The following is a 121,865-nucleotide window of genomic DNA, read 5'->3' on the forward strand; positions in this document are numbered from 1 at the left end:
ATGAGTATTCATGCCTTTTTTTCCCCCTCTTTCTGGTTATGACCCATTGAGAAATAAGAGAAAGAGTAAGGCACATATTATGGATGAGATTATAGATGAATTATAATTGCAGATTCTATAATGATAGAATCTTAGCCCTAATTATAGATGGATGTAGATGAAAAGTAGTCTGACGGACAGGGCTGTTTTGGAGAGAGACACTGAGCCATCACTGCAGAGCAGAAACCGGGCCAGCCTCTCCTACACCTTTCCGCTGTAGGGACAGATTCTGCTCCTGGAGGTGAGAGTAGAACTTGCGCTGTGTGGGTAGCAGGGTTGGGCCTAGGGGAGGGAGGGTAAGGTGAGTGAGGCACTGGCCTCAAGTTGGGAGTGTGAGGGGTGCCAAGAAACCTTCAGTGGTAAAGATAAATAATATTTAACATATTATTATAAACTGAATTGAACAAATATAATGAACAAAATATACATAATGTATTATATAAAATGTATTATATGTAATGTATTTTGTGTGTGTGTATCTCTCTCTATATAAAACAACAGACAAGATAGGGTTGGTCTTCCTGACTTTTCCCTTTGCCTCAGGCTCCAGTATGGCTCGAAGGGGCACTGTTACTGATCATCTTAAATTTAGTGCCAGAGGTGAATGCCACTTACCCCAGTCCTTGCCCAGCTAGTTCTTCCCAGATTTACAGAATCCGTTAATCACTTTATTTCTCCTGGGTGGAATGAGTAAAAAGGACAGAACAGGGCAGGAACATTACACTAACTGAACTCCATCCGCAAGTGGATTTAGAAGCAACATTTTCCATGACTGTAAAACTTTCCAATTTTCTATAGATGGGAATATTCACTCTCAGAGAGGAAAGGACAAAGCCTACAATAGGGTTCAGAGGTAAGGGAAGTCTATCTCTAGTTAGGATAACAAGTTTTACAGTTGGTTGTGGAGGTTGCTGGCTCAGACAGTCCATGAATTGTATTGATCAGCTTGACTAGACGGGCATTCTTTTCTCAAAGCTCTCTGCTACATCTTTGTGGCTCCAAGGGTGGTCCATGGACTGAGAGCTTCAGCATCACCAAGGAGATGGAGAGACATGCAGAATCTCAAGCCCTAACCCAGGCCTACTGAATGGATCTGCATTTCTTCACAAAAGGTCCAATTGTATGTAACGTCCAACTCCGTTGTGACACTTCCATAGCCTTCGTTTTGAAATCCATTAAACCAACGCTAGCTATCCCCCTGTTTAACATGGCTTCTCTGGCAATCCTTATGCTCTTAGGAAACTGACTACTTGGTATGCTTGTTCTTGGTTCTGAGGGGTAAGATGTGCTTTACTAAACTCTGCGGGAGGAGGCTGAATTGTCAAAAGGTAGGTTGCAGGAGCTAATTTAAGAATTCAAACGTAAACTGGAAAATGGTACTATGATAGGGCTTAGGGGTAAAACTTTTAACACCTTGAACAGTTGGAACAGAAGGGAGAGTTTTATGAATATGTCAATAACACATGATTTTTTGTTCGTCTTTATTTTTCACTTCAGAATAAAGTAAAATTGATAGCTCAGATACTGTACATATGTCTTCTGTTTTAAAATAAGTTCAAGACCAGGTATACTCTGGGTATTGAAGCCTAGAGAGTTTTAGTGCTATGATTTGTGATTTCATAGAAACTTTAGGAACTGGTGTGATTCCATGATTTGAAAGCTAAGAACTGATACGGTTCTATGATTTGAAAGCCATAAATTGTAGCTGTGTTTGTATTCAGATCTTACGACTGGTTTGCCATATGTAGACACAAAGAAGGAGTAAAATTAAAGTGTGTTTTTTTTTATGGCTATAAAGTACTGAAACTAGTTTTCACATGTGACTTCTGGAAACCTTTATTTCATAACTACCATATGAGGTAGAAAGTTTATCTGTACTAAGTTCAAATTACTGGGTTAGACATTATAGGTAACAGGAAGATGTAAAAGATACCTACTGATGCCCCTACTGAGTTTATAGTTCAGTTGGTGAATAAGGCACACAACTGTTATATAACCTACTAGTAATGTTCTAGCAACCAGTTTGGCCAAGTCATGTAGTTTGTTTTCTCACTTGTAAAATGATGATGTTTGAATTAGAACTTTAAAATATTTTCTAGTATTAATATAATGACAGTGAATTCGATTCTATCATAAGGACTTAATTTATATAATGATTTATCTTTTTAGATATGTCTGTTCAGTGTAATAACTGATGGAATTTCTACCTTTGGAGAACAAATAATCATTCTTCTTAAGATTTAGAAAGTAATCTTTTTTCCAAAAGTGTTGAAATAGCTCAAATCTTACACTAGCAGTTCTTTCCAATGGCCTTTTTTTTTTTTTTTTGGTACAGATTAATTTTTAACCTTGTGAATCATTATAAAAATGTATATTTTGGTAACCTTTCTATTCAAGAGGAGCTAGTCTATCATATTCTCAAATCTTAGTAAGTAGGGAATTTGTTCTCTCTCCTCCAAATGTTCCCTGAAGAAGATCTCTTTATCTTCCCAAATGGCATTCTTAAAAAGGAAACTTGATCATTCTACTTTGTTCTGGCAGATAATGCTGCTGAAAGATAACTTGAGAAATTAACTCTTTAGGTGAGAATGACTTCTTCCAACTTTTTTGCCTTTTTTCCTTTTTTAAACTTTTGATTTTGCTTTAATAAAAAACATTACCCAAATAGTAACTTTGAAGGTGTCACAAATGATATTGCAATTACAGAAATACAAAGACATTACTTCATGGATAGGGTGAGATTATCAAAGAATATGAGTCCAGCATGTAGTAGAAACTTAGGTACTATTCTTTAAGTGGGAGAGGGATGAAATTGGCCATCAGACAAAATGGCTGACTTTCAACTTTTTTGACAAAGTTCCTGAGGGGATCCTGATAACCCTTTCCTGACCATGGCTTTATCTTCATAGTGATGACTTGAAGCTGTTGTTTTCTTTGGTGAATGTTGATCTTCCAATTATTTCTGGAACTGATAAGCTTAAGAATTTTTTAGTATCTAAATCTTTGTACCACAATTCTTTACTCCTAGCTACTAAGGTAGAAAACACTTCTGTAAATTCATTCCCTATCAAAACTCTCCTGAAGTACTACTTCTCATTGCATTTTTTTTGGTGGTTTTTTTTTTTTTTTTTTTTTTAATAGCTTTACTCACCTGGTTTGGTTGTTTTTTGTGAATTAAAAAAAAAAATCATAAACCAAGTATACTAAGCAGTCATGTGAAAGTTGGAGTGGTCAATGGGTTCTTTACATTTTCATTACTCTTCGTAAACTACTGACTTGTAAATCTAAAACACTTAAACTTCAATGGAATTTCACAACTATTAGAAATGTTTTTATACTATAATCTGGAAAAATGCTGAATAAAATACATGAACTTTAAAAGTAAAAAACTCAGGTCATATATTTATTATGTGCATATATTAATGTGTATATATAAGGAATCCTCCCCTTCCCCTTTCACCCAACAGTTTGGCAAACTAGATCAAGAGCCTTAAAAAAATCATTTCTTTGGCTTGGTTATGCTTATATTTCTAGGAAGTTTTTCCAAAGGAAATAATCACAGGTAGTCAAAGATTGCAAAAATGTTGAGTGTTATTTATGAAGGAGAAAAACGTAAAAAAAAAAATGTAGAATGTCCGTATCCTATTAAACATTTGTATTCTGTTCACTTATTTTACTTATTTTTTTTTAAAGATTTTATTTATTTATTTGACAGAGACACAGCGAGAGAGGGAACATAAGCAGGGGGAGTGGGAGAGGGAGAGGCAGGCTCCTGGCCGAGCAGGGAGCCCGATGTGGGTCTTGATCCCAGAACCCCGGGATCATGACCAGAGCTAAAGGCAGACACTCAACTACTGAGCCACCCAGGCACCCCCTATTTGTTTATTTTAAAAATAACTTGAAATGCCTTGACATATGAACCATTTATTTTATTCCGTTTTTATCAGAGGTTTTTTTCGTTTGTTTTTAATTTTTTTATGTACTTTGGAAGAAGGAGCTCAGGTAGTAAAACTCCTTAACTGAATCTAATGACTGTTTACGTAGACAAATGACTTCTCTGATTTCCATTAAAAGCTTCTGTTTACAGTGCTCATATCTTTTTATACCAGAATCTCTTAAATGAGTATTGACTTTCATGGAAACAGACAAGTGTAACATATTTACTGCTTTTTGAAATTATATTTCACACATGTAAGTCTAAAAAATGAATAAATATACTTCCCGGTTTCAGTATTTAGCTTAAGCATATTTTATACCCCAGGAATAAAAAAAATTGTGTCTCAGAAAAACTTTTATTAAGGTGGTAGCCACACAACTATTACTTCAGTGATTTGTTTATTCACTTAAGAACTATGGTGGAAGGGGCGCCTGGGTGGCTCAGTTGGTTAAGCATCTGCCTTTGGCTCAGGATCGAGCCCCAGTCAGGCTCTCTCTCCCTCTCTCTCAAATAAAATCTTAAAAAAACAAAACAAAACAAAAAAACCTATGGTGGAAAAACAATAAGTAATTGATATTTTCCATCAGTATATAAATCATACAGCCTTGTTTTAGGATTCAGTCTCCTTTTGAGTGTGTGTGATATGCACACATTCATGCTATTGAGCTGAACATTGCAGCCTTTTTCTCCCCCCCAGTAAAGGTTGGTTTCAGGATGCATGGCCAGAAACACACAGAACACTGTTAGTGAAGATACAGATCCTTTCAGTTCTTCCATGGTTCCTATTCTTCTTGTTGTATTTAGGTTACTGAAGTTTGATTACAGAGAGAGGATTATAAAATGGAAAAATGAGATCTCTTAATTCACAAATTTACGGGTTACAGAATGCCATTTTCCCCCCTCATGCATGTTTTATTTCTTTAGGACAGAACAGTGACCTCTGATTGACATTAATACCAGGATTAGAAATTCAGTTCCAGTGAACGTATGTCTATGACTTATTTGCAGTCCTCTCGAGCATCAGGACCTTTTTAAGCACTTCAGTTTGCCCAAAAGCATAATCAAGTCTTAGTTATTTGCAAAAATCATTGGATTTGAAAGCTTTAATGGGTTGTTTTCAGTGATGTTTTTTAAGTGTACAATTCAGTAGTATATTTATAGTATTGTGCGAGCATCACCATAATCTTCAGAACATTTTCATGACTCTCAAAAGAAACACCATCCTAATTAGCCATCACTGTTCATTCCCTTCCCTCATACCCTTTCTCAGCTCTAGAGAATCACTAATCCACTTTGTCTCCATAGACTTGCCTATTCTGGACATTTCATGTAAATATAATACATAATAGGTAGTCTTCTATGACTGGCTTTTTTCACTTAGTATAATATTTTTAAGTTGTAACACTGTATCCAGGTTGTAGATTTCTCAATACTCCATCTTTTTTCTTTTGCCGATTGTTAATTCTGTTGTATGGGTATTGGTAAATAAGTAACATCTTGTTACTTATTTACCAGTTAATTGACATTGACTTCTATTTGGCTATTATGACTAATGCTTCTATTAATCATGTACCTTTGTACAAGTGTGTGGGCATATGTTCATTTCTCTTTAGTAGGTACTTGAGAGTAGAAACCCTGTGTCATGTAGTTTAACATTTTTAGGGACTTCCAATAGAGTACCACTTTAACCATTAAGAATCAAGTTTTTTTTTTTTTCAACTTTGAAATATGTTCAAGAAAGAGAATGAAAACAAGGCATTGGCATTTCTCTTTTCATTGATCTTCAGCTCATTTGTTGTGTTTGACAGGTCTGTAGTAATCACTCTCCACGGAAACAGTAAGGGACCCTTCTGAATATGAAAAGGCATTATTACTAATTATGTTGGAACAACAGGCATAAATTGGGACTGTCCTCAGCAAATTAGCACCAATGGTTAACCAACAAGAAGGAAAGGCTGTTGTTAGACGGAACTTCCTTCCCTCGTCTGACAAATAAGAATCAATGGGAATATGGAGGCGGTATCTCAGATGTGAAGTCAGTCACAGGGGCAATTTTAGCAGTGTCTCTGTCTTCTGCCCTATTCCCTCAAATAAAAAAGCGTCTTTGAAAGGAGGTGACACTTGAGCTAAGGATATCTTTACTCCTATCCACAGGTATATGTTCCAAATACAAAAATAAAGTGATTGAAATTAATCAAGCAGTGACTTATTAATTTTAATACTTACTTGAATTGATCATTTTATTTCTTCCAGGGAACAACAAATCATTACAACTTCAAAGCATCTTAGAAACTTTCAACTGTGCTAAAACTTGGGACGGTTTTTCCTTTCCTCTCATTTGAAAGGATTTCAAGAAGAAATAAGATGGCAGAGTTTTAAAGTTAAGATTCAGGATGAATGATGATAATTCAGATGACAAGACAGAAGATGAACTGCAATCCTTATTTATCAGTGATAAAAATGGAAACACATATGCATACAACCAAAAATCACCACACACACAAAACTCTTCAACCAATAATGTGAATTGGAATTCTGCCAAGCCAGATGAAATGGTGGTTGATTATGAAACCAACTCTGCTGTGGATATTGATGAAAATCTTGCTTTAACCCCTCAGTGTGTGGAAGTACTTGATCAGCAGAAGTCTTCAAGTGAGTTGATTGGTAAGGAGGTGTTCGATATCCATAAAGATTCCACACTTCAGTCTTGTGCACATGTTCTAAATACAGAGGAGCCCAAGTACCTGCCTAAGAATTGTCATTCCCTGGAATCATTTCAGGACCAGAGTGCTGAGACATCTCTGCCTTTTGTGTGGAAACCCAACAATGATGATTTGCACTATACAGACTATCCTACCGCCTTGGAGCTAAACCAAACATTTGACATGACAGTGGATCATGTTAACTGCACCTTTATAACACATCATGCTATTGAAAAGAGTCAGTCTTTGCATACCTCTGGAAATCGGCAGCCAACCGGCACGAGGAGTGGAAATCCATCTTTATCCTGTTCCATTCATACATCTTTGCATTCTGATAACATACACGTGAGAGATACAAATTATGATCGAGACAGCTTTGAAAACCCACAAGCCACAGAAGCAGAGGCTCAAGACACAACTTACACAGCATTTTCTGATGTGATGCAAACTGATACTGTTGTTCCAGATACTGGCACTCAGTGTCCATATTCTTCAGGACAGGTCACCAGTGACTACACAGATGGGTCACAGCAAAAACTGGTTGGAGAAAAAGAGATACAAGCTCAAACGCCAGTTTCTGAGGGCATGGATGTTCCCAATGGGTCTGTATTACAAGAGTTCTTTTGTTTATCTAAAGTTGAACCAAATAGTGAGACACATTCACAGAGCTCATATGGGCAAGAGAAAATGGGCCAAAATCTAAGAGAAACAGTGTCCAATTGTCTTATAGATGATGAATGCCCTTTACTGGGGCCAGCTTTTGATAAAAATGAAGCCCAAGTGCTGAACCCAGAACACGAAGTCACTGTGGCTGAAGACACACAAAATGCCTCTAATGAAAAGGATTTGGAAACCCAAAATTGTACCACTGAATTGATACTGAGTAGCCCACCAGGACAAAAGATGGCTTCATCAGTTGAACTGAGTTGGGATGCAAATGATATAGTCATTAGCACAAATAACCCAGTTTGCATGTCAACGCCAGTCCTAGATTCCCCAAATGCAACCTTTTCTATTTCACCAATTGAAGGGACCAAGAAATGTAGTAAAGTGGAGAAGAGTCATCGAGAGCTTCGAAATTTACCAAACTTGAAGGGGGCACCTGTGAACATGTCTAAACCTAATCTAGGAAAACTGACAACTAAAATGAATACCCCTGTAGGCAGCAAAGTTAGAAAAACCGAAATTATAAGCTACCCAAGACCAAACTTCAAGAATGTCAAGGCAAAAGTTATGTCTAGACCAGTATTGCAGTCCAAAGACCCTGCTTTATCAAAGGTCACACCCAGACCTCAGTTAAGCAGTGCCTCATCACCCTCATCAGGGTCTTCCTCAAGACAGTTGACAGCTTTGAGCAAAACACCAAGGTCTGACTTGAATGCGGATACAAAAGCAGAAATCCTAATTAACAAGATGCATAAGCAGCAATTTAATAAACTCATTACCAGCCAGGCTGTGCATGTTACAACTCATTCTAAAAATGCTTCACACAAGGTTCCAAGAACAACATCTGCCATGAAATCGAATCAGGAAGATGTTGACAAAGCAAGTTCTAATTCAGCATGTGAGACTGGGTCTGTGGCTACCTTTTTTCAGAAGATCAAAGACATACTCCCCGTTAAAATGGAAAGCACAGGATGTTTGGAAATAACCTATGCTTCCAGCATCGATAGGATTAGCCCTGAAAAGGGTGAAAAAGAAAATGGGACACCTATGGAAAAGCAAGAGCTAAAGAAGGAAATTATGAATGAGACCTTTGAATATGGTTCTCTGTTTTTGGTAAGTGAGATTTTTGCTTGTTCTGGGGAAGGGTGGAGGAAGCTGAGAGATGTATTAGCCATTGATTAACACAAATAGTCAATAATATTGCAGACCTAGCTGTGCAAATTTGCTTTCAGGTGTTAATATATTATTCACTTATTCTTTGTCTTGTAAGTTGCACACTTTAGAGTGTTAATTGGTTACAATATAGGATAACATGGGGAAAAATACAGTATGTTGTATTGCATACCAATGTTCCTTTTAATAAGATGAAAGAACAAGTTACTTTAATATTGTGGTATAATTAGTTATTTGAAGTTAAACATGCGGTTATATTTTGCACTTAGGAAAAAGAGAAAGGTTTGTTTATGAACTTTAAAATGTGTTGGGCCACATTTAAGAAATGGTAGGGCTGGAGAGAGCTAGTAAACAGTATCAGCATAAAAATAACTCCTGGTCTCTTCTGGAGGAAGCTGCTCTGGGAAGCGGAGCCCTCGCCTGTGAAAAGGGGGGTTGGAGATTCTGCCTCTGATCAGCCAAGGTGCATTTGGTCAAATAGTCTTTGACACCCAGAGGTGAAAGGCTTGGACCAGTAGAAGTCTGAGGTCTCTTGTAGCCCTAACCTATTGATTCCGGATATGTTAAAATAAACAAACCCCTTTTATTCAGTCTGTTGTCTATAGCACCTGTCACATATTTGGGGTGTGTGTGTGTAGGGGGGAGGAGGAGACTAGATAGTTCCATCTAAGCAAAAAATTCACATGCAGTTTAAAGATCGTTTTTCTATAAACATACCTATATTTTTGTCAACAGTATGTAGAAACTAGTTTTCTGAGTTTTAAAAATGTTGGTCAGACCATTCTGGGGCTTTGTGTACTTGTCCTTAGCACTGATTTTCACGGTAGGGTCTTAACATGGACTTCTGGCCCTACCTAGGCTTTCCTTGGGCTTCTGTCCTCGGGGCCAGGAATGGAGCTGGGCTCCAGGTAGGAAGGCAGATGTGAGACGTCTGCGTTCTCTGTGGAGGGCTCCTGTCTGAGAGGAAAGAAGCACGTAAGGTGGAGTAAAGGGTTGAAGGGCTGTTTTAGAAGTGTTTTGAGGGTATGTGAGGCAATTGTTAGGTCCTTTTTAGGAGATAAGTTAGGAAACCCTGGATATTCCTGAGCTGTATGGGTTTAGAGATGTTTTGGCTTTTCTAACTTCTTTGGGGGAACAATGGTACCCCCACAGTGATGCCTAAATGAATGCCAATGCCTATTTCAAAACTCCGATTTTTAAGTTCTTTTCAAGTCAAACATAGGGAACTTGTTTTATGTCATTTATAATTTGATATTTTGCCAAGTGAAATTATAACCTCTGGTAATTCTAATCAACATTCTTAGTTTGGTGTTTATAGATATACATAAAAACAATACATGTATTCCTCCTTGATTTACGGGAGGCTTTCGTCATGTGTCGACGTCTAACTGCCAGAAAAAACGAGCATAAAGTTTCTCTAAAAAACATTTGCCATACATATAAATTGGTTGTATAACTTTGAAATTAAAAGTTTTTGTGTGCATTGAGTAAATCTTAGGCTTTCGATCTATACACATGAGGCATAAAGCTGTTTTTCAGGCTCCTATTGGAGCCAGGTGATAGAATCATCGGGTTGAAATGGATCCCAGGATATCTTGGGGAAGAAGCACTTTTCATTTCTGGAATCTTGCTTAGGATTCCCATATTTTCAGCACAGACACTAATCAAATGGTTTAAAACAAAACAAAAACCCTCATTCTTTACCCATGTCTTAAATGCAGTTCCCTCCAATAGCGCTGGTTCACCTTTTACACATTTTTTTTTTTTTAAAGGTTTTATGGATTTGTCAGAATGCAGGAGCTAGCACACAAGTAGGGGGAGTGGCAGACAGAGGGAGAGGGAGAAGCAGGCTCCCCGCTAAGCAGGGAGCCCCATGCCAGACTTGATCCCGGGATCATGATATGAGCCAAAGGCAGATGCTTAACCGACTGAGCCACTCAGGCATCCCATCACCTCTTACATATTTTCACGTTATCTTGGGGGAAGGGACAGGGCAAACCATCGCAGGCCACGGGCTCTGCAGAGAGCTGAATGAGTGAACATTGCTTCGTGCTGACTCAAACTCCCATTTCTTGGTCACTTAAGCAGTACCCAAAGGTTCTAAATCTGCCCTTGATCTTTGATGAGACAGTGCTGAAAGGATGTTAATTTTCGTTGTGCCCTGTTGGTCTGGGGCTAAATTAGGCCTTGAGTTTTTTAAGATTTTATTTATTTGACAAAGTCAGAGAGGGAACACAAGCAGGGGGAGCGGGAGAGGAAGAAGCAGGCTTCCCGCTGAGCAGGGAGCCCAGTGCGGGGCTCGATCCCAGGACCCTGGGATCAGGACCTGAGCTGAAGGCAGATGCCTAATGACTGAGCCACCCAGGTGCCCCCCCCCCCTTTTTTTAAAGATTTATTTATTTTAGAGCGAGAGCATGTGCACATGTGAGTGGGGGGAGGGTTATAGGGAGAGGAAGAGAGAGAGAATCTCAAGGAGACTCCCCGCGGAGCATGCAGCCCAACGCAGGGCTCGATCTCCATTCATGACCTGAGCCAATATCGAGAATCAGACACTTAGCCGACTGAGCTACCCAGGTGCCCCTGAGTTTACTGAATTATTAAGTTGCCCACAGTCTCACTGTTGTTTGGTCAGGGTTTATCCAAAACTTCAGAAAGTTTCTTATTTGGAGGAAGGATTTTGATTTTAATTTGATAGAAGGTGAATGTAGCTACCTATTACAGAGGTTCTGTAAGTGGGATAGTGTGTTAGCTAAAGGAGCAGTGAATCACCTGAAGGGGAAGGAATTGATCCTTTCTTGATGCCTGCTCTGGATCACTTTGCTCAGGTTTTGTATATATATGTCATTACGTTTTCCCTGTAATATTCTGGTGGCGTATGCATTGTCATTCACTATTTCCAACAACAATGGGCCAGTTGTTAGCCACATTTAAAGGCTTCAGAAAGGCTACTTAAAACACACACAGCTGCTAAGTAGGAAAACAGACTCAAACCAAGGGCTCCTGACTGGAATCCTGGCCCTTTCTGCTTCATACACCACAGGCTTTCAGAAGAACTTGAAGTCTGGAACTATGATACCTCCAGTTTTGTTTTTCTGTTTCAGGATTGCTTTGGGTATTCAGGGTCTTTTGTGGTTCCACACAAATTTTAGAATTGTTCTAGTTCTGTAAAAAAAAAGTGTGTGTGTGTGTGTGTGTGTGTGTTTTTAATTTATTTATTAGAAACCACGAGCAGGGGGTGGGGCAAAGGGAGAGGGAGAATCTCAAGCAGACTCTATGCTGAGTGAGGAGCCCAGTGTGGGGCTTAATCCCATGACCTTGAGATTATGACCTGAGCCAAAACCAAGAGTCCAACACTTAACTGACTGTGCCACCCAGGTGCCCTGCTATTGGTATTTTTTCACTGTTTTGGGTAGTATACACATTTTTTTTCTTTAAATTTTTTTATTGTTAATCACCATATATTACATCATTAGTTTTTGTTGTAGTGTTCCATGATTCATTGTTTGTGCATAACACCCAGTGCTCCACGCAGAACGTGCCCTCTTTTTTTTTTTTTTTTAAAGATTTTTTTTATTTATTAGAGAGCACAAGTAGGCAGAGAGGCAGGCAGAGGGAGAGGGAGAAGCAGGTTCCCCGCTGAGCAGGGAGCATGATCCCAGGACCCTGGGATCATGACCTGAGCCGAAGGCAGCCGCTTAACCCACTGAGCCACCCAGGCGCCCAGAACGTGCCCTCTTTAATACCCATCACCAGGCTAACCCATCCCCCCACCCCCCTCCCCTCTAGAACCCTCAGTTTGTTTCTCAGAGTCCATCGCCTGTCATAGTTTATCTCCTCCTCTGATTTCCCCCCCTTCATTCTTCCCCTCCTGCTATCTTCTTCTTCTTTTTTTTTCTTAACATATATTGCATTATTTGTTTCGGAGGTACAGATCTGTGATTCGACAATCTTGCACAATTCACAGCGCTCACCATAGCACATACCCTCCCCAATGTCTATCACCCAGCCACCCCATCCCTTCCACCCCCCACCACTCCAGCAACACTCACTTTGTTTCCTGAGATTAAGAATTCCTCATATCAGTGAGGTCATATGATACATGTCTTTCTCTGATTGACTTAGTTCGCTCAGCATAACACCCTCCAGTTCTAGCCACATCGTTGCAAATGGCAAGATCTCATTCCTTTTGATGGCTGCATAATATTCCATTGTGTATGTATACCACATCTTCTTTATCCATTCATCTGTCGATGGACATCTTGGCTCTTTCCACAGTTTGGCTGTTGTGGACATTGCTGCTGTAAACATCGGGGTGCACGTACCCCTTCGGATCCCTACATTTGTATCTTTGGGGTAAATACTCAGTAGTGCAATTGCTGGATCGTATGGTAGCTCTATTTTCAACTTTTTGAGGAACCTCCATACTGTTTTCCAGAGTGGTTGCACCCGCTTGCATTCCCACCAAGGTAGTATACACATTTAAACATTTTTTTCTTCCAATCCATGAGCATGGAATGTCTTTCCCTTTCTTTGCGTCATCTTCAGTTTCTTTCATCAGTGTTTTATAGTTTCCAGAGTGCAGGTCTTTCCCCTTTTTGGTTAGGTTTATTCCTAGATATTTTATTATTTTTGGTGCAATTGTAAATGTGATTGTTTTCTTAATTTCTGTTTCTGCTGCTTCATTATTAGTGTATAGAAATGAAACAGATTTCTGTACGTTGATTTTTGTATCCTGCAACTTTATTAAATTCATTTATCAGTTCTAGTAGTTTTTTTGGTGGAGTCTTTAGAGTTTTCTATATATAGTATCATGTCATCTGAAAATAGTGAAAGTTTTACTTGTTTCTTACAAATTGGATGCCTTTTATTTCTTTCTTTTCTGATTGTTGTGGCTAGGATTTCCAATACTATGTCAAATAGAAGTGGTGAGAGTAGACATTCTTGCCTTGTTCCTGACCTTAGGGGGAAAAGCTCTGTTTTTTTCCCATTTAGTATGATGTTAGCTGTAGGTTTTTCATATATCGCCTTTATTATGTTGAAGTATATTCCTTCTAAACCTACTTTGTTGAGGGTGTTTTATCACAAACGGATGTTGTACTTTGTCAAAAGCTTTTCCTGCGTCTATAGAAACAATACAGTTTTTGTCCTTCCTCTTGTTTCCTTTTGTCTTCTTGATGTATCATGTTGATTGATTTGTGAATATTGAACCACCCTTGCATCCCAGCAATAAATCCCACTTGATTGTGGTGAATGATTTTTTAATGTATTACTGGATTTGGTTTGCTAGTGTTTTGTTGAGGCTTTTTGCATCTATATTCATCAGAGATATTGGCCTGTAGTTCTCTCTTTCTCTCTCTCTCTCTCTCTCTCTCTCTCTCTCTCTCTCTCTCTCTCTCTCTGTGTGTGTGTGTGTGTGTGTGTGTGTGTGTGTGTGGTGTCTTTATCTGGTTTTGATATCAGGGTAATGCTAGCCTCATAGATTGAATTTTGAAGTTTTCCTTCCTCTTCTATTTTTTGGAATAGTTTGAGAAGAATAGGTATTAACTCTTCTTTAAATGTTTGGTAGAATTCATCTGTGAAGCCATCTGGTCCTGGACTGTGTTGGGAGTTTTTTGATTAGTGATTCAATTTCTTTGCTGGTCATTGGTCTGTTCAAATTTTCTAATTCCTGCTTCAGTTTTGATAGGTTTCTAGAAATGTATCCATTTCTTGTAGGTTGTCCAATTTATTGGCATATAATTTTTCACAATTTATCGGCATATAGTCTCTTACAGTTTGTGTTTCTGTGGTGTTGGTTGTTATTTCTCCTCTTTCATTAGTGATTTTGTTTATTTGACGCTACTCTTTTTTGGGGACGCTGTCTAGAGTTTCATCAATTTGGTTGATCTTTTTAAAGAAAGAGCTCTTGGTTTTATTGATCTGTTCTATTGGAGATTTTAGTTTCTATATCATTTATTTATGCCCTATTCTTTATTTCCTTCCTTCTGCTGGTTTGGGGTTTTGTTTGTTCTTTTTCCAGCTCCTTCTGGTTTAAGGTTAGGTTGTTAGGGTTGTTTGAGATTTTTCTTGCTTCTTGAGCTAGGCCTGTATTGCTGTAAACTTCCCTATTAGAACAGCTTTTGCTGCATCTCAAAGATTTTGGACCATTGTGTTTTTATTTTCACTTGTTTCCATGTAGTTTATTTCTTCTTTGATTTCTTGGTTGACCCATTCATTGTTTAGTAGAATGTTATTTAACCTCCATGTATTTCTGCTCTTTCCAGGTTTTTTTCTTATGGCTGATTTCTAGTTTCATAGTGTCGTGGTCACACAAGATGCATGCTATGACTTTGATTTTTTTTTGAATTTGTTGAGACTTGTTTTGTGGCCTAATATGTGCTGTATTCTGGAGAATGTTCCATGTGCACTTGAAAAGAATGTATTCTGTTTTAGAGTGGAATGTTCTGAATATATCTGTTTAATCCATCTGTTCCATTGTGTCATTCAAAGCCATTGTTTCTTATGGATGTTCTGTTTGGATGATCTGTCCATCGATGTAAGTGGGGTGTTAAAGTCCCCTGCTATTATTGTATTGGTATCAATTAGTTTCTTTGTTATTAAGTGTTTTATGTATTTGGGTGCTCCCTTGTTGGGTGCATAAATATTTACAATTGTTATTTCTTCTTGTTGGTTTGTCCTCTTTATTTATATATACTGTCCTTCTTTGTCTCTTTTACAGTCTTTGTTTTAAAGTCTCTTTTTTTTTCCAACGAAAGGATTGCTACTCTGGCTTTTTCTTTTGACTTCCATTTGCATAATGTTTCTCCATCCCCTCACCTTCAATCTGCATGTGTCTTTAGATCTGAAATGAATCTATTATAGGTAGCATATAGATAGGTCTTGTTTTTTTAATCCACTCTGTCATTCTATAGCTTTTGATTGGAGAGTTTGGTCCAGTTACATTCAAAGTGATTATTGACAGATTATTGCCATTTCGTTACTTGTTTTGTGGTGGTGGTTATAGTTTTTTTCTGACCTTTCACTTCCTCTCTTTCATGGTTTGCTGGCTTTCTTTAGTGATGTTCTTGGATTCTTTGTATATCTGTTAGTGGTTTGTTTTGATTTGTGGTTAACATTAGCTTTGTGTAACATCTGCATATAGCAGTCTATATGAAGTTGATGATCGCTTGAGTTTGAACCCACTCTTTACTTCTCCCACTGTGTGTTAGGTATATGATGTCATATTTTACATCCTTTTATTTTGTGAATCCCTTGACTGTTTTTTGAAGAAATACTTATATTATTACTTATTTTATATTTCCTACTTTTCATACTCTCACTTTTCTTTCTTTTCCACTCAAAGAGTCTGCTTCAGTAGTTCTTGTAGGACTGGTTTAGTGGTCATGAACTCCTTTACTTTTTATTTCTCTAAGAAGCTCTTTATCTCTCCTTCTATTCTGAATGATAGCCTTGCTAGATAGACTATTCTTAGCTGCAGATTTTTCACTTTAAGCACTTTGCAGGCCGGAAGGGAATGGCATGATATATTCAAATCAAAGTTTTTGCTAAAAAATCTGCTGATAGCCTTATGGGGTTTCCCTGGTATGTAACTGTCTTTTTCTCTTGTTGCTTTTAACATTCTTTATCACTGGGGTACCTGGGTGGCTCAGTTGGTTAAGCATCTACCTTTGGCTGGGGTCATGATCTCAGGGCCAGGGATTGAGCCCCACATTGAGCTTCCTGCTCAGCAGGGAGTCTCCTTGTCCCTTTCCCTCTACTCCTCCCCTTGCTTGGTGCTTGATCTCTCTCTCTCTCTCTCTCTCACTCTCTCTCTCTCACTCTCTCACTCTCAAACAAAAAAAATCATTCTTTATCACTACTTTTTGCCACTTTAATTACTGTGTGTCTTTGGTTTGGACCTCCTTGGGTTGATGTTTTTTGTGGGGATCTCTGTGCCTTCTAGAACTGGATATCTGTTTCCTCCCCCAGATTAGGGAAGTTTTCACCTATTATTTCTTCAAATACATTTTCTCCCTTTTCTTCTGGGATCCCTATATTGTGAACGTTATTACACTTGATGAAGTCCCTGAGTTCCCGAAGTCTCTTCTCACTTTACATAATTGTTTTTTCTCTCACTCAGCTTGATTATTTTCCATGAACTCTGTCTTCCAGGTCATTAATTCATTCATCTGCTTCCTCTAGCCTGCTATTTATTCCACAAGTGTATTTTTAATTGCAATTATTGTATTCTTCATCTCTGATACATTTTTTTCTGTGTGTTAAGGGTCTTACTAATGTCCTCCACTCTTGTCTCAAGTCCAGGGAATATCTTCGTGATCATTACTTTAAAATTCTCTATCAGGCTTATTACTTATCTCAGTTTCGTTTAGGTCTCTTGCTATGATTTTGCCCTGCTCTTTCATTTGGGACATATCCCTCTGTTTCTTCATTTTGCCTAGCTCTCTGGGTCTGTTTCTGTGTGTTGGGGAAAGTCAGCTACGTCTGTTGCTCTTGAAAGCAGTGGGTACGGTCCACACTTTAAATAACAAGGTCATGTTGGTCCCCTTCACAGGGAACTCTCAGCTGCCTCCAAGACCAGGCCTGCCTGGGTTGATTCATAAAGTGCATGCAGGTCGGGGCAGGGTGCTGCAAGCTGTTCCCCTGGGTGCCCTTCTGGGATCGTGTAGCCTTTGTGGAGACTGGGAGGCCAGCCAGGGTAGCTCTGGGAAGTATGGAAAAGTGAGGTCTTGGTGCCACAGCTGTAGGCACCATTCCTTCTCCACAGGGGATACTCAGCCACTGTGGAGAGTGGGGCTGGCCACAGCAGCTCCGTGAAGTGCTTCAGCATAGGGGTGCAGTTTTAACAAGGTGCATGCTGTCTTCTGAGGGAGGTAGGAGATGCGGTCTCAGCAAGGTTGGGTGGGCTTCTGAAGGAAGGACACCACAGCACCAGGACTGAGGTAGGCCCAGCTGGAGGGGGCAGGGCATGGTATAAGCAAGTTTGGTAGTGAGTGCTGGCTATTTCCTGAAGTTGGCTTTGTGATGATGCTGGGGGTGGGGGAGGGAAATGGTGCCTGCCAACTCCTTTGTTTCTGGAGAAGTCTCTCCAGGAACTCTGAGATTAGTAACTAACTTTCCCTCTTGTATACCCCTGGCGTTTTTCAAAATGCTGCTTCTAAACTGTATCTCCTCAGATTGTTCTGCAGACTCTTTAAGGGTGAGGACTCAGCTTCCTATAGCCTGCCCTCCAGTCTCTCCTTGACTGCCTGCTGATTTTATCATTCTAGGCTTTAAGTTCTGCTGGTTATAAGAACTCACAAAATCAGCCCTTCTGATTTTCAAAGCCAAATCCTATGGAGATGAGTATGAAGGCCCCTTGGTGTGATAGTCTGTTTTTTGCTGTTCTCCTGTGCTTATAGCTCCCTCCTTCCTGTGTCCAGGACTTCTGTGTTTAGCTCTCCACCATGTCTCTGACCTTCCTGCTCTCTTCAATGTGACCTCTTTCTCACGTTTAGTTGTGGAGTTTGTTGTGCTAGTCTTGAGGTACTTTTCTGGGTTATTTGCACTGATGTGAGGGTTATCTAGTATATGTAGGATGACGTGCATTTAGGGTCCTAGTCTACCATCTTCCCTGGAAGTTTTGCCCTATTAAATTTTTAATTCACCTGGTAGATGAATGCAACTGTCAGCATGGGGCTTTACATATCTGTGTTGGAAATTATCTACTTATGACTTACTAAAGAAGGGTACCAGTGGGGAATATGCAGCATAGATGTTAGGAGTATGGATTTAGAGTTACATATGCTTTCAGATGAGCTCCATCATTCACCGGGAGAGTGACATTGGGCAAATAATCTAGTCTCTGTGAGACTCAGTTTTTCTTTATGTAAAGGGAGAATACAAATACTAGCTTACAGTGTTGGAATTTTTCCTTGAATAAAGCTCAGGGTCTCGTTTTCTGTATGTAGAATGGGAATATTTATTGTCTGCCTACTGTGTACTGTATATGATGGTGATTGTTGGGATACAGAAAGGAAAGATACCACCTCTAGTCAAATCTCATACCTGGTGTGGTGGGTAATATTAGAAGATAAACCAAAAGGGGATGTTAAATATTAAGTTGGGAGTATGTGTAAACTCTCGTGCAGCAGAAGGCAGGATGGCGTGGTGGCAACGGGGAGAGTTGTCAAGGACAGCTTCTAGGAGAGCTATCATGTTAGCCACTAGCTAGAACTCCAAGGACAAGCATGAATGGGAAGGGTATTCTGGGAAGAGGAAATAACCTCTACAGAAATGAAGAAACATGAGAAGATATTCTCACTTAGGGGACTCCAGGGTAGTGAGTATGATGGGAGCCAGGGGTGCAGACCTGTGAACATTAAGGAATAAGTTGAAGGAGATAGCAGGGGTTGCTAGATCCAAAAGGGCTGGGTGTGCCTTGTTAGGAGTTGACTTTATCTGGAAGACAGAGGGAAGCTGCCTAACCCAGTTTGGCCGTTTAAGGAGATTACCTAAGCAATGGAATGGAACGTGAATTGGAGTGGAAGCTAGTGAGCCCAGAAATCCTGAGGATGTGATTTCAGTAATCCAGGGAAGGAAATGATGCAGGCTTGTGCTGAGGTCGATGCAAAAGGGAAAGAAGACTGTCAGGAGTTTAGGAAGTAAAAAAAGAAGCACCTAGAACTAGCTTTCATTGTTTATGTTGGGTGCCTGGGTATGTTGTGGTAAATATGGGAAGAGGTAAGTTTTGAGATGGGTGGGTAAAACTAGTTTAAAGTTAGATACTGCTTCATATTCTGTAAAATGGGGTATGATAAAAGTAATAACTTCTAGGGTTATGAAGATTAAATGAGTGGAAACATGTATTTTGAACTTAAAGTATTATTCCGTAGGGGCCATATGTTGATCCGTAAAAACAATAATATGATTAATCTTGGCATTGCTAGGCAGAGGTGCCTGAAGAATGCTAAGTGGACAGGTAAAGAAAGAAGCTAAATACATGGGAAACGCAGGAGAGTGCTGGCTCAGACACGTTGACTGCAGATACAACAGGGTGTAGGTGGCGGTTGAAACAGTGGACAAGATCACCCGGGGAGAGCATATCACAAGGAAAGACTAGGGTCAAGTTTAGGACCCTTGGCACAACTAGAATTGAGACAGGATCCAGAGGAGGAATAACCAGACAGATAGAAGGAAAACCAGGAATGTGCTCTGTTGGAGAAATCAAAGAAAGTTGGCGTCATCAGCATCAGATGCCGTAGGACACGGGCTACAGAGAACAGATTGAAAGCTGTAGCTTGACTTCAGCTTGCGGCACCGGTCATCTTGGGAATAGTTCCACTGGGGGGCACAAAAGACGGATCATGATGGATTGAAGACTGAACTGTGAAGAGGTTTAATTCCTTCATACTAAAAATGAAAATTAAATACCCATCTGGCATATCTGCTTAGACAGAAATTGTTGTATTGACATAGCGCCACAAGGAAGTGGTATGAGGAAGGTATGATCTGGACTAAAATCTTAACTATTTTTTTCACAGGGTTCTGCTTCAAAAACTGCAGACACATCAGGCAGGAATATATCCAAGCCTGACTCCTCCAATTTGAGGAAAACACCTGGTTCAAAAGCCAAAGCGGGGCCTTCTGTTTCCTGTTTGAGGCGGAATAGTGACAGTAGAAATCTCAATTCTGATCGGGCCTTATCTCCGCAGAGGATCAGGCGTGTGTCCAGTTCTGGTAAGAATAAAAGAAATCAGTTGTGCCTTATAGCAGTTTGTGAATTATTTGAATGTAAATTAGGTAGGTTAGAAAACAGAAAGACAGGTTTTGATTATAAAACTAACACATTTTGTCACTACAACATTTAGGTTCTTGTGGATCAGCACGTTACGTGGGGAAGGGAGAAAAAGAAGTCATAGACACAGCTCTGATCTTTGAGCAACGTAAAGGCTAGTTAGAGAAATGGGTGCATAAAACAACTAAGTTATTAAGAAAAATCAAATGGGTGCCTGTTATATACAAATTTCACAATTAGAAAATTTTTTATAAATGTTTAAGTGCTTAATAATAGTTAAATGTTATATACTGGACTCATGGTGGGCCCTCACTGTGTGAAAGAGATTAGTTTTTCCTTGAGTTTTACTGAAGGTGTATGATAAGTTCTCAGGGATATAAGAGTGACTAAGAAGTTAAACTTTGCTAAGATGAACTTTTATTTACGTTGGTGTATATTTTAGAAGTAGTAGTTTCGAAGTCCTGTTAGGTTTATGAAATTTGAGCGCTTTAAGAGTAGCTATGAAGTGTCTTACTAAAAATTTGGCAGATGGACAGACTTCTCTGGGTTACAGATCAGAACAGGAAATGGAAAAGTCAGCCTGTTTCGTAGAGACTAAGACAAAAACACTGCTAGCCATTCCAGATGACTGAGAACACTGCAGGGAACACCGCTTTACTTTAACAGGTACAGCCTTGTGCAAATTAAAGGCATGCCTGATAGATTTAGAAGTAAGTTCTCCTATAAAAATAGTGACTACTGTTGAATGGTCTGGGGAAAAAGAAATACCTCTGGAGTGATGTGTCAACACATGTGAGAACATTTAGCAGAAACTAATAAAATCAAGCAGATCCCAGAGGATCTCATTACTTCTCTACACCTTGATAGTTTCGGGTTTTATTTTTTAATTCTATTTTGAGGCCTCCTGTGTGAGAAGCCTATAATGAGCAGAAGTGTTCAAAAGGTGATTTGTTTAGATTCAGGCCTAGCATTAAGATTCTGAGGCTCGGAGGAGCAAAACCAGGACCCGGTATGGGGGGGAGGAGGAGGGATGTAGCACATTCCACTCCCCTCCCTGGAGGAGCTGAGTGGGAGGAAAGAATTCACTTGAAGTCGTCTTCACTGGGGAGAAAACCGGAAGAGGAACAAAGATCCTGATTTTAGATAGTGCCACAGTTAGTGAGTTGAGGCATAAGTGAGATCAAAGCTTTGGTTCTTAGTGTTGACGGCAGGGTAAGGGGAATGGTAGTTACCAGATGATGGGGAGCTCCCTTCCTGTTCGGATGTTAGGAGCACCTGTGGCTTGGTGGCGCTATGGAGCTGTGGCCACTGGCACGGTGGCCTCTAGGTTAGGAGCTCTGTATTCTAGTAACGCTCTGGCACCAAGGAGCTACGCAAGCGAGGTGTTTCCCCACCCTGGGCTTCAGCCTTGCGTTGTGAAATATGAGGGTTTGAGAATGTCAGGACCTGTCAACTTTTACACTCCTTATCTTTCTACGGTCAGTCTGGGGGCTCACCTAACTTCCTGAGCAGTGGCTACTACTAGTAAGATTCTCTGGACCACAGGATGCTCAAAACGCAGAAAACCGGAAGTGTACATACTCTCAGGAGATTAGGCGGGTACCCAGGACATTTAGTAGTTCCTGACTCTCTGGGGGTTCTGCTTTCAACGATTTCAGTTAGCCGTAGTCAGTCATGGTGCAGAGGCGGGTGATCCTTCTTCTGATGTTTTGTTACAAAATCAGTAGTAGCTTAACACTAAATCATAAGGCCTAGATCATTCACCTCAATCCATCTCCTCATGCAGGCATTTTATCACCTCACATTATCACAGGAAGAAGGGTGAAGATATTTTGAGACAGATCATGTTCACATAACTTTTATTATAGTATATTGCTGTAATTGTTTTATTGTTGATCTCTTTCTGTGCCTCATTTATAAATTAAACTTGTTCAAAGGTAATGTATGTGTAGGAAAAAAGCAGTACACACATAGGGTTTGGTCCTATCTGTGGTTTCAGGCATCCACTGGAGGTCTTGAAACGTGTCCCCTGTGGTTGGGAGGATGGGGGGCGGGGGCGCAACTTTATTTTCAAAACTGGAAATTTTTTTATGTAGTTGATCAGTTCCACCAAAGAGTTAAGCATTTTTAAAGTCCCCTTTCCGTATACTACAGAATATCCTGCCTTAAGAGAAAAGTAGGCCTGTTTACTCTTAATGAAAGGCCGAGCACATTTATTTAGCTTTTATTAACCTGTATAAAGAAACTTGATAAGTAAGTTATGTATTCAGAGTTTTCAATCTGAGTTATAAAAACTAAGTTTTCTTTTACCTGGTGGTTTTCTGTATAGAAATGGGAAAAAAAATTAATGTAACCAGAAACTTCATGGATTCACATTTGAGTTTTTATCTGAACTGTTGGAAGACTAACTTGATTATGCTGTATTTAAAAAAAAAAAAAAAACAGCAACTATCTTGTTTGGATGCTCATAATAAATTGAGAGGTGTTTGTTGGGGGGGGCAGGAAATTTAATCAGCACAGAGTTAAAAGTAGAGCATAAGATCAAGGAGCAAAAACAATGTGCCTTTAGATCACTGAGAGTGTGTTGCCATAGTACAGTACAATGAGGTGTTTGTGCATTAGAAAATTGAAACCAAATGGACATCCTCTGTACTCTGTATACAGAGTTACTCTCCTGAAAGGTAAGCGGCAGGAATGTTCCAGCCGACTGGGGTATTTCAATAAATCCTTTCAGAGAATGGCGTGAAAAACCAGATCTGGACTTGAAATAGCCATTTTCTTGACTTTAACCTGAGTATGAGAAAGAATTGTGATTAAACCCATTTTACTTGTCAAAATCTGGAAATGATAATGTACGGCATGATGACCATAGCCAATGCTACTGTATGATCTATATGAAAGTTAAGAGAGTAAATCCTCACAATCCTCATCACAAGGGAAAAAAATTTTTTTGCTCTTTATTGTGTCTTTATGAGATGGATGCTAATTACACTTACTGAGGTCACCACTGCACAGTATTTGCCGGCCAAGCCATTATGCTGTACCCCTTAAATTTACACAGTGGTGTGTGCCAACTGGATCTCAATAAAACTGGAAAAAGAATTTAAAAAAAAAGGAAATTTGTATGAAATCAGATTAGGACTGATGACAACAGGGCAGATTCAGAGTATCTTTGTTTGGAGTATATGTGTGTTTTAACCACTCCAATAAATGAGATTTTGAGAAGTGGGATAATAATAATTATAATGCCAACGATAGCAGCTAAACTTACAGAAGACTTAACCAAGTTTTAGGCTCCGTCTTAATCATTTCATTGAGTGCATTTAATCCTCACAGTAGTTTTGTGAGGCTTATCCTTGTTTTACAGAGGAAAACATCACATAGAAATTAAATAATTTGTCAAGGTTACACAGCTAACGAGTGGCAGAGGAAGGATTCAAACCAGGTGATAGGGCCCCGGAGTCCATTCTCTTAGCCTTCGCATTATCAGTCTAAAGAACTACTCTTGGGGCGCCTGGGTGGCTCAGTCGGTTAAGTGTCTGCCTTCGGCTCAGGTCATGATTTCGGGGTCTTGGGATTGAGCCCCGCATCAGGCTCCCTGCTCAGCGGGGAGCCTGCTTCTCCCTCTCTCTCTGCTCCTCTCTTCTGCCTGTGCAGGCGCTCGCGCACTCTCTCTCTCTCAAATAAATAAAAATCTTTAAAAAAAAAAAAAAAAACAAACCCAAACTCCTTAGTATGACTATGAGTTTTGAAAAATTAAAATTCTCACACTCAACTGAATGGTTTAGAAATTGGCATTTCTCTTCTCAGGCCCTTGGCTTACAGCTCTCTGTCATACGTTACCATAATTTAAAAGAGGCTGCATGGTTATTGCAAATTAATGCTGCTGAGTAAATCACTGAATAGTTAAATACTTCATGATTCATTCGGGCATCTTCAGATCTATCAGCCACCCTCTTCTGAAGGCAATACCAGTTCTTATCAGGATTTAGATTATAAATGTGTGTTTTCCTTCATACAGAGCTGTAATTGCCCTTCCAGTGACCAGCCTGAGCAAGGTAGGATTATGGAGGTAGGACAGGTTACACTCCCTGCCCTGTGGATCATGTAACCTACCCGGGGAGGGCAAGAGCTCATTTATGACGCAACCACAGAGGAGCACAAGAAGGGTGTATAAAGGGTGTGGAAAGGCCCCTAAGTGCTTTAGGACTCGGGGGGGGGAAAAAAAGAATGTTCAGGGGGTTGGTCTGATTATACCAGAGCCTGAAGAAAGGCCTCATGAAAGAAATAGTCTTTGGTTGTTTTGTTTTGTTTTTTTTTAGATTTTATTTATTTGACAGAGCACAAGCAGAGGGGGAGAGAGGGAGAAGCAGGCTCCCCGCTGAGCAGGGAGCCCGATGTGGGACTCAATCCCAGGACCCCAGGATCATGACCCAGGCTGAAGGCAGCCGCTTAACCGACTAAGCCACCAAGGCGCCCCAGTCTTTAGTTTTTCTAGAGAAAGAAAAATAACATTTCAAGAGGATAAACCTTTGCTTTAATTCAGTTTATTGTGGGTTAATAAAATAAATGCCTCTCAAACCAGGAGTACGTCCCAAACTTGTAATGACTTGCCTAGCATTATAGGTTTCTGAGCTTTCTTGCTAAGTTGTTTTTTTCCATAGTTGTTTTTTGTAAGCTAATTTTCTCTATTTCATGTTAAAGGGAATTTAAAATCATTTCAATTCACTCTTATATTACTTTAGTCTTTTCTAGGTGAGAGTTTGAGAGAAATAGCTAGCAAAATTATGAGAGGGATACTTGTTATACATTCTTAAAAACCAGAAATCATCCCCTAGTAACTTATTCTAAAAGCTAACTTTAACGTGTTGGTTTTGATGCTTCTATATATGCACGTAATTAAAACACTTTTTAAAGAAGGTATCTCAAGTTTTCTTGGCATAAAAATAATAGTCGTAGTAATGTTTTTGAGCACCAGTGATGTGCCATGCTCTGTTCTAAGTTTTCTAAATGCCTAATTTCATTTACTTTCACAACTCATGAGGTATAGACAGGTATACTCCTCCCACTTCTGCAGATGAGGAATTTGAAGTTTTGAAACCTTAAGTAACTCGCACAAAGTGACACAGTTCATAATTTGTGGAGACAGGAAACAGAACAAGCAGTCTCTATGCTCTTAGCCTCCATAAATATACCCAGGAGTCCGACACACTGGCTTCCTCACTTAATTAGTGTCTAGTGAGTCCCTGCCTGTGCTGGGAATGAAGACAGGCACAAAACAGATACATTCTTGCCCTTGCGGAGCTTAGATTCTAGTCTGGCGCCTCAGAAAATTAAGTAAATAAAATGTTGAGAATGTAAGATGATAAATGCTGAGAAAGGCAGTGAAGGGAGTTCGAGCTTAATATCAGGTGGTTGAGAAAGGCCTCACTGAGCAGGTGACAAATGAGCCGGTGCCTGAAGGCTCAGAAGGAGGGAGACATTAAGACATCAGATGACAGGCCTTCCCGGGCAGAGCGAACGTCAAGTGCAAAGATGGAGGTGAGGCAGCACGGAGTGGGGGTCTGGGGGTGTGCTTGAGGGACAGAGAGCTGACCAGTGTGTGCGGTGGGAGGCCAGCGAGTAGGAATGAGGCCAACCAAGTGGGGTCTTACAGGCACCTAGGAGACAAGGGTCTTCTTTTTTATTCCTTCCTGACATGATCACTGCATTCTCGATCATTTTACAGGCACCACTCAGTTCTTCTCACTTGGCAAGTAATTCTGGAGAAGATTATTTTCTAGAATGACCCATGCGTGAGGAATCATGGGTCACTATGCACTTTTCTCTTACTTTATGAATTCAAGAAAAGTTTTTAAACCCTGCTATGTGCCGGGCAGTCTACTAGATTCGGAGAATACAAACATGATGAAATAATAGGCCCTTGTCATGATCTCACTCGCTGGAGGCTGAGCTGGAAAGGGGCGTTGAAGCACATCATTTGAATGCAAACTCTTCATTCTTAAAGCTGCAGCTGACCTGTCCTGGCCTCTGTGATATTTTGCATTTATTATGCTGTATACTCTGATCATTTTTGTACATGTCTGTCTCCTGAATTGTGAGGTCCATAAGGAGAGTCCAGGTCTTGGTTATTTTTATATTTTTCGGTGCTCTGCACAGTGTACCTATTACACAACAGGTGTTTAAAAATGTTGTCTGGCCTGATTTGAATGGAGACTTCTGTGAAGTACTGTGTGTCTACAGCGAAGGGAACACCCCTGACTGGGCCTAAGGGCAGACTGGAGAATAGCTATGACATTTGAACTGGCCGTGGAATGTGCCGGTAGATGTTTGCCAGACATGGAAAGTTGCTGGCATTCCCAAGGGTGCAAGTGGAGAGTTATGAAAAGGTATGGTGCGTGTGGAAACACTGAGGGCAGGTCAGCGTGCCTCGAACAGACCGAGTGTTGCGGTAAGTGATGGATGAGCCCCAAGTACGGTTGAGGTCGATCAGTTCTCTCGCACTCAGTCAAGACACAAACTTAGAAGAGTTGTACCAGCGTGTGGGAAGAGGAAGCAGAGTGAAAATATTAAAAATGTTTTGGAGGAAGAGGGTCTGGTCAGCTTCTGTGGGTGGCGAACAGTCCCATGTCTCCTCAGTTTGCTTGTTGGGCGGCCGTGAAACGAGACAGAGAAATAGAGTAGTGAGCAGAGGTTCTCAGGAGGAGATGGGTGGGTGTTGTTGGGGGCATGTTGAATTTGAAGAGACCGAGAAGCCCCTCAGAGGGTGTGTAGATGTTTGAGGTTTAAGACCGTCAACATGTGTAGAGAGCTAGGAAGCCTGTAGGAGAAGAGCTGATAAAGATCAAAGCTGCAGGGATGGCTGCCAGTCAGCTCCTGGACGCATCGGAATGCATCCAGGGCACAGGCGAGGAAGTCTGAGAAATAGAGGGGATGCTGCAGTGTGTCCGTATGGACCCACTCGGACATGAGAGAGGGGATTTTGAGAGTCAGGTGTCAGAGTAGCGGCTGTGCATAATGGGCAGGGTAGCTTCTTCCTTTGTATTTGCCAGCTCACTTTGCTGAGGTTCGGTGATGTCTTTGAAGGGAGTTGGTGCAAAATCTGTTTACTTGCATATTTTTGTAACCTTAGAGAAGGAAATAAACCTAAGATGATCAGTTTTGAGTCTCAGTGACCTCATTGTTCAAAGCAGCTCTGCTGATGAACCTTGGCTTCTAAAGAGCCAGGATGCTCAGCATGTGCCTTTTCCCCACTGCGGGTAGGAGCCCTGTGAGTGCGAGGTGAGCTCCTTCACCACCAGATAAATAAATCCATTGACAGCCTATGAAGACCCTTGTTCATCTTTGTTTGGCAGCTGGGGAAAGGATGCAACCCTTCTAGGTTTTGAGTTTATTATACCTTTAGTTGTGGGACACATGTTCCCAGGCCCATGACTGTGGAAGTTGATTTTGTTTCACACATGAGGCAGGAGACATTTTGTGAACACACTTGGAGAGGCAGGTAAGGACAGTAGCACCATGAACACTGGGCTTCTACGCAGTTCAAGTCCTTGTGAGAACCTTGCTTTGTGGGATGTTCTTGTTTCTCTGTCGAATTACCACCCTCTTAATATTTGCTGTGTTTTTGTTGTGACTCACCTGTACAACCAGGACCAGGACTTGATTTTCGCATTTACTCTTCAGTTTAAGCAAATGGCGCTGGTTATGAGGAGTTGTTTCTTGTGTCCTATGAATACGACCTCGCTGTGGCTAACTCAAGAACGTGGACGCTCAAAGTCACGTTTGGCAGTACGTAAATGTAGAGGGTTACTGAAATTCTGTGTTCTGGAAGAGAACTGATTCATTTGACATTTTAGGAGTGTATACTGTGCGAGTCATACTCAGACCCAGAGGAATTATGGGATGAGTAAGACATGGTGCTTGCCCTCAGCTATTACCAGTCAACTAGGAGAGGTGATGAGTTCATCCCTCATCACCTGTGTCCTTAGGCTATTTTAAGGGGAAAAAAAAGCTGTAGGATTTCAGAAGAAGGTAAGATTACCAACACCGAAGTTTACGGAAACTCTTCTTTGCTAGAATAGAGGTAATTCTGTAATATGATTGAGGAACACCTTTACAAATTTAGGTACCAGTTTTGGTTTAGTGTCGATGCTTTCTGCTATTTAATTTTTGCCATCAGGATCCTAGAACTACAACTAAGAAGAATACATCCGGATCGAGGTAATTTTTAGGACTTAGCTGATATACTAGGAAGTAGAAATGAAGGGACAGTTGGGGTTCAGAGTATGGAATGTAGAGATTGAAGACTGAGTCAGTAAAGGTAATTGGAAATACAGAGGAGGGTGGTTGGGCAATTAGGACACAATCCGTGGGTGTTCTGGTAGTCAACAGGCAGAAGAAGTCCAGACAGAGCCCGGGTGTCTCAGTATCAGGAAAGGAAAGGGAGAAACGTGGTCTTAGGCAAGGTAAACTTTACTTTACCTTGGGGCACCTGGGTAGCTCGGTCGTTAAGCGTCTGCCTTCAGCTCAGGTCATGATCCCAGGGTCCTGGGATCGAGCCCCACATCGGACTCCCTGCTTGGCGGGAAGCCTGCTTCTCCCTCTCCCACTATTTGTGTTCCCTCTCTCGCTGTCTCTCTCTCTGTCAAATAAATAAAATCTTGAAAACAAAACAAAACAAAACAAACTTATTTTACCCCTCTTGGATCTTGAAGTTTACCAGTTAATTTGGATAGCTCATCAGGTTTCTGCTGCCCCCTTCCCAGTAGGCTATTTTTAAAAAAGATTTATTTTTGAGAGAGTGTGCACACATGAGTGTGGGGAAGCGTGGGGGAGAGGCAAGGGGGGGCGCGAAGAGAATCTCAAGCAGACTCCCTACTGAGTGTGGAACCCCACATGGAGCTTGATTCCACGACCCTGAGATCCTGACCTGAGCCGAAACCAGTAGTAGGACAATCAACTGACTGAGCCACCCAGGTGCATCCCTCCCCCAGTAGGCTATTTTGAAAGTATAAGCCTTTCAGTGAAAAGTGGAAAAGAAAAAAAAAAATCCCCTTAATCTCATCAATGCCAAATGACTTCACAATTAATAACTGTTCAATGCCTTTTCTTTTTGCATTTTCTCATGTATATGTGCTTAAATATATTTAATGGAGACAGTTTCTACTGTTTCAGAAACCCCACACCTAACAGACAGGCGTTTAATGAGTTGATTGAATTTTCTTTTTCATTTAAAAGGTGTGGTTGCTACTTTCCTAGATTTTTACCTTCTTATTCTTTAATAACATGATTTTAAACGACCTTATAATATTTCATCATCGAAATGTGCTGCCATATATTTCTTCAGACTTCTTTGAACATTAGGTTTTGTTTTTTTTTTTTTAAAGATTGATTTATTTTAGAGAGCGAGAGAGCAAGCACGAGTGGGAAGGGCAGAGGGAGAGGGAGAGAGCATCTCAAGCTGACTCCATGCTGAGCGCAGAGCCTGATGCAGGGCTCAATCTCACCACCCTGAGATCAGGACCTGAGCTGAAACCAAGAGTCAGACTTAACTGACTGCACCACCCAGGTGCCCCTTTGTTTTGTTTTTATAGTGTGTGAAACAGTTCTACACTGAAGAACTTTGTACAGGAGTATAAGAGCTGGTCAGATAAATTCTTTGGATACATTCCTTTAGATGGAATCAGAGGGTGTGAACATTTTTAAGACTTCTGATACATGTTGCCAAATTGCCCTTCAGAAACAGCATACAAGTCAGTGCTACTAGTCTGAGTAAGAGTGTTTTCCAACACCCTTGCCAGTATTTTGACATTGCTAACACTCTTTCCAAATGTTTACTGTTGCAGAAAGGGCAAAAACGGCATCTTATTTTAATTGGCATATGCTTGGCACTCAGATCTTGATTGAATAAGTGTAGACTCAGGGATCAAAGTGCTGAGGTACAGAAGTGAATACAAGATTAAAACATGCCCTCCTTGAAGTTACATTCTGGTGGGAGAGACAGGTAATATATAGGATGCTTGATAATCTAAAGTACTAAAGAAGGGGGACATACTAATGCAGAGAAGGGGAATATGAAATGTTGGGGGTTGTTTTTATGAGAGAGAGAGAGAGAGAGAAATTTTGGTTAGTGTGACCAGGGAAAGGTGGCTTTTGAGTAAAGGCTGGAGGGCATCAGTCATGGGAGTATCTGGAGGAAAACCGTGCCAGTCAGAGTGGAGAGCAAGTGGAAAGACCCTGTGGTGGAGCTTTACTGATGTGCTCTAGGAAAGCAAGGAATGAGGTGAGGAAAAGTTGAAACAGACGGTGAGGTTTGACAGGTAGCAGAGAACCAGATCATGTGCAGTCTTGAAAATCCTAAGGATTTTGGCTTTTAACTAAAGTAACTTAAATTTTGACAGAGTTGTTCTGATACCTGCGTAGAGAATACATTGAATGGGGGTGAGGACTGGTTCAGGGAGACCAGTGAGGAAGCACTGCTACAGGCACTGACGGCGGGAGATCGTGGCTTCTGGGGCCAGGGTTGTGGCAGTGTGAACGGTGGTAGTCAGATTCTAGATGGACTTGTTGAAAGTGAAGCTGACAGGATTTGCTTAGATGAAGTGAGAGCAAAAGAGCGGAGTCGGAGATGACTCTACACACTTTGGGTGTGAACAGTGGAAGGATAATGTTGCCATCCACTGAGATGGGGATGGATGGTGGTGGCACAGATGTTAGGATATGGATATCAGGAATTAAGCTGTAGAGATATTAAGTTGAGGTGGATACTTTGTAAGTGAAGATGTTGAGTAGAAAGTAGGATACACAAGTCTAGAGTGCACAGAAGTCTGGTCTATGAATATAAATTTGGGATTCATCAATATTTAGGTGGTATTTAAAGCCACTGGACTGAATAAAACCACCAAGAGAGCGTGCAGAAGAGAACAGGTCAAGGGCACCACTAGGGAACTGCCTAGAGTATTCCAAAAAACCTCTGGGGTACTCCTAAATTTTAAAGGGCTGGGGAGATGAGGAGGAATCACAGAGACCAAGAAGAAACAGCCAGGAGGGTAGGAGGGAAGTCAGTCAAGAGCGTTGTCCTGGAAGCCAAGTAAAGAAGACCTTTCAAGGAGGAATCAACTGCATCAGATGCTGAGAGAGGAGAACATGGTAGTTAAGAATGCCATTTGGTTTAAACCAGAGGTTGTGTGTTTACCAGGAAGTCTAGAGGTGGTTGGTCTAGGTTTGCTGATTCAGTAAGGTCATCTTTCTGTTTTTCCACTCTTCTTGACTCAGCATGTTGTTTTGTCAGTGACATTTCAGTTAAAATGTGGTCACTAAGAGATCCAAGTGCCAGTTCCTCCTGCTACTGGGTAAAGGCTGAAGGTGAAGGACAGCATGCTAGAGTCGAGGCTTTCGCCTGGCATACATGTCTATCTTTATCAGGGAGGAAACCTCCTGTTCAGGGCCTTACCCCCTAGCACTCGGGTCTTTAAGTCTTACTGGCACAGACCAAGTTGTATGGTCGCTACAACTTGAAGAAAGACTGGGAATGCAAGCATTAGGCTTTTTCAATCTTTCTATAGTGTGCTGGCAATGGAAATGGGGATTAGGGATGACAGTTGGGGAGTCAGGAAAGATGCTAGACACAATAAGGTTAAACATTTTAAAAAATTTTTACTGATTATTTTTATTTACTGTTTTGTTAGGCGCTTTTGCTCCCTTACGTTTTGAGCCATACAGTTCTGTTGATTTGATATTGTTCATTGTCCTTTGTCTTGGGTTTCGTCATTTGCCTTTTTGTATATGGTGATTTTTAAAAAATGTTTCCAGTTTTTATATGGTCAAATACATCTTTTCCTTTAATTTTCCTGTGTTTTTATGCTGGACAAGACCTTCTCTACTGAAAGAGACTGATCTATAATTAGTTATTATGGTTAATTTGTCTGGTTTTGTTCTAAACCCTTTATAATCCAATTTTGTGTGTGTGGTAAGACTAGTGGCGAATCTTTAGGTAACTTAAGATGTGCCAGATACTATTCTAAGCATGTTAAAAATGAAAACTTACTTAACCTTTAAAAGAAGGTATAAAGTAAGTATCCCTATAATCGCACCCATTGTTTCATATGAGAAAAACAGGCACCAAGAGGCTAAGTAACCTGCTCAACAGCCAGTGTGTGCTGGAGCTGGGTTTATTTATTTATTTTTAAAGATTTTATTTGACAGAGACAGCAAGAGGGGGAACACAAGCAGGGGGAGCAGGAGAGGGAGAAGCAGACTTCCCGTGGAGCAGGGAGCCCAATGCGGGGCTCAATCCCAGGACCCTGGGATCATGACCTGAGCCAAAGGCAGACGCCTAACGACTGAGCCACCCAGACGCCCCTGGAGCTGGGTTTAAAACCTAGGCAGTCTGGCTCTGGATTGTCCACTTTTAATCACTACATCATACATACTGCTTCTCAAATTTTATTTTTTTTAATTCAGTTATTTTAATACCACAAATAAATGTCTTATCTGAAAGAAATTTCCCTTATCCTATTCTAAATTTTTATATTTCTGGGATTTATACACCAGTTCATTAATCTGTCCATAATGTTTTATACCAACAATAGACTTTTTATTTTATAATATCCTATAGTAACTAATAGCACAACTTCCTTCTTATTGAACTTTATTATGATAAATATGTTATATAAAATTTACCATTTTAACCATTTTTTAAGTGTGTGGTTCAGTGGTATAAAATAGATTCCTTTTGTTGTACAAGAGTCGCCATCATCCCATCTCCAGAACTTTTTATCTTCCCAACTGAAACTCTTGATCCATTAAACACTAACTCTCCACTTTCCATCCCCCCAGCCCCTGGCAACTACCATTCTACTGTCTATCTCTGAATTTGACTACTCTGGGTACCTCACGTAAGAAGAATCATGGCAATATTTGTCCTTTTGTGAGTGGCTTAGGGAATGTCTTCAAGTTTCATCCATGGTGCAGCATGTGTCAGAATTTCCTTCTTAGAATGGAATAATGTTTCATAGTATGTTTGTGCCACATATTATATATCCATTCATCTGTCAATGGACAACTTTTGGGTTTCTTCTACCTTTTGGTTATTATGAATAGCATTATGGACATAGGTGTACAAATACCATATGGACATGGGTGTACAAAGATCCTCCTTTCATTTATTTTGGGTATATACCCAGGAGTGGAATTAGGGGATTGTATGCTAGTCTATTTTTATCTTTGGAGGGGGGGGGCACGGCCATACCATTTTCCAGAGTAGCTGTACCATTTTACTTTCTACCAGCAATGCACAGGGTTCCAAGTTGTTCACATCCTAGCCAACAATCGTTATTTTCTGTTTTGTTTCTATAATAGCCATTCTAATGGGGGTGATGTGGTATCTTACTATAGTGTTGATCTGCATTTCCCTAATGACTAATGATGTTGAACATCTTTTCATGTGTTGTTGGCCATTACATATTTTCTTTGGAGAAAGGTCTATTCAAGTACTTTGCCCTTTTTTTTTTTTTTTTTAATTAGAGTTTTCTGTTCTTCAGCTGTAGTCATCTCATGTTTATGTTCCAGAATTTTTGGCTATTCTTAGTTACTCTAAACTAATTTAAATTGTTCTTTAAAAGTTCTCCCAAATCCCACTTTAAAATAATCACATGTGGATTTAGATGGGAATACCATTCAATTAATATATTAATTCAGGGAGGAATTAACATGTATATTTACTTATGCAAATCCTTTATGTTCCTCATTTGAAAATTTTTCATAATATGAGCACTTTCTGATTTATAGAAATAGTGTGTGCATGTCCATGTCTCCATGTGCAACTACTTTTTATTGCTTAAAGTAAAGGATCTTTTTTCTATTTTTCCTGCTACATCGAAAAGCTGTGGATTGTTTTACAGTATTGATTTGTAAGCAGCTTATCAGGTTTATTTACATAGTTTTTAGATAATAATGCTATATACTGAAGCTAAATTTTCTAACATCTACATTAGTATTAATGAGAAAAGTCGGTCCTTTTGGGTTAAGTAAAAATGAACCTGCAGCCACAGTTTGGAGTATAATTTATTTCTCCCATAACTTACCATTAATTTTTTTTATCCCTTTGGGTAGACTTATGTTAGCTTTATAATAATTCCCAGCTACTGTAGATAATTAAAGGTCACCTTCTCTATAGAGTTGTGTTACAAGAACCCAAGTTATAATTATAGCTGTAACATACGCTCATGTTTTGTATTTTAACTATGTCGGATTGGCATTTTCTGTTCCTGACTAGTTAAGGGCCCTGCCTTATTGATGCTGATATTTTATAAAATACAGTAATTTATATTTTGAGCTATATAAATGAATGTGCAATGTCTGCATTCCAGACTGGCCTCAGTAGTTGTTTTCTTGTCCAATGGAAATCCTCACGGCCTCGAGCACTGGCAGGTGCACTAGCTTCCTAAGCTCTTCTCCGATTTCAAACTTGATTTCGAACTCTACCCTGCTGGTCGCTTGCTGGTCACTATGCACACTGCCACCCCTTGATCAAATCTGGGGGGGGGCAATGCCAAGAAAGCTGCAGTCCCCCGCCTTCTCCATCTTCCCACCACACCCCCTGCCCCCGCAACAGTTAAGGGCTGAAGTTCTTAGCCTGGCATTTCATGCCATCCTGAACGGTGAACTATCTACCTCTCCAGCCTCATCTTTTTCTTCCCCGTGATGCCTGCACACCTAGTAAGCCACACAAACCACAATCCTATTAAAAAAATTTTAATGAGATACTACGTATTCTCTAGTATTCATAATTATTACTGAAAACATTTGGCAGTGGTTTCTGTAGTAGAATGTCAGGTGTTTCTAGCACCCTATTCATTTGTGCTTTGTGATTACCTTACTTTGCAGTTACCTTACTATGGAGGCAAGTAAATACTTGTGTAGCATAACCGCTCCTGGGAATCCGTTGTCTAGGTTTTTATTAAGATGATCTGTGTCTTCTAATATAGGTAAAATAGTAGTTAAGTTTTTATGGCGGTGGGGGGAGCTTTTTCGGCCTTTTGGCTAAGATCAAGTGTTGTTGTTTTTGTGGGGTTTTTTTGTCAACTCCTTGAAACTTCTTCAGAACACTTTAATTTCATCAAATTTAAAGAATAGCAGCTCGTTTTGCTCAGTGTGGAATAATCTCATGAAAAACATGTTATAGCTGAATTTATCCTGGTCTGGTTGAGAGTTCAGAGAGAAGAACTTGATTTGAAGAGTTGATGTTTCTGTGACCTGGGAAACTGCTCTCATTACCTTGAAGGCGTTTCGCGAGCTTGTGGGACTTACCTTCTTTCCCAGCCTTTCCTTGAGGAACAGAGGAGGACAGGCTGTTACTGAGAGAGATCACTGCATACCTGTGAGTGCCCTGGGAGCTTTCTCCTGGCCAGTGAATCCTTTAACATAACTGTCAGAACAAAGGAGTATCATTCAGGAGTTCATTCTTCAGCTTTAATTTCCAGTCCTAGGAACACACCACTATGGTCTCATGAAGAACTTTCCAGTGGCAAAGGGACTATTTCATCATAACCATATAAAAGCATCAGTTAAGCCATTGATTTCTGTGTTGTTTTTCCTAGTAAAATTAAAAGGAATGAAGAATACCTAATGTTTGCAGAGGCACAGGAATAAAAATGATTAGAATCTGTTTACTTTAATTGTTGATCCAATTTATCCTTTCTTAGTTTCTTTATCTGATTTGAACATCTTTCATAGTTTCTTTATCTGTTTTGAACATCTTTATCTGATTAAATATTTGACTCCAGTGACTTTAATAGTCTCATTGTTTTGATGTTTTATGTTAGCTTTTATGATAAAATATGCTTATTATAAAAAAATTCACATGGAGTAATAAGCGTATAAAGGGGAAAAAGCATATAAAGGGTGAAAGGAAAATTGCCCATTTCTGCCTTTTTCCCTCATTGTTCCTTTATGTCCCACTGTGCTTATATTTCGTAACAACCTCATAAAATTCTGGTATATCTTCTAGAATTTTTCAGTATATAGGTAAGTATGAGCTTAAAAAAAGAGGGTAATATTAATATATTTTTCCACATAACATCATTTTATTAGATTTTTAGTTTTACAAGGCATTCCTTAATGATGTTCTCTTGTTAAGTACATTTAATTAGATTTTCCAAGGGGGGTATCCGAGTACATTGCTTGTTGATGAAGCCATACTTCAAACTCAGTAGACTCTCTGTGTGTTACTATCTAAGGCTAAGTGCAAATGCTATCCCTTCCATGTTTTCCCTAGACAAAAGATGGTAATAATTACAGGGTCAAAACAAATCTGTTGTCTCTGTGTTAAGATTCTGCTAACAGCATAAGCTTAAAATAAACCACTGAGGCCAGTAATGCATCTGCAAGTAGATCTTAAATCTTGATGGTTTACATCTGGGATAGGTTACGTGCTGTGAAGCAAATGGGTAAATACTACCCCTCAGAACCTTGTAAGAGTGGTCCTATAAGGATTTCCTTATTTAAGAATTTGGTTCTCAGGTTACTCAGTTTTTCAGCCCAATATTGCCATGTCTAACTTTTTATATTGGTTATGATGTATATGTTTTACTGCTTCTTTATTTGAAGTCCAATTATGGGTACTTGAGGTCAGCTTTGCTCTTCAGTTAAACATGAGGACTGTGGTGGAACAGTGGAATGCCTTGGTTGTATCTCCACTGTGTTTATCATTGCACTAGGCGAGCCCCCTTCTAAAAGGAGGAGCTCAGGTGGCCTCCAGCCTGATGCTGCTTTCCTTCACCTGATGCTTCTGTTCTGCAGCCCAGTAGAGGGAACTCTGGGCTGGTGGTAGGTTGCCTGACTTCCCGGCATCACTGTTACTACTGCTTAGGTGTGTGACCTGAGGAAGCCATTTAACCACCCAAGTTGCTCTCTCATCTGTGAGCTGGGAATAGTGATGGCAGGGCTGAGTTTCAAAGGAGGTAATTCTCTGGTGAAGGAGGCTTTGTTCAGTACCCTCAATGCCCAGGAGTCAGACTAATGGTCAAATGGGGAGGACTCTTGCTAGGTCTACAAGCTGCCATTTCATGGAGGGGGGGTGGGGCTGGGTGGGGAGGGACAGTGAGCCTTGTGAATGGGGTAGGGCAGGTCATGGCAATCACAGATAAGCTGGCGGGGTGACCTTGTTCCTGGTGCCCAGCTGTATGTTGGAATCAGAGAGGGTGCAGGTCTGTAGTAATTCTGAGGCACACTGAGAAATGTCTGTAAACCCACAGTGCTGTCAGAAACAATGCTATGAAACATCCCTTTCTGAAAAACAAGTTGAGTTTCCAGACTTGTTTAGCCTTGACTGTACTGTGGCTGTAGCCCAGAAATATTCATCTGTTACTTGCTCAACCTTGCTCATTGTTTCCGAGGATGATGAGGACTCGTTATGTTTTTTTCTGTCAAGGGGCCATAATTTAGTAACTGTATATTCTAAAAGATCAGTTTTTCTGTACCTCCAAAAGCAAGTAAAACTGGTGGCTAAATGTAAGTTTAAAAGGAGACATTTTTCTTTATAGTCCTTATAATAATTAGCAAGTAATAGATATTCAAATATTCATCTCCTTTTATCTAGTTAATAGACTGTTTGAGTCCCTTAATATTAACAAAGGACAAATAAGCTTGTAAAAATTAAGTGCTTAATGCTTCAGTGAAGATGAGAGAAGGCATTATCAAAATTTATTGAAAAAAATTCAATAGCTATTACTATCATCTGTCTAATTCTACATCTGTTTTTTTCCAACTTGATTGAGATCTAATTGACATTTAAAGTATAAAGACATTTCAAGTGTACATTGTGGTGATTTGATGTAAATTATAGAATGATTTTAGTTATGGAGTTAATTAACATATCCCTCACCTCACATACTTCTTTTTTTTTGTTGAGGACATTTAAGTTCAACTCTTAGCAAATTCCAGTGATCTAATAGTCTTATCAACTATAGTCACCATTTTACATTAGTTCCCCAGACCTTATTCTTCTCACAGCTGAAAGTTTGTCCCCTTCCACCAACCTCTCCCCATTTCCCACACTTTCCTCTTGGCCTTACAATAAAAAGTCATTCCGCAAATATTTATTAAATTTCACTCCATGCTAGACACTTGGCTAGGGCCTGAGGGACAGAATGGAATCAGGTCCTCTTCCTGTTCTCAGGGACCTTAGAGAGTAGTCCGAGAGCCCTGCTGAAACAGAGGCTGTCCTGGAAGCAGGTGTGGGTATGGTAAAGGGGGGCGTGGCCCATGGCACACATGGGAGGGTGCCCTGGCAGGAGCAAAGAAGTTCTGATTCTCAACAGTGCTTCTCATGCTTAACGTGTATTCGAATCACCAGGAGATTTTGTTAAAATGGAGGTTGTGATTCAGTAGATCTGGGGTAGGGACTACAAATGAGTGGCAAGGATTTGAAAGAACGGTCAGCTTTGTATTCACCAGGCAAGCTGGGGCACTAGATGGAAAAGAGGCTTAGTTCATTCACAAAGATGGACATAAGCAGAAGAATAGAGTAAAAAGGCCTGGAAAACTAAAAATAAGGGGGGGGTGTGTGTGTGTAGGATGAGAGCATGGCAAAGCATCATGGGGGAGAGGTTGATCGGAATCAATCCTAGGACTGCCATTTACACCTTTAAAATTAAATATTAAGGGGATTAAGAATAAGGTCATCCTATAGATAATGGGGAATCACAAATTTTAGACAGGGTCATGACCTTTTTTTTTTTTTTCATGTTCAGGGGATCAACACAATGGACTTGGAAAGGGTGGAAGGACAGCACTTTAGGAGTCTAATACAGTTGTTGAGGCAAATTATAAGGGGGTGAAGAGGATTTGTTGGATTTGGATTGAGCGAAAGAAGATGTCTTTGAAAAGAAGCGATGTGCCTCATGAATTAGAATAGTACTTCTGGGTGTCAGAGAGGAAACTACGTTGAGGGGAGCAGAGCACACACCAGTGTAAAAGAACAGCGTGTGAAAATAAGCAATGGGAAACCTCACTAAAATGAAATTGGAAGGTTGGGCAGGGGGAGCTCTCCTGCCCCACAACCACTCTGTCCAGAGCAGGACCAACAAAAAGACTAACTTGCAAGCAGATACTACTTGATTATCCCCTCAGGCAGAAGAAAGGCTTCCTCCTACCCGCCCCCCCCCAACAACCCAGCCAATCAGACACCGTCACAACTCAGCCGGTGAAAAGCCACTATACTTCCAGCACCTCCCCCCCCCCCCCCCCCGTTTACTCCAGTGGACTTTTTATTTGTAACAGCCTTCCCAGTTTCCCCGCTGCCCTCGCCTATCCCCGAATAAACTCGTCTTTTGCTAATAAACATAACCGGAAGTTTGAGTTTTACAGTTAACAAGTACAAAGATAAAGCTGGAAATAGGTAGAACTTTAATGTGGGTGATTTTAAATGCCAGATCTAAGGATCTAAGGAGTTTAACCTCGTTTTTCTTTATTAAGATGAAAATTTTATGAACAAAATCACTGAACTCCTGCAAAGCAATGAGCCTCACTTCCCAGAAATATTACTTCACTCACTTACGGGCCCATTAGGAATATAGGACACCATCGTTTTTGTGTGAGTTCTTTTTTTAGCTCTTCATATTTTTCAGTGGTGCAATACCCTTAGTATTGAGAGTCTTCATGTTAGATTATATGGGGATGTAGGGACAATTCCAATGTTTTGAGGCTGGGAAAAAGGAAAAATGGATTTATAATTAGCATAAGGGAGAAGGGTTTCGAAGTGTCGAAATTGAAACATTCAGCGAAGAATTTAAAATGTGAGTGGCATTGGTATTCAGAAAGGATAAGTCTGCAAGTGAGAATTTGGGATTCATCCACATGGGTAAGGGTTAGAGTTAAATAAATGAAGAAGATTCTGCAAGAGAGATGTGTATGAAGAAAACTGTAAGGATTGAACTTGGGAAATGCCCATAATCAGGTAGCAGGTGTGAGCATCAGGACCGTGTGATTTCACATGTGCCAGATATGAAGCATACATATTTCATTGCTAAATGGGAACACTTGCAGCAAGAGAAGTTTGAAGGCCATTTTAGTTTGGCAAAGAAGGAGTCAAGAAGAGATGAAAAAAATAATCCAGTGCCACCTCGTGGCAAGCATTAGGCATTTTTTAAATGAATTTTTTTCCCTCCTCAAATGGAATTTTTCTTTCTGTTTGGTTTTTAAGTTTTCATCTATTTTTTTTATGTGATAGCCTAGTGTGTGAATGGACTAGTTTGTTTACTTTTTTTTTATATACTTTTTTGTTTTTGTTTTTTTTTAAAGATTTTATTTATTTGACAGAGACACAGCGAGAGAGGGAACACAAGCAGGGGGAGTGGGAGAGGGAGAAGCAGGCTTCCCACGGAGCAGGGAGCCCGATGCGGGGCTCGATCCCAGGACCCTGGGACCATGACCTGAGCCGAAGGCAGACGCTTAACGACTGAGCCACCCAGGTGCCCCTGTTTACTTTTTAATCAACAGTATGAGCAGAAGTCAGAGCTTTGATTCTTAACTTTGCCCGAAGCCCCTGTGTCACATGGCTCTTTTGATCTGTCTCTCTGTTACACAAGACCTGAGTTAATTCAGCTTACAGGGTGACAGCTGCCCTTCACATATCCTGATGGTCTCATCATTGCCTCTGCTCTTCTGCCTCTAAATCATCAAAAATACAAAAAACACGTCTATGTAAAGATTGCATGATTCCAAATATTCAGTTTGTATTTTGACTCAGTAGTTAGTGCAGGAGATGAAGTTTTTAAGCTTAAAGCTTTCAAAATGAAGTAGAAACTTTTTTTTTTCTTTAATCCCAAGGAAAACCTACATCCTCGAAAAATGCACAGCCATCTCGGGTGAATTTGCCTAGACCACTTCCTAAATGCAAAGCATCTTTGAAAAGTTCTGCGCTGAGGAGGACGGGAAGCACCTCCTCTATTACCAGCATCCACAGCGATCTGAGCACTTACAGCAATAATTGTAAGTTGGTCTTCTGTCTACCTTCTGGGATCGTTGTGATCGTAGGTATAAGAAAAGACTAATGTGCTACAAATAATTACTAGATTTTTGATTCTGTGATTTAGGGGAAAATAGGAGTGCTGCTTCTCCTGTGGACTTTCTCAAAAAGTTTGGCAGGAAAAGCAGATTCTTCAAATGACATTCTTTTTTGGTGAGTGTGTATTCAGTGCTATGAAACACTGAAATATTTATGTGTTGAAGGTAGCTGGTTTTGTTTTGTTTTTTTTTGGCATGGAGAATTCTAAATTGTATCATTTGAAGCAGTGGTGTTTTTTGGTTTGTTTACGGAAGGAAAGCAATCTAGGGGCTAAGGGAACCCAACTGGAAATCAGAATAGAGAGAACTTCAGTGTGATTTGCTTTATAAAAGACTATATTTTGTCGATGTATGTTTTATAATCTTATATTTTGGATGCTAGAGTCAGTATAATATGACTAGTATAACTTCAAGCCTAATTTTAAGTAATTTAAACTCAATATTTCTAAAGTTTTGAGTTAAGGTAAATTCTGTTTTCTGAGTATAAAATGGGTGAATTCATTGAGCTGCCTTTTTCATTCGAAAGACGTATTTGGTCTATTTATTTGCTCATTTCCTTTCTAAATTTCCTCACACCATCATTGACAGATTTATTAATTTGAACAGCTGTGGAGTGTCTGCTGGGTACGGGCACCACGATGGATGCTGTGAGGGATATGGGATATAAAAGAAATGGTCCTTATCTAAAAGGTGGTTGAAGAGGATATTTACCTGGATAACTAGCATACCAGATAAAATAAGATTATTAAGCGTGAGGTGGAAAGGAGGGAAGTTCTCTCTGCTTTAAGGAGGGATCAATTTGTTTCTTGTGCTGGAACGAGGACAAAGTGGAGTTCTAGTTATTGAACCTTCTTCTGGGTGTGGAGCGCTATTACAAGGTTGCCATAAATTCTTCCTTTTTTTTTTTTTTCTTCTTTCTCAAATACCTTCTGCCACCGCCCTGATTGTATGAGGTGAGCGTATGAGGTGAGCGAGTGAGGCTCAGAGAGGTTGTCACTGGCCCAAGGGCACTCAGCCAGCATGGGACAGAATTGAGAGTGTGATTGTGTGGAGGAGAAGGTTTTGAATTAATGGCCGAATTAATGAGCACATTTCTGAGAGGTCACTTAGCAGCAGTAGCTTGTTTCACGTGATAGTAAGTAGCTATGTCCTGGAAACTTTGGGAATATTAAAATGTGTTACTTAAAATTAAAAAGGCTTATTATCCGCTTTAATGTTTCACTTTTAAAGTTGTGGCATAAAATAGGAAAGGTTTGCATGTAGCCAGGAATGTTCTATGGATTTGAAAAGGGAATTCACACGTGTATTATTTTAAGGTTATTTCCCTTGCAGTTCTCTCTGTTTGCGCTGTGAATTTTAAAAACAAACTGCCAAAGCAGAATCACCAGTGAGCTCTTCCGAGAGCCGTGTAGCAACGGAATTTGTGACCCTTGGAAGCAGACGCGTTCGGTGGTGGCGCTCTCCAGCCTTTTCCATTGACAGCCATGTTGACTTGGCCACCGTTTCAGTACTGTGTCTGACTCTCCGAAGGAGGCTGTGAAGTGCTTTTGTCCGTTCCTTTTTGTCTTGTAACAAAGGGGTTTACCGTATACCCACAGAGCCTGCCTAGCGGTGGATGCGTTCCTGTTGCAGATTAAGCATTCAAATCAATGAGTCTTTTCTTGCTTTGATTTGCTAGCTGGTTTAATTTGTTTTGGGTAGTGCCTTGGAGCTTCCAGATTTTTTTTTTTCCCTCCATTCTAATTCATTAAGAGCAAGCATGAGGGATAGGAGAGTGAACATGGCTGCAGTTTTTCCTGCTTAAGATTGCTTTGATCTTTTTAAATGACTGTACCAGGAGGATTTCGCAGTTGTACAGAGACGGATATTTCTTCAAAAATATTTATCAATTCTACACTCACCCCACCGGCTGGTTCAGAGAGGCACTATGATGCTACCTTATTAACACTGCTGGTCCTGGGATCCTACAGCCTTTGTATAGTTCCTTTGTTAGCCACGCTTACTGGGAAAAGAAGTAGGTCGACGATTTCTGGTTTGATTCTTTTCTTTGTAAGCATGCTTAAATTTTATTCAATAAATTGATTTAGCATCTCTTGATTGTTATTTTTATAACTTGTAATTTGTCGATTGTAATATTGGCATATTTACATTTAAGTTGTGAATGGTTCTAAATAGAACCAATTTTATTCTATATTTTCTGTGTTTTCAGACTTAATATAATTCAGTGGCATTGTCGACATGCCGAGTACATGAAATGACCTTATTATTAAAGACTGTTTGGTCTCATTTCTGATAAAATAAGTAGTTTTCTTTATGTAGCTTATAGTTGTATGAGTATAGAAAAATATTTTCGTAGAATTAGAACATCATTTCTTTGATTATTTTACTCATTATATTCAAAGATATTAAAGATGCATACCTTTTAAAGATTACTTTAAGACATGAAAAATCATTTTGAACTGAATTTTTTCCTATTTCTGATAATGATGGGTCATGTGAGGAAATAATCTTTTGCTCACCATTTGGATTCATACTGAGTTAAGCATTTAAACCCCTTTCAAGAGTGTGTTCTTGCTTTGCTGCTCATTTCTTTGTATTTGCACAGTAGCTTCTCTGTCAAATGTGCTCATGCATAGATTTTAAACATTCATAAGCTCTCCCAGACTCCGCTGACGTCCAGTTTTTAAGATCATTGGATAAAAATATATATTGTAGGTCTTGAAGAGAGTAGATGGTTTGAGGGCCATTGTCTATGTGTGGAAGGAAGCCTTTAGTGAGTGTGTAATTTTGCCCCCTTACGGATGTGAAATCCAAAGGCTTCCTTCTTCCCGTTTGGGCACACACACACACACACAAATATGTTTATTTTTGAGACAGATGGTGAGGGGGGGGAAATGCAAGAGATGCACACCAAAGCTGTTTGTACTCTTTTGGAATTTGGAAGAACAGGAGGGTGGCTAAAGAAGTGGAGTATTCTTGACCTTGGCCTTCATGGCCAGCCCTGGCTTAGCTGGTGTGATACATAGAAAAGGGCGTTCACCTCAGATTCCTCCTAGTGTTCCTGCCAACTCATGGGAAGGTGGATGATCTTCCACTCTCTTAGCCTCAGGATCCTCACCTGAGGAACAGGAGGGCAGTACGACATCATCTTAAAAATCCTTGCAGCAAAAATGTTTCTGACCACTTCAATTTCCTTCACTACAATAAGATGGTGTCTAATAGTTTGGAAGGTGGGTGTTTGAGTTGTTGAAGTGATCAAGCTGATAGAAGGATTCCTCTTATTTACCCGCAGGGTGATGGCGAGTGAGTACTGTCTCGCCTGCCCACACTGGTCAGTTGGTCAGAAGTACCTGAAGTAGATTGTTGAAAGGTTTTCACGCTGCTTCCAGGGTCGGAGCAAAAGTTTGTGTTTGACTAGTGATGTCTGCCGTAGGTAAAGAAGGGGATGCGAGGCAGTGGATGTACTCTGGCTCTGTATCACACACTTAATACTTATGCACATCCAAATAGACTATTAAATAAGAAAATGCTATTATCTAGACTGGCATTAATTTTGTCTTCATTTTTGCAGTGTTTTTCTGGGGGTATATAGGAGACATTCTTGTTACTACACAGTTGAGTAACTTTGCTTTTGGAATTTGGAAGTGTAGACTTCAGTAGTGACTTGATTTCAAGCCAGGTGGGCAGATGATCTGGCACAGTAGGTAGCCTTATACAGATCAACAAAAAGAATTCCAGAAATAAGCAGAATGTTGGCTCTGCATATATACATAGCTCAATAAACAAAACTAATGCTAGCCAGAATGTAGTATGAAATGTTAGTTTGCAAATAAGTCTGGAACAATGAGAAGCCCTTCTGTAATAAGAAAATAATTTCTTTTGCCTAGGCTTCTCTGAGAATCTCTTTGTACTCTCTTCAGACTCCATTATCTCTCTTACTCTCTTTCATTTGAATCACACTTGGACTATGGGGAAATGAAACTAAGGATTCCAGAGAATCTATTTTTCTGGCATAATTGAAGCCAATAGAACCAAGGATCACAACAGAACAGGGCAATTTTAAATTGTTATTACAGCTGCTGGGACCTGGGCGACCGCATGTGGGATATCACATATTGACTCTTCAGACAAACTGTCGCTCAGGGATCGCGGCCCCTCTTGCACTGTGCTGAGGAGAATTTTGAGGATGCTTGTGGCTTCAGTGGGACTATAATAGAAAAACCTACAGTTCTTCCCTCCTATATCGGGAAAAGCCAGTCCTTCCTTCTGTGTGTCTCCTTGACTTTCACACTGGTACCCCACTCACAGCACTTCACTCTGGTCACTAGATGTGTGGCAGTTTCTGCCACAGCAAGCTGTTCCTTGGGTGGTCTTCAATCCTGACACCATCTACTGGAGATGGCAGCAGATCCCACAGGTTAAGGGCTCACTCCTGCAAGACTGGCCCCCGCCCCCTTCAGATGCCAGTCACAAGTCCAGGTTGTCAGCTGTACTTCTCACCAACCAACTGTAAATGGGAGATTCCAACGGCTCCTATCTTGGGTATGATAAATATGCTAGAGCCGCACACAAAACTGAAGTAAACACTTACTAATAAATGCCAAGTTATTATAAGAGGGTGTAGCAGAGGATATAGGTGAACATCTAGATGGAATTGATGCACAGAGCAAGGTATGCAGGAAGGGTGAAGTGTGCCTCCCTTCTGCAGGTGTGCACCGATTCAGAAGCTCTCCCATCTCCATAGTTGGAGATTTTTATGGAGGCTTCCATAAAAGGGCATGATTGATCCTTAAGTTCATTTTTAACCCTTTGCCCTTCTCAAGAAAGTGGAGGGCGGGGCTCAAAATTCCAAGAGTCTAAGCATGGCTTGGTCTTTCCAGTGACCAGCCCCCATCTGGGAACCCACACAGAATCACTTCATTAGAACAAAAGATACTCCTGTCACCAAAGAAATTACAAGGATTTCAGGAGGTCTGTGCTAGGAAATGGGGGCAGAGACCCAATATATATTCTCTATTATCTCACAGGTACTGAGTACCGTATTTGTTTAGTGAGGGCCCTGTGAGAGCATATGTACCATTTCCAAACTTAATTTCAAACCCACTCATTTATATATAGAGAGATGTAGGGACTCATAGCTAGGCAGTGGCCAAGTCAGGACCAGAACTCCGAGATCATGGATTCCATTCCATTACTTGAAATTATGGGCACTTTCTCCACCAAACAGGTTATTGTTTGGATATGATAGCTCTGGACAAGGGAAAATTTAGATACCATCAGGATACCCACCCAATCAACTGCCATGGTAGGAACTGAAATAGAGGGCAGGAGAAATATTTTCAGGATATCATGTCTTACAGAGAAGTACATCCTTCAAGTGAAGTTTACTAGAAAGTAACGCACCAACAGAGTATTTAGGGGATTGAAAGATGGGTAATTGTTGGTCATAACAGTGTGTGCAGCTCAGCATAGTTTGTTCCCACCACTAGTGAACTGGGAAAGAGTGAAAGTGGGAAGTGTGTACAGTAGATGATCAGAGAGAGAGGGAGTATGTGTGTGTGTGTGAGAGAGAGATTGTACCTGGTCAACTCAGAAATTTTATCCTTGTATATGGATTTTGACCCTCCCATGTTAGGAAGTTGATGATAGATCTGGTGCTGGATCCAGTGTTTACCCTGAGCCTGATGAGTGGCAGTTTGTTTCTGGGACAACACCTCCTGTCTGTGTGTGACAGCCAAGGGACAGGAGTATTGTGCCTCATGAGAATTTTGTCTTGTGCTTTAGTGAAAAATCCTTTTAGTCTGTTCTTTGGAAGCTGAAGGTCCTTTGTTTTTAAAGCTGAGAAATGAGGGCGCCTGGGTGGCTCAGTTGGTTAAGCGACTGCCTTCGGCTCAGGCCATGATCCTGGAGTCCCGGGATCGAGTCCCACATCGGGCTTCCTGCTCAGCAGGGAGTCTGCTTCTCCCTCTGACCCTCTTCCCTCTCGTGCTTTCTATCTCTCGTTCTCTCTCTCTCTCAAATAAATAAATAAAATCTTTAAAAAAAAAAAAAAAGCTGAGAAATGAAAAGTATGAATGAATTTGGGATCATATGATTTTTATATTAGGTCTATAAATTAAACTCAGTTCAGTTTTTCAAAATCTGAATAGGTGATTTATTTGCTCCTGATGAATTTAAAAGATGTTTCAAGAAAAGTAAGACTGAAATCCAGATTGTCAGAATACATGATTAAGACTTTAATAATATCATTTACTTTCTTTTGAAATTTTGATTTAGCAAAAGCAAAAATGCAAATTGAAACCCAATATCCATTTTGTATGAAAACCTAAAAGATACGCTCTCTAAAATTTTGCTTCTGTTAAGACTGTGAAGTCCTTTCCCACCCATCCTTAAAAAAGTTATGTTGAATTTTATAGTAGTAGTCTCTTCAGTACTATGATTTATGTTAGCTCCCTGTAATTTTCAGCTTGAGAAAGGCCAAGTCTTTGGGTTCTGGGGAAAGAGAATTGGAAAGAAGGTAGGAAACTGACAGATCTCTCAGTAGGAGGGAAGACTCTGTGTTGATCTCACCTAATATGGGAAATGTTATATGGGCACAGGAAGAATGAACAGATGGCTCATTGTAGAGTGATTTGACGTAGATCAGGGAGAATAACAGCATGTCTTTACAGGTTTAACTGACATCTATAAACACTGTTCTAGGAGTTAGGATGTATAACCTAGTGAAAAATTTCTGTTCTTATATTTATAAATAAGGTAGAATCTCACCCTTTTCCAGTGTGAAGTGAAGAAAGGAATCAAGGTTGGTAATAAAGAAATTTATGATTATGTGTTGAGTATTAGAATAGAACTGGATGCTTAGAACTAGGAGTTGAACATCTTTGAGAAACAATAAAAAAAAAAAAAATCCAGTCTGGTTTGGTGTCAGGGAATTCTTGGGAACCAGGCAGTGAGTGAATGCACCTGTAGATTTCCCCTCTGGCCCAGTGAGTCTGTGGTGATATAAAAATGCCAGTGGTTTGTACAGTTAGCAAGGGGACATGGATAAAAAGATTAACTTTTATGGGGAAAAGGGACCAGAAAACTTTCCAAGTATTTTCTTTTTCTTTTTTTTAGATTTTATTTATTTATTTGACAGAGAGTGAGCACAAGCAGGGGGAGCGCCGAGAGGGAGAGGGAGAAGCAGGCTCCCTACTGAGTAGGGAGCCCAACATGGGGCTTGATCCCTGGATCCTGGGATCATAACCTGAGCTGAAGGCAGACGCTTAACCAGCTGAGGCACGCAGGCACCCCTCCAAGTATTTTTGTTTGGATTTTTTCTTTCCTTGGATATGATGGGAAAAGGACCAACTGCTGGGTTTATACTCTTGAGTGTTGTGTAACGTGGTAATCGCTTAGGAAAAGCCAAACAGTAATATTAAAAATCCTTATAGGAGCTAAGCTTCTGGGCAGTGTATTTTTTCAAAGATGATTCAGTTATAGGGAATGGTGAATTTAGAATGGTGTTTTAAGGAAATGCTGATTTTTTTTTCCCCCTTAGGTCATTGCTGCTAATTTTTTTTAATACTACTTAAGGAGGTTTGCAGTCGTTTGTTTTGTTTTGTTTCAATCTTTACACGCTGGTACTATTTTTCAAACCTTCACTCTGACTGTTTTGACGCTTCGAGATTTTAAAATGTAGACTCCCCCTGCCCAAAATACTAAAATAAATGATGGTAATGGTGTTACATTCCTAAAGTAGCCACAAAGCCCACTTAACCATACCATAGCAGAGGAACACTATTTCCTAGGACCTTGTTATGGATAAAATATACCTTCAGTGAAAACATAATATGAAAATGCATTCTCATTTGGAGTTCAGAGTGTAGGAAACAAGCCCTGTTCCTTTCTTTGTCCTCTGCCCTTTTCCCTGCACCCAAAGACAAATACAAATCTTAAGGATTCTATAGAAGGTTTGGTTTCCCTTTATAATCCAATGAGAAGCCAGCCATAAACGTGAAGAGGAAATGCACAATTTTGGAAGAACCTATATGAATATGGGCTACACAGTTGCCTCAGGCAACTGAAAGACACTTAGTTTTTGTTTGTTTTGATAATTAGTTTTTTGATGCTTAAGGGCTTTGGTCATTACTGGGCAAAAGCAGAAATAAGAGTAAGCAAACATCTACTTCAGGCTTTGCTACTACTGTTTCTCCATGGTGTCAGATTGTGGTTCTGATAGAGATCAACCAGTTGTGAATGATCACCATTATTTTTTAAAGCTGTGTCCTTTATTCTGAAGTCTCACTGTCCATTGACATGCTAAGTTTGTCTCTTGAGTCCTAATGAAGAACCGGAGGCAAAATCAGAGACTGTAGCAAAATGGCAGGTGCCCTTTCCAGGGTTCATGGGCCTGTTACACTTAAAGTGTGGTATTTGCTCACTTAACTTTTCCCTCTAACTTTTACCCTGACATGTTTCCTGGGAAATATTGTAGGTCTGCTTCTGCGGCAGCGCCCTTGGCCTAGGTAACTGTAGTGGACTCGGAATTTTAGAGCTCAGCCTGAGCAAAGTTGGCGAGCTCCACAGTTTGTCCAAAAATTGTTGAGTCATTCTTTTTGTGCCTGGAAACAACTTACGTTTTCTTTCTGGGAGGATTCCCATGTGAGTAGAGAGGAAAGATTGACATGCCACGTCAGAGGTGGTTTTCATTATTTAGGTGGGATTTGCTTTTATGTGTTCACTTTGGGACTTAGGTACCTCTGTTCCAGGGCAGATGGGAGAGTTCTTACCTCCTGGCTGGAGCAAGGGAGGTGCAGAACCAGATCTCAGCTTTGTAGCTACCAAGGAATTTGTATGTTATTGTTCTCACGTTAGTGGTGCAGCTGGCTGCCTGTGTTTATTATTATTATTAGCTTATTGACACATCTGCCTTGTCCTCATGGAGATGGATGCTCTTCATTGCTGCACCTTGGGCATGCTTATTACATGCTTACTACACGGCACGGATGGCCATAGAATTCATCTTCCAACTTTTATTTGGGATGAAAGTTCAACTGGACAAGATACATCAACTTGGATTATGCCAGGATGTATGCTCACTTTGTGTTTTTGTTTTTTGGGCTGTTTCTTTTTTTTTTCTTTTTTTTTTTTCCCCCCCATACGGTCACTCTGGATGTAGCATTTACCTTGCATCTCTGTGGACAGGAGCTACATGTCTGGCACATTGTAGGTGCTTAGTGAGCACTTATTGATTCATGAAGGAAGGAATAAGTTGTGGAAAATTGATGCTGTATTTATCTATAAAATGAAATGTACTCTTCTCTCTTATTGCAGCTGGTAATGCCACTGTCATCAAGTATGAGGAAAAACCTCCCAAACCAGCATTTCAGAATGGTTCCTCGGGATCCTTGTATTTGAAGCCTTTGGTATCCAGAGCTCATGCACACTTACTAAAAACTCCTCCAAAAGGTACGTTCCTCATTGCAGAGAGTTAAATTTTAGCAGTGAGGTTCATAGGACATTGAACGGTTATTTACAAAGAGTCTGTCTGAAAAAAGACACATACTACATTTTTACCGTAAAGGGATCTTCTGAGAGTCCGTAGGTTCTGTAGTTAAAATTTGATGCCTATAAATCAAGAGATAAAACACGGGTATAAGGTAAAAATAAATGAGACTTCCAGAGTTAAATTATTCTAAGATAGTGATCTAGAACATTGAGATAGAAATGAATAATTTACTTCCCACCTTTGGTCCAAACCATGCTCTTTTTTTTTTTTTTTCTGTTCTTTCTCCTCTCCTTCTCTGTATTACTCACTAATTGCTTTGGCTATGAAGAACTTTCAGGTTTACAGAATGTGTGGTATATACTTAATATACAATGTTTTCATGCAGCTTTATCACCAAATCTGAAGTGAATTTTCAAGCACATTAGAAGTTGGATTCGTGCTTAGTGAATTGAAAGACTGCTTAACTGAAAGAATTATGAATGAGAAACTTGAAGTAGAATATGTGACCCATATTAGAGGTGGTGTGTGTTAGTTTTTTAAGAAAAGTATTTTATTTACACTATTAGTAATCTCAGCTACTATAGTTACTCTGGGATATATCCATCTTACCAGTAACAGGAAAAGTATTTTCCAGTATTCCAGTTTTAACAGAAGGAAATTGCTTAGTTACAGAGTAAGAAACAATCAATGATATTGGCAGGCAGGGGGGAAATAAAAAATATGTATATCCCTTACCCTGGTATCTAGGTTAAGATATATCTAATGAATTTTTTGATTTCTATTAGTCATAAAAACAAAGGAAAAATAGATTGCAAGTATATTCTTAATAGACAATTTCAATTAGAAAATAGGAGTTTAATGAAAGCAACACAATGGTTTGTGTGAGTGAACTGATGAGGAGGCAAGAGAAGTATGCAAAACTGGTCAGATAACATTGTCAAATATGACTGAAGAATATCTGCCTTGATGATACCATTTACAAGCAGTCATTCGACTTTCACACAACTCAGTTTTACCTTACATTCAAGGGAAATTACAGGTCAGTAGGTTATACTCCTGAGTTGTAGTCAAGAACCCCTTTTCTTGGCCTGTAAGAATTAGCCTTTTTATTTTATTTTTTTGAAGATTTTATTTATCCATTTGACAGATATCGAGAGAGAGAGAGAGCACAGGCAGGGGGAGCAGCAGGCTGAGGGAGAGGGAGAAGCAGACTCCCCACTGAGCAGGGAGCCCAACGTGGGGCTCAGGCCCAGGACCCCGGGATCATGACCTCAGCCACCCAGGCGCCCCTTAAATAAGTTTCTAATGCATTAGATTGCCCATTGCTGGAATGACATTCTTGCTGGAATGACATCAGTATCTGAATCTGCAGTTTTTATTGATGATGATAAAGCCCCAGCATCTACCTATATACCAGTAACTGAAAAGGGATGTTAAACTTTGATGCTAAGTAACTTCCAGAGAATTGGAACTCTGTGATTCCACAGATAACTTTATGGAATAGGGAACTCCAGTTTTCTAATACGTCTTGCTGTTGAATTTGCAAGCTTTTGTATCACAAACATTTTACTTGAGTGGGGATGAATGATTTTCATTTATAATGGCCACAGATTTTTTTAAAAGATTTTATTTATTTATTTATTTATTTATTTATTGAGAGAGAGAGATTGAGAATGACAGACAGAGGGAGGGAGCGCAGTAGGAGGGGGAGAGGGAGAGGGAATCTCAAGCGGACTCCTAAGCGTAAAGTCTGACATGGGGCTCGATCTCATGACCCTGAGATCATGACCTGAGCTGAAACTAAAGAGTCCGACGCTTAACCAGCTGAGCCACCCAGGTGCCCCTAATGGCCACATATTTTAAGAGATTATGGTCTCTGTGAAATTCTACAGATAGGTAGAATGTGGCAGCTATTCTAACTAGTAATCTGCAGATGATGATGCTCTATAAATGACCATCTCTGGTCAAGTAGAAGCACTCCTTGTTTTCTTCTAGTGACTTATCTTTGTAGCTCTGTATGTATTACCACTACTTGTATTTTTGGTCAGATTTATTAATGTATAATTGACAAATAAGATTGTAGTATGCTTGGTGATTTGATACACATACACATTGCAAAAGGATCCGCTGGTTGTGTTTCATATTGTGTCAGTTTGGAGAAGCAGCTTCAGTATTCTTTCCATCCTAGCTGAATAGCAAGTGAATTGGATTTAATGCCTGGCAATTTAGAAATCACACACTAGGGACTGTCTTTCATAAATACCCTGCCTATTTTGCTCTGTCAGCAGTGGAATGGCATCAACTGTGTAATATGGGTGTAAATTCAGTACTGTTAACATTTGCACTCTGACTGTTCTTGACTGAAAAAATACTCTAGTTTTCCTATCATATTTAATTTGTGACAATGAATTCATATCACCCTTAAACACTCATCCTGATGTTATCTGGAGTATCATTTTATACCTAGAATATACTTGATAAAGTTAATTGTATTTCAGTGGTATTTGTCATCTGGAACCTAAAATTTAGATAATGGATTGTTTTTGAAAATATTTTTTAAATGGCTAATTTTTGTGTGCTATTTCACTCAAAACGTGTAATTTACAAATATTTCTTTTATTTTTTAGGTCCCTCGAGAAAAATATTTACAGCTTTTAATGTGGGTAAGTGACAACTTTAAATATGGAGGGAGAAAAAAAGAATCTTTTTGTAAAGTCATGTTATCATTGCAAGTATTTAAATATATTTACAGTGTTTTTTTTCACTATTTTGCTTAAAACAGAATTTCAGGTGTGGCACAAACTTAGCTGCTTGTGACTTGGATCAGCATAGGTTAAAACTTGGTCAGCATGATTAACAAGCAATCAGACAGAAAAGGACATTTTATTAATAACAGATAATTTTAGTTTTTTAAAATGATTTTTTAAATGTGATCTAAAATGGAGAATATACTTTTTTCTACAATAAATGCTTTTTAAAAATTGTATAGTCTTCCATTGCTAAATCTCAGCATCAGGTTTTAACACCTTTTAACGGTTCAGATGAACATTTTTCTGTTCTTTTTTACACTTCTACTGAACAAACTTGCATCGGTCTTTAAAACAGTTTCACCCATTTGAAGCACAACTGGGAGTTTAAAGGTTTTGTCTCTTGAGAAGCCATAAAGACTCATGAAATGTATTCACCACAGTTCCTATATTTGATCTATAGCTAACCAGGCCCCCATATACTACTGCATTCTCTCATTTAATATTCATTTATAAGACAGTTATGTGGCTTCTAAATGCATTGAAGATTAGAACAGCAATTCAAAAGGGAGAAAGGACTTATAGCACATTGACTACAGTTTATCATCCTTGTGACCATGTTTGGTGCTCAGGGTACATTAGTGAGCCAGAGATGAACAAGGGCCTTCTCTTCAGGAAGCTAGGCAGGTACAAGTTTGTGAGGCCCTGAATTTAGGAAGTAATTAAAGAAAGTAGGGTTGATATATTAATAAAGGGAATAACTAATATCCTTGATGTTTCCAAGCTGTGTCCAGTTTCTCAGCTTAATCAAACAGGGATATGTAAGGGAATTATATCATAATTGTTAACCTTTTGTAAGTTCTTAAAACTAAGGAAGACTCAACCATCCAGAGTGATTTAAATTCTAAAGGTTCCCAATAGCCTGAGTTTGAATATATTTTTACTATAGCTTTCTTAATTTTAAAAAAACACAAAAACTCTTCTATACACATTGAGATTTTTATTTTCTTTTGTTTTAAATTTCTAGTACATCCTGGTATTTGGGAGAAAAAGAGAGCTAGCTAATATACTGTAGAGTGATTTTATATTAGAAAATCAGATGACCTTTAATAGGAAACTAGATGGTATAACTCTATTTAACTGAGAAACTTCCAGAATGTTTTCCGAAGTGACTGCACCATTTTACATTTCCACCACAGTGTATGAGGGGTCTAGTTCCTTCACATTCTTGCCAACACTTGATTTTATCTTTCTTTCTTATAGTCATTTTAATAGGTATGAGGTGGTTTTGATTTGCATTTCCCTGATGGCTAATAATGTTGAGCATCTTTTCATGTGTTTATTGGCCATTTGTAGGTCTCCTTTGGGGAAACATTTATTCAAATCTTTTGCCCATTTAAAAATTATTTGTATTATTGAATTGTAGGAGTTCTTTATATATAACCTAAGTAACCAGATCCTTCTCAGAAAGATGATTTGCAAATATTTTCTTCCACTCTTTTCACTTTCTTAATAGCGCTATTTGAAGCACTAATATTTCCAATTTTGGTGAGGTCCAGTTAATTGATTTCTTCTTCTGTCACTTAAGCCTTTGTTGTTGTTGTTTTAATTGAAGTATAGTTGACATACAATATTTCAGGTATAGGATACAGTGAGCATTTATATACATAGCAAAATGATCACAATAAGTCTGTTACCACACAAAATTATTAAAATATCATTGACTATATTCCCAATGCTGTACTTAACATGCCTGTGAAGTTTTTATTTTATAACTGGAAGTTCATACCTTTTAATCTATTTGCCCATTCCCGCACCTGTTTGCCCATTCCCCCACCACCTTTTCCTCTGGCAACCACCACTTGGTTCTTATACAGTTGACCCCTGAAAAACATGGGTTTGAACTGCATGGGTCCGCTTATACATGGACTTTTTTCAATAAATATAGTACAGTACTCTAAATGTGTTTTCTTTCCTTATGATTTTCTTATTAATGTTTTTTCTCTAGCTTACTTCATTGTAAGAATATAGTATATAATACATATAGCCTACAAAATGTGTGTTACTACACTCTTTGTTATCAGTAAGCCTTCCAGTCAATAGTAATAGTTAAGTTTTAGGGGAGTCAAAGTTGTATACAGATTTTCAACTGGGGGGGAGTGTCAGCACCCCTAACTCCTGGATTTCTCAAGGCTCAACTGAATTTGAGTCTTATTTGTTCATTTCTTTTGTTTTTTAGATTCCACATGTAAGTGAGATCATATGGTATTTGTCTTTACCTGTCTGACTTGTTTCACTTAGGATAATACCCTCTAGGCCCATCTATGTTATTGCAAATTGCAAAATCTCATTCTTTTTTATGGCTAACTAATATTCTATTGTGTATCTATACCACATACTCTTTATCCATTCATTTATCGATGGACATGTAGGTTACTTCCACTTGGATATTGCAAATAATGCTGCACTGAACATAGGGGTGCATATATATATTCGAATTAGTGTTTTCATGTTCTTCAGATAAATATCCAAAAGTGGAATCGCTAGATTATATGGTATCTCTATTTTTTATTTGTTGAGGAACCACCATAATGTTTTCCATAGTGGCCTCACCAGTGAACATTCCCACCAGTGGTGTATGAAGGTTTTCTTTTCCTCACATCCTCACCCACACTTGCTATTTCTTGCCTTTTCAATAAGAGCCATTCTGATGGGTGTAGGGTAATATCTCATAGAGGTTATGACTTGTATTTCCCTGATGATTAGTTATGTTGAACATCTTTCCATGTATCTGTGGTCCGTCTATTATATGTCTTTGGAAAAATGTCTATTCAGTTCCTCTGCCCATTTTTTAATAGGACTCTTGATTTTGTTTCATTTTTGGTGTTGAGTTGTGTAAGTTCATCATGTATTTTGGATATTAACTCATTATTGGATATATCATTTGCAAATACCTTCTCCAATTCAGTGGGTTGCCTTTTCATTTTTTAATGGTTTCCTTTACTGTGCAAAGCTTTTTAGTTTGATACAGGTCTCATTATTTATTTTTTCTTTTATTTCCCTTTGCTGAGGAGACAGATTCAAAAAATATTGATAAGACTATGTTTTCTTTTAGTTTTATTGTTTCAGGTCTTACATTTAGGTCTTTAAACCATTTTGGGTCGACTCCTGGTAATGTTTTGAATAAAGGTGATGACCGTGGGCAACCTTGTCTTAGTCCTGCTCTTAGAGGAAAAACTTACAGTTTTTTACTGTTGAGTATAATGTGAGCTGTGAGTTTGTCATACATGGCCTTTCTTATGCTGAGGTATATTCCCTGTATAACCATTTTCTTGAGAGTTTTTATCATAAATCAATGTTAAATTTTGTCAGGTGCTTTTTCTGCATCTATTGAGACAATCCTTAGATATTTATCCTTCATTTTGTTAAGGTGGTGTATCATGTTGATTGATTTGTGGATGTTGATCCACCATTGCACATCTGGAATAAATCTCACTTGATCATGGTGTATGATCCTTTTGATGTATTGTTGAATTTGGTTTTCTAACATACTGTTGAGGATTTTTGCATCAGTGTTCACCAGGGATGTTGGCCTGTACTTTTAAGGCTACTGTTTCCTTACTGATTTTTGTCTGAATGATACCTACTTACGTAAGTGGAGTGTTAAAAGTCCCCTGATATTATACTATTGTCAGTTTCTCCCTTTATGTCTGTTAATATTGGCTTTGTCTATTTAGGTGCTCCTATGTTGGGTGCATTGATGTTTATAATTTTTTAAATTGTTTTTGTTGGATTGATCCCTTTATTGTTTTGTAATTCCCTTCTTTGTTAGTCTTTGTTGTAAAGTCTACTTTGTCTGATATGAGTATTGCTATCCCAGTTTCCTTTTTGTTTCTATTTGCGTGGTATATTTTTTTTTCTATCCTTCACTTTTAGTATGTGTGTCCTTAGGTCTGAAGGGGGTCTTTTGTAGGCAACATATAGATGGGTCTTTTTTTTCATCCATTCAACTAGCCTATGTCTTTGATTGGAGCATTTAGTCCATTTACATTCAAAGTAATCATTGGGATGTATGTATTATTGCCATTTTGTTTTCTGATTGTTTTTGTAGTTCTTTTCTGTTGCCTTCTACTTCTCTTGCTCTCTTCCCTAGTGTTTTGATGATATTTAGTCTTCTGATTTTTTTCTCTGTGTTTTTTGCTTATCTCTTACAGGTCTTTGGTTTGTGGTTATCGTGAGATTTATATATAACACCCTATATATATATATATATATATATATATATATATATATATATATATGCAATTTATATTAAGTTGGTGGTTACCTAAGTTTGAACATTTTAAGCACTACATTTCTACTCCCTCTCTTTCAGTGTTTGATGTACTTGATGTCATATTTTACATCTTTATTTTGGTATACCTAAAATAATTATTGTGGATACAGTTGATTTTACTGCCTTTGTCTTTTAATCTTTATACTATTTTTATAAGTGATTGACCCACTATCTTTACCATATGTGTGCTTTTACCAGTGAGAGTTTTTTTCTTTCCTTATTTTCTTCTGGTTATGACCTTTTCTTTTTTTTTTCCTTAAGATTCATTTATTTTAGAGAGAGAGCAAGCATGTGTGAGCAGGGGGAGGGGCAGAGGGAGAAGAAGAGAGAGAATCTCAGAGTGCAGAGCCTGACGCAGGGCCAATCCCACAACCCAAGGTCATGACTTGAGCCAAAATCAAGAGTCGGACACTTTAACTGACTGAGCCACTCAGGTACCCCATGACCTTTTCTGCTTAAAGAGGTCTCTAACATTTCTTGTAAGACCAACTTCATGGTGATGAACTCCTTTGACTTTTGTTTGGGAAACTTTTTATCTCTTCTTCAATTCCGAATGATTATCTGGCTGGGGAGAGTCTTCTGGTTGTAGAATTTTTTTCTTTTTGGACTTTGAATATAGCATGCCACTTTCTTCTGACCTGCAGTTTCTGCTGCCAAGTCAGCTGATAGTCTAATGGTGGTTCCCTTGTATGTAACTAATTGCTTTTCTCTTGCTGCTTTTAAGATTCTCTCCTTATCTTTCATTTTTTAAAAGATTTTATTTTTAAGTAATCTCTACAGCCAACATGGGACTTGAACTCTCACCTCCAAGATCGAGAGTTGCATGCTTTACCCACTAAGCCAGCCAGGTGCCCCTCCTTATCTTTCATTTTTTACATTTAATTATTAATGTGTTTTCTTGTCAACCTCTTGGGGTTCCTCTTGTTTGGGGCTCTCTGTGCTTGCTGGACCTGGATGTCTGCTTCCTTCCCCAGGTTAGAAAAGTTTTGAGCCATTATATCTTCAAATAGGTTTTCTGTCCCTTTCTCTGTCATTTCTCCTTCCGAGACCCCAGAACACAAATGTTAGTATGCTTGATATTATCATATAGGCTTCTTAAACCATCGTCATTAAAAAAAAATTTTTTTTTTTGGCTATTGAACTTTGATCATTTCCACTCCTCTGTCTTCCAGATCACTAATCCATTTTTCTGCATTCTCTAATCTGCTGTTGATTCTCTCTAGTGTATTTTTCATTTCAGTTATTGTATTCTGAACTACAGTTTTTTTTAATGTTAGCTATCTCCTTGTTGAAGTTCTCCCTCAGTTCCTCCATACTTCTGTTAGATGCATTTATGAACATTATTTTGATCTATCAGATAGATGCCTTATCTTTCATTTAGTTCTTTTTCTGAGGTTCTGTCTTGTTTTTTTGTTTGAAACATATTCCTATCTCCTTGTTTTGCCTATGTTCGTTTCTATGTATTAGGTAGATCAGTTATGTCTCCTGGTCTTGAAGGATTGGCTTTATGTAGAAAGTATCCTATTGGGCCCGGAAGCACAATCCCCCCTGGTCATCAGAGTCAGGCATTCCATGGTGTTTCCTTTTTTGGACTCTGTGTTCATTCCTCTTTCATTTGATCACTACTCTTGTGGACATACCAGTGGGTAGGGCTGGTCCCCCTCCAATTCCTTGCAGGAGCTGCTTTAGCAGGGCATCATTCTGTCTGAGGCTGCCTGCTGGTGTTGCATGTAAAAGCTTCTTGGGTCGTGCAGTGAGACTGGTCCCATCAGGGTTCTCCTGCTGGGTGAGGTAGGGCTGGAGCCACTTTGTCTTCTGTTATGGGTGTGTTGAAGATGGCACATCCACAGAGGAGTATGGGGCAGGGCAAGTAGTGCTGGTAGTATAGATGGAGAGTGTTAGAACTGGTACCCACCAGTGTTAGGCCAGCTTAGACAGGAGGGCAAAAAATGGCACCAGCTAGCACTTCTGTCATGGAGAAGTTCCTGCAGATCCCTGCCCCTTCAGCACATACCCTAAAATTAGTCAGCAAATCTCATTCTTGTGTGGCCCAGGTGCTTTTCAAACTGCTGCTTTGCTATGTCTCAGAGCAAGTAAGTTTGTGCACAGGCCTTTTGAGAATGGAGTCTTGGTTTTTCTGTAGCCCTCCAGTTCTCCCAGAGTTAAACCTCATTGATTTTCAATGAGGGACTCGTTTCCGGGTGCCGGGCCCTCAGGGTGGAGGTGCCCAATGTGGGGCTTGAACCCCTTGCTCCTCAGGGAGGGTCTCTGGGGCTGTGATAGCCCTCCTTCTTGTGTATTGTTGTGCTGGAGGTATGGGTCCCGTAGAAACTGTGTCTCTACCCCTCCTGTCCTTTTTGATGTTGCTTTTCCTTTATAGCTTTGTCTGTGGAAGAGCTGTTCTAGTCTTGAGGGCATTCTCAGAGAGTTGCTGTATATGTAGGTGAAGGCTTGGTGTGTCTGAGGGAGGAGGTAAGCTCAGGATTCTCCTACTTGGCCACCTGGATCCCCTCTCTGATTCTGATCTCCTGTGGAAGAAGCCATTGATTGATGCAAGGTCATGAAGATTTATGCCTATATTTTCTTAGAAGATTTTTATACTTTAAGCTCTTAGACTTAGGCCTGTGATCCATTTTAAGTTAATTTTTGTAAATGAAATAGAGGGTCCGGCTTCATTCTTTTACATGTAGATATCCAGTTGTGCCAGCACCGTTTGTTGAAAACACTAATCTTTCCATCATTGAAATGTCTTGGCACCTTTGTTAAAAATAGTTGCCTGTAAATGTGAGAATTTATTTCTGGACTCTCAAATCTATTCCATGGATCTATGTGTCTCTCTTTGCTAATACCATGCTGTTGCTTACTGTGGTATACAATAAGCTTTGACATCAGGAAGTGTGAATTTTCTAACTTGTTCTTTTTCAAGATTCTTATGGCTATTCTGGGTTCCTTGAATTTCTATATGAACTTTTGGGTCAGTGTTCCTTTCTGCAAAGAAGTCAGCTGGGATTTTGGTAGAGATTGCATTGAATCTGTGGATGAATTTGTGGAGTATTGCCATTTTTACAATATCAGGTATTTTGAGCCATGAATATGGAAGGGCTTCCCTTTTAGTTAGAGCTTCAGTTTCCTTCAATAATTTTCAAAGTACAAGTTTTACAGGTCTTTTGGTGAGTATTTGTATGCAACTTTTCTGTACTTTGGAAGGTGCTGTTGATATTGGTCACAATAAAAGTGCTGGTTAAATAAATCTAATATGCCTGTCTTAATCTCAATTAAATGTGAAACATGGAAAGGCATTCTTCATTCATGTCTCAAGTCTATAATCATGTAAACTGTTATAAAGCATATTTTTTTCTGATAGGCATAGTAAATAATCCCAGTATATTATCCCTTCTCTACAATAAACTATTAGCATTAGACGTTTTTCCTTTTCATAATGTTGGGCTGACATCATGCCTTATTTCCAAAGCATATCATTGACCTTTGACATATCAGTAACCCTTGACAAGTATGGTTATCAGATTGGCAAATTAACTCCTGATTAAATGAGAAAAGAAGTGGAAATTATGAATCATGTTGTGGTTTTCTTTGGTAAAGACTTTATCTATGGAGTAGAAATGAGGTATATGACAGAGAATTCCTGCCTCCAATTAACCCTTAATAATCAATGTTGTAATAATTACAGTGGAAAAGATGTGTTTTAAAGGGTCTTCATGGCAGTTTCATCTTGATTATGTGGCATGAATATGCATTTTTTCAAAAATCATAAACATGACTTTTCCATTTATTTTCCTAGTTGATGGTTACTAGGATGGTTACTAGTTGATGGATACTAACCTAGTATTATGATGAGCCCACGGAGAAAAAGTCAGTGTGTTGGCTTTTAGAGAAATAGCTTTGATGTTAACTTGTGTCGAAATAGCCAGTGACTTGGGGTGGATCATGTTAACCTCTCTGATAATAGTTTCCTGTGTAATTGAAATGATTGACCACTAAGGTTTCTCCCTGCTATAATATTCTATGATTGCAAAGCACCTTGACTTTCTTCATATTCTGCTTGCAAACAGTCTTTTAGATGGTACACAAGACATTATTCCACATACAAATATGTTCCTCTAAGCATTGAATTTTAAATAATTGTGCTATGGCTGTGAGATAGTTTTTTCTTTTTAAGCACAAATAGTGGTGAAGAGTAATCTGACCATCTCTTCATATTCTTTTGCTCTAGTAAAATGGTCACTTAATTGTAGCAGTTTGCTAAATTCTAAGAAGTTTAGCATGTTTTTTTTTTTTATTTTAAATAAAACCAGATAACTTTTCTGTCCTGTTTTGTTGCTTAACAGGAGTAATCACTTCTATTGACATTTAGCATATGCAGAAACTTTTAACTATTCCTCTTAAATATTTGAGGTACCTCTCTCACATATACATAAATGATTCTAGGATTAGGCAATTCTCACTTTCAAAGTTTGGGGAAATTTCTTGGGATAGATTCTTGAAAGTAGTTTAAGTAAATCAAAACCTATATATTTGTAGTCATTTCACTCAAATAAGTGAATTGTTTTCCAAAAACCCCATATCCCTTTATACCATGATTGCAACAGTGTTGGCTTCACCATACTCTGGTCGACAGTTGGGTATTATTTTTAAATTGCGGCTAATGTAATAGTTGAAAAGTATATGTCACTGTTCTAGCTTAACTTTTCATCAGTTGCTTCAAAGACACTTCCATTATTTCATAAGACAATAAAGAGGAGTAGAAAGAGAATAAACTTTTGAGGTGTTGAATATTGGTTTGAATCTTAGTCTTGCTACATTCTGCTTGTGTCCTGACCTTAGGCTGGTCCTGACCTTAGGCTGGTTGCTAAGCTTCTCCAAGTCTCAAATTTCTCATCTGGGAATGTGGGAATGTTCTAGGAATAATTCCCAGGATAGGAGTAAATTTGACTTCATAGAATTATTGTATAAAAAGCTTTCAAATGGAAAGCTGCTAGGGATGGTGATGATGAGAATCCCTTCCATTGTTCTTGGGATTCTAGTGGCTTATTCTGAGTTCTTTTGCAGGAGGTTGAATTATTTTAAATCCTTAAAGCAAGCAGGAAAAGCCACTTAGAGTCAAGAACCATCCTCATGGGCTCTAGCTGCTGTAATTTATTTAAAGAATCTGGTGCTAAAAGATTTTAGTCAACAGTGATTCTAAATAAAACTTGGTTTACTGTTTATAAGGAAGATGTCACACATACCACATACTATAATTACCTTGGTTCTACCGCACATTAAATCTGTTTGGGATACCAAAGCATGAGAGATGTATTTATCCAGCCCCCTGATTGTTTTACACGAGATCATCAGGCTCAGGAGCCATGGTGTCTGCCTTGGAGACTAGAAAATGCACTGCTCCTTGCATACCCATTTACTAAATACAGCACAAGAGGATAGGGTTGCTTTTAGTACCCCCCCATTTCCTAGTGTTGGGAAACAGTTGAGAGTTGCAGACCTGCTCTGATGACATCATACTGGTGTAGCCAGCATTTCCCCTGGTGAATAAAGGGATGAGCCTGTCTTTCCGCATTGGTTTATGATTATAACTTTTATCCTACTGAAAAAGCAGATTTTGTTTTGATACGTGATAAATTTAGTGTTTCACATCAGGGGAAAGTGTAGATTATTTAGCAAATCTTGTTGGGACAAAGGCTATCTTTTCAGCAGGAGCTAGGTTCCTACTTCACACACTACATGCAAAAGTATTCCATATTGATGGAACCTTTAAACAAAAAGTAGAGTGATAAGAGCACTAAGAATATAGACTTAGATAGAAAAGGCCTTTTTCTAGGAACATTAGTACAAAAAAAAAGATTAATAATTATGACAACGAAAGTTTTAGACTTCCCTTTTGTCAAAAACTTTGTAAATGTGGTGATGGATGTTAACCATAAGTAGATTTATTGTGGTGATAATTTTTCAATCTATACAAGTACTGAATCATGTTGTACACCTGAAACTAATATGTTCTGTCAGTTATGTCTCAAAAATTATAAACAGTATTAATAGCAAACAACAAACTGGGACAAGATATGTAACACATTTATTCCAGATAGGACTTTTTCAAACCAGCAAGTAAAGATGACCCTGCAAGAGAAATGTAAATGGACAGACACAAAAGAAAAAGTATGAAGGGCTAGGAGACATGAAAAGGTTTACAAGTGGCTAATTAAAATAATGTGCTCTCAGTGCTTATATATTTTTAAGAGTAATACCTGGTATTGGTGAATGAGTGAGGAACAGGTACCACATATATACTACAGAGGGTAGATAAATTATAACAGCCTTTCTGGAGGCACTATGGGGACATAGAACAGAAGTCTTCTACCCAGGAATTCGATTTATCAGAATTGTTTAAAGGGAAGATACTGATTATTTTTTTTTTATTTTTTGACTTTCAGAATTATTTAGAAAGAGGGAAAATTGGAAACAACCTGAATGATTTAAACAACACCTGTTTAAGTTAAACCACTTGTTTAAGTTATGTTCACTGACATTTCATTGACAATTTTGAAGCCATTAAAAAGCAATATAGAGGGTTAGCTAATGCCTTGGGAAGATAAGTGAGAAGTTTTTAAGTTTACTAAGTTTATTAATCTTGTATTAAGTTTAAAAATTGGTTACAGAGCATTATGATATATAGGTGATTTAACTTTTTTAAGAAATATTTTGCAGTGAAGATGGGTTTTTGTTTTTAAAAACATTTTACATGGGTAAAACAAAACATCTTTCACTTTTTGGAGACCAAAGAAATAAAAGGCAATGTCACTGATCTTGGAGAACTTATAATCTTTATGGGTAGGTGGAGGCTAAAATTTTTTATAATTGTTTTATGTGAATTTTAAAATAGTCACAATATAGGCATTCTTCTTCTTACTAAGGAAGAGGACATTATGGAAAAATTGGACCCTGAGTTGAACTTCCTACAATTCAAACAGATTTGAACATAAGACAGTAAAGATTATGAGGCATAAAAATGAAGAAAATGTGGCAGTCATGTTGTGTTAGGGACAGTAGGAGATAAACACTAAGATGGATATATCTGGTATAGGAGTTCTAGGGAAGATTGGACAGAGACGCCTGAATCCCTGGTTTAAATATTAATCTTCTGCAGATTCTTCATGATCATCAATAGTAAACATATCAGTCCTAGTGTGGTTGCATTTCCTAGCATCTAAGCAGCCCTGCACAGCATATGCTTGAATCACAACATCACTGTGTTGTAAATTGAGTCCGATTAAGCAACCGCGCGCGCACCCACACACCCACACCCCCCCCCCCCACACACACACACAGTTCCACACAGGCCTCAGTGGAATCTGTGGTTCTCTGGAATGTACTAGGGTACTATAACATATTGACCTGCCGAACACTTACACCATCCATATCATATCTTTTTTTGTTTGTATATTAAGCCTTACTAAAGACTTTCCACAATTTTTATTGTTTTTTTATGTGTGTCATTAATAGAAACTCCACTTAATTCTGTACCCTTTTTATAAAGCTATTCTGTCACTTCAACTTACTTAAAAGTTGAATTTTTTGGACTCTTTAAAAGGGGGAAGAATAGAGAAACCTATGGCAAAGAAATTGAAAATCCTGCCTACTCCAATTCTCAGCATTGCTGACTTTTTTTTTTATACTTTCTTCAGTATTTTTTCTTGTTCTTTAAAATTGGGATCCTACTATATGTACAATTTTATTTTTTAAAAAATTAGAGCATGCGCACACACAGGAGCGGGGAAGGAGCAGAGGGAAAAGCTGACTCCCCATCGCTGATGGAGGACCCTGGGATCATGACCTGAGCCGAAGGCAGATGCTTAACTGACTGAGCCACCCAGGCGCCCCTATCCATACAATTCTAAATCATGGTTTTGTTTTTCCACTTGACATCGTAACACAAGCTTTGCTGCCCCTCGTAAAAACTCTTATTCCTAATTTTTATACCTGTAATAACATTGTTTTTAGGTAACAAAAGTTCCTTAAATTTTTCTTTACTGTCCTTGGTGATCTTTAGATGTTCTCTTCAATTAGGACTTTGTATAATAACAAAGTTGGGCACTTCAGGTACTTCTCCTCTACTTGGTGTAACTTTCAGAGACTACAGCTAGTACACAAGTGATTACTGACCAAATAAGTAATCAAAGGAATCTCTTTGAGCCAATTTTTAAATCCGTGCTTCCCTGTCCACTCCTCCCCAAAGTATATATGCTATAAAAATAGTTGTAACTCCCTACTAACCACTCATTCAGTTATTTAGAAGAGCGACTATATATGAAGTGTTTAGGGGAGTACCAGGCACCCAAGATTCTAAAAGTTGGCTGTTAACTCTTCATGAAAACGCTCACTTGTGCTAGCTTGCCACCAGGGGGCAGACCGTGTTGGGAAAGAAGTGAAAACCTGGCGGGAGCTGTTAAATCTTTTATCTAGTACACCTTTCGTTTGTGTGCATGGGCGCGCACACGTCAAGTACGCGTACCTGACTGCACAAGCAAGGACTATGACTTCTGACTTGCTGACTAGCACTGCTACTTTTTATTCTTACAGTTCCCTGTTCTGTTTAAAAAGACCATTAGGGACGTTTACTTCTGATATATGTGGTATAGCTTAGTACAGTTTAAAAATTTGAATGAATGTGATGAATGGGTGGCACATTGCTAATTTCTTCTTTTGGGTAGTCTAGGCTAAAAGATTTCCCTTTGAACCAGGATAGCCTAGAGCTTGCTGTTCCTTCACAAGCCAAAAAAAAAAAAAAAAAAAAAAAAACCAAAAACCAAAAAATCCAAACAGAAAACTGCATGACATCTGAAATGGGGTGGTATCAGGTCTGTTTTTAACACCAATATTTAATTTGATTCTATTTATGATTGTAATGCTGATTGATATTTTAGTTACAAGTTTTTTTGAGGGGGAGAGTGGCAAGAGGAGAGGTGGTTATGACATACTCATATGCAGAATCTGGAAAAAGGGTGATTGTTTAATAGACTGCGATAAAGTGAAAAGGCAACATCTCGATGTAGCTTTTCTTTAATTCCTTGGTTTTTTTGTGGTTCTGTTGCCATGGGTGTGGTGTGTTTTCAAGATCCATCCTGTGTATATCAACAAGTTGTATCTTTCCCACAGCTAAGCCTTGATAGATAACTTGGGTTTGTGTCTCTTATTGACAGCTTCTAAGATGGTAGGCTCTGGGGTTGAGGGAGAGGGAGAAGGAATTATTCAGAATGTCCTTTCCTGCCCGTCTTCTTTCCTCTTCACACTCTAAATGTTGTGTAGACTTTCTAAAACAGTAGCTGCTCCCTGCACCTTTTAATAGCATTTAATAGTTAAGGTTATTTACAGCTAACATTTTCTACATTTATTTCTAAGTCTTGTTTTCTTAGGAAATCTTGGAAACAAGCATAGATCCTTTTTTGGATGTTTTCTTTTTTTTAATAAAAAAAGGTTATTGGGTTATTCCTGATTATTAAAATTACCTTTGCTTAAGTGAGCATGTTGCAGGGTACTTTTCTTCCACACCTTCATCTTACTTTAGTTTTTGCCATCATATTTTAATATACTCTTACAAATTACCAGATAAACATTTAACAGATCCCAATAAAACAGATCCTAGCTTGTTCCTAGTCTCAAAACTTTACTATGAGAGGCCACCTGATTTTCCATAAATGCAACTGATAAAAACAGTATCATCTTGAGAATGTGGCCTGATTAATTTTATTCCTCTGGAACTGTTATATTACATCTGGTAGAGAAATTGCGTTACCTTTGTTGATTAGTGAGGTCCTCAGAACATGACTATTAAAGCTGAACTTGAACCTTTTATCAATTTGTCACTAATAGAAGTTTTATTAAAAACCATACCTGGAAACATCTCTTACTTGAAGCCATTTTATTTTTTTTATTTTTATTTTTTTAAAGATTTTATTTGTTTATTTGACAGAGGGAGACACAGCGAGAGAGGGAACACAAGCAGGGGGAGTGGGAGAGGGAGAAGCAGGCTTCCCGCCTAGCAGGGAGCCCAATGTGGGGCTCGATCCCAGGACCCCTGGATCATGACCTGAGCTGAAGGCAGACGCTTAATGACTGAGCCACCCAGGTGCCCCTTGAAGCCATTAAAAAAAAAAAAAAAGTGTATCCGAAGTATTGGGTTTATATATAGATTTACATACAAAATATTTGAAAAAAATGCCCAGTGTTATCAGTGTGAATATAATTAAAAATTTTTAAATCAGAATATAGATGACTGAAAAGAAATCTTAATTTTCTCCTAATTCCTAAATAAGCATTCAGTGCTCAAAGTAGTTAATTTCCCTTAGCAATCTTTCAAGTAGTGAGAGAATCTGTGACATTATTGGTTGTTATATAAAGCTCCTAAGACCACCCACTTTCTCCTCCCCTTTACCATCTCTGATGAAAACCATAACAACCCCTAAGCGTGTACAGTGTGATGTAATTCAGAGGCTGCTTACTGCTGGATCTGCTTACAGGAGATTTTAGTCAGAGGAAGGGTATTGTTTTGGCAACATCTGGAAGTGAAAACGGAAGCCAGGAACACTTGGATAGCTCTGGGCTTTTTTTTTTTTTTTTCCTTTTGTGTATGTGCAGTGGAATGACATTTGCTATGTAGGCATGTTTTCTCCCACTGTTATTTCTTGGCTTTGAAGAGTATTGAGTTTACAAAGACAGTATGTGATAGTCCCTGGAAGCTGTTTCTTCTGTGAAATCTTTTCACCTGCTCCGAAGACATGTTGTTGTCTCCCAAATTCTCCTTATCCACCATTCACGTACGACTGACTGCCAAAGGATTGCTTCGAAACCTCCGACTTCCTTCAGGGTTTAGGAAAAGCACTGTCATTTTCCATACAGGTTTGTTTTGCATACGTCTCTGTTGAGTGGTGCATGGGGGACATCTTGATTAACTTGCAGCTGCTTATCGAAATTTTTCTAAGGAGATACATACTTGAGGAAAGAAGGTCTGAGAGCACGAGGCTTTCTTTGGAGAAATAGCCATTTTGCTCTTAACATTTCAATACACGAGCGTCTGACAACTTTGATTTTGTTTAAGCAGAGTGTGTTTGTTTTGTTTATAGAGAGCAGAATTGTTGCCTTGGTGCTCCCTAGCTCTTTTCTGACACGAACAAGATCTGTGAAGATCAACACCTGTTAAATTACATTTTACTTCAGATGATTTTGGAAATAGGACGTGTGTAAATTAATATTGCTCTTCTCTTTCAAGGAGGAGATGAAATGAGAGGGGTTCTATAGTTTTTCATTATGTACCTTCTCAGTGAGATTATGATAGGTTAGCTTAACATGATGAACGATTTCTAAGTTCTAAATATTTCCAAAATTAAACATCCTGGCAGTTGTGGAGAGGTAAAAAGTGAGCCACAAAACCAAACAGAACTTAAGTTTTCCCAGCTTCCTAGTGAAAACGTTTGCATTCACAAAAGACTGCCTTTGATATTGATGCTTGATCTGCTTTGTATTTTCTGTGCCTAAAACGGAAGTAAATGCGGTGTATGTTTTAGGCATCTGTAGACCTGCATGCTCACTTTTAGGGGATTCAATTAATTGCCTCACATTGTTCCCTTTTGTTCCAGATAATAATTGCAGCTATGGTAAATTATGTTGGTTTTATGCTGTAAAAACCGGTGTGTTATTATATTTGATTCTCGCTGGTTAGTGTTGACTGTAGTAGGACTGTTTGAGTATGTAAACAGATTTTTTTTCTTGTTTCTTATTCATGTCAGCCCTGATGTGTCTTGTTTTCCATCTCTGTCCCTAGTGATTTTTTTTTTTCAGCTGTTTTTAGTTTTCCCAAAGGCATCTCCCTTCCCTTGTGGGATATCTCTCATTTTTTCCAGCACCTTCTCCTCATGTTTCATAACTCCCCTTGACCTGTCACTGAAGTCTGCCAAATTTTCCCTCAGCCTGAGCTGGCAGCTGAAGGTAAATGAAGTGTTATGAGGCAGAACAGTGGCTCTCTCTCTCTCCAGGCCTAAATGCCTCTGTCATTTTTTCTACCTTAAAAAAAAGGTGAAGAAATAAAATGGTGTCTTGTATTTGCAATAATCTGTATGATCTAAAATAGCTCCAGGTAGCTTTTAACTTTTAAAAAAAAAAAAAAAATCTGTGCTCCAAGTAAAAGAGAAAGTCAAACTGTACAGAGGTTCTACAATTCCAAGTGAGCCTGTGTCTTGCCCAGGCCCCCCTGCCCTGAGGCCACCACTCTCCCGGGTGCTTGCAAAAGCCTTCCAGTAACTTGCTCATCATATGTAAGCCTGTGTAGATTTTTATAGACTCGCTGGTTATAAAGGGATGGTATATTATATATACTCTTCTATAGCTTGCTTTTTAAAGTTAATATATCTTAGATTTTCATGTTAACACATGTTTATCTACCTCTGCTTTTTAATAGTCATGGGAGCCATGATCTATTTAACCAGTCTTCTTCTAGCAAACATTTTAGGTCGTTTATTGTATTTTCGTGAAGCAGATAAATTTCCAAGGCTGCTTAAGCAAAAGACAAAAGGCTTTTATGATCAGACTTTGACTAATAGTTGCTATTTTAGGTACCTTTTGTTTTTGGAATTTCTGTAAAAAACACTTTGCAACATTTGTTTGGCTGCAGTGAAATTTTTGGAGCCTGAGTGCACTTAGAAGTGATCTAGTTTATCTTCTTTGACACCAGGAAGTCAGAGGCCCAGAGAAGTGAATTAACGTGCTCAAGGGCACAAAGGGGCAGAAATGGGATTAAAACCTGGCCCCTCTGTTTAGAACTCTTGGGTTCTAGACTTTCCTGGCTGTGACTTCTGCTGTAATTCTGTTAGATCTGGTGAAGAGTAATGATGAAAAAAGAGGTTTTTTTTTTTTTCCCCCTGTGTAGGAAGCATTTAAAAATTATGTAAAGAATATAATTCTACTTATCCCCAGTAATAATCTTTTGTGAGCTTATCCCGTATTATGTAATTTAAAGGTCTGAGACATTTCTCAGTGAAATGGATACTGAAGTCCCTGCATGTAATCTTATGGGCTATAAGCTGTAACTCGTGTTTGTAGTCTTAATAAAGTGAGTGCTGTTGGCCTTGGTTGCCAAAGTGGCAGTGTGCTGACCTGGATTCTAGAGCTAGAGTAGTGGTGGAGTGTAAAAACAAATAAGAGATTAAAAGGGTGGAGTCTTAGATTCTTAAAACCAATTAGTCGTGGATAAAGGAGGAAGAACAATGATTCAACTGTGACTAATGTTACGGGACAGGATAAAGGAAAAACATGGTGTCATGGGTATTAACTGAATTTGGGTGATAAGGGGAGAATGAATTTAGATAAGATGAATTTTCAGGTGTAATACATCCAGGGTTTTTAAATCTATAGCCAGAGAAATTCATAGCATTTGAGGTTAAAGGGACCTCAGAAATCATCTCACCTGGGAGCCTGGGTGGCTCAGTTGGTTAAGCGACTGCCTTCGGCTCAGGTCATGATCCTGGAGTCCCGGGATCGAGTCCCACATCGGGCTCCCTGCTCGGCAGGGAGTCTGCTTCTCCCTCTGACCCTCCCCCCTCTCATGTGCTCTCTCTCTCTCATTCTCTCTCTCTCAAATAAATAAATAAAATCTTAAAAAAAAAAAAAAAAGAAATCATCTCACCTGATTCCTTTATTTTGTAGCTCTGCGTGTGTAAGTGATCAAGGTCATTCACTTGGTTACTAGCAGAACTAAGGCTACAACCCCAGGCTCTTGGAATCCGTATCTAGTGCATGTGACTTTTGATCTCAGGGTTGTGGGTTCGATTCCTATGTCGGGTGTAGAGATAACTTAAAAACTTAAAAAAAAATTTGTTTAAAGTAAGCTCTACGACCAGCATGGCGTTTGAACTCAAGACCCTGAGATCAGAAGTTGCATTATCTACTGACTGAGCCAGCCGGGCGCCCACTTTCACCTTTTTCTTTTTTCTTTCTTTCTTTCTTTTTTTTTTTTTTAAAGATTTTATTTATTTATATGAGAGAGAGAGCACAAGAGGGAAGAGGGTCAGAGGGAGAAGCACACTCCCCGCCGAGCAGGGAGCCCGATGCAGGACTCGATCCCCGGACTCCAGGATCATGACCTGAGCCAAAGGCAGTCGCTTAACCAACTGAGCCACCCAGGCGCCCCCACTTTCACCTTTTTCCAAACAGTCTTTTACATTGCAGGATTCATTCATTCATTTCATAAGTGAATACCTATTACACATGGACTGTGTGCCAGGTTCAATGCTAGATGCTGAAAATATAACCAGGACTAAGTCACACATGGCTCCTGCCTGCACACAGCCCATAATTAAACGGAACATCAAGTGATTACAGTAGGGCACGGACTAGACACCCAGGCAGCTCCTAGCAGGTAAAGCTAACTTTCCCGAGGCCTTCCAGAAGAAGTGCCGGTTAAGCTGGAATCTCAGGATGTGTGGAGTTAGCCAAGACACAGAAGGTGTTCAAGGCAGAGCAAACAGCATGGGAAAGCCTGGAGCTAGGATAGAGGATGACTCCTTCAAGGAAACTAAAGAATTTTAATATGTCTGAGCATAGAATGTAGACAGGTGCTAGCAAGAAGGAGGGTGATCACAGGGATCAGGAGGACCAGGGCCCCTTTATTGAACCCCTATATAAGGGGGCACTGTGTGCTCCGGTACATTGTTCTTGGGTGGCACCCCTTCACAGAATGTGTTGTCGAATCCAGGAGGTCATGGCCTCTGTAAATAGGGGAAGACAAGGAAAAGTGAATTTGTCAGCATTCTGAGTGGTGTTGCAGGATGTCAAGCACAGATGAAGATCTCCATGTCAGGGAAGTACTAATCTTCTAAGAAGTCCAGAAGTGATTTCAGTGGCTTGCCAAAATGCTGGCAATAGTCTCTCTTGCCAAAATAGGCAGCTCTGTTTCAGAATTTTGCCTCTGCATATGGGTTCTCATTTTATAATGAGTCATGGAAGGAAAAGAATCTTCTTAGTTGAAATATTCCTTACCACCAGTTTTATTAGAATTCAGTTTCTCTTTCAAGCTGGAGATACCTGTATTTATTATGAAAAGTGCCATTTTGAACCTCAAAGAGTTAATATATTTTTTGATTGAAGTGAAGGCAGTTCACTGCACTTAGATTTCTTTTTGCTGAGCTAGTGAGATTAAAAGCAGTTATTATAGGGGCGCCTGGGTGGCTCAGTAGGTTAAGTTTCCAACTCTTGATTTCTGCTAAGGTTTCAGGGTGGTGAGATCCACCTCTGAGTCATCTTTCATGCTGGATGTGGAACCTGCTTAAGATTCTGTCTCTCCCGCCTCTCCCTCTGTAAAGAAAGAAAGAAAAGCAATTATAGCAAAGGGGAGGGGTGTAGTACACATAAACTGAGGAGGGGCAGAAGTATTGTTATTAGTTTTAGAGAGACAGTGGTGGGGGCAGAGGATGAGGGAGAGAAAATGTGAAGCAGACTCCCCACTGAGCGCAGAGCAGAGTCGGGCTCAGTCTCAAGACCCTGAGATCTTGAGATCATGACCTGAGTGCTCACCAACGGAGCCACCTTAGGCGCTCCAGGGGGGCGGAAGTATTATTAATGGAACCAGGCATTTCATTTACTTAAAGCCACACTAAAGAGAGTCATTTAGACTGTTCAGTAAGAACGGGGCAGAATATGAATAAATTTGTTTAATTAGAAACTCCTCAAATTATGTTTGGTATTCATTTTTGAGGCTGTAAAGAATTGCTTTTAGATGCAGTTTGAGACACCTTAACTAAGAAGTAACTCATTTGTTTCACCTAACTTGTTAGTTTCACCTAGAGTGTTGTTCAGTGGCTCAGCAACGTCAGGATCAACATCTCTATTTTCTTGGCTTCCTCCTCCTGTTGCCTCATGATCTCAGGATTGCTGCTCCAGGCAGGAAAGAAAAGAAAGGGGTGGGTGGGTGGTGCCAAATCACAAAGCTTACATCTCATTGGCTAACTTACAGTCACATGGCTGGCTACCTGCACGGGAGGCTACGGAAGTGAGTGACTTCTCCATTCTCCAGAGCATGCAGGTGCAAGAGAGGTTAGAGCCTTTTGATAGTATCTGACCCAGAGAGGGTCAAACCCTTAATTCTCAAAAGCTGATATTAGCTGCTTATAAGTAAGGGGAGTATATCATTTAACAAGCCTGACCTTGCAACAGACTTTTTTTTTCCCCTCTTTCATGACGTGGAGGGGTTTTGGTAATGATGACCTATCTTGTAATTATTTCAATTAAACACTTTGAAGTCACTTTGGACATATAGATCAATATTTGATTTTGATGTTAAATGAAGTAATTTTCAGTGATAATACATTGAGAAAGAATGTCTCGACTTGATATATGGCTTTTATATATTTAAAATGTGTTACCAAAGGTTAAGATTTTTATTCGTACATTTGTGGTAAGTATTGCCTAGGTGACGCTAAATAAAGTTGAATTTCTCTTTTGTTTCTCACACTACGAAATTCAGAAGTCAATGAAGCCATTTGAGAAGAATTCCATAAAAAAAACATGTATTAGAACTTGTGTGTAAAAAGTTAAAAGATTCAATCATTTGTAGATTACAAAAGACATCACAGGGACCAAATTCAAGAATAACAGTTGAGAGACATAGCCTTCCACCACTCCCTTGTTCCTGTACTGTGAATCCACATTCTTCTTTTGGCTTCCTTGAAAGCAGGCTTGAAGATCTTGCTGGCCTTTTTTGCCACACTGATAAGCACTTACTGAGAACTGATGTTGTGAATGGCGTTAGGCTAAAAACATTTGTCATAGATCGATACTAAGCTCCGGTCGCTGTGGCGGTCTTCGAGCTACAGCTTTGCGATGACACTAAAGAGTGCCATTTTGTAGTTAGAGCGGTCTACTTAAGAAGGCAGCGATGTGTTAAATCAATTTTCATTCATGATAGGTAATGTTTTGATAAGTTTTTGGTTGGTTTTTTTTTTTTTTTAAGGATTTTATTTATTTGTCAGAGAGAGGGCGCACAAGCAGGGGGAGTGGCAGGGAGAGGGAGAAGCGGGCTTCCCGCTGAGCCAGGAGCCCGATGCGGGACTCGATCCCAGGACCCTGGGATTATGACCCGAGCCGAAGGCAGATGCTTCACCCAGGTGTCCCATGTTTTGTTAAGTTTTTTAAAAGTTAGGTGTAACTCACAAGTTCCACATAGCTGAAGCTTTACTACCCTAAGTTGTGTTTTAATGTAGGACTCTATTTTCTCCCAAACATGGAAAAGTACATCATACATTACAGTTTGGAGTTGGATTCAGGATAGGAAAATTGCAGTGTCTTTCACCAGGAGCAACTAGAGGAATATGGCAAGAAAATTTAGTAAATACGTAGTTATAACAATTGAAATATTCTGAGAGAGTTCTGGTTAATAGAGAATCACCCTATAAATAAAACAATACAGATTATAATACTTTGTCTTAGCTCTGAAACATGTTTTAGAGCTAAAAATGTTTCATTAATAGTATATGCACATTATTTATTAGGTAAAAAGATGTCAGATGTGGCTTTAAATGTTTCCAACATTGAGCATCATTTTTCTGTGTTTGTCTTAGGTGATATGTTGAGTTATTTTAGCATGTGAGAGTCCTTTTTATAAATAGCAATTATCTAGCTCTTGGGAAAATTAAGACCAATAGAGCTTTCTTTTGGATTAGAGACTTGCCTTTTTCCCTTTGTTCTTTGGTGACCCGAGTTTGAGGCACCTGTCTCTTCAATTTCTTTTCTTTAACTGGTTAGTATTTTGAGAATTACCTTCTCTTTTTTATTGTTTGTGTCATAAAAATTTCTAATGTTGGTTGTTTTAATTGGCTCTTTTTCATTTCGACTGTAAGATAGTCTGTGGTCTGTAATAACACATTTTTGACCCACTTTGGCACATTTGGGCACATTTTTCCCCCCACATTTAGGTCTTATGCCTGCATGTGCCTGGGTTCAGTCATGCCATTTTCCTGGGTCTCCTGTTTTTTCAACATGGGATTGCAGCAACCCAGATGTAGGGGTTAGGGACACTATCTGTGGCCGTGAGTGAGCACTGACCCACAGGGGATGGCCTCATGGCACAATGGTGACCTCGCGTGAGCTGGCTAGCTCGAGATGTAAAAGAGAGGAGATAGTGTTCAAAAATTTCAAGCTAGCAAATGCGCTTGAGGTAGGAACTGCAAAGGGAAGGGCCTCGTAGACTTTTTGGTCTTGTTTTGGAATCCGTTCCTAGTGGTGACAAATGTTCTCGGTGCTGCATTCTTCTGTGTGTTAAATTAAAAAAGGACACCTTGTGGGTGTATGTCAAAATTACTGAAATCAAAAGAACTGCTTGGTGTAAGTGGGCCCTGGGACGTCAAGCAGGTTTTTAGCTGCGTATTCATTTGGGTAAGTCAAAATGATCATTAAGACAAAAACAAAAAACAGAAGTCCCCATGAAGGCTAGAATTTAATATTTTCGGTAATTTGTTTAATAATAAAGGGGGAAAAGCCAGTACCAATGACTGCTGTCTTGAGAAACAGCATCTCATTCACGTTGGTGGGAACTTGGTGGATGATATGTATTTTATTCCTTTCCTTGTGCTCTGTGAAAAGTCCTATCCAATTTGCTCATCTATAGTGAGTATAACAAGAGATACTTGTTTCCTATTTAGGTTGAAATAAAAGTTCAGATTTTTCCTCTATTTTTTGATGAAATTTTGATGAAATTCCACTGTTTCTGATGAAAGTTTGATGTTAGATGATTACAGTTAAAATATTTACATTCAATATCTTCAGAACTGTTGATGTTACAGGGCTAAAATCGTAGTACTTGCAGATTTTTTTGCTCTGTTCCATTTTTATGCTCTTTTAGTGCTGAAATTCATAAGCTTAACATTAAGGTGAACTTCTAGATTATTTAGAGAACCAATAAATCAAGGGAGGTAATATCTTGTTAAAAGTATTCCTGGATGTAATGAATTTGTTTTCTTTGTAGCTAGTAGTCCATTTTAAGAACATGAAAGATCTGCATATTTCCTGCCAGCTACATGGAAAATGGTTATAGGTCAAGTTTGGAATTTTTTTTTTTTTCCTGAGGAAGAATTGCATAAGCATTATTATGCTGAGATGGGAGTTTTTAATATGAATATACCTTCTGTTCTGTAATCTGCTTTTAAAATTTTAAAAAGAAGGACCCTTTTACGTGTAATACAAACCATGGCAACAAATTCTGACTATATATAGTAATGACAAAATACAGTATTGTAAAATTTCAAATGCTTAGGTGTCTTAAAGTCTTACCCTCCACCCCAAAGAGAATTAACTTGGGTAATTTTAAAAGTCTTAATATTACTTTCCTGAGCTTGAATTGTTTCGTGTAAATAAACGCCATACCTACCTAGAATAGAAAAAATTGTATGTGGCTTCTAAATTGTGATTATTAATTCTTTCAGAGTAAACAGGTAATGAAAGGAACACTACAAAGGTTTAAATAAATTTAAGGTAATAAATTGATGACGTGAATGACAAAAAAACATCTTGGTGAGATGATACAGATTACCAGGCGTTTACTAGTCCATTGATAGCAGTAGGAAGTATGTGTTCATACACTTGCTTTAGGGGCAATATTCAGGACAGTAGCAGATAAAGAGCTGTTTGCTCCTCAGGAAAATGACACGGTGGATGATTAAATTTGGAGAGTATTACGGAGCAGGTGAGTCTAGAATGGGTCCTTTGTGGAGTATAAAGAGCAGAGTGTCTGTCGTAACACCTTCCTCACTGTGTCCCACGCCAGACTCTCCCTCTCTCTGCCCTCACTCTCATTCCCACGTGCTCATCTCCTCCTCTTGTGTTATTTCCTAGCTGGAAACTCATGACTCCTCCCAGGCTCCCCTTGATCGAACTGGTCAGGACCCCTGTTCTGCCTCATAAACACTGTTTCCTGCCTGTTCTCACGGCCGTGGACACATGGCTTCTCTTCCTGGGCCTCCCTCCTGACCTCCCGGTGCACCTCTCCTCTATTTCACGGTGCCCCCAGACCCCCGCTCAGTGTCGCCCTCTGCCACCTCCATGATAAAACCTTGTGTCCCCCTGACTGTGCTTCAGCCACCTCATTGTGCTTTAACTTCGGGAGTACCCAGGGCGTCCATACCCCGGCGCCTCTGCTGGCCTTTAGTCCTTATCTGTCTGCCAGATGTGCAAATGCCCGTGCAAACTCGGCCTCCTGACCCTTTGCTGACTGCCCCAGATCTAGGTGTTTCTGCACCTGGACTCTCACGACACTCTCCACGCAATTCTGTCAGCTACTGATCAAATCATATTGCCACTGCTGATGGCATCTCTCTCGCTGATGCATGCAAGTTCCTTAAGAGCAGGGACCAGTTTGTTAGAAGCACATCCAATTGACATTTACTGAATGGACAGCAGTCATTTGGGTGATCGGTTATAACTGGATCCTCCCTCTTATTAGAACGTGTATTTCCCAATAGTTTCCATTTAATGCTTTGATTCCATGGGATATCCCAGCGTAAGCGCCCATCATCCAATGCCTAGGAAATGAACTGAAAGAACTTATGTAGAGATAGGTGTCCCTTTTAAGGGTTTTAGGAGTGCTGGGTCGGGTCAAGGCAGAAAGAAGAGAATCGGTTGTCTGTCCAGAGTGCTGGCAGAGATGGAGAGGGCCCTCACCAGCCCATTAGTTCATTACCTACATTTTATTACCTCACACATACTAGTTTTCAGTGCAGATAGGTGGTTTCTGTAAGAACCGAACAGGAAGAGATGGATACTAGGGAACCACGGTTTAGCCAAGCTGCCGGCAGTCTTCATGCATGCCTGTCCAACACCACCTTCCTCTACATGCCTCCCCTCTTTCCCACAGGACACCAGGACGGGTCCTCCCACCACCCAGCAAAGTTATGGTAGATTTCGAAAAACAGGTAGTGAGCAAATGACAAGGTCAATAGGTATACAAAAAAACTAGGCAACGTTAATAAACGCAGTGTATAATTTTGCATTTCGTGGAAGCCAAGGCAAACTATTCCTGCAGGTGTTGTCTCTTACTTGACTTTACCATTTGGAAAGGCTTGTTTGGCCTTAAGATGGATGTGTCTTCAGGTAATAGGTTGGTCCATGTCTTTTTTTTTTTTTTTTTTAAGATTTTATTTATTTGACAGAGACAGCGTGAGGGGGAACACAGCAGGGGGAGCAGGAGAGGGAGAAGCAGGCTTCCCGCTGAGCAGGGAGCCCGATGTGGGGCTCGATCCCAGGACCCCGGGACCATGACCTGAGCCGAAGGCAGATGCTTAACGACTGAGCCACCCAGGCGCCCTGGTTGGTCCATGTCTTAATGGTTAAGTTTTTCTCAAAAACCTTTTTGTCTTGACTTGGGGATCTATATGCCTGAGTGACTAGAACCTGAAAAGGGGGCCTGTTCCTCTTTACCCAACTACTTTCTTCAAGACGATGATAAGTTCATTAGACTAGTTTGAAATTTTATTAAATTGAGGTTTTGGAGTAGGAGGAACAAAGATAGCAAACAGTGTTATCCAGTTGTTTTCAAGTAAGCACATGTCTTTGATTCATGACTTTTGTTTTTCTGATGGAGGTTTCAATTTCATTAGAGTAAGTCCCAGGACAATTGGATCAGACATGATATTGGTAATTGTTGATAGATACCCAAATCTATGTAGAAGGTAATATGCAATTTTAAGGGTTTCTGACTAAGTTGAGTCTTTGAAATCACATGTCCTGTTAATGGGTATAATAAATTATATTTTTAATACAGCTTCATTGCCAGAATGGTAACATGTTAAAAGAGGGGACACAGGGGCAAATTTGGTTCATATTTTAATTTCCTACAAATCATGGCTCCTGTAGGACTTAAGGGAAACTATTTTTTAGTATTATGAAGTACCCTATTTATGAGCATTTTGGCTTTGAGCATCATTGGAGATTTTTGCATCATCTCTGATCTTCAATTGGGCCAGGAGTGAGGAGGGGGGAAAGATGCTCAAACTAGGTCATCAGCTACCATGTGGCACAATTTTGTCCTTAGGGAGCACAGTATATGGAGCAAAAGATTGAGGTCACAAGTTGATTTTCCAGCTGTAGAGGGCAGTCTGTTTGCTTATTTGCTCTTATGTTAAATTTTGAAGACATGTACTCTTAGAAGGATAGTATGTCAGTGTTTTCTTTCCTCCTTAAATGTAAATGTATTTTGAGTTGTCACGTATGACAAAACCTGTATTATTTAGATTTTTGTCTCTATTTCCCAAGGAAGAAACACGGATTGTTTTTTTATAGCTAAATGTTAATTTAAGCGCTCAGAATTCAGTTTAACCACCTTTATTTTTTTTTAAAGATTTTATTTGTGAGAGAGAGAGCGAGCGCACGTGCATGAGTGAGCGTGAACAAAAGCAAGGGGACTCGGTAGGCAGAGGGAGAAGCAGGCTCCTTGATGAGCAGGGAGCCCGATGCAGGGCTCGATCCCAGGACCCTGGGATCATGACCTGAGCCAAAAGCAGATGCTTAACCGACTGAGCCACCCAGGCATCCCCAATTTAACCACCTTTAAAAAATACTTCCTAATTTTGGAAAGGTGGTATGTTTACCCCATGATTAAAAAGTATAGAAAATGTATTAGAACACCTTCCATCTCTCTGGTTCCTATTCTCTTTTCTGAAAAGGTAAACATTGTTAGTACTTCTTTGTGTATTAGGCGATGATTTTGTTATGAACTATGGGCAAAATAGAAAATGTGCTTATATTTTCATTATCACACGGCAGAGCATTCTGTCTGCAGTGCTCTTTACTCTGGTTTTCTCATTTACAACAGAGCCTGCCCTCGTTCTCCATTACAACTGTGATATTTCACTATATAAATGTACCATAAGTTTGTTTAACCAGCCGTCTATATGGACATTTGGGTTGCTTTTTGATCTTGTCCTTTGCAAACAAGTTTACAGCGGAAATCCTTCCGTTAATGTCATTGAATTCCCATGTAGGATTCACAATAGGGTAAATTCTTTCTGACCAGCTATAAATTCACCAGTTGATGCTAGGATGTGTTAGAGAAGGCTTATCATAAAGCTTTTATTGTTTTTAAACGTCAGTTAAAGTTATGCAGACGGACATGACCAGAATTGTTCTAAATGTTTGGATGAGATTCTTGGTGGGTAGCATAGAAAACCGTATTGTGATGGTCAGACAATTCCAGTCACTACCTGAGGCAGAGCAGCGTTGTGTGTTCTAGGGGTGGCATTTGAGGTCTTCATGGCTGGATAAGTAAGAACTCACGCTGATATGAGGGGCTCCCCGACTCTTGAAATGCCAGTTCTCCAGCCATTAAGAAAGCCAGAGAGAAGGACAGCTTTTCCTGAAATGCAGGTGCCGCCCTCCCCTGCCTCCCTTGTTAGAGTCAATGCCTCAGCCCTGCAGCTGCAGGTGAAACAGTAACCAGGCAAAGCACAGATGAAAAGCAGCTAAGCACCAAGAGCCTTGCACGACTGGGGTGCAGTCAGACTCGGGCACTTGATGTTTTCCGTAACAAACACTACTTACTATTCATTCTAGAGTGATCTTAGCAGCATTCCTACTACAGTGTTGGGTCCCAGAGAACTTTCTAAACTTCCAAAGAGTATACATGTCCTGACCCTGTTAATAGTTCCAAAATATGGAGAAGAGGACTTTTATAAATACAGATGCCACTTTGTTACGAAAAGCTAAAGCAACCAAAATATAGTAAAGGAAATGTATAGTCACCAGTCTCACTTGTACCTAAGCCCTCCGAATCCTCAGCAGCAAACTAGGGAACAGCTTACACTGTTGGACTGACTTACCTGAAAAACTTGTTTGTTTTGGGGGATGGGGCGGGTGGGGTTGTGAAATGGGTGAACAGGGTCAAAAGGTACAAACTTCCAGTTATAAAATAAATAGGTCATGGGGATGTAACGTACCGCACAGGACTAGAGTTGATAATACTGTATTTATCGTGTATTTGAAACTTGTTAAGAGTAGAATTTAAAGTTCTTATAAGAAAAAAAGTTGTAGCTATGTCTGGTAACATGTTAACTAGACTGTTAGGGTGATCATTTCCCGGTATATACAGACAGTGAATCATCACCTTACACATCTGAAACTAATATAATATTAAATGTCACTTTTACCTCAAAAAAGGGGGGGAGGGATTACATATCAGATGATTAAAAGAAGTCTTTTAATTAAAGAAAATATGTCTTAGGAATTTGAAGCCACTATGGCTTAAGAAAAGCCTTTAACAAAATGGATCAAATTAAATAGAAGCTAGTAAAAACCATAATGGTTTCAGAGGTCTAATATAGAATCAGCAAGTCCAACTTGTATTTCCTAAACACTTCAAAAACAGTGTGGACAGATTCTTAACGTGATGTAGAGGTATTATTTTAAAATCTATATACATTGAGAAACATAGCTAATCTTAAGCCAAGAGAAAAATAAAGCTATCTCCTTTAAAATAATGTTAGTAATGGAATTGACCATTTAATAAGAAAAAAAGATAATGTCAAGTAATTTATCCAAACAATATTACTAGCAAATACTTTATAGTAAATTGTAAAAATGTAATACAGTGAAAGAAATTTAGTTTATACAAAGAAACCAAACTTAATATATAGCTATTGCCTCACTTTGGAATAAGAAATACTCTGAAGGAAAATATAAAATCTGCTACAAAAGGAGTACCTATATTTTGAACCTGAAGGTGGAAAAACAATGTTTAATAAATTTATCTCCCTATGAAATAATGTACTAGAACCTGACTAGTGAAATTCATCTGGAAGTCTCAGTAGGCAAGAATTTTAAAGAATGCTTTCTTCAAAAATGTTAATATAAAATACTTACATCTCAGATTTGGTAAATAATTATAACCTAACAGTTTTAAAACTCTGATTTGTGTTAAATAATAAAGTTAATTAGCATAGAAATTCTAGAAAGAGAATCAAACATTGTTAAGGGATTCAAGGAATGATGAACTCAAAGCAATCTATCAATCAATAAATGATTATTTCAGTTAAGTATTGGTAGGACATACAGCAATGATGTCAGGAGAATGAATTTATATCTGCAGTATGTTACAGGAAATTCTAGATGATCAAAGGGTTAAAAGCTGTTTTTGCCTGTTTGTATAAAATTATAAAAAACTATAAACATATAAGTTTGTACAAACTTACATAAAACACAGATGTTTATCTACATGTAGGTTTATTGAAAGGAAGAGTTACCAAGTAACAGGCTTGATATAATAAAGTAACATTTTATTGCAATTATTCCATAAATTATTGTTTTTGGTTTTATATTAGATCTCCACCCCATCTCCACTTTCCAAGGTGGGTGACAACGGTAGAGAATGGGTGTTGGCGGCCTAGGTTCTGACTTTGAATCTGTCCCATAGATGCCATCTGCACATGGGCAAGGTCCTTCCCACCCTGGAACCTCGCTTTCCCTATGGAGAGTTACTGAGTGGATGAAAGAGGGGAAAAGTGAGAACTATGTAATTATTATAATGTTACATGAGAAATAGAACTCCTAAGAACCTTTTAGGAAATGACATGAAATAAAGGAATACTAATTTCAGATACTTTGACAAACTGTAAAATATTTAGATTATTTTTCATTAATTAGTTCATTAATATGTGACTCTATAAAGTTCTCCCTTTAGGACTTTAATATTAGGACTATGAACTTGGTCGCTTTTCTTCATGTGCGTGGGAAATGGCAGTTAGTACTAAACAGCTGTAAATGATTACTAAGAAAGACTAATGGACAAATACTTTCCCCTTCTCTTGAAGTATTTTTATTTTATTTTTTTTCAAGATTTTATTTATTTGACAGAGAGAGACACAGCGAGAGAGGGAACACAAGCAGGGGGAGTGGGAGAGGGAGAAGCAGGCTTCCTGCCGAGAGCTGGGAGCCCGATGTGGGGCTCTATCCCAGGACCCTGGGAGCCAAAGGCAGATGCTTAACGACTGAGCTACCCAGGCACCCCGATTGAAGTATTTTTAAAACACAAAAGACACTTTAGTCATTTTAGAACAGTGAATTATCAGGTATTAATACAAATACGAATTGTTTAACCATAGAAAGTACCATAGAAAATGAGAGCCTTCCCCCCCACCCCCGTCTTTTTTTAAAGAATATATTGACTGGTTTTTGTCCTTGGTTCTTGGAGCATGAATACTGAGGTTTGTTTATTTTCCTTCAAGAAATTACTCTAGTTTTCCTCCCCCTGAAAAATTGGAGAAAGTAATTTCTGTTTGTAAAATTTTCTTAGGTTGGTTTGTTATCACGGAATGTGAATGTTGTAGGGAATGTCTCTGAAAACAAGGGAACATTTTTTTTTCCTCAGTTTCTTGTGTCTTGTCTTTTTTTTTTCCAGGTTTAGTTTTGTTTTGATTACTTGGCCTACTTACTTCAAGAAGCTAAGCAGCTTGTTTTGTGTTCTTCCAATTCTGTTTGATATTCAAAGTGAGGCATTTGGAATTGTTCCAACACTGAACAGTTTTTCATTTAAAATAGAGTAATTCCCAGGACACCGTGGCATAGATAGTGAATAATCACTTAGCCCAGCATCTTAGTTGGATTTGGAGTATTAGCATGAGCTTAAAAAAAAAAACAAACAACATAGGCCATTATTAGTACTTGGAGAGGAGAAAAACAATAAAGCTTGTGTTTCATAGAATACGGAAAAGGATAGTCAAGAATATAGTACTTTTAGCAGCGAACCTAAGGGGCAAAATGTGAGTAGATTTTCAATATATGTAATGATTTATTAGAGATTAGGAAATGACTCATCAGCAGTACAAATCTTTGTAATGACCAGGCCATCAGCAGGAAAGGATGGGAAGTTTGTAGAAAATGTGTGGGAGGAAGGAGAGGCATTGAAAGTCCAGTCACTTGTGTTTTCCTTTCAGCATATGTGATCAGAATACAGAGTCAAAGGACTTGTCACAGTCACGTTACTGTACCAATTTACCTAGAAAACCAGAAACTACGATATTAACATTATTTTGCACGCAGTTTTCATGTTTCTGGATTGCTAAATTCATATGTCTCTGCCCTATGTAAATCTTTTAAAGTCAGAGCTAAAGACATTGTCTGTGTTTATAAATTCCAAACATCTAGATATTTGATTAGTTCCTGCTCTGATCCATATGCTTTCCTGATGTAAACATAGCTTAAATGCATTTCTGTGGCTTATCTAGTTGGTTTTGAACCCAGGTGGTAGTGATTATAAAAATTAAAATCTCATATTTTCCTATGTATACTTATTCCCTTTACAGTTGAAAAGGGCAGGCAAAAGAATCCCAGAAGTTTGTGTATCCAGACACAGACGTCTCCAGATGTGCTGTCCTCTGAAAAAACACTTGAATTGGCTCAATATAAAACAGAATGTGAAAACCAAAGTGGATTTATCCTGCAGCTCAAGCAGCTTCTTTCCTGTGGTAATATCAAATTTGAAGCATTAACAGTTGTGATTCAGCACCTACTCTCCGAGGTAAGGATGTCTACCCTGGAAAGAGTCTTTTCTCATTGAGGTGAGAGGTGTAGGAGGGGGGCAGTGTTCATGCTTTTGTCTTGGGAATACTTTTCAGTTAATGAATGGTAAGAGCAGATATGATTCACCCAATTATGCTTTGTCAACTCACTTGATACCTCAGTCACTCTCTAGAAATTTGGGATTGAAACATTTCTACTACCTTCTTTTTGTTTCCAGAATCACTTAGACCAACAACGGCGTAAGATAATTGTTATACTTTATACACCTCCAGCGCATATTAGCATTATTAGTTTTTTAACTTAATTTTTTGTCTTAACTGCACACAGCTTTCCGTATTACCTTTAATTTAATGCTTTGAAAAATTAGATTGATTATATTTGTGGGTCAAAGAACACTTCTGAGGTAACTCCCTGTATGGGTCTGGGGACTCTTTGAGAATTTCCGTCCGTTCCTAAAATAGTTTGTGGTACAAATGCAAAACAGATTTTCTTTACTTACTTATTCTTCCCTGACATTCTCCAAGGGTGTTAGTTCAGGGACTAGTTAAAATTCCTTGAGAAAACCAAGTTTCTGTGAACGTATGCTACTGGCCTAGCAACAAAAACTGCAATTATCTAAGGGCAAACACTGGGATGAGATTATATTTGAGCTCCTTAGATATTTTTTTGAATATTTATCTATTTGAGAGATAGATAGCACATGCTTGAGCTGGGGGAAGGAGCAGAGGGAAAGAATCTCAAGCAGACTCCCTGATAAGCAAGGAGCCCAACCCAGGGCTTGATCTCATGACCCTAAGATCATGACCTGAGCCCAAATCAAGAGTCAGAGGCTTAACCCACTGAGCTACCCAGGCTTTTAAAGTATTTAAAATATTTTAAAATCACAGTCTTAAAAGATGGGTATTACATAACATCTCGAGAAGAAAACTGTGCAATTTGCTTGTTCTGTAGTTCAGTTCAACCCAACAAACCTATGTTCGTTTTTCTACAGAAGCTACTGTGATACAGTTACCAGTCTGGGGCAGGGGAGCCAGGCACCTGGTCTGTGCCTTTGCAAGTTACCAAGCTAATAGACAGTTAAGATCAGTATTTGATGAACGTTTTACAGCTTTGTCCAAAAAATTGTTTTGAGAGGGAGATGGAGACATTTACCTAGTTGTTATTACAGTAGTATGTAGTCCTCCTGTTTCTCTTTAATATGTAAGGAAGGAATTGGAAAGCTGGCTTATATAACCAAGTAAGCTAAATTGGAAACGACATAATATCAGATGTAGGAAACAATTCATCTATTTTGTGATAAACCAATTAGTTTTACTATATTAGCCTAACCAGCCTCTTGTTCAATTCCTTTCTCTCCTTTCCCTCCCACATGAGATGAGTCATTGAGTGCTGTGAGCCCTCATCCCACACTGCTGCTGCCCTTCATCCCCTCTTTTCCATTCGTACTGATGCCAGCATTGTTCGGATTCTGCATAACTGTCCACTAGATATGATAACTTCTTAATTAGTCTTTAGGCCTGCACTGTCTTCACTATCATCTACCCAAGCACTGCTAACAGATTCATCTTGCCAAAGCATTCCACTCTGCTGATTCAAACCTTCAGTGATTTCCCCATTGTCTACAGCTGACCTGTCCAATATGGTAGCTACTAGCTTTATGAAGCTACCGAGCACTTGAAGTACCGTAAGGCTAAATTAAGATATGCAGACAAGCATTAAAACATACACATGGATTTCAAAGACAGTATGAAAAAAGGGTGTAAGATACCTCGTGAATAATTTTTCTGCTGACTATATGTTGAAATGGTAATGTGTTGGATATACTGGGTTAAATAAAACACATGAAAATTTAATCTTTTAAACTTTTAAGAAACGTGGCTCCTAGGAAACTAAAATTAGATACATGGCTCACATTATATTTCCTCTGGATGACTCTGGGGTATAACTTGGAGTGTAAGACTCTATAATTTGGCACGAGCTGCCCTTTTAAGCCTCACCTCACTGCCTGTCTGCTCCATATAATTAGGTAGAGGAGAAGCAAGAGGGATATAATGTTTGTTGAATATTTATGAAGTTCTAGACATTCTTACTTATTAAATCTTGTCCAAAGACACAAGTTGGAATTTACTAGGAAGAAATTGCAGGCATAGAGCTGTTAAGTAACTTGACTAGCAGCAGACAGCTATCTAGAGGAAGACCAGGACTTGAACCTGGGTCTAGGACACTAGGAACTAAAAATCACCTATGAGCTTCTTGTGCTTTTTCATCCTTGGTTCAAATACCATTACTGGGCTACTGCCCTTCTCCCTAATACCTACATGTTCAGCTCTTAGAGTAACGTCCCATCACTACCTGTATTTGATTCGTATGGATTCATTATACAAACAACCAAGCGGTTGCTTGGTTAATGCAAATTAAATAGAGCAGGCAGGCCTGCCCTCCATGCCCCTCAGTGAGGAAAGGCCCAGGAGGGAATGTGAGAGGAAAGACCAGTATCAGCTCTTCCTTTGGTTCCTAAATCCCTCACGTGGCATGAACCTTCCACAGCCCGCATGATCCTGGTGTTTCAACATACTTTTTTCCCCACACAACCTGGCCCGCAAACACAAACCAAACACTTTTATCAGATGCTCAGTTGGAGAAGTAGATCGAACACTAAAGGAAAAACCTCACTCGATTGGACATACTGACAGATGGTTTCATCAGTCTACAACAGGGCAAACTCTGAGTTTCTGGGATACTTTTACTGTATGTGAATTTCATCTTGCACCTGATTTAGGTTTTAATGCACATGTAGTTGTGACTCCATTGAATTTCTTAGAATCCATCTCAAAAACTCCCTCCTTTAGGGACACCTGGGTGGCTCAGTCCGTTGAGCATTTGACTCTTGGTTTTGGCTCAGGTCACGATCTCAGGATCATGGATCCAGCCCTGCATCTGGCTCCACGTTTAGCAGGGAATCTGCTTGAGGATTCTCTCTCTCTGCCCCTCCCCCTGCTTGCACACATACACGCACACATTCTCTCTCTCTCTCTCTTTCCCTGAAATAAACCTACAAAACAAAACACCTCCCTCTTTTATTTCCTGGTCCTTCTAGCTGTATGTTCTGTCTACCTTCTGGATTCTAGGAGCACTTAGATTTCTCTGTCACTCTCTACCTTATATTACAGGTAACCATCTTCACTCATTTTGCTTTTTAAGACCAGGAGCTCACTGAGAGCACGATCTGTGTCTAGTTCTTTCTTACGAAACCAAGCCAGCAGCTATGGCAGGGCTTCATACATAACAGACATTCAGTCTGTACCTGAACGAACAAATGAATGGGGAGGATGGAATCCCAGATGTAAAGATGAACATATAAAGTGGTTATGTAAATGTTCTTTGCTCTTTATAACCAATCAGCAAGTATTTACTGATTGCCTAATGTGTACAGTGCACTGTTATAAAACAGAAAGGAAAGACATAACCAGAGGAAAAGTTAAGTAATTCTTCAGAACAATTTTCCTCTTAACCCTTTGGTTCTCTCATACCGTTATAGAAGTGGTTGATTGGTGTACAGATAGATAGATATAGATGGTAGATGTAGACTGATCTATATATACATATATATCTTATTGCTAAGTTTTTCTAAATGGTTTTAGAACATTAGAGTGTGGATAAAAATGATTGATTATAGGGAATTCTAGAATTATGACTTACCCTTTTGTTGCAAGTCTGTTTAATAATGATAATTCATTATGTATAAGTTCTAATAAGTGTCTCATCAGTCTGGAAACTAACACCACACTTTCTGTTTCCCAGAGGACACACTGTTGCTAGTTTTAGTTTGTTCCCATTCTTGGTTTATCTTTGCATAGTTGTGCAGTGTTCTGTACAAACAGCCAAAGTGAAATCCAGCCTAAAGTGGTACCCAAATAAGGTGAATTTGGAAAGACACCAGCAGTCTACTATAAGTAAAAATGTCTCAGAACAAAAAAGAGTGGATGTAATTCATTGTGTGAGTGGTGGGGAGGAGGTCAGAGATACACACATCCGAGCCATCGGACATGGCTCTTTTCTGCAAAATCCCCCTGTGCTGTTGATGCTTTTCAGTAGCTAACAAATTCAGGCCCACTGATGGGACGGCAGCCAGAGACTAAGTGCCTGTATCTTGGGGACTCCTAATTAAATTATAGTGAATCCATTTTTTCCCTTGGAGCACTTCATATATTTAACGCATGCATAGAAAAGCATATTTCTATCCAGATACCCACCTCCCTCTTTTTTTTCCACATTGTGTGGAATTCTGCTTGTTACAATACAAAGAGGATTAAATAAACTTGTTATCTAGACTATAAAGAGTTTATCATCTAGGACAGAAACACTGATTTAGGAGCAGGTGAATAAAAAGAAACAGGCAATCAGTATCTGAGTGACAAAATGTGTTTTTATCATCTACAAGTAAAGGATAGGTATCTTAAAGGACAGGCTCCCAAAGAGAGTCAGGCAGAAACTGACACTATGGTGTGGATACTGTAGTTGGCATTTCACATAGGATTATGTATAAAGCCCTTGGTTTTTCCATTATTCTGTACTGCTTACCCCCAGATGGGGTCATCTGCCTTGAATGATGACTGAAGAATTGAGCGTGGACATTTTAGGTCTGTCTAGGTCCTGAGCTTCTTTAAAAAAAAAAAAAAAAGATTTATTTGAGAGAGAGAGAGAACAAGTGGGGGAGAAGAGCAAAAGGAGAGGGAGAGGCAGACTCCCCACCAAACAGGGAGCCCGATGTGGGGCTTGATCCCAGGACCCTGGGATCATGACCTGAGCCAAAGGCAGACACCAACCAACTAAACCACCGAGGCACCCCGGTTCCAAGCTTCTTGAAGGCAAGAACCATGTCTTAAATTTCTTTCATGTTTCTCCCAGCATCTGGAATGGTCCTTGATTAATTGGTACAGAGCAAGTCATTTGCCAATCATTTTAGAAAGATAAATGTCTTCTCTAGGCTTTGAGGGCAAGGAGAGGGTGACTATGATTGACATTGAGTTTTATATAATGGGTCAGGTAAAGACCACACATTCCAGATTGTGGAGGTGAGACACGCGTGGCAAGTGTGACTTGCACAGAACAAAGAAGGAATTGGGAATCTAAACAGGAGGTGGATGATTGAGGTTCTTGGAACTAGGGTAAAGTTTCTTTTTCATGTACTCCATGGAATATTCTTTTTGAGCGAGGGCATTCCTGAGTACAAAGAATATGGGACATGAATCTAGCAGCCCTCTGCAAGGTCGTGTGAAGCGTTGCCTTCACTACTGGTGCAGGAATGAATTGGTGGAGATCAGGACCGGGGTGGAGGTAGCACTGATAGAAAAAGTGTGATAGATTCAAGGCACATTAGGAAGAAGTGACTGACTTTGGAACGACCCATTTAGACAGAGTCAAGGATGACCTCACGGCTTTTCTGTCACTGTGTACTCGGAGTGCTCAGGGTGGCTTCTGGGCATTGAGTACAGGAAGGTTGAGGGCAGGAGAGTTGGGGGAAATGTTCACATGGACTGAAATTCCTTATTCCCAAAATCTCTTTAAGAAGCCAAGAGATCATGTGGTATGTATTTGTGTTAGGATGTAAACATTCTCACAAAATGACCCCTGGAAATTGTATCTCAGCTTAATTTTTCAGTCTTCACTTTTCACATTCGTGAAAGTTTGAAAAGTGATTTAACTTCTTGCCAGGTTTGCCTTCTCCTAGCAATTTAACTACTATTGGAAAGTGAATTTTAAGTAAGTTCCTGAATGTATTGCAGGATTGCTTGTGGGTATTAAGCTGTCTTTTGGTTTTCTTGACATTGAGTGACAAAGCTTGCTGATATTTACTTGAACTAGATTGCTAAGCAAACAAAATTAAGGCCTAAGTTCATGAGATCAGGAGAAGCATGTAATATATGTATTTTTATATGCTTTTCTCCCAGTTTTAATCCAGGTTGATTTTCCTCTAAGTTTAATTTCTACATTAGAAAACTCATGACTTGTTCATTTTTAAAAACCTGGTCTCACTGATTTGTGATTTCAGAACGACTGAAGACTGCACTTTAAAAATCAAGCATTTAGAGTTAATGGCAAAAACGTACTCAATGAAGACGTGTTCCTTAAATTGCAGTCACTGTTAACTATCCAGTATGACAGCGTTAGCACGTTGTTCGTTAACTTCCTCAGCTCTTTAGTGAGAGACCACCACAAAGTAAAAAGTAAACGCTTTAGAAGATGTCTGATCTCCAGCTCTCAAATCAGCATTTCACACTTTGCCTTTAAACACCAGTGGACCATGTTCTAAGTGTTCAGATTAAATTTCGCAGCCAACAACCACTCGTTTCATTATAATGTCATTTTAAATGGAAAGTCACAAAACACACACTTGGATTGTTGTTCACCTAGTTCATAGGCTCCTTTAGTACAGGTTTTGGAGAACAAGTTTCTCTTTTCTGTTAGTAAGTGTGATAATCTAATGACCTCAATTAAAGAGGGGGATGAAAAAGGTTCACAAATCTAAAAATAACTCCATTATCCCGGCAGAGAAGGTTAGTTTTTCTTTCCAGTGTACCAGCTGATATTTAAGTAAGTGGCCATCGATCAGTCTAATGTCTGGCTCTCGTTTTTCATAAATGAAGGGCTGTGGCTTTAAGTAATCGCAGGCTGCTTGTGCCAAAGGCAGAAGCTGCAGAATCAGCTTCTGCCAGGAGAGAGGCGTACGGTAACCTGCAGGACGTGAAGTAAGGCTAACCGAGGACCAATGGCGCTCCTCCCGGTAGAGCTTTGAATGTAGGCAGACCCCGACTGGTGGGTGGTGTGGCCACCTGTGTACTTCTTGGACAGTGCGGGGGGCGGGGACAGTTGGAGACAGAAGCTGGAAAATGGGCTGCTCCAGCAGCAAAATGTGCCTCTATCCTCCATGTGCAGCAACAAGGGTAATTAGTATTTGCTTCTAGTGCGTTTCTGGAAGAATGTCAGGGACTGAGGCAGAGGTTGTCTGGAATTAGGGGGGGACGCTTTGAATGACAAGCAACTCTTGTCTGCAAAAGACTGGGTCTCATGATCTCTGCAATACTGTGATCAGGATGCGGCGGGAGCTCTGTCTTGGGTGATCCTACTGAGAGCATTTTCAGAGAGCTTTGAATTCTGCCTTTTCCTTAGTTATGCCCTGGTGGTAGGGAATCTACCTTTTAAGAAACTATTGCTGTGTTTGTGTGTGTGTGTGTGTGTGTGTGTGTGTGTGTGTGTGTGTGTGTGTGCGCGCGCGCGCGTGTGATTGCTTCGAGTTGCTGGTAACTTGGAAATTTTTCTTTTTTGCAGTATAAATAATAGCTTTTTTGATACAGAACAGTTGCCCGATTTTCTTTGATTTGTTTCTCTAACATCTCCTTACAATTATAGCTGATCCCAAATATATAGTAATCCTTAGAAAAAATAATGTGGAGCTGAGTAAGATTAATTTTCCCTTTTTTTAAAGGATTATTTTTTGCTGTTGCTTTATAACAAACTTGCATCTTCCTTTTAGAAGGATTGACCTTGTAACAAAACTTTTTTATTTGCAAATACGGGACAAAGTGCATATAAGTGCGTATGTTTAGAACATTAAATATTTATCTTAAACTGATTAGTGCTTTATTGCCCTTGGAGGAGGAGAATGCATTAAGTCTTAAGTATGCATTTGCTGAAAGGTTCTGTGGATCAGCAATGAAGCAGGGCTCAAAGTAAATATTTTTTAAAGTGCCATGCAGTGCCTCAAATGAAAGTTGCATGAGGACCTGAGAAAATAAAGATTTTTGAAATACGAATTTCCTTAACAACTATGGGACATCTGTGTTTTCTTAACAGCACAAACTGTTAGCCTGAATGATTCATATCTTGGCTTCTCCCTTCTGAGTCTCATTTTCCTAGTGATAACAAATGTGTGCCTTACTGAAAGGGACCCTCTTGAAAACATTAGTAACTTGATGTGTGTTTTCCACAGCGGGAGGAAGCACTGAAACAACACAAAACCCTGTCTCAAGAACTTGTTCACCTTCGAGGAGAGCTAGGTAAGAGCTTCCCCCCCACCGCCACCCCCTAAGTTTTACAGGACGAAGGGACGACTGGAAAATTTGGTTTTCCTATCTGGAGTTGCATGCTGCCAGTGGTTAGCTGTCCCACACTAGTATCTGTGCAAACACTTACTATCAACATTTCTTCTGAATCTTGGCAGCTTGACCTCAAGTTCACAGAATTCCTGGCACTGATCTAAGCCTAGCAGAGCTTCTGATGACCAAAACATTGCTCTTCCTGAAGACAGGGACAGAGTGACTTTTATAATTGTGTGGGTTCCTGTTAAATAATCCCGTCATATTTTTTTCTGAACCTCTTTCCGTATTAAAGAGTGGTGAAAAAAATTCCTTCTCTGATGACAGTATATTGTGTATAATGTAATTATATTACATTCCCTCTGGGCCCTTTGCGAGGAGTGAGTATACAGAAAAGAATGATGCTGTGCATCCGGGGTAGCCTTTCTGGAGAAGGCATCTTCTGTGCTCACGTTACAATTTGAACAGGGCTGATGGTGAATAAGGACCCAGTCCCACCGGTAGCCATGTGTCCCTGATGTCTGTAGCACCCACCACCCAGTGCTTCTGTTCCCAGGCTGAGCTCAGTTTTGGTTCTTGTCTCTCATGGAAGGGTCCTCAGGGTTCGTGCAACAGAGACAATACTGCCTCACTCCTGTGTTGGAGTGAGCCATACCTTGGGATCCCCCTGTCTGCCACGGGCGCCTCAGCCCCAGAGAATCCGCTTCCTGCTTTAGCTTCAGCCAGGTCTGGAGTTGTTCATTAAAAGGCTCAGTTGCTTGCCCTTTGCAGTTTTCTATGTATGCTGACAGTCTCCTCTTAAAGTGTGAGTGGCTCTGTGTATAAATGATGCAAAAGCAATAGCCAGAGACAAAGATTGTGTTCATCCAGTTCTAGAAGAAATTGCCCATTTTTCTTTGGACAAGACCAGAATTTTAATATTGTCAATATAGTTTGCTCGACTTGAAGTTTTTCTTCCCCTGCTCCCAGCCTCCCCCCCCCACCACAAAGGCAAAGATCAAACAGCAGTGAATGTGGGGCCTCGGCTTGCCTCTGTGTTCCTCTTCCATCTTCCCCTCCCAACAGGAGGCAACCCCAAACTCCTGGCTAACCCCCCAGGTTCTTAATACCTAGCCGGGGCATCATTTTCTCCTGACCTTATTTTAGGCTGTGGAAATGAAGAATTCTTTATAGAAAAGTAATTTTAGGACAGGTGGAAGTTCAGGACCCCAAAGACTTGCAAGTTCTAGGGAAACAGTTCAAGGAGACCACAGCTGAGAAACAGGCTTCCGACTATAGCATTCAAGGCTTTCCACCATGTCAACTAGACTGCTGTCCTTTTGACTACCCCGATGACCAACTTAATTTGCTTTTGTATGTGCCTTAAATAACGTAATGGATCTAGAGTGAGCAGGTCAAGAAAGAGGCCTTTGTGTGTGTTTCAGAGTTCATTATGACCCAGTGGAGGTGGAGATGAGCCTACCTGAGGGTTCACATTTCAGCCTCTCCCCAAGATGAGACAGAAACACCAGCAGAACACTGTGCTCATTCATTGCTGCTTGAATGGGGGATCCTCTTTTTACCTCTTAGCGGAGAGCACAATGAAATGATTCGAATTGGGACCCAGGTCCTCAGAACCTCCAGTTGGTCCCATAGCCCGGCAGGAAATAGTCCGCAGTGTGTACCCATTCTCCCCCTTTTCCCTTGGTGATAAGGAGAGTGTGCCCTGGTATGCTTTCACCATCGCTGGTCAAGTGTCCGGACGCCGCGCTTGGCCTGTGCGTAGCATTTTAATGTTGGAGTATAGCAGGTGGGAGCTGGGTGAACCCGGAAGCAGAGGACTCTTGTCAGGGGAATGAGGAGACGGTGGTGAGGATGTCAGTCAGCAGAGGGGACACACGGGGAATGTGTCCGTGTTCTTGTTGCATGAGGTAGAACTGCTCAAGGAACTATGGAAAGCATTTGGGGAATGGTTCCAGTCCCATGAGAGGAGAGAAGAGAAGCCTTTACAGAGTTCTTCTGATGGAACAGTCCAGGAGGAACACTCCGAAAGCTGCTGGTGGGATTGTTCGTAGCATGAGCTGAGACGGAAGACGATAGGTTACATAGCAGAGTTGGAAATGGCAGTTTTAAAATTTGACGCAGTAGTATAGAGTGGTTAGACTGTGTGGTCACGCTGTCCAGGTCCAAATCTTCGGTAGCTGGGTGACGGAAAGGCAAGTCACATGACAGGTCTTGAGTCCTGGTTTCATTCTCTGTCAAATGGCACTAATAATTGTCTGCTCACGGGTGGTTGTGAGGATGACATGAAGTAACTCACTGTAAAGTGCCTAGCACCAAGTGTTAGCTACTACTAAATAGTAGGTATTCACATGGGTGCAGTTTGCAGCTGTGTAGTAATTACCCACATTTGCGATTTTTGTGGGGGCATCGACTACAATGCAGGAAGGAATTGTCATTAGACCAAATATTACTAGAAATCCCTCAGGACAGGTTGTTTTTTTGTTTGTTTGTTTTCAGATTCCAATGGCAGTGAGACATGGTGGATCCCTTCCTGACAGAGTAGAAGGGCTTGCAGTGTGGAGTCTGCAGTGTAGGATTTTGTCCATGTATTCCTAGCTAGGAGTTGCCTCACTTCTTTGAGTCCAGTTTCTTCACTGGGGATGTGAAGTTAATATGTATTTGGCTGGATTGTCATGGAGCTTGGATAAAATAGTAATATGTATGAAGCAACTGTCAGAGTGCCTGGTCCACCACAGGCACCTCAAGAAGAGAAAGAGCTGCTACCATCACCCTCACCCAAGTATCTACCATTTCGCTCCAAAATAATGAGGGGCTTTTGGTGTCACTCTCCCCCTGGGTACTATTTCTTTCTCTTCTCTATGAAAATTGAGGCAAGATTCCCAAACTAAGAACTGCAAAACAAAATAAATGACAGATGAAACTCCGGAGCACTGAAACCCAAGTAGAGTCTGTGATAGTGACCTTCGGAATCTAACTGCCTCCAACCGTCTGCTCCATTGACTGACTTTCCTGTTGTCTCACCTGGTTACTCTGACAGCTGTCCTCTACTGCCAAGTTCACCCAGCTGAGCTCAGAACAAAACCATGAGGCTCCCCCCCCCCTCCAGGGAGTCCTCAATACTTTACAACCATGTATTTGTTTTATCTTGTGTTTTCTTGTTGACTTCAGATGGTAAATTGCTTCATTTCAGAGATTCTTTTCTCCTTACTATGGAAAAAATATATATGCTTTCCATTTTCACAAGTGATTGATAAGTATTTATGGGTATTTGAAGTATTTGAGGGTTGGTTTCTTTTTATTTAAGGACATTGTGTGAAAATTAAAATTGCGAAGTGAGAGGAAAATAGCCCATAGTTCCAGTATTCCTGACAGAGCTCTTATTTTTACATATTCTCTTGTGTCTTTGTTTATATGACTATATATGACTTCATATCTTGACTTTTTTATGAAGGTATGATTTACATACAATGGAGTGCTTATTGACAAACACATATACTCATATGACCTACACTTTTATCAAGGTATTGAAGATCTCTGTCCTCCCAGAAAATCTCCTCATGCTCCTTTCTGGTAGATGACATCCCCCCTTCCCTAGAAGCAAACACTGATTTTTATGATGTAGGTTATTTTGTGTATTCTAGAATTTCATAGAAACATACATTATGTTCTTGTTATGTCTGGCTTTTTTCCACACAGCAAAATGGTTTTGAGATTCATTCATGTTGTTTTATGTGTATTCTGATCTGTTTAGCTTGTGTCAAACACTTTTCCATATTGACTCATAGTCTTTATTATGGTTATGTTGAATGACCTGGGAAAGTCTTATTGGATGTTGCTCGATTTCACTCATCCCTTTAGTGTTGGAGTATAGCGAGGGTTTCATTGTCCGCTGTTATCCCATCGATTCCCCTGGCTTCAACTACAACCTGTAGGGTGATGATGCACAGATTTATTTTTCTAGTTCTCTCCTTCCCAAGCTGTAGATGTGTTTTGCCCAGTGAAGAGCTGCCTCCAGGAGAGCCAGTCTGGTATAGTCAGACCTTGCTGACTCCCCAGCCCCTTGCTTCCTGAATGCTCTGCAGTGTCTCCTCATTCAGACCTCTTTTCCTCAAAGTCTGTTCATCATTCTTCTGCAGTGACGTCATCACTCACCACCTAAGCTAACAACAGGTGACCCATGCTTTTTCCTCCAACTTCTACATGAGCAATCTGTGTTCTAAGTATCGCTTGGATCTGTCCCTCCTCAGCCTTCTGGCTACTATTGTTCTAATTTAAGCCCCGTAACTGCTCACCCCAAATATATTCCAGTGGTCACCCAACAGGTCACCTTGCTCCAGTCCTGCTTTTGTCCTCCCGACATGCTACCAGGACTGTATTTAAAATAAATCTCACATCTCTCCTCTACTGGTCATTTTTAACAAACATAAATGACTTCATTTGGGCTTTGGCAAAAAGTCCGAATTACGATAGCTGCCATGTATGTTTAGACTGGAACTCTCAGCCCAACTTCAGGATGGCAGGACGCTCCTTTGCCTTCTTCACACCTCCTTTCAGCTCCTCACGCCTAGCCATGGGCCCATTCATACCTCTTTGGCACATGATATCCTCTCTCCTTGAAATACTCTCTTCTTTTTTACTGCCTTTCTATTTTTGCCTCTTAAACTCCTCACTAGCTAGGATACCCAGCTAGGTCCTAATTAAAATGCCGTATCATCAGTTGAGTTTTACCTAATCTTTCAAGCAAGTTAATCGTGCCTTCTACTGTGCCCTTCAAAAAACTCTGTTCTTAGGATTGTTTCTGGACCTCTTCTCACAATCCAGAGCCGTGAGCCCTTCAAAGGCGGTATCTCCTTCACGTTTGCAGCTCTACCCACTGATACCTTGTGCCTGGCACTTACTACCTCAGTGAATGAATGACTTTCATATTGAAGATAGTGACTAGGGAAAGTTGGGTTTATCCTTATAGTATTCTAATACTCAGTGGTTTTTGTGTACAAATGTTTTCCTACAAACCATTTAAAAATAACATGCATGTTTTTAAGAATGAATAATAATAAAGTAAGGTGAACTATAATTCTCTTGGAAACATTTTACAATTATGTCTGACAATGCCAGTTAGATCATTTTGAAAGTGTTATTAGCCCTTGAAATAGAGGACAATTCAATTTCAATGGTTTATGTCCACAGCAAGCATTTGGCCTCTGAGATGGGGAAATAAGCATATCATTCTGATTTTTTTTTAAGAGTTGTGTTGGATCAAAACCGATATAATAGAGAACCATAATTATGATCTTCAGGGGTTCCTACTGTTTTTGTTAATGTTAATCGCTAGAATCACATTTTCATCTAAATTAATGAAGAAAAGGTATCTTTATTTCAAGGTTTTTAGCCATCAGAATTAATAGCTAATTTACACTTTTTAGGGTTTTCTATTTTTAAGTTTTTTTTTAATCCTACTGAGACTTCAATATCTGCTCAAATGAACTAGATTTCAAAATCTTGAAATGCCTTTATTAACAGGCATTCCTGTAAACTTAATATTGTTTTCACCGAGCTGTTGGGACAATGCACATCTTTTTTATACATTTGTCCTAATTGTTTCTATTTAATGACACAAATGGAATTTGAACCCTTAATTCACTAAGACTAGTTGATTGTTTTCCTGTGTGCGTAAAAATTATGAGCTGGGTATGACAGTAACATCTGTTGAGTGCCAAGTCTTTCCCGACAATAATATTCAGCTCTAAGTCTACTGGTTAGTATTTTATTAAAAGACAGGAAAGGGAAGGGAGGGAGAGAGGAAGGAAGGAAGGAAAAGAAACTGAGGCTTAAAAGTGAAGTAACCTTCCTAAGGTCAAACAGCTAGAGAGCAAAGTGCCTGGGTAAGGACCTAGGATCGGTAAGTCCAAACTCCTGTTCATGGTAACAGGGAAGGCATGATGAAAATATTTGAAAGGTCAGAAAATCATGTGATGTAAACACTCCTTTGCATTGGTAACAACTTTTGGAATCTTTTTATTCGATTCAAGAGTTCAAGAAGTGCTTTCAGATTAAAATAAGACTTGTTATTATCAGTTAGGGAAAAGGGACTTGGCTCTGCCAGAAGCAGTATAAAAATTGTTTAATCAACACTTGACTGGTGTCTATGAACCTGAGGCTCCCGTGCACCTTGTGGAATGTGTTAATTCTTTCATTAGTTTTGTCTACAGTTATGATTTAACGGCCTGTGTATTCAAAGTAATTTTAAAACTCTTTACAGTTAAGTCACTTGGGAGTTGCAGAATTCCAGAAATGGTTTTTGAAGTGGGCTTTCATGAAGAAACTGCTAATATAATGAAAACCAACTGTATACCAAAAGAGAATTCTTTCTGTCACTGAGTTGATCGAAGATGGTTTTGATACCTTCTCAGACTTAGCCCGTTTGTCCCCACCCATGGCCGTCCATCGCAAATTCAGCCTTTGGCTGGCTGTGTCTTTAAGTAAAAGGTCACGTTCTGTCACCTGTATAGCTACATGGTATTACCAAGGGTATCTGTTTTGAAAGCCTGTGGAGTCTTCTTCCTTGTTCTGATCCTTGTTCTAATCTGTCCTTGTCCAGTTTGGTAGGTTCAGTTTTGAATAATGTCATTTGTCCAGAACGCTTGTTCTCAGACTTTCCTGTGTAATAAAATGGACCAGGTTAGAATGCTGATTCACAGTTCTGACTCAGGTGGCTTGGGAATGGAGCCCAGCAACACACTTCTGATGACCTTGCAGGTGATTATCCTGTAGGTGCCCCGTGGAGTACACTTTGACACCGGACTAGTTGGCCGGAATGTTGTTTCTTTTATTTAAAGTATATACGAATCAAGTAAGCACGGTAAGAGAGTACACAGTAATGCCAAAAAGCACCAACTGAATTGAGCCCGTTCTTGTACATCGGCTTCCAAATGAGCATTAAATTTATTGTTTTGATTTCAATGTGATTTCTTTAAAGTCCTAAATGATTTTTCTCAGGCCTGAAGCTTAGAACATTATGTCAGTTACTCAGCCAGGCTTGCATCTCTGATCCACTTTCATGCCTAAGTGTTTTCATTGGTCTGTGGAATGTTGCTGTTTTGATTATGAGAGCATCTGTTTTGCAGCATGTCGTTGGCCAGTAAGTTGAAAAACAGCAAAGCCTTTTCAGACTTGTATTGGCAGGGAGACCCAGAGGCTCCGTGGAGGCCCAACTGGCACCTCTGGACCCAGATTGGCTGGCTGAGCCAGATCCTCCTCCCCCATTCAAGTAAGATTCTGTCAGGAGAAATTGGGGGGCCGGGGGGGGGGATCTTTTTTTTTTTTTAACCTGCCTTATCTTGCAGTCTTTCTAGCTTCCACAAGAGAACAAAGCCTTAATACTCTCAGACATCCATTGCATGTATGGATTAGATTCTCTCTTACACATCTCAAGTTGAGAAAATAGCCATGAGGATCAGGTTCTGGGCTCTGTGCTGTGGAATCTGCATTGAAAATCTTGAGCAGATTGGCGTCCTGGACCCAATTCTGCCCCTTCAGTTCCCTTGCCAGTAAAAGGAGATTTAAGATAATCTCTTCTATTAACTCAAAACACTATTATGTGAAATCATAGGCGGGAGAGCACTTTGTAAAGCACGAACTGAATTTTGAAAGGATACTGGTATGAGTTATGGGAGAATTGAGAGGGCAGGCGTTTTGTAAAAGCAAATTCCTATTACGTTATGATTAGTGAGAGGCTTTTGAAATCAGTTCATGTTGCTTCATAGAATTCCAAGAGCAATCAGAGAGCCATCTGTAGCTCATTTTGAAATTTAGAAGGAGACTGTTGTCTGCCGCATGACTGCCAAATTTCTCGGTCATATGAAAAAGCAGTACCTTTCGGAAAGAAAAACTGGAGCTCTTATGAGTCGATGATCATTCCACAGACAGTTTGTGAAGACTTAGCTCTGCAAAATCCTCACCAAACATGAAGGTTAGCAGAGCACGTGGTATTTGTTGCTGCCTTGCTCACCAGGAAACTGATAGGCAGGAAGTTGGGATTTCCCATCGTTGGATAGTCTAGGTCCCTACGCTTGGCTACCGGCCTCTCCACCGCATAGTGATTCACTTCTTAAAAATGGCATCTTGACAACTTTATTCATGTATACCACCTCCCATTTTAAATAGATGAGACCCTGGTTTAAGAGAGGTACCTACATAGTCATTCACCCTGGGAGTGTGTCACGACCAGATATCCCTCGGTAGAATAAGAATAATATTATGAAGTAATTATGCTACTATGGTAGAAGATCGTGTTCCCGTTCTTGGTTCTATGGCTGGGGTACAAGAGAAGTAAGATAAAATATGTATTTGTTTCCCCCTTACTTTTATACACAGTTGGGAGCATATTACACATGCATTTCTACACTTTGTTTTTCCACTTAACAGTTCTTAAAGTTCAGTACATATAGAACTTCATCAGTCTTTTTAAATAGCTGTTAAAATGTCCTGTTTTTTGGAAAGCATTCCATTGTTTCTGTACACCACAGTTAATTTAACCAGTTCCTTCCTAGTGGACATTAGGTTGTTTCTGATGTTTTGCTGTTATGGAAATGCTCCAGTGGAAAACCTCAAACATCCTTAGTTTTATATATGTGGGAATCTACCTGTATAAATTCTTACTAGTGGAATTGCTGGGTCACTGGACTGTGCAGAGAAAACGTGACAAGCCAAAATTGAGGGACATTCTAAAAATACCTGACTCCAAAACTGTCACGATTATGGGGGGTGTAGGGGGAAGACCCACTCGCAGACCAGAGAGGACTCAGGAAATATGACAGCTAAATGCAGTGTGGTATCTTGGATGGGATCCTAGAACAGAAATATATAAGGGACAAAGTTGGGAGTTGAGTTCATAATACTGTACCAGTGTTGGTTTCTTAGTTTCAGTAATGTCCCTTGGTAATGTGCAATGTGAATGTTAGGGGAAAATGGGTGAGAGGTATCTGGAAACCATTCTCTCTTTACAGCTTCTCTGAAGATCGAAAATTAATCTAAAAGTTTTTTCTTAAAAAAGCATTAGTGAAAAAACTGGTGAAATCCAAATGAAGTCTACAGTACAGTTACTAGTATTGTTCCAGTGTAAAACCTTAATTGTGACAAACGTCTCATGATTATGTAAAATGCTAACATTTGGGGCAGCTACGTGGAGAGTGTATAGGAACTCTGTGTACTATCTTTGTGCGTTTTCTATAAATCTAAAATTATTCCACAATTAAAAGTTATTTTTTTTTAAAGCAAGTATATTTCCCTGAGAAGTATGTGCTTTCTTTTCCTTTTCAAATTTTTATTTAAATTCTAGTTCGTTAACACATAGTGTAATATTGGCTTCAGGAGTAGAATTTAGTGATTCATCACTTGCGTACAGCACCCAGTGCTCATCCCAACAAGTGCCCTCCTAAGCCCCATCCCCCATCTAGCCCATGCCCCACCCACCGCCCCCCATCAACCCTCAGTTTGTTCTCTGTAGCTAAGAGTCTCTTAGGGTTTGCCTCTCGCTCTTTCTTTTCCCCCCTTCCCCTACGTTCATCGGTTTTGTTTCTTAAATTCCACGTATGAGTGAAATCATATGGTATTTGTCTTTCTCTGGCTGACTTATTTCGCTTAGCATTATACCCTCTAGTTCCATCCACATTGTTGCAGATGGAAAGACTTCATTTTTTTGATAGTTGAGTAATATTCCTGTGTGTGTGTGTGTACGTATGTACACACTACTTCTTTTATCCATTCATCAGTCGTTGGATATTCGGGCTCTTTCCATAATCTGCCTATTGTTGATAATGCTGCTATAAACATCAGGGTGTGTGTACCCCTTCTAATCTCCATCTCTGTATCCTTTGGGTAAATACTTAGTAGTGCAATTGCTGGGTTGTAGGGTAGCTCCATTTTTAACTTTTAGAGGAGCCTCCAAAGTTCCTCTTAAGAACTTTGGAGTTCTTAGAGGAACCGCACCAGTTTGCATTCCCACCAACAGTGCAAGAGGCTTCCCCTTTCTCCTCAACCTCACCAACATCTGTTGTTTCCTGTGTTAATTTTAGCCATTCTGACAGGTTATGAGGTGGTATCTCATCATTGTGTTGATTTGTATTTCCCTGATGATGAGTGATGTTGAGCATCTTTTCATGTGTCTGTTAGCCATCTGGATGTCGTCTTTGGAAAAACGCATTCATGTCTTCTGCCCATTTCTAAACTGGATTCTTTGTTTTGTGGGTGTTGAGTTTTAGAAGTTCTTTATAGATTTTGGATACTAAATCTTTATCAGATATATCATTTGCAAATATCTTCTCTCGTTCTGTATGCTGTCTTTTAGTTTTGTTGATTGTTTCCTTTGCTGTGCAGCAGCTTTTCATCTTGATGAAGTCCCAATAGTTCATTTTTGCTTTTGTTTCTCTTGCCTCCAGCGACATGTCTAGTAAGAAGTCACTATGGCCAAGGTCGAAGAGGTTGCTCCCTGTGTTCTTTAGGATTTTGATGGTTTCCCAGCTCACGTTTAGGTCTTTCATCCATTTTGAATTTATTTTTGTACCTGGTATAAGAAAGTGGTCCAGTTGAGAGAAAGGAGTGAAGGTGTCCAGCACTAAAAGCAGATGTCTGACTTCCCAGGTAACCAGAAAGAGAGGGGGACCCAAAGCAGGCAAGAAACACTGGACACAGGCATCTCGTCTCCCTCGTAGCTGGTGCAGAGAGTGGGAATGCTGCTTGAGGAAGGGTTGGCCCCCACGGCACGCCTACCGGAAGCACCTGGAGAAAGTGTGTCTGTACAGTTGGGGAATGAAGTCCTCTTGTTTCCCTATTTATCTTTCCTTTCTGTCACAATCTCTTATGTGGCATCATGAAAATTTGTATGATATCCATGTGACCTTACCTCCGTTTTTCCTTTTTTAGATTTTATGTCCAATTTAGATAAAATCATCTAAAGGTTGGAAATGTTCTGTTGCACCCACTGTTAAGAGCAATAGGAGTAGGAAGTGAAGATTGGAGGTGGTGGATACTACGGTGCCCTGTCATATGTGTGTGTGTATTTATCTTTGAATACTCGACAAGCAAGGCTGCTTTTTAAGTGTCACATTTGGTTCTGGAACCCCAAGCATGTCTTTGAAGACTCTTCAAACACATTAGAACGGGTGGACTTTTGCAAGGCCAGGAATAATAGTAACAGCAACATTTATTGCTTACCGACTCTGGTCAGGCACTGGGTCAGGTGCTCCTCATGCATTATTTTATTTAATCCTGCAGGGAAGGTGCTAAGATTCTCTCCATTAAAAAAAAAAAAAAAAAAAGGAAATGAAGGCTTAGAAAGCTTAAGTAATTTGCTCAAATCACATGGCCGGTAAATGCTGAGAATTGAACCTAATTATTCAAGCTCTGTTCTATTAAGTCATTTATTTATGTTCCTGAGGATTAAAATATTTTGGGTTGTCTCATGATAAAGCATGCTACCCAGATACGAAAGTGAAGAAAGCTCTGTTATCATTTCAAAAGAATATTACAACTGTAGGGCCATGGTTGTGCAATGTTTTTCTTTGTAAACAGTACATTTACCGATCTCCAAAGGGAAATGGGTCTCTACAAGATGGAGAGAATACAAATCTAACCACCTCCTCTTAGAAAAGGCCACCAGGACTAATTAGGTAATGGCTGTGCTTCTGCTCCTCGGGGATAATGGCTAACGGACCCAGGATGAATCCAGTTCTGTTTTTCAGAGGTTATAATTGACTGTGACATTGGGCCTTTTCTAGACATCATCCAAATAATTATATGAAAAGGGAGAATGTCAAACATCTCACCACTTCTTCTGAAATATTTTTTCCTTGCCCAGTTATGAATGCTTAAACTATGTTGTTCCTGTTCTGCCGTTGGCATGGTTCGTCCCAGGGTGAAAATGTCAACTTCTATTCTGTCTCATGGCCTTCTGCTCTAGGGCTGATCTTGTAAATGAGTTGGTTTCTTTCTTTCCTAATTCTGAAAACTCTATTTCTCATTCTAAGGTGGACTGCTGGGGACAGCTTTTGCTGTTTACCAGTCTGTGTACAAAGGTTACAGTTCCTCAGCTCTTCTCTAGGCACTGGTCTGTTGGCACCCTTTATCACAGACAGACTTTCAATGATCGCCCAACAGAACAGATTAAAACATCAAGACAAAAAGATTACTTTGTACTCTGTGGATTTTGCATTTGTGCCATAACACCTTGAAAACCCTATCACCTAATACTGTGAAAACTCCTTGCTCACTTACTCAAAATCCTGCAAGATCTCCTATTTTGTTTTGGCTTTTGTTGGCTGCCTGATGAATTGCCTGAAAGTGGAATTCTGGAGAGTAAGCAAGGAAGAGACAAGGCTGAGCACAAGGAGTACAAGCGAGCGCAGGTGGCATTAGAAATCGCTTCTAAACTGTCATTAAGCACAAGGGAAAGTCCATGACTAAAGCCACGGGGTCACATCTATCACTCCTTCCCCGCGCCCCCCCCCCCCCCCGCAACAGTGTGTGTCTGGCAGAGAGGAGCACTCAAGAACCCTTGAGGTGATGTTTACATGGATGTCCTTTAAAAAAGCATTTCAAGAGTCTTTATGCCAAATAAAAGTGTCCCTTCAGGAGCCCAGGCCAGTTTATTCGAAGTAAAGCTGTGTGAGGGATGATTTCAGCCCAGCTGTTGTCAACACAGCACACCAGGCCCATAGCAAAGCAAAGGTCTGTGCAAGGCTGCGGGCTGATGTCACTGCCTGGGGTTGGGCCTGCGCTTTGGACTGTTGGAACGGTAAATCCTCCCTCCTGGGTCTGACCCATCTTTCCCTTCCCTCCCCTCTGCTTTCCCTTCACCTCGCTCACAGTGGCCAGCAAAACTTTTGAGCTTTGTTTTCTTTTCTTTTGTTTTTCTCTTTTGTTTTTTTTTAAGATTTTAAGACCTTAAGATTTAAGATTTTTTTTTAGATTTTTTTTTGTTTTAAGATTTAAAATTTTTTTTTTAAAGATTTTATTTATTTATTTGAGAGAGAGAATGAGAGATAGAGAGCACGAGAGGGAAGAGGGTCAGAGGGAGAAGCAGACTCCCCGCTGAGCAGGGAGCCTGATGCGGGACTCGATCCTGGGACTCCAGGATCATGACCTGAGCTGAAGGCAGTCGCTTAACCAACTGAGCCACCCAGGCGCCCTTGTTTTAAGATTTAAGATATTTATTTGAAAGACTGAGCACAAGCAGGGGAGGGGGAGGGGCAGAGGGAGAAGCAGGCTCCCTGCTGAGTGGGGAGCAATGATGTGAGGGGGGCTCAATGCAAGGGGAGCCTCCATCCCAGGACCCTGAGATCATGACCTGAGCTGAAGGCAGACGCTTAACCAACTGAGCCACCCAGGCGCCTTTTTTTTTTTTTAAACAGGAAACCCCCTGTCCAGTGGCTAATGTAAGAGGATTTCCATATATCCTATTTGATTTTGAAGTCTGATGCACCGTAGATTTACATTCAAACTAACGGTTGTTTCATTACAAACAAATGTGTTAAGATTCGGCAGGTGTAGCATACTGTTAACTTCATGTAGAAGATCTTCTAGCTTTTGGTTCACTTAGACATTTCTGTCTCTGATAGGAGCATTCAGATGGGCTGGGATCATACTATTTTTCTTTCCTTTTTTTTTTTGATATTTGAAATTGCAATGGAATTAAGTGAAAAGGCTGTATGAAACCAAGATTGCCCTAACTAGAAAGTTGTTTGATTGTATTTATTTATTCGAGAGAGAGTGCTTGCATGCAAGCACTCACTGCGGGGGAAGAGGGCAGAGGGAGGGAGAAGAGGGCAGAGGGAGGGAGAAGCAGACTCCCCACTGAGCAGGGAGCTGGATGTAGGGCTAGGATCCTAAGACCCAGATCATGACCTGAGCCCAAGGCAGTTGCTTAACCGACTGAGCTACCCAGGCATCCCTAACATTTGCCTACTTGAATCCTTTTTTTTTTTTTTTGGCACCTTTGATAAATAATTAGTACAATAAAAAGGAAAAGTAAAAAGAGTGTTGCGTGACCGTCAGCATAGTCATTATCTTTCACTAAATTCTTTTAAAGAAAAGAAATTAACTTCTAAAATTTAGTCCCACAGGACTGAATTCGATGATCTCTATAATCTGGCCTCCATCTACCTTTTTAGGTCTATCTCCCATTGTTCTGCCTTGTGAATGTTCAAGTTCCCAGGGCACACTGCGTGGTCTCCCACCGTTGCTCGTGGTAGAATAGTTGTCACTCTCAATATCAGAATGGCATTTTCATATGGCTCAATTTTAAAAAACTGCTGACCAGATCAAAACTGCAGTGAGATGCCATTTCACACCCACGAGGCTGGCTTAGAAAGAAAGAAAATTAATTTTGGTGAAAATGTGGAGAAATTGGAACCGTTGCGCACTGCTGGTGGGCACGTAAAAATGGTGTAGGCATTACAGAAAACAGTACGGTGTTCATCAGATAATAACAGACTTACCATTTGATCCAGCAGTTCCGTTTCCAGGTATATACTCAAAAGCACTGAAAGCAGGGACTTGAACAGATGTTTGTGCACCCAGGTTTATAACAGTAGCATTCACAGTAGCCAAGAGGTGGGGGCAACCCACGTGTCCATTGACGGATGGATCAATATGTGGTCTATACATACAATCGAATGTTCTCCAGTTTTACAAGGAAGGGAATTCTCCCACCCACTACAACATGTATGAACCTTGAAGACCTGATGCTGAGTGAAATAAGCCAGGCACAAAAGGACAAATTCAGTATGATTCCATTTATAGGAGGTACTTAGAAGAGTCAGATCCACAGAGAAAAGGTAGAAGTGGTGATTGCCAGTGGGGGAGGAGGGATTGAGGAATTACTGTTTAATTAATAGGGAGCTTGATGGTAGTAATGTTTGCACGACAGTGTGAATGTACCTAATGCCACAGAACCGTATGCTTGAAAATGATGGAAAATGGTAAATTTTATGTTCTATATATTTTGCAACAATTAAAAAAAAAATTTGTCTTAATCTGCTGACCGAAACTTCCATACCATACTCGCTGGATGTCAACTACTTTGAGTGCCATTTATTGGACCCTTAAGTACTGCCCTGTATTGTTCTTCTCAAAAGTATAGGTCTTGTCTTCTCACTTAGACCATGAGCCTCCCAAGGAGAGGCTCCAGTGTTGTTTCTCACCAGTTTCTGACCCGAAAGACAGCTGGGTGGGGTGGAAGAAGCCCAGGCTTTGGATGCAGGTCGTCAGAATCCAGACTGCTTACCACAATCCAGTCTTCTGCCACTTACTTAGCTATGTGTTTATAGGCAAATGATTTACTCTCTGTTGGTTTCCTTGTTCATTTAGTAATAAGGTTCTCACAGGACTTCTGGAAGGGTTGGATAATGTGTAGGGAGCCCCCATTCTATAGCACTCACTGACTAATAGTTTTTTTTTTTATGTTCCTTTCCCCTTTAATAAATATTTATAGATTTATTTGAATTTTAATGGTTCTCTTTAGCAGACACTATTCTTGTCATTATTCAATATAGTCCATTTTGCCTCTGAAAGAATCCCAATAGGGGACATGTGACTAATATTTCTACTACCACATGGCATATTCCCAAGAAAACAAGTCTACCTCATGGTTGGAAATTCATCCCAGGAACCAGCCAATCTCACATTACTTAAGTAGAATGATCATTAAGCTAAACTCTCCTTTTCTTTGCCCTAAAACTCTTATTCCTTCTACAACTGCAGAAATAACATATTCCTTACCAAAAGAGAGGTAAGGATTCACAGCTGACTTACCAGTACTCATTTTATATTAGTCCATGGGCACTTGAGGATATTGAGAACATGCATCCTCCTGACAGAGTATCACTCATTTCACCTGTTTTGAATGTCAGTGAAGGAAGGCTGGAAAAGGCAAAAGTCAAGCTTCCTGAGAAATTATAGGGATCTTCCAGGATTTATTATAGTGTGGGTGGGTATGCATTTATGTGCAAGTTCTGCAATGTAGTAATAATCATTATGTGTTTTCAGTAGTGGTGGTGAAGAGTAAGATGCTCCGATTTTAAATTATGCCTTTCAGATCACTTTGCCTTTAAAAATAATCACCTTTTGATATCTTGTAGCTTTTAAAATGTTCTTTTTTTTCCCCCTAAAGTTGGTATGCTCTTTGTGTGTTTATTTGTGTTCAACATATTCTAATACTTTGTTTTTATTACTGTATTTTTGAAATCAGCTCAAATTAAGACGAAGCTTAAAATCCATTTACTTCTTCTCTCCGATCTTCCCTGCTCGCTCTGTGTCTTAGCTTCTCCCTACTGGCTGGCCAGCCTTAGAGACGCCTCGGCCAATCAGAGCCTCCTCTCCTTATGGCCCCTGCACTGATTGGTCAACACACAAAAGGGTGATCCTCCCTTGGAAACCTGGTTTTTCTCAAGTACTTCTGTTACTTCTTGCTAGGTGGTTGTGGGGGGGGGGGCGGGGGGGGTTGTTTTTTTTGTTTTTCGTTTTGGTTTGGTTTGGTTTTTTGTTTCTTTTGTTTTTTTGGTTTGGGAGGTTTTATTTTGCTGCCAGCCACCATTTCCTCTTGTTCCTATTTATTGTTCACTTTTATACCATTACGTTTGAAAATCTGGTCAAGAGAGAACGAAGTACTCTGAGAGTACTGTGTTAATATTTCCAGAATCATCACAGCTATGCGTGAATGTGATGAATTTAGGACATTTCGCAGATGAAATATCTTTTCCCTTTTTCATCTCTTTTCAGTCACTGCTTCATCTACCTGTGAGAAATTAGAAAAAGCCAGGAATGAGTTGCAAATAGCTTATGAAGGATTTGTCCAGAAGCTAAACCAGCAGCACCAGACTGATCTATCAGAGCTAGAGAATCGGCTTAAAGAATTTTACACCGGGGAGTGTGAAAAGTTCCAGAATATTTACATTGAAGAAGCAGAGAAGTATAAAACTCAATTGCAAGAGCAGGTCTGTGCCTTTGGAGCCTGAGCATGTTCTTGGTCATGGCCATTTATTTAAATTCTAATTGTTTGATGAAGAACTTCCTTTGAACTCCTCTTTATTTAAATAAGTGAAAAGGGGTTTTTCAATTAATTTTTTTCTTACAATCAAGTAAGAGTGAAAGGGAAAAAAGAAAGAAAAGTTAAGGAAAAAAAAAAAACTTTATCGTGCTACCTGGAAGTATTCCCTTTGTGAGCATTTTGATGTGACACTGCTAAATGATTGGTTTGCATTTCTTCTTTTTTAAAATGACAATAACCCATATTTTTCCTGTAATAGTATATCATAAGCTTCTCTTTAATTTTCTTCCTTTTAAAATCAGTTAGCCATTTAGTAAGTGTTTATTGAGTGCCTGCTATATGCCGGGCACGAGCTAGGGACTGAGGATATAAATACCAATATGACAGGTGTGGATTGTAGTGGTCCTATCACTGTGAAACATAGCCTCATTCCTTATGATGGGCTGTTTGCATCAGTGAACTGTGGAGAACCTGTGTGTTGGTGTTTCTGAGGGGGAACAGAGTGGAGAATTGGGAGGGGCAGATCCAGCTTGGCTTGTTCTTTCCATGTGTTGGGCAGCCTTTAACTTGAATGCACGCTTATGTGTCAAGTCTCCTAATACTGCTGCTGATTACTCAAGACTTTTAATTTTTTGGGTTTTTTTTTTTTTTTTCTTCTTCTAGTTTGACAACTTAAATGCTGCCCATGAAACCTCTAAGTTGGAAATTGAAGCCAGCCACTCAGAGAAAATCGAATTGATAAAAAAGACCTATGAAACCTCCCTTTCAGGCAAGAATGCTTTTTTTTTTTTTTTTTTTTTAATAGAATCAGATCTAATGGAACAGCGGGTATGTTTTAAAACGGAAATGATTCGTAACTTTCTCTTCCAGAGAATACCCTGTAGTATTCAGTTTGATGTGTTTTTGCTTTCTTTTTGCATCGTTCATTGTTAGCAGATGCCCTTTTCCACTTAGGATGCAAATAGTAGTATGTCACAAGTGCCGGCCATTTCAGAAATAGGATGAACTTTTAAAGAAAGTAAAGGCCTTTTTGGTAGTAGTTGTTCTTTACCACTTGAAGTCCTGGGAAGGTAAAAGTGTTAGTTTGTATCCTGGCCATAGTAAAGGATCGGTGCTCAGCAACACTTGCTCGCCAACACTCTTGACTACAGCGATGTCGTGAAATGGAGATGGCCCTGGTTGGAGTCAAGAAAGGATATTTTTAGAATTATTTTATCATGATTGGAAAGGCTGAAGGAAAAGAGGAGCCATTTCTTTAAGAACGCAAAGGATAGCGGAAGTTGTTCTGCTAAGCTCCGTGCACCCCAGAGAGAAGCGTGTGGACACGGGCTGAGAATGGGCGGGCTCACCTTTGGCAAAGGCCTTTTCTCATCAGAAAAAGAGAGTTGTCATGTGAAGTCAGAGACGACAACATCGAAAAGTGACTGGCCCAGGGTTGATATTTAGTAAACATTGTCCTTCTTCCTTCCTGCTAGGATTGAGTTTAAATTTAGACTTCTGTTTGTTTCATGAAGAGCAAATGGAAAAGCACACAGGAACTCCGGAGCACGGGGATGAAGGCCAGTGTTGGAGGTGCCCTCCCCTGAGGAGGCCACTCTGTTTCCACTGGCCTCTGGGGGCCTCTGTGCTCTCCATCATAAAATGGAAATATCTGCCCTACTCCCCTCATAGGGCTAATTTGAGAACAGATAGCTTAATTCTTATAAAAGCATCTTACAAATATAAAGTAACATAGTCCTCCTGCTTCATACTCAACTCTTGGATCTACATGCTTTAACAACCGTAGAATACAATGATCTCATAGGATGTCATTGCCTCCAAAAAAAAATCCCTTCTTTGCAGAAATCAAGAAAAGCCATGAAATGGAAAAGAAATCACTTGAGGATATGCTTCATGAGAAGCAGGAATCGCTGGAGGTGGGTCAATCTCACTTACCCCCACCTCCCCCCCCCCCCCCAATATCCCCATTCCTGAGGTTTGTGTGGTTTGGGTAATGTTTCTGTGTACATTTGCTGTGTTTCTGGTGTCTGCTTGCTAACTTGTGCTCCACATTTCATTGTTTGTTTTAGAAACAAATCAGTGATCTGAAGAGTGAAAATGATGCTTTAAATGAAAAGTTGAAATCAGAAGAACAAAAGAGAATATCAAGAGAGAAAGCAAATTTAGTAAGTTGTGCATGCTTCTCCATCACTACGGAGTTCTCTTCTGCTCAGCTGCCTGTGAAGGTCAATGATACGGGTTTGGACTCCTTCCATATCCTGCAGAGTGATTTTTAAACTGGCTTCTTTGTTTACTGGTGGCTTTTTAGAAATCCTAAGAACTGACATACAGATGAAGCCCAGTACATTGCAAGTGGTCTCAGTTGATAACTACGGGCAGACAAGAAAACTGTCAGTGAGGGTCAGGGTTTCACGTGAAGACTACAGTTTTGTTTTTTAAACTAACTGGTATATCGAGATATAATTGACATACCATGACATTCACCCTTTGTTAAACGTGCAGTTCAGTGGTTCACAAGTTGTGCATTGGTCACCATTATCTACTTCCAGAACATTTTGTCACCGCAAAAAGAAACCCTGTACCCATTCCTCCCCCAAACCCCCCAGCCCTAGGGAATCACCAGTCTACTTTCTGTCTCCATGGATTTGCTGATTCTGGACATTTCGTATAATTGGAATCATGTTCTATGTGGCCTTTTGTTTCCGGCTGCTTTCACTCAGCTTATGTTCTCAAAGTTGATGCATATCGTAATATGCGTAGGCGCCTCATTCCTATTTATGTCTGAACAGTGTGTCATTCGGGCAATCCTCACTTTGGAAAAGTACAAATTTATCTCGTAGGCTCAACTTTCTCTTGCAACTTGTATCCTTATTCAGCTGGCCCCCACCTTTTGAGAAAAAATTTCTGTTTCTGTCTTCAGTACCACCATTTCCCTTCCACATATTTGTGCATGGGACTGCAGAAGCAAAAAGTTCTTTTGCTGCTTAAAGTCTACCAGCTCGAAAAGTACATGTGCTTGGGTCTCTCAGTGAAATCTTTTGAGGATGTCTTTGGACACCCTCTAGACATTTGAATACAATTGAGGTGAGGTCATAGCCAATGTTCAAAGCTATTTATTCTGGAAGGTTCTTAGACAAAGCAATGATTTAAAAAAAAAAAAAATCTAGACTTAGATTTTTTGCAGGGTGTGAACCTTACAAGTGGTTCCAGGAACAGATTTTAAAGAGCTTCCTGGAACTGCAGCAGCTTTTGAAAACTAACAGAAACAGATTGAGGAAAGCAGGACTACCTGGGGCCTGACCCCCTGGGGGAGTGCACCTGATGCTGTGGGAGAGCGCATTCGAGGAAGGCCCAGGCAGGCAGAGAAGTCGGCAGAGGTGCGGTGGGAACAGGGCTGTGAATGCTCGAAGCTTAAGAATGGGCAGAGTAAATGAAACTCTCTCCTTTTAACAAAAATGAGATACGGTTTTCTTTTTTTGCCCTAAAGATAACAGATCCTGTGTCAAAGGATGAGAGTGTTGGAGGCCTGTGAAATTTGGGGAAGAGCCCTGGATTCGCAGGCTTGTGTGTTATGCCTGCCCCGGCCCTTTCTCGCTCTGGCACGTTCCCTGAGCCAGTCCCCTGCATTGTGGAACTCACTCTCTCCTGTGGAGTGAGGGGTTTGAATAAGTAGTCCTGAGGACCCATTCCCTGATCTTCCCTAAGGCTTGGTCCCGAGCATTAACCACTGCCCGGGAGTAGAGTTTGGATGATCTATGCCCGCTGATGCTTGTCTGAGAAAGTCCCTCATTAAATCTGATCGGTAGATCTTGTGCTGTCAATTTATACGTTTTGGATGGTTCACTTGAATTTCCAGAAAAAAAGTAAGGAGTCAGGATTCCACTCTGGGGGTGTGCTCTAAAAGGATGTCTCCCCTCATGTAGTGTTTATTTTAGACAGAATTTTAGTGCATGTGCTATATGCCATATAGCAGTCGGGTGTCATAGAATAAAAGAGAAGTACAGGACAACCCGGTATAGTCCCCTCATAATAAAAATCCCGAAGACTCAGGACATTATTGTCACTTGGTGGTTTTCCAGAGAGCCCTGTAAATGCACTGCCTTTTCATTCCTGGTCAGTTACTGACTTAGTTGGCAGAGAACAGTTCCCTTTTCTCTCTCCAAACACCAGGAAAGGACTTGTAATGGCCTCATCTCTAGCCAGAGTTGTTTTGTATTGTAAGCAATGTTTTTTTTTTTTTTCCTCTTCCAGTAAAATATTTGGTGTGACCAATATTTTCCTTTGTTAAGTTCCTGATAAATGAGTGAAATGTTTGTTTTCAGAGATGAAATGTCTTATTTCATTCTTATAACCAAAGACTTTGAGATTACTGTTCCCTTAACCCTTTTTTCCACCTCTTCCCCTGAAGCTACTGTGAGAAGGTTAGAAGTCTCCAGCTACTTGTTTGCCCAATTTCTAAATCTAATCAAAGACTCTATTAAGAATTTAACAACGTGTGGTTAAGTAATCAGAGCTGTGTCCTGCTGTGTCTGTTGCAGAAGAACCCTCAGATCATGTATCTGGAGCAAGAGTTGGAAAGCCTGAAAGCCGTGTTGGAGATCAAGAACGAGAAACTCCACCAGCAGGACATCAAGTTAATGAAAATGGAGAAACTGGTAAGTTTCTTTAGGGTTTTACCCAGTAGAACAAAGACTGTGGCATAGGAACTGGGCTCTGAGCTAGAGCTGTGGAGTTGTTTTAACTGCTACTTAAAGGTGCTTAGAAATGTGCAGAAGGTAACAAGAGGCTACGTTTTCTTCTGTGGGTTTGCTCTAGGCTCATTTATTGCTGCCTTCTGGAACATTTTTTTTCCCCCCGAGGAACACAGAAAGCAGCATTTGGATCCTTGGAAAAGCCACAACAAACAAATTAGGCTTCTGTTTTAGGGTCTGTGAATCTTAATGCATCTAAGAAGAATTTTGAAATCATGTAAAATCAGTACTTCAATATATCACCAACTCTGGGTTGGTGTCTTATGCCCCAAACAGTTGAATATGTAAATGAATCACATTAGGGCAATTCAGTTTGCTATCTAAATTCTTAATCTCTCTCATGAATTAGAATGTGATGGAAGAGTCATGCTCTCATAAAATTAATCTGGTTGGACAAATGCAAACATTATGACAAATATGAATGAGGTGGAGTTTGTGGCCTCTAGCACAGAGCCCCGACGTCGGCCAGTGACAAGTTCACCAAGAAGTCTGCGTTTGGGTGGAGCATGGCTGCTGGGAGCCAGAGTCTCACCAAGCGGACAGGGTTTGGCAAGGCAGCTTAAGTGATCCCAGCCATTGCTGTACTTTGCCCTTGACTGTACCAGCTGCCTCACTGTGCCTGTCCCTTGTCCCCCCAGTTATGAGTGATTCGTTGTTGAGTGACCGAGTGCCTCATTCAAGCCCCAACCAGCTCTGGACAACAGGGAGCCTGGAGGCCACTCTTTATTTGCTTTTTTTGTTTGTTTGGGTTTTGGTGTTTGGTTTGGTTCAGTTATCTTCTACAGACACCATTACCTCACTGTGGAGGGAGGTAAGGGCTAAGCCCCCATCTGGATATATGGGCACTTTGAATTGTGATTGTGATTTTTTTCTTTTAAAGGAAGGAAAGAAGAATTCTTACGGTTTTTCTAGTATAGATACCAGTTCCTGCCAAAGGGCCTCCTCTTCCATCAAGCCTGATAACTCAGCTAATCTCACAGTCATTGCTGATGTAGATCACCCTATTAATAATTTGTTGCCCCCTGTGCCATTCCTGCATCCAAACTTTTCAAAATACCATATACATGGAGAACAGGCTCTGCTGTAAAATTAACAACACAGTGTAATTTTTGTTGACCCCTAAACATTTTTGTTTCTTGCCATGCCCAAGAGGTATCATGGTATTAGTTAGCATTGAGTTGATATAACAGGTAAACCCATGGTTACTTTATCTATAGGCATACCACAGTGAACCATATTGCGGGTTTGGTTTCAGGCCACCACAATGCCAATATTGCAATAAAGTGAGGCAAATGCACTTTTTGGTTTCCTAGTGCATATAAAAGTCTGTTAAGTGTGCAATAGCATTATATCTTAAAAAAAAAAAATCAATGCACATACCTTAATTCAACAGTAACTACCTGAGCTTTCAGTGAGTTGTAATCACTAATCACAGGTCACCATAGCAATTGTAATAATATTGAAAAAGTCTGAAATATTCCCAGAATGACCAAAATGTGTCAAAGACCTTGAAGAGAACAAATGCTATTGGAAAAATAGTGCCAGTAGACTTGATTGACATGGGGTTGCCACGGATCTTCAATTTATTTAAAAAAAAAAATCTGCAAAGCAGAAGGAAGTGACATATAATAAAATGAGGTATGCTTATATTCGTAAGCTCAGAGCCTGTGTAGAAAATAAAACTCGTAGAAAGCAAGGAGGCTTTCTCAGTACGAAAGCTTTGTACAAGGGCTAGTTTCCTATAAAAGGAGGCATTGGATGAGATAATACTATCAGGCCAATCCCTGCCCAGTCTTCCATTCCAGATTGCCCCACCTCGTGTGTTATTTCGAACTCCTTCATAATTACTGGAAATTCCAAGCCTCCCTTTTTCTTACAGTCTCATTTTTGGGAAAGTTTTTCCACCCGGCGGGCTTGTCCTGAGCACTTTCTGGATAATAAGAAATGTTAAGAACAACAGGACTCCCAACCAAGAGTCGTAGTCAGAGTAGATTAGTCATACATTGCAGAGACAGGGATTAGAATTAATTCTGACAGAGCTGTGATGTCACCACCTCAGCAAGTAATCAAATCTTACCTTTAGAAAGTAATGGGATGTAATCAGCTCTTCATCATGTTAAGTGATTAAATGTCTTCTGGGATTTTATCCTTGAATCTCTCCCCTGATCAATTTGTTTTCCTTGAAAGTTCTCCAGCAGGAGAACAAATGTATCTTCCACTGAACTGGGGAGGGAGGCTTTGTGTAGTGAGTGCTCCTTCTCTCAGTTGGTGCTCCACAGAGCTTGGTGAATGGGTGCTTTGTGTGGCCACCTGAGGTAAATGCTACAGAGAAACTGGAAACCACATTTAAGGCCATGGTAGACATGGCCAAGAATTGTCAACTGTTGGACTGCTATGAGTTTTCTTCGAGCATGGGGATTTTTTTCTCCAGAATTGACTATAGGAAGCTGAGGTGCAGGCTAGCCGCTGTTGTCATTTTACCACCTTGAAACTGCGCGCGTGCGCGCGCGCACACACACACACACACACACACACACACACACGCATTCGTGTTGCCCTCGGGCACCAGTTCTTGGGGGGGGTGCAGTTCTAAAACAGTGTGCCCGGGAGCAAATCCATTACCCCTGGGTGCGTCAGTGGCCTGGCAGACATTTGTAAAAATTACACATCCAGGTGCACTGTTTTGCTGCTTTAGATTCTTTTTGCAGCATGCCTGTGTGCAGATATTTCGATATACTACTAAACCTTCCTTAATTAAATCTCTCCAAGTGTGCTGGTGTCAGGAATGTGCCTAAGGGAAAGAGGGGCTTTGTTTTTTAATGTATAAATGTTGGCATGCTCGCTTACACCAAGGTGGACAACAACACAGCGTTGGTTGACAAACTGAAGCGATTCCAGCAGGAGAATGAGGAATTAAAAGCTCGGATGGACAAGCACATGGCGATTTCAAGGTAAAAACGGTCCTATTTTCCCTGAGCTCCTCCCTTCCTTGAATGACGAGTGTTAACTTTCTTACCACACCCCACCCATGTGGAGTGTGAAATGGGACTGCAGCGGGCGGTGGGTGGTTCAACAACGCGGACAATAGGATTGGAGCCAGTGGTGTTGGACCACTGTGGTCCCTGGCGTACTGACGCGCTGAGCATGCTTTCAGAGGTGGAGCAGCACAAGACCCAACAGGAAACAGCCCCAAGCATAAGACAGTCATCAGACATGGAGAAAAGCTGTGGTAGGGTCACCCACCCATCTATGAACTCACCCCCAAAGGTACTTTTCCTTGGGCTTACGCTCACACTCCCAGCGTTTCTGCAGCAGCCCGGCCCCCATGCGCCGCAGCCCTGGGCAGGACTCCCTTTTGTTCCAGAGGGATTGTTTCGGGGGCTCAAATTTTAAATGGTAAGCATTTTTTCAAGTTCCTTTGAACTCAGATCCACGTGGTTTGTGGCTCTTTTTTTGTCCTCAAGGCAACTCTCCACCGAGCAGGCCGTTCTGCAGGAGTCACTGGAGAAGGAGTCCAAGGTTAACAAGAGACTGTCCATGGAGAACGAGGAGCTGCTGTGGAAGCTGCACAACGGGGACTTGTGCAGCCCCAAGAGGTCCCCCACATCCGCCGCTGTCCCCTTCCAGTCACAGAGGAACTCCGGCTCCTTCCCCAGCCCCAGCATCTCACCCAGATGACGCTTTCTGGAAGCTGGGAGACTGAAAGCGTTTGTACAGGTCTGCGGGACTGACCCTAACCACGCTCATGGGCGCGAGCACTACGGTAGTGGACGCGTGATGACCACTCTGGAACTGGAGAGTCGCCACCCCCGAGGCTCCTTAGGAGACTGGAACTCTGGAGGAAGACTTGGACCCCGTCCAAGAGCCTCCTCCCCAAAGATCTCAGAACGGATCTACACAGACACTGTTGCACAAAGCACTTAAAGAACAAGAGGGTCTTGTTCATTGCCTTTTTCACCTAAGCATAAGGGGAAAAAAACTCTCAGGGGCCTGTTAAGATAAAGATTTATAACCTTTATAATGTTCTTCACCACAGACACCTTCTTGTGATTTTTATTTTGGTCTGATTGGGGATGTATGAATGAAATGGATGCACAGAGTGTCGTGTCTGATGCCTCCTTTGCTGTGTATTGAAAGTCAAATGCTGCATATATCTGGGTGCATACTAATCAAATAATAGTCAGTGTATGCACTTCTGCAAAAGCCATAGAAGGAGGAATCATCGTCGCTTGAATTAAGATTCTCGACCACCAACTCAGCTCAGCCCTTGACCGTGGGGAGTGGTAATGACAGGAAAGGCTTTGACTCGTCCATGTCTCTACAGCTCTGTATCCTTCTGGAGGAACTTGTTGGCAGTCTTCCGGTGTTTGGCAACGTCAGTTGAAACTAGTTAGATTCTTTTCTGTAGATTTTCAACATCCCCCTGTGAACCTAACATGATACTACACAGTCTATTTTCTCAGGCTGTGTGCAGATATAGAACCCTAATTTTTCTAAAAATCTGCGTAAAGAAAAAAGGCAGTACCAGTGGATTTGCTTCTGCCTTATTTTTACCTTGATCTGGGCTATTGCCACAGATTGCAACTATCTGCTCTCCCATTATCCTCATTTACCCCCTTCCTCTTCACCCACCCATCCCCCACTGCCCCACCTCTCACCAGAGCCACAAAAGCAAGCCTCCTACCTCCTACCTACTTTTCTCTGGGACAAGGAATATGCTTTTCCAGAGCCAGCTCATCATCAAGGTGCCAAAACCACTTTCCAAATAAACCCAGGCCTGGATCTCCTAGTGCAAATTTTGGGAAACCCTAGAGAGAATGAAGAGTAAGCCATGAGCCAGTAGAATGGAGTAAGGTAGGGTTCCGTGCTTACGGATGAATAGGAGCAGCCTGTTTAAGGCAGTGATGTGGTATTTAGTCAAACATTTGGGGAAGAGAATGCTCAGTTTCCGTGTACCCTTTGAGGAATCCTTCTGTCCTTGAGAAAGGAGCAGAACGGTCAGTCGATGAGCGGAAAATGGGGCATACACAGCTCCCTCCAAGCTGCGTTTCAGTTTCTTTTCAGAACTTATTACCTCCCCCCATTCTAAGACTTTGAGGGGGAAGTAGAAGGAAGAACTGTGGCTTCATCTCCGTCTCCCTGCACGTCAGTATTTACTAACCTGTGTCGCCAATGTCCCGTGGCTGTACAAGTAACCGCTATAGTGTGAGAACGGATTCGGGATACTAGAGGTGGATATTCGAGTCCTCATTGACATGTACACTACATAGCAAACTGATCTTCATGATGCATGGTGGTTTTGATTAGTGATTGTGTCCAAAGCCTTTAACCTCCAACAATTTATTATGTATGTAACCTTCCAGGTTTGCTTCTGATCAATGGGAATATGGGTTCACTGCCACCTCCCGGAATAGCTCTCTGCTTGCCCTTCTGAGTTGTTTTCAATGCCATTAGCCAAAGTTGGGTTTGCCATCCATCTCCTACGCGTGGGGCATCTTGTGCTGTTCCTTGCTGTCCTCCATACAATTGAGGTGTCTAGGGAAATCAGTCTTCTACACAATTAATACAAAATGTCTTTCTTCAGAGAATGGGAGGCAACAGGAGAGTAAATAGGAAATGAAACACACCTTTAAGATTTTTTTTTCAAACCAAATGTTTTTCACGTAGGATGCAAAATGTTGGCTCGTCATGAAAATATGGATGTGTAAACTGTAGTTGTGCTCAGTTTGTAGTGATGGAAAGTGTATTTTACTTTAATCAAATAAATAATGCTGGAATATTCAGTGTAAGAATTGCAACCTCTGACCTACTCCATCCTCCAAAGTGTCACCCAGTTTTTAGCCCTTCTCAAGACCCAGGTGACCATCTGTCTCCTCCCCAGGACCTTCCAACGCAACAACAGAATTAGTCACAGGCTGAAATCAGGCTCTGAGAGCTGGACTTACAGGTAAGCTTCTCTGAATTCCCAGCTATGTGTGTTGGAGACATTTTGACTGATTTGAACAATTTCTGCTATTTAATAAGGTAAACTGGGAACAGCTTAAGTCTAAATATTTTTAAAGATGGTAAAAAAGCCTAAATGAAGTTGAGTCTTCCTTGATCTGGAAATCTAGGTTATATTGAAAGTTAAATTTTTAAAAACACCTACTCTAGAATGACTCATCATAGGACTTTGAGTGCAGCAGCTTAAAAAGGCAAGTTTATGTAATTTAATTTTTTGATACCTTTGTATTGTAGATAGAGTTGAACCATGTATTACTCTCTTTAGATCCTCATGTGTTGTAGTTGTGATATCAAATAGAATCTTGGGTAGTGACCCCAAACATTGCTGCCAACAAGTCCCTCTGGATGTACTTCAACCTAAAAAATGAACACTTAGCTCATTTTGTATTTTTTACAAAAACTTGCTCATTTAATAGAAACGAGGCTATAAAGTTAATATCGATGCTCTTTTTAATTATAAAATAGAAATGCATGTAGATAGGTAAGC

At 39.9% G+C, this 121,865-nt stretch overlaps 1 protein-coding gene across 5 annotated transcripts; it reads left to right on the plus strand.

Moving 5' to 3' along the window:
- The first annotated feature begins 6,369 nt into the window (after positions 1-6,369).
- Positions 6,370-119,053, plus strand: MTUS1 (microtubule associated scaffold protein 1). Of its 5 annotated transcripts, XM_028099811.2 has the most exons (14): positions 6,370-8,457; positions 20,037-20,232; positions 41,120-41,281; positions 50,672-50,806; positions 53,474-53,509; positions 85,268-85,482; positions 93,475-93,541; positions 110,357-110,571; positions 111,288-111,393; positions 112,467-112,540; positions 112,694-112,789; positions 115,163-115,279; positions 118,229-118,326; positions 118,840-119,053. In XM_028099811.2, the coding sequence occupies exons 1-14, from the start codon at positions 6,370-6,372 to the stop codon at positions 119,051-119,053; spliced, it is 3,819 nt and encodes a 1,272-aa protein (XP_027955612.2). The 5 variants fall into 5 exon arrangements, with proteins under 5 accessions (XP_027955612.2, XP_027955614.2, XP_027955615.1 ...); XM_028099813.2 differs by lacking the exon at positions 41,120-41,281; XM_028099814.2 differs by lacking the exons at positions 6,370-8,457; positions 20,037-20,232; positions 41,120-41,281 and adding an exon at positions 43,181-43,370.
- The last annotated feature ends 2,812 nt before the right edge of the window (positions 119,054-121,865 follow it).

This window comes from Eumetopias jubatus, unplaced genomic scaffold (genome assembly GCF_037043125.1).
Source record: "Eumetopias jubatus isolate StellerSeaLion01/CBP00866 unplaced genomic scaffold, mEumJub1_p1.0 scaffold_2, whole genome shotgun sequence".
Taxonomy (NCBI): domain Eukaryota; kingdom Metazoa; phylum Chordata; class Mammalia; order Carnivora; family Otariidae; genus Eumetopias; species Eumetopias jubatus.

What these genes read in the sequence shown, in the direction of transcription:
- MTUS1 (XM_028099811.2), top strand. Translation starts at nt 6,370, where the DNA reads ATGAATGATGATAATTCAGATGACAAGACAGAAGATGAACTGCAATCC. An exon ending in ATTTACAGCTTTTAATGTGG is followed by an intron (nt 53,510 to 85,267) that starts GTAAGTGACAAC and finishes TTCCCTTTACAG; the next exon opens with TTGAAAAGGGCAGGCAAAAG. An exon ending in CTATGAAACCTCCCTTTCAG is followed by an intron (nt 111,394 to 112,466) that starts GCAAGAATGCTT and finishes CCTTCTTTGCAG; the next exon opens with AAATCAAGAAAAGCCATGAA.